Genomic DNA, 134,932 nt, shown 5'->3' on the forward strand with positions numbered 1-134,932 from the left:
CTGTGGAGACTGTCCCTTGCGTCACATTTAAAGGGAAGGAGAGGAGCCCTTTTGATTGGCAGCAAATGAAGTCGGAGCAGCCTGCCCACTATTAGATCCCCCGGGCTTCCCCTGTCTATGTAATTACCAAAACCGGTCTGACATACCTCGGTCCGGCAGTTGGGCCACTACTTACACCACTTGATGCACCGGTTTTACACTGTTCAAGAAAGAAAATAGGCCCAGAGACTGTACTAGTAGGGGGGCACGGTGGGGCAGCTGGAAAGTGTTGGCCTCACAGTTCTGAGGTCCCGGGTTCCATCCCGGCCCCGCCTGTGTGGAGTTTGCACGTTGTCTCCGTGCCTGCGTGGGTTTTCTCCGGGTGGGCACTCCAGTCTCCTCCCACATCCCAAAAACACGCAACATTAATTGGACACTCTAAATTGCCCCTAGGTGTGATTTTGAGTGCGGCTGTTTGTCTCGATGTGCCCTGCGATTGTCTGGCGACCAGTTCAGGGTGTACCCCGCCTCCTGCCCGTTGACAGCCGGGATAAGCTCCGGCACTCCCGTGACCCTTGTGAGGATAAGCGGCTAAAAAGATGGATGAATGGATGGACTGTACTAGTACATAGACCTTAAAATGGCTCTCAAGGATACAAAAACATACATTTACAATAACTTTATGAGCCAATTTTTGGTGATTGGTTAAAAAATATTTCAATGGAACTCATCCAGACGCTTGGACACCAAATTTTGCCACACCAACTTTGAGCCTAAACAAGTTCAGTGGGCTTCTGCTAAGAGTTTGGCTTTCACTACGCTCTAATGTGTAAATGTTCACACGACTTTTTTTGTTTACATTTCTGAAACATTGTCAAACGCTCTGAAAATACCGTAATTCCCGGCCTACAGAGCGCCTCGGTACACAAAGTTTAGCGCTAGCGCGGCCACGCTAATGCTAACGCGGCGGTGCTAACACGGCGCTCTTAACGCTACCGCGTCGGTCCTAACGCTAACACAGCGACACTACCGTGGCAGTGCTGACGCTAGCGCGGTGGTGTTAACGCTAACATGGCAGCGCTTACACTAACGCGGCGGCTGTGAGAAAAGTGTTGTAGGCCGGGAATTACGGTAAATATTACTTCAGAATATTGTGTCTTTGTTCAGCTCCAGGAGGGCAGGGACATATGGAACAAAAATGCATGCCGTTGCAACAGAATGGTTGCGCACTTTTTTTTTTTTTTTTTTTTACATTTTATGTTACATGGTGTGGCATGATATTTTTTAACCCAAAACATTATGTACCTTAGCTCATGAAAAGTTGGGAAACGCCGTACTGGCCCCGGCTCAACATCACCGCTTTCAGCCTTGGTATTGAAATGCTAACACTGTCGTCTTCAAATACTTTTACTTTGATAGGATTGTAATTGTTTGCATTTTCAGGCTCCGGAACACCGTTGTCACGATAACGAGCGGCCGCAACGATGCTGTTTAGCTCCTTTCAGACAAAAATCCTGCGAAATGCGGCACTTATCAATTCGCTGACATCTGCTGATTAAAAAAAAAAAAAAAAAAGGTCTTCCATGGTTGGCACAATTGCTTTCAACACAGCAGGCGTCGAAGCACTTTCACTTGGACATACAGGTAAATTGTAGGTTGTAGTTTTACTAAAATCTATTGCTTTTCTAGATATATTTTTTCCTGCAACTATGAGCTTCATCAATGCCTAGTTGATGTTTACAGTTAAACAAAACCTGAAACAACATCGTGTATTTAACCAAGCGACAATAACTTGGCCTCATGGAAGTCTGTTAGCTCAATGCTAATGCACAATGCAAAACAGCACAGACGGGCGACAGAAACTAGCATCGATGTCGCGCCAGTCGGAACTCTCTAAGCAACGGCCGTTTGAACACGGACTGTGCTGCAACACGCCTTGACAGACAATATAACAATACGCAGATGCTGCGTACTGTACCCAAGCACAGGCCCATAAGGTTGCTGCTACATGAATATTTTGAATATGTTTGTATCCTTGTAGAGCAGGGGTGTCAAACTAATTTTTGTCGCGGGCCACGTTGTAGTTACGGTTTCCCCTCAGAGGGCCATTAGGAGTGTGAAACGGCCTCATCATATTTACGCATGAAATTTCTGAACTAATTTTGGAATCCTAAATCAAGGCTAATGGGTTTTTCAACTACTGTTCGTATTTGTTAACACAAAAATACTTCATATCTCATTATTATTTATGATACATGACAATTTCAAATTCTTGTAAACATTTCACAGGAATCATGGAAGTTGCCACAAATGAGTTGCCTTCGCGGGCCACGCACAATCACACGGCGGGCCAGATCCGGCCCCCGGGCTGTGACTTTGACACCTGGCATTGGATTTAAGCTGTGCTCAGCATTTTGGGCTCCACTGCATATATATAGAAATAGATTTGATTGACTGATGAACCCATTTATGACGCCCAGGCGTATATATATATTCTTTATCTTCTGCAAAAAATGATTACTTCTACTGTGGCGGGTATCGAGTACCCGATTGGCTCTCGCCCATTCCGAGTAAAAAGTGTGAGTCGGTTGAGGACTACGGCAGTGGTACAAAAAAAAAACAAGCAGACAACAATTGCGATTTTGCAATCTTCTGGCAATCTCGCAAGCAGCCACGTATTGTGAGGGCATTTTAACAAAAGCGTCCTGTGCTTTAAATCTGCCGCTTCCCTCGGTGTGGAGCGGACAAAGACACGCGTCATTGGTCAGCGCCGGCAGCCAATCGCGAGCCGCGCCGCTCATTAGCATGCAGGTATCCCACCAATGGCGGCGCGTGTTTACCGTGCGCGCGGGGCGCCAGGCACGCAGTTGCACCGCGAGAGGAAAGCGCCGCTTGCAAGGTCGGAGGCACGATCGAGCCAGGCCGGAAGCGTCACATGCAGTCCCCGCTGCATCCCGACTCCGAGGCGACTCTCAGGCCGGACGTGCCGGAGCTCCGTCCGAGCGACTTCCAGACACTTTAAATGGGCCTCGCACTCTTCCCTGCAGCCTCACCTCCACTGGTCGGGACCTTTTAATTCATTCTTAGACAACAAATTAAAATGCCAGTAAGTAGTACCCCCCTCTCTCTTTTTTTTTTTTTTTTTAATTACATTATTATTATGATTTCGTGCGTTTCATCTAAAGAAATGCATTCTTGTGGTTTTGTTGAATAAGCGGATATTTAGAATTGTTTAAAAATGCAAATGTGCTGTGAAATAGCCCAAAACAAACAAGATGTGTGTGCTCACATGAGAGGAAAATATGAATTAATGCAACGATCTGAAAATTGCCCACCTTAAATTGTGATACGTCAACTTTATGACTGCCAGAATTCTTTTACACTCATATTAAAATAATAATTGCTGTTGTTTTATTTTTATTGCAACAATCTATTTATTTCACGCGATTCTTCCCCAAAAAAATATCTACACGTTAAGCATATGCAAACTAGTGCTAAATATGTAAAAGGAAAAATATCATCATCAGGCGTGTTTGGATAAGTCGAAGGAGAGCAGCGAAACATGCTGCCGTCTCTCCCCGGCCGAGGAGCTCTCCTTCCCGGCCGGCTTTGTCACGAAGGACCGCTCGCTTCTTTACGCAGTACGGTCCGGGAATTTAAAACAAATAAAACTGTAACCTATTTTTATTAATTCCCTCTCGTGACAAAAAAAAAATATGACGGCGATTTAATCGATTGCGTTAATATGCGTCGATTAGTGTGACGTTTTGAAAACAATTTGCACCATTTTCCCTCGACCCTTTTACGCACGTTTAAGGCGAAATGAAACAATCACAGAACGAAAAACAATGAAAATCTGCATTGGCGCAGCGTTATTTTTCCATTTCATTGAACTGTATTTTTATTTTTATTTTTTTTTTTATAACAATGTGGATTCGGTGTTTGGGAGCTCCAGCATGGCGGGCTACTGGCTGCATGCAAAGCCGAGACAAAGGCAGCTGACGGGCGGCCATTCGCCTGCGATGTGTCGCCCCCCCCCCCTCCTCCTCTTCTTCCTCCTCCTCCTCCTCCTCCTCCCCATTCCTCCCTCCACCTCCATTACAATCTCAGCTGTCATGTTTGCAGTAGCCATTTTCTTACTCTTGACCACATTTAAGCCACATGTGCTTTGCACAGTAGCTCGCTGCGTTGCTTTTGATCACGTTTTCGACGAGGTGGGAGATTTTTTATTGTTCAGGATCAGGCACACTGGACTGGATTTGTGTGTATGTGTGTGTGCCATCCATGGAAGCGGCGGGGGGGGGGGCATTCAAGAAGATTGGGGGCCTTTAAATGACAAGGAATATTTATATTACATGATTTAATTCAATGCAATATTGCCCCCCTGCTGCGTAAAAAAATGAGATTTATCACTGAAAATGAGATTCTTGCTTGTTTCACTCATGATCATTTTTTGCAATTTAATCTAAATTACACGTCTTGGGTGTGTAATGTTGTCCTATGATAATAATAATAACAATTCACGTGATTTCCTGATGTGAAAGAGGTCGTGTGCGTGGCGAGAGTGCAGTAATGCACACACACATGCGCAAACACACAAACACACGCACTCACTCACACACACACACACACACACCACACACACACACACACACACACACACGCCGAGAAGGTTGATGACGCATCTTTGAATTTAAATGTCATGCATCCTCATTTCACGTGATAACGTTATTTTTTTAATTCTTGCTGTTAGGACCCGACTGTTTTAATGGCCGTGGTGCATTTAAAAAAAAAAAAAAGGTTTTTTTTTGTGCAAAATGTGGAAATTAAATCAGCGGAGTGGAGACAATAGGACGAGGATGCAGGTATAAAATGGAGCGTTCAAGGTGTTGGGGCGAAAGTGGCCATGTTTTAACCCGAGCAATGAGCGAGTTCGCGGCTGCGAGTAGGAGCGTGCAGAAGAGCGAGGCTTGACCGGGGGAGGGACGCTGCAGCCGGCTTGAGTAATCGAGACAGGCCGGTTAGGACGTCCGACACCCTCCACCCTCCTCCCTCCTCCCTTTAAAAAAAAAAAGAAGAAGAATCTCAAACAGTGTAAATTGAGACTGCACTGATGTCGTTTGTTTCTGGCTGCCTTGCCTCATGTTTGCTTTCATTTCATTCTTTCTTTCTTTTTTTTTTTTCTGGGCAGAAAAGGTGATCGGGTTCGACGCTTTAGGCTGCACGAGCCCCGCGACCGACTGAATGCAACACACAGATCCGCATCAGAGGATTATTATATGGGCTGCGTTTGATTTTCCTCACCGGGCCCCATCCGGATTGCGGATTACTGGACATTGTCGGGAATGGAAGGTCGGGACTTCGCGGCTCCGGCCCACCTCCTCCCGGAGCGGGGCCCCCTGGTGCACCGAGCCACCTCTCGGATCGCCCCCTCCGGCCACAGCTCCGTGCAGCACGCCGGTCACTTCCCCGCGGGGAAGTACTACCCGTCGCACATACCGATGGCCCCCCACTCAGGTTGGTCCACCGTCGCTCCCTGACGTCCGTGCCTGTGAAAATTTGCCTGCGCGATCGGTGCAGGACGACGCTGTTAATCCATATTTTTTTTTGGGGGGGGGGGGGTGGTTTTCATCACTGCTCGTGGGGAGTGGCTGCTGACACTTGCACTGCTCAAACGGCAGCTAATAAATCATCACCAATTACATTTTATTTACCATGCAGGACACGAAACGACGTCTTAAGCAAATATTTATTGCGGAATTAGCTCCACGTCACGCCATGTCTTCAGAAGTTAAATATTATACCTTTTTATGAAAACCGACCCCCCCCCCCCGCAGTTGTTGCAGCGGCTAAACCTTTCAGCACAAAAAAATAAAAAATAAAATGGAACACATCGTAAAAAAAAAAAAAAAAAAAAATCCATGGAATACCCTTTAATGGGCTTCATTCCTGCAATCCAGTTTTACTACCTTTTGATACTTTTTTAAAACCCACCAGTGGACAGCAGGTTATTAGGGGTGGGAATTGCAGCTTGAAGGATACTTTGATATCATTGGTACTGTATACAGCGATGTAATAAGCGATACGTGACATTGTACAATATTTGTGATGGCTATTATTCATGAATATGGTTTTGTGGACAGCTGATGTTTTGGTTTTGAATTTTTCATGAACTGCCTTTTAAAAACTCTATGATAGAGGTCAGCGTCATAGCAATGAGTCAGGATTGCAATATTTTGATCCCACCATAACCCACTGTGCGATACTTGGTACAACAATATTTATGCCACTATTGTTATTCAGCCATACGACTGTAGTGATGTCATTCATGTGTCGTTATTACACTTGTGAATAATTACAATACTGCAATTTTAAGATAAAACAACATTGAACTATGGTACTGATAGAATGAGAATAGCCAAAATGTTAATGTGATAAAATGTCTAGACAGATCGATAATGATTTCACATCCTACTTTTTATTGACATGTTATAGCCAACAAAAGTGGATGAAATGCTAAGATGCTAGCTAGCAGTTATATTATAGCCAGCAAAAATTGATGAAATGCTAAGATGATAGCAGTTGGTATGCTAACATTTTGTAAGAGAGCAACCTAAGAAGCGGAAATGTCAAGACAGATAATTTTAAATTTTACCCTTTATTCATGTTCCACTTCGAGTGAGAATTGCTAAAATGCTAACACGCTAGCCGCTGCTATGCTATGCTACACATCAGCTGCGGCAGCAAACGTACTATTAGCTACTATTTACTATTTCTCGTGAGAATTGATTAAAGTGTTATCCTAATAGCGTAATTGCCCAAATACTTTTTTTTTTTAAAATAACTGTCACATTATTGACAAACAAGACGGCAACGTGCTTTCTAAAAATTGTTTTTGCAATGTGAAATCGCAGCAACTGTTGAATTTTTGCGTTGTTTCTCGGTTTTCAAAAATAGTCCAAAATGACTCGGACAATGAGGCTATGGAAATGCTAACATGCTGGCAGATGTTACGCTGTAGTCAGACAGCAACCCGGGGGTCAAAGGTCAAAAATTCATGTACAGCCAGTATATAGTAAGAATAATCAGATTATCCATTTGACAAATCCTTTAGCGTCACGTGACAAACGCTCAAATTGTACCGAAAGGCGTCATAACGTGAACATATTCGGAAGGAATAATAGAGATCCGTGTGCTCGACTTGTTACGATACGGCGGCGTCGTAGCTATTTTCGAATGTGTCACATTGAAGACATTAAAGGCCTCAATTTGATTACATTTAAGAGCCTTTGTGATCAAAACAGCGAGCCGGGTTCCAACCGGCGCACGAGTCCCCCTCCCCCATCCCCGACGCGACCCAATCTTTATTGACGCGCGCGCCCATTCTAATCTGTGCTTTGCCACAACATGAAAAGATTGGGAAAACACGGCCGTGTTGCCGCACGTCTTGTGAACGGCAGACTCGACGAGGCTGGAGTGTCGCGTTTAAGGCCAATCAAGGCCTTCATTGTTGACGCGGCATCTCGGGGCTGCGTTGTCGCCTCGCGGCGGCCGTGGCCGAGTTCTGAAGTGTGACAGTGCGCCGATGGGTCGCGGTTGGGAGGGGCGCCGGGATCTGGGTGCCCCCTAGCCCCCCCACCCTCCCAGCACCCCCGTGTGTCGGCCTTCAAAGCGTCGGGGTGCAAATGTGTTCACGGTGCACGCGCCAGCTTTGACAAGTGACTCGGGAGTATTTACATATCTGACACTGTGATGATTTATCATTTATAAGACTGCTCGCAGAGACAATAGCATTTGGTACTATTTGTGTACGTACTTGACAAAAATATAAATGCAACAGTTTTTAGTTTTGGCTGCAATTTTTCACGAGCAGCTCACAAAATGTGCATGCAATCGTGCACGCCCTCAAAAATCTTTGTGCTGTACGCCAAAAGTGCCCAAATGGCTTTTTATTGTGGGCAGCCAAAAGCAAACTTGCGCATTTAGCAAACTGTCTGATGAGGTGTGAGCTGGATGCATGAGACCAAGTGCTCACAAATACACAGCAACACAGCTTTGGGAACGCTATTTAAGAGGAACGAGTATTTGGTGTACATTGAAGTAGTCGGCTCGTGAAAAATGGGGCGAAACCATAATTTCTGTCGGTTCAGTGTGTACCATTTGGAATCATGCAAATATGAACTTTTGAGTGGTTAAAACAGGTCACGTCACTGCAAACAAAGTCGTTTGTGGTACTATTACCGATTTTGTATTTCTTTATCCTAATCATGGTCTCCCAATTTGTTGTCGACGGGCTACGTGCATCACGTTTTGATCTCGGCAAAGGACAAGTCATACAAATTTCGACGCGTTGCAATCCCCGCTTTGGTTAGGATACGCACCCGAGCGCGATCGGTGAAAATCTGCGATATAGAAATACCGTTTAAATACTAGCTAGGTATGTTTTTACACCATCTACGACATTGCAAACTTTACAATAAACAGTATTTATTAGCAAATCCTGTTGGATTTCAATATGAAGTTTGTGAGGCGCCAAACTTTTTGTGCATCGATCGCCAACGTTTCGCTGCAACTCTGACATTGCGTCGTGCTCCGTACAAAATATTAATTCCGTGTTGATATCCTTGAGTAAAAATAGTTGACACCTCTCTGGAGAACTCTCTTGGACAAGTCCGACACATTTGGCAAAAAAAAAAACATACCGCGATATTATCCGGAATACGCGTTAGAGAATCGACTTCAAACCTGTTTTGTTCAGTCACCGTTTTGGAAGCTTGCGGGACACGGCAACTGTAGCTAAGAGGGGGCGGAGCTTAAGATCGGCAGTCGGAAAGGTCCGTTATGACGGACCGTCAATTATTTGCAGATTTTCACTATTTGTGTTGGGGGTTGACTCCTGTCCCACGCGAATAGCGCAGGATACACACCCGACCCCGACTGGTGAAAATCTGCGATACAGAAATCCCGTTTAAATACAACCTCGGTATGTTTTTAAAGCATATACGACATTTCAAAATTTTAAAGGTCTTTTAAAAAAAACTGGAAATAAAACCAATAAAAACCACACGCTAAAGCAATCGGTGAACTGCGATGTAGCGGATGCTTGCGGCACATTTACATTTGATTTTTAATTAATTAAAAAAAATTATTAGCAAAAGGGCCCTTAGCGCACAAAGAAAAGCAAAAGTGTTGCATATTTTTATTCTGCGTACATATTTAAAAAAAAAAAACGCAAATAACTTTTTGGAGTTCAACCTGGGTTACTCGGCTCCAGAGAAATTAATTCATTTGTGGGAATATTATATTTTAAATTACCCGTACGGTTCACAACTGGTTGTAGAGAGGTTATGCGCATCACATTTGGACATTTATGGATGAAAATATCAGGGATAAGTTTTTTGTTGCTGTCGTTTCCATTTAAGATCATATTTGTAGTTTTGGCGGAAGTAGCAAAAAGCAGAAAATGAAGACTGGCAATGCATTTGCAAAATTGTGACACGACGCGGAATGTCGAGAATTTATCAGGGTTCCACCGCCGGCCGTTTATGTTTGCTTTTGACACGCGCGCACGAAGGGATGGACCCAATTTCTTTTGTGCCACGGCAAGACGGAGTCTGCAAACGCCGTCGTCGCCGCGCGACGAGCACAGGTGGCCGATTGTTCTCTGCGGTCTCGTCACGTTTGGGCGTGACCGTCACTGGAGGGAATCGTATCTCTCCGTGGAGTCTTCAAAAGCCGTTCGGCTCTCCGCAATTTCAGCACCGTTTTTTTTTTTTTTTTTTTTTTTTCATTTTCTTTTGGACGCGTAGCAGTGCTGCATTGTAAACCAAAGTTAACTTGACACACTCCTAATTTACAACACGACATCGACTGCCAAGCCGTTCTTTATGTGACATTTATTATAGCATCATTATTTCAAATTATTTTTAGGATAAATACTTCATGGCAGGGGGCGTCCAAATATTTTCCACAAGAGAGATGCGTAAAAAAAAAAAAAAAGAAGAAGCATATCTTGAAGTAAACACGCCAAAGCCAACGCCGATGTAGTTTTGATCGACATTTGCCATGTTGAGTGTGTCATTTTAGAACACCCCCGTTTATCTCCGCTTTCTGTTCGAGGTGACAAAAGCTGCCTTTCCGCCCACTCGCTGTAACTAAAAGGTTGCAATCCGACGTAAGCGAGCCCTTGGGCCCAAAATAAGACCCCGTAACTCAATTTAGACAACAGCGCAAACACACGACGCTCCTCCAAAACCTCCAACTTGCAGCGGCCTGCCGCATATTCTGCAACGTCTATATGTGGATATATATATATTTTTTTTCATATTCTCCGATCCCTCACTTATTCATTTTTTTCCTCCACTTTGCCATGGCAATTATGAGGGACCGTCAATTATTTGCAGATTTTCACCATTTGTGTGCGGGGTTGACTCCCGTCCCACGCGAATAGCGCAGGTCCGTTTTCATTCGTTTCTTTGAAAGTGCCGACAGTCAAAATGCTCTCAAGTAGTCATTAGTATCGGCGTCAGTGTCATTTCCACTTTTAAGCCTGACGTTTTTCTCTCTCTTTTTTTTTTTATTTTTTCCTTTTCAGTCCTCAACTCTGTTTTTTTTTTTTTTTTTGTAGCTCTTTATATAGAGCACATTAAAATGCAACTGCAGCTAAAAGAGTTCTGTACAAAGGGAACGAACATAAAACACAATCACAAAAGTAATAATAATAAAAACAATAATATAGTTTAAGTTATAATTTTCTCATAAAGATATAAAAAAACTCCCCAAAAATATATACCGTAATTTCCAGCCTACAAAGCGCACCTGATTATAAGCCTCACCCAGTACATTTGTAAAGGAAATACCATTTGGTACATACATAAGCCGCACCTGTGTATGAGCCGCAATTGCCCACATTAAAACACGAGATATTTACAAAGAAAGACAGTACGCAGAAAGACTTTTCAAAGTTTTAATACCTTTGCTTACCATAACATAGCAACAACACGGTAGCACGAACAAGAAAAAACAAACGAAAAAAAAAACATACCGGTAAAAATCACAGAGCCACGGTAGTAACACAGCAGCAACACGCTAGCGCAGCCCTAACAGGGCCGGGGTTAAAAAAAGCAATGGTAAAAGTCACTTCCTCGGCACATATATTCCACCGGTCTCACTCTTACCTTTTCGCACGAGTGCCAACTTCTGGCCGTTAGAAAAAATGCACAAATTAGCCGCATCACCGCATAAACTGCAGCGTTGAAAGCATGTGAAAAAAGTCGCAGCTTATAGGCCGGAAATTACTCTAGTCAGTGACATCGAAACACCATTGCAGCACCTCCTCTGTTTCTTTCGAACACAGGTGTCAAACGCAAGGCCCGGGGGCCAGATCCGGCCTGCCACGTGAGTTTATGTGGCCCACAAAGGCAAATTTAGTGTGTCCGCTTCCATAATTCACGTGAAAAATGTATTATTTTTATGTTTTTACGGTCATAACGGCCCTCTGAGGGAATCAGACGGATAACAACAAAGATATGCGAAACACAAATGACCCTGAAGCCCTACTTTGAAGCACTTCACTTTACATTTTTGTTTTTATTAGGGTACACATTAGTTGGCATTATTTTAAAGTCAGTGACATCAAAACACCATTGCAGCACCTCCTCCGTTAGTACTGCGGAGACACTGGAGTCGGTTGTAAAAACAAAAACGCAAAAGTTGATATATTTTTTTTTTTTTTTTTTTTTTGTCACTCGTTTACACGCCGACAGCTTTCATACAGTCGACAGAAAATGTGAACTGCTGAAAATGACTCAAAGTAATTTCATGTGCAATCTCTGGAAAACGGCGAGAAACAAAATCTCTTTGGGTGGGTCCCCCGTTGTCACTCACGGATGTCCCCGTCTGTTGTTCGATACGCTAGCGACGTTAGCCCCACTGAGTATTTTGTTTGCCGAGTGCGTCGGATCCCCCCCGGGGAATAACCTACACACTGGTTGACATGAATATTTAACGCACAATAAATATTTCAAGGTTGGTAGAGGGGGAAAAAAAAATGTTGTGAAAAGGTGTGTCACACCATACTGTCCGTGATAATAGCGCGTCGGCGTACAATTTTACTTGTTGTAGTTGTGCATTGTTTTCATGATCTTTGATGATCTTTGTTTTCAATTCGTCGACAAAAAGACTTCACTTTGTCCGTTGCAGCCAGTCTGAGGGTCCCCCGCTCGCCGGCAATTTTTTTTCGTCCTCGCCATTGTTTAGTTCGGTTGCTTCGAGCCCCGTCGCCAAGGGTTCGAGTACCGATTTTCGTTCGAAAACAGAAGCAAAAAACAAAAATCTCAATTTCGTTCGGAAACGGGGACGTTCGAGAACCGAGGCTTTACTGTATATGTACATATATAATTCAATTTATATAAAATAAAAAGTGTGGATCCTCCCCATCGAACTCGTGAGAAAGTCCGTCCGCAAAAAGGAAAAACTTCCCACGCCAGCGGAAATGCGAAGAGGTTTGGGCCCAGCGAGTGGCCACGCTGCCTCCGGGGCGCCGGTTTCCCTCAGATAGCCTCATGTTATTATTCCAAAGATTGATGACAAATTGCAATTTTCTCAGATTTTGAAGGAAGTAGATGAGGCTATTTACCATGGCGGGCCACAGAAAAATGATGTAGTGGTCCGGATTTGGCCCCCAGACCTCGGTTTTGACACGCGGGCGAGTGAAGCTACCCTTACCCGGTGGAAAAAGTCAAAAAGCGCAAGAAAAACGTCGAAAAGCGCCGGATTGCATCAGACATTCAGGTTGTAGACAAAGAAAAACCCCACGCTCCGTCCTCGTCAGTCCATTTTCATTTCAGGAGCGTTTGTGATGCAAGCCAGGTGGCCGGTTTACGGTTGCACCCGCGCCGATTTTCCGAACGCGACCTCGGACCGACTCCCCCCCGAGCAGACGAGGTCGGGGAAGCGGTAACGTTATCGTCTGTTGACTTGGGGGACAGTTTGCACTTGGACGTGGCAGGGGGACGCGGCGCAAGCGGCCTTTGTGGCTGGTGTCTCGTCTTTCAGCCATATTGTTTGAATGGCCGCGCCTTGCTGGAGGTGCGCCTGTGTGAAGGCAGCTGTGGAAGGGGGGGGGGGGGGAATTGCGGGGGTGGCGGCGAGAGGTCATGTGCGTGTCATCCCGCACGCTCAAACTTCCACTTCCTCCGCATCTCCCCTCGCTTCCCCCTTTTTTTTTTTTTTCCACAAGCTTCCTCAAACCCCCCCATTCACCCCCCCCCCCCACCCGGTCGTTTGCAGGAAGAGCCCGGTGTCTGGGAAGCGGCGGTCTTCCTGCCGCTCGGGCTCGAGCCGCCGTCCCCCTCAAGCCCGGACCATTGTTGGCCGGCCCGGCTTTGTGCGTGTGTTTTACGGCTGCTGTTAAAGATAAAAAACGGCCCCGTCCACCCCCTTTATTGTTCTCTCGTAGGATGTCGCTGTCATTCTTCCAGTTTTTACGTCCGGGCAGCTTCTCCCTTCAAAGGTTAGCCGGTCTGTCTGCCGTTCACCCCCCTCGTCCCCCCCCCCCCCCTTAACCAAAGGGGAGTAAATAACTTTACTGGGACTTTTATTGAACGTCTCTTTGCCGGAATATCCTGTGGGTCTGAAGACGTTTCAAAGACAAACACAGGTGTCGGGGGGTGGGGGGTTGGGGGGGGGTTAGCGAAGGGCCGCTTACGAGCCGGGCTCTTGAAAAAGAATCAAGCCAAGCGAGTGGGGTGCGTGGCAATCAGGAATGTGGCTTTTCACACCGACTTCAGTGATTTGGCCTTTTTGTGACATAACATCAGTGTCTTCTGACATCGCCACCTAGTGGCCTGGCATGCAAAGTGCAGGGTTTTGGCCGGCTAGCTACAACGCTACAATTTAGTCGCAAATTAAGAATAATTGCCAACAACGAGTATTCTTTTGACAACAGATGCGAAACGTTTCAATCGTGTACTTGTTTTTATGAGGTTATAATAATAACCTCAAGTTATCACTGAGAACAGAATCGAAAGGTTTGATGGAATGAAATTCAGAAATCAATTTCTTGCGCTGCCCTAATATAGTATTTCGGTTGACATCATGGGAAAACGTTAAGGTTGGATATCCCAAAGTAACGCAACACAATTTTATTGCAATATTTTAGTAACGGTACAGTAAGGGAATGATTCCCAAACAGTGTGCCGTGGTAAGTTATCAAATTTTATGTAATTGTTAAAAAGAACATTTATTTCCAAGAAATAATTTATCTTTATTCATCTATTTATGCCAGGGAGGCACAATGACAGATAGAACAAAAAAAAAAAAAACCTCTTCTATTAGATGGCAGGAATTACATACAGTAATTAATCTATCCATTTTTGGTGACATTTAATTTTGTTGGTGCGCTGTGGGATTTTTCAATTGTAAAATATGTTTCTTGGTTCTGTAAAGGTTGGAAATCACCAAGGAAACCCAAATTGTAAATTTAAAAAAGGAGCAAAACCAAAATGTACAGTTTTCCAGTCTAATTGAATGGCAATTTGTCAAGAATATTAAAAATTAAGGAGTCACTGATGGTGTGGTGGCACACACGCCTGGCCGTGGTGCGGGCAGCGTGGGATCGATTCCCGCTCAGTGATGGCGTCGAAATCTGCACTGCGACTGACTGGCGACCAGTTCGGGGTGTCGTCCACCCTTTCGCCCGAAGCTAGCTGGGATAGGCTCCAGCTTTACCGTAACCCTTGTGAGGATAAGTAGATAATGACATGGTATTAAAAAATAGGAAGTAACTGATTCCCTAAGTTATTAAAAAAAAAATCGATTGGACTGTGTGGTAGCATGACTAAAAATTGGCAACCGAAAAAGGGCCACAACTCTCACCTTTCGTAAGAAAGGAGCTCCGACGGCCTCGGGGAGAGCGAAGAGCTCAAGCCGAGGCCAAAGGATTCGAAAGTACCGCGACATCGAGTTCCCGTTCTAGTGGTGTCGGCGCTGGCGAGAGCGACCCCATCTGTTGGGATCCGGGGGGGGGGCGGAAGGGGGGGGGGGTCACTTCCCTGTTCGGCCTCAATTCCAAATTCAAAACATTCGCCTTGAGCTTGTCGTGCTTGGCGAAGTCATAACGGCAATAAAAGCATTTAGTGCACACTGCACGCCCCGAATGGCATCAGGCCCCCCCCCCCCCCCCCAATTATAAGCATTTACTCTCTCGCGACGTTCGTCTTTTGAAGATCAACTTTGCGTCGCAATGACGCTCACTCGTCTCTCACTTACTCATTGTGGATTTACATTAAATATGCTATTCGTACGCATTGGCGCGATATGGGTTTCGGGCCAAAATCCATTCAGGATCTGAACCCAAATAATCCTCAGAACACTGAGGCAGATGTGCTAACCAGTTGTTGACCGTGCTTCGCTGTCAGATATGTAACCCAACTCTTACATGAATGTACATTTGCACTACCACATACTTTGAAATTTTGTTTTTCCACTAGATATTTTTGGGATATATATATATGTGATGCCTCAGTTCTCGACCACAATCCCTTCCAGAAAACGATTCGTGATTTGTTCGAGAACCGAATCGATGTTTCCCATTACTATGAATGAAAAAAGAAATAATGCGTTCCAAGCCTAGAAAATTAGGATTTTTAAAGCATTTTTTTTACCTTTTCCTGATCATAAACTGCGTAGTAGAAATACATGTATAGTTTAAATGTTTTATATTCTAAAATGATTTCGGAAATATTTCTTTTTTGCTTAAAATGTACGCTTTAGTAGGAGAGTAGGCCGGGCCCCCAGCCTTGTAAAGTTTTTTTTTTTATTAACAAAAGTGCAGAATGACTTTAAAGAAGCAACTTGCCTTATTTGGAGCCATGATTGGGGGATGATACGGTCGTCCTTGATAAGAAGAAAAACAACAGTCACTACCGGGACACGTCTGTGTACAGAGGCTGCGTTATCCAGAATAGCAAAAGTGCGCTGGTCGTGTTGCGCGAGTTATGTCATTTGTTTTTGTTATTTTTCCGAGGGGGGGGGGGGGGGTTCAAATTGCTAATAACAAAGCGCGTTGTCGGTGTGTCACCTGCTTGCGTCGCGTGTATTATGTTTTTTCCGTGTTTTTTGGGCGGCGTGGGAATTCACAACAAAGCGTGTCATGGGTCAGCTAGACTGGCGGCACGCCACTTTATTTCCGGGTTTTGTCGTTCGAGTACCGATTTTTCTTCGAAAACAGAAGCAAAAAAATAAGTTTGAAAAGCGATTTGTTCGAAAACGGGGACGTTAGATTTTACATATATATATATATAAAATTCCATTTATATGAAATAAAAAGTGTGGATCCTGCCCATCGAACTCGTGAGAAAGTCCGTCCGCAAAAAGGAAAAAGTTCCCAAGCGGGCGGGAAGGCGAAGAGAGGCATCGGGGCGAGCGAGTGGCCACGCCGCCTCCGGGACGGCGCTTCAAACGTTGCGCCACCCACACTACGCTGCGTGGCGCGGTGCCACAAAGCCCTCTGGCCCGGAGCGCGGGGCGTGTACGCCGGGGCCAAACACAAAAGGAGACCCACGGACGACGGCGGCGGCGGACGGGCCAGTGGCCTCTCGTGTCAGCTTTCAAGGCGCCGCATTTCAGAGCCGTACGCTCGTCTATTTTTATGCCCGGCGTGGACAAGAGAAGAAGAATCCAGCCGGGTTCTCCAAGTATTTGTTCATTTTCCCATCACCGACAAAAAGCACTGGAAATATATCAAGCTGAAGTGAATGGATATTTTTTGGGGGGTGGGGGGAGGGGCCTTGTTTTGCGATTGCTCCTTTGGGGATTTGTTTTTGTCCAGCCCACCTCGGTGCGTGGCCGCGTCGCGCGTGACAGCTGTTGGACATTATTAACGGCTCATGCATAAAATCCAGATTACTTGTTTTTTAATTTCAAATGTATTATTGTAAGCGCTCAGTGAAAAAAGAAAAGGGAGGGAGCCGTTGTGCCCCATTGTTGTCGGCAGATTTGTGGCGGGTAACAACGCACGGGGTCTGCGCGCACGCATGTGTGTTGTGTGCCTTCTCCAGGACAGCCTGACTCGAGCCAGGCACCCCGCGGTTGGTTCGGAGGCCCAGACAGGTGCATTGTGAATCCTCCAACGTCTCAGTCTGCGGGGAGACTTCTGCCGTCGGGATTGCCACTCTTAATGCGGCAAGTCTACATCCAGCCCCCCCCCCCCCCCCCCCCCATAAAGAAAAGTCTTTACAGCCGCATTTCTCGTGCGTACATTTGATCCAGCTCAGCAGTCGTTGCTGTGTTTGCACAGAGCTTTCTCTCCCGGAGGTTTTGGTGGGCCATATGTTTGTCCGTTTGTTTGTTTGTTTGTTTGTTTGGGGGATTAGGCAAAACCGACTTAACCGCAAAACTGGGTGGAGGGCTGGGCCGGGAAGATCCTGGTTTCAGGGTGACTCTGGGCAGTTTACTTGAGATTGTTTTTGATTCAAATAATTAAATGACTTCGTTGTAATTAAATTACTTCACACACAATGACGCTGACATGTTTACGCGCAAGTGTGAATGCTAGCGCTAGCTTGCTAGGCTAAAGAACGTTTTGTTGCCCGGTGAGAATCCGTATCACATTAAAAGCGAGCAATCCTTGAAGGAAAGTCCTCTCCTGAGCACCGGTGACCACCACCACCACCACACATTTTACCCCATTTCTCACGATCCGTTGTTGTTGTCTTCGCCATGGTAACGAGTGTATCAAGTCGCGTTTGTGTCGACAGGATAAAGACCAGGGATCGTAAAAGTTGGGATGCGGCGGTATTGGAATACAAGATTTTATTACAGTAGTCTGACGTCGTGCAGTCGTAAAGGAGAATATTCGTCTTGCAGTCTGATCTAAGTCACTACATGTTGTCTGTCTCGGATTTGTTGTCTGTCCTAAACTGCCAACATTTTTTGGGTTTTACATAACTTTATTGGCGGTCAGATATTTGCAGCACTGCATCAAAAGACACGCGACGAGGCTAGAAATAAACAAGCATTTGGATTCAAATATTTTCCACATGATGGCATCGCGGAGTCAATCACGTCACTGATTGGGTCGGCATAAATTGCAAATTATCGGTTGATATGGGTCAAGCCAACACACACACATATATATATTTAAATCATGGCGGCACGGTGACTCAGCTGGTTTCACAGTTCTGAGGACCTGGGTTCAGTCCCAGACCCACCTGTGTGGAGTTCTCCCCGTGCCTGCGTGGGTTTTCTCTGGGTGGGCACTACGGTTTCCTCCCACATCCCAAAAACATGCAACATTAATTGCACACGCTGAATTGCCCGTAGGTGTGATTGTGATTTGTCTCTATGTGCCCTGCGATTGGCTGGCGACCAGTTCCGGGTGTACCCCGCCTCCTGCCCGTTGACAGCTGGGATAGGCTCCGGCCCTCTCTGCGACCCTCGTGAGGATAAGCGGCTAAGAAAATGGATGGATGGATCCATCCTGAACTGGTTGCCAGCCAATCGTAGGGCACATAGAGACAAACAGACGCACTCACAATCACACCTAGGGGCAATTTAGAGTGTCCAGTTAATGGATGCATGGATGCATATATATATTTAAATCATGTTCCTTTCGGATTCGCATATCTAGTATTAATCATTCATGTAGAGTCACCACATACACAGCTGCTTTCATTCAGCTTGTTCTCATTGACATTTATGTAGCTATATTTTGGGGATTCTTTGATATTCATAATCTTACGTGCGAGTAGTGTCCATGGCGTTGCTGTAAAACCAAAATTTCCCCACGGCGCATCGAGCGAAGTATTATTTTATCTGTTCAAGACCCCCCCCCCCCAAAAAAAAAAAAGAAAAAAAAAAGTGGGGTTTATCTTTGGCTTTTTTGCGAGGACGTCACTTTCACTCACAGATGACGGAACAATAAGAACGACGGTTGTTGCGTGCGCCTCACTCGAGATAATGAGGCCGATAAAGTGTCGCCGCTGAAGTGCACGTTTACTGTCAGCAACAGAGACGCGTGACTCCCACAACTCACATTCTGAACTCAAAAGTCCAATGAAGAAGAACATTTCGGGAACTACTGAGAGGATACGTAGTTGGGATGTCAAATGGATGTGCTTTTACAGTTGCATATGAATGTGCATTATTGAAAAGAACCTTTTCAAAGACAAAACAAAACAAAAAAAGCTCCAGTTTTGACCATACAGTTCTGGTGGGCTTGGGTTATGTTATGGGACTTGGTCTCGAGCTCCAGTTTGTCCAGTATTTGTGGCATCTCGTATGACAAAAACGTTCTGACCAGTAATTCTGTCTGCTGGGTTACATAAACTTGTTTTGTACTCGGGTATTATTATTATTATTTTACCAGATGAATTTGATGTAAAAACTGAAAATGTTCCACCACAATGTACGATTCGTGGTTTGTTTTTCTTTCCTTTGCTTTCTGTCGTCGTTTTAACGATTTTAATCGATTTTGGTCCTTGTTCCTTCCACGTAATATAAATTTCACCAAATAGCACTGGAATCTGTTTGCATGCAGACCAAGACTGCTTTCCGGTACCAGGGTTTGGGCCGCAGTAGAATGAATTGCAGTTTGGAGCACTTGCGTATGAGTTTCCGATCTGAATCATAATGTGTGTGTGATGAAGGTTCCCGGTGTGAATGAAACTTCGGTTTTGTGAGGATAAGCGGCTTGGAAAATGCACGGGTGGATGTTCTTTTCCCGCTTGCGTGGGTTTTCTCCGGGTACGTCAGCTTCCTCCCACACTGCAAAAACAAAGTTCGATGAAAACCGCCCAGAGTTGTGCATGTGAATGGTTGTCTATGCATCCCCTGCAATTGACTGGTGAGCACTCCTGGGTGTACCCCACATGCCGCCCTCCAGATCACCTGCAACCCTCATGAGGACAAGGACTTTTGAAAATGAAAGGACGTATGGATCCTTTTGGCGGAGAGGTCTGTGCTGGAGCGAACGCCATATGTTCATGTTAGAATAGTACAGGACATGTCTGAGGGCAGCACAACAGCGGTGAGATGTGCCGTAGGTGTGTCAGAGGAATTTAGGGTGGAGGTGGGACGGCATCAGGGATCCGCACTGAGCCCCTTCGTGTTTGCAGGAGTAACGGATAGGCTGACAGATGAGGTTAGACTGGAATCCCCTTGGACCATGATGTTCGCAGATGATATCGCGATGTGCAGTGAAAGCAGGGAGCAGGCGGAGGATCAATTTGAAAGATGGAGGCACGCACTGGAAAGGAGAGGAATGAAGATTAGCCGAAGTAAAACAGAGTATATGTGCGTGAGGGGGAAGAGTGAGGCTACAGGGAGAAGGGATAGCGAGGGTGGAGGACTTCAAATACTTGGGGTCAGCAATACGGAGCAATGGTGAGTGTGGTAAAGGAGTGAAGAAGCTGGTCCGAACAGGTTTGAAGGTGTCTGGTGTTCTATGTGACAGAAGAGTCGCCGCTAGGATGAAGGGCAAAGTTTATAAAACGGTGGTGAGGCCGGCCATGGTGGACGGATTTGAGACGGTGGACAGGAAGCAGAACCGGAGGTGGCAGAAATGAAGATGTTGAGGTTCTCGCTCGGAGTGAGCGGGTTGGATAGGATTACAAACGAGCTCATGAGAGGGACAGGCAAAGTTGGATGTTTTGGAGACGAGGTTCTATCGAGAGAGCAGACTTCGATGCTTTTGGACATGTCGAGAGGCGAGAGAGTGACTATATCGGTAGGAGGATGGTAAGGATGGAGCAACCAAGGAAGAGAGAGCGAGAGGAGGACCAAAGAAAATGTTGATGGACGTTGTGAGGGAGGACATGAGGACAGTGGAAGATGCACCAGATAGGCTTACATGGGAAAAAGATGACACGCTGTAGTGACCCCATCACGGGACAAGCCGAAAGAAGAAGAAGAAGAAGAGGTGTGTGGGGATCAATTCAAGTCACGGGCCGCCTTTTATTAGCTGTCAGCGGGGCGGCGGCACCTTCGCAAACGACGAGGTGCGCCGCTAAACATATGCGGAGATTCGCCATTAAATATACATGCGGCGTGCTTCTTAAAGATGTGTCACGCCATTGGTGAGAAAACAAAAGATTAGCATCAGGAATTCCATTTTAATAAGTCTCTGGGGACCCTCGAACTCAATCCAAGGGGGACTTGTTGCTCCGTCTTCCTCATTCTTCTTCTTCTTGCTTTTCCTTGGTCCCGTTTGCTCCTGCTGACTTTGATTAGAATAAAACACACACACTTCTCCCTCCTCTTCTGTTGTTTTTTTTTTTTAATGTCCTAAGGCTTGTTTTTCCACTTTCAATTCTTTCATGTCTGCTGCATGTTTTTTGCTTATCTGCCCGCACTATTAAACAGCCCTTGAACGTCGCTCGTCCACTATTAGGTACCCCCCCTCCCTTTTTTCTTTTTTTTTCCCCATGCAGCCACCAGGCTACACTGCCTCCTCTCCGCGGATGCAGCGCATGTCCCGAGGATGTGGGCCGAACGACGGCTCGCTCGGCAACAGATATGCGTTTGTCTGCCACCGCGGCGTGCATTCGTTTTCTCAGCTCGCCGAGCGCGGCCCGCTGACCTGCCCTCTGGTGGACATGGGGGGGGGGGGTGAAGTGGGGTGGGGGGCGTGTGTGTGTGTGAGGGTGGGTTGGGGGTCAGTTTGTGTTGTCTGTTGTGAGTGAGATAGTGTGTTTTCACGAGAAGGAAAGACAGGGAAAGAAAGCGGCACACTAGATGAGCGTTGTCACATGCTGTCATACATTCACTGGTGCATGGCAAAGTTACACACACACTCACACGTCTTGTTTCCCAGGAGGCCACGGGGCCAGCGAGACAGTGCGAGCTCGAGAGTCTGGTTTGACTGTTTACATCTAATTATAGTGACAGAACTATTTCTGCAATCGCGGCTGAAGCTTTTTATATATTTGCACGAGAGAGAGAGAGAGAGAGCGAGCGAGGAAAGGGGGAGGAGGGGAGGGGGGAGGAAAAAAAAAAAAAAAAAAAAGCTCCGACAGCCTTTTCTCACAATGGAAAGTGGTTATCTCATAGCCTGAGCGCAGCGGCGGTCTGCAAGCTCGCAGTACAGTTGCGGCAGCAGGCGGAGCCGGGAGGGAGACGGAGGGCGCTCGACCCCGGATCGTAAGCCCTCTCGTCCTCGCGTAACATCAACGCGCAAATTTACGAGAAGCCAGGCGATATATTTGTTCCCCATTAGCCTGGGTAATACGCTCATTGGGCGAACGCCGCCTTGGAGGAGTCGTTTCGTAACCTCTGCCCCCTCCGGCTGTCTTCGCGGACGCCGTCTGTCAGGCCCGAGTCAAAGCAAAAGGAGGGAGAGAGTTGAAGCGAGGGATTAAGTTGCACAAAATGTATCTCGGGCGGCAGAGTGCGGGTTAATCCTCGAGCACGGTGGCTGATATGCAGCCGAGTGGCTGTTGTTACCTGGAGGGCGGTCCGCTCTGGCGTGGTACCAACCGTTTTGGTACCGTCCCAGAAGTGTGGAGTTAACCTGCGCCAGTCCAGTCGGCACTTTAATGGTGCGACGCCACTGTCCGTGACTAAGAGACGATTTAAAGCAGCGTGCTCGAATTGATGGTGTGTGACCGTGTGTCACCTTGCGATGACGTCATATTACTCGGGTAACTGCTGGCACATCCCGCCGACGCATGCCAACGCAATCCCGATCGTGATTGAACATTCCAAGTGCGCCCGGTGTAAACGTGGTTAAAAAGTCCCCCCGCGCGGCAACGTTGACAGCACGCCGGATGCAACCCGGAACAGGTGTGCCATCCCCCATCCGAATCCATCACGACAATGGAAACGGCTGCTCGCAGTCGGCGCGGCCCGCCGTCGTTGCTCCGTAACGTTCAGCTCTACGGCGAGCAAATTAATTAGCCTGCACAGAGATAAAAGGCGGACTGTCAAGCCGAGGTGTAACACAACGGCCGTAATGATAGCTCCATTGTGGGCACGTCGAGGAAAGCTTCTGAATAATAACGAGGGTGACAAGCGAGTACAGTAGGGAACGCTCCCTCCGCTTCATCAGTCAATTCCTTAACTAACATGTTCCCAGAAACTGGCTCACAGCCGCTCCACTCCACCTACCTCATGTACAGAAAGCCACAGAGACATTTTTAGAAATTGCTTCAATTCACCGTCATCGTTATTGCCGAGCCAAACCATTCGCCGATTTGAAACTCCCAAGTCAGTTGTATAAGGCACGCGTTCCCCCCTGGCGAGAATGTTTACAGGTCCTGGGCAAGACTTCCCAATTTTCCCCCACAGAAAGTCCACAAGAAATTGGCTCCATAGTGCACCGAAGTTTTTTTTTCTTCTTTTTTTGGCGGGGGGGGGGGGGGGGGAATTCAGACCCCCGGTTTCATTTAGCGGCATGGAATTTGGTAGGTGCGTCTATCATGAGTGGACCCACCCAAAAGTCTCAAGAACCCATGTGTGAAAAGACACAGGAAGTCTGCCGAGTCTGCGGTGTTAAGTTGCACAAAAACTGCAAATTCCTGTGCTCATATGCATAAATTGGCCCAAATGCCACCGATCAGAAGAAGGAATCGTACACCGGAGCGAAATTCCCAAGCTTGTTTGCCATTGTGAGAGGAGCATGGGGTCAAATTTTGATAATCATTTCAAGGGGGGGGGGGTTTGTGAGGGCCCGTCCATCACATTTGTAAATATTTTTACGATTTTTCCACCATTGTGGTATTTCTCGAGGCCGCGAGTGGGGGAGTGCGGGTGGTACACACACACTAGACACTGTGCCACAGTCAGGAGTCACGGGATTGACGCGGCACAAGTGGGACACGGCCGGGGACAATTCCCAGGATCCATCTTGATCTGGCGCCCTGACAGACGAGCTACAGCTGCGGCCGGGGTCAGCACGAGCGTGTATTGCGACTGCCTGCGCTCGGGAGATGGGGGTCGGCTCTGTCAGCTGTTGGAGGAAAGTAAACTATTAGTGGATGGAGACGGCAGTTATTCCACTGAAGAATTAGAACCACTTCTAATTGGCGCGGAGTTGGGCAATCATTACACGCCGGCTAATGCTTCGACAGAGCCCCTCGCTTGGCTGGCTCTCGACGCCACCCAAACGCTCGCTGGACGCCTTTTGCTTCTCTCGTGTAATTGGCGGTGGGGGGAGGGGCACGTGTGGGCGGCCGCCATGTGGGTCTGTGATTAAACTTCCATTCAAGCGTGGTTTTCCATGCTTTCCTGCCTGCCTTTCGTGTGGCGTGGTAACTGCGCCTCGCGTGTTCCTCGATTGCATTATCGCAAGACGGCGCAAATGTCTCCGCCGCATTATGGAACGAGTGTGTGTTTTGCTTGGTTTTGCACGTGTTGAATGATTGAACGCGTGCCCCACAGGAAAGATTCGCATGTGGTGGAAAAAGGAAAGAGGAGGCCAGCACGTGGGGGTGGACAGCGTGCCGATGCAGGTGCCTAATTCTACCGCAGCCCGCGGCGTTGTTGTACGCCATCCCAACTCCACAGCTGTTTTGGGGGACGTAGTAAACCGAGCTGCTGATACCCGCTCTATCAGAACCTCACTCGCAGATGGAGGTCGAAGGAATTCTAACCACGTTTGCCACCGTTTAGCGCCGTTTACTATGAAAAACTAAGGTCTGGCTTTGGTTTTCACGATAGTTGGTGTAATAGCTAGTGGCATCAAAGTAGCTGGGAAGACAAAACTCAAACAGGTTTTAGATCCTCCATCGTAATTGCCATCCATCCTGTGAGAATGCTCGTGGATAACCTGGAGCCTATCCCAGCTGAATTCAGACGAGAAGCACCTCGGGACTGTGAGGCAGACGTGCTGATCTAATTGTTAAAATGTGTTTTGTGTTCTTTCCGATTCCTTCCGCAAGTAGAACAATTCAGTCGACCACCAAACCGACAACAGTGTCTCCGATTTCACCTTCCCACTATTGCCCCTTACGGGTAAGGAACTTTCCGTCAATAGGTAGGACAGGACCTCAAAATTCGAAATCCGCCAAGATTAAAAAAAAAAAGAAAAAAAAGTTGGAAATAAACTAAAATTCATCAGTAAAAAAAAAAACAAGCAAAACATAAACCCAGAGGCTGAATCCAAAGCTATAAAATTGGTTATTTTAATTGTTTGTTATTTCCTAGGGGAACCTTCTGGGTTGGGTTTCGTTTGGCACGAAACCTGTCGAAACTAGACTTTATTCTGCTTTTATCAACCTGATCGTAAACTTTAAAAGGTCTGACGGCAAATAAAGTAATAAAAAAAAAAAAATCATGTGCGGTGGCACGGGACAAACATCCGATTACAAGACAAATTTGCTCTTTGACGATTGCACTACGCCAGATTACTGCAATAATATCCAATACCACTGCACCCCGTTTTTGTCACCATCATCGGGATTTATTTTATCAACTAAGATGTGTCCGAATACACTCGTTACCGTGGTTACTATATTTTTTGAGCATTTAAGTACACGAGTACATACAGGTCGTTTAAATGGACAGATGTCTCGATCTTGTGATCGGCTCGATGATCAGTTATCGGGTTATCGGGATCGGCCCCTCCCTGCTAAAAAAATGTGTGTTCCCTGTGATTTGCAAAATGCAGAGAACAAAATTTGTGTCCACGCATGTATGTTGCTGACAAGAAAGATGATTCTTCCAAAATTCCCGATTGTGTAAAGCCTAGCTGAAACCGTTTGCCAACTGTCTCTTGTCAACTTATCTCCTGAATGGAGACTTTTACCCTTCTGGTGCACGCAAAAGCAGTTTTAGGTTACGCGCTTTTGTTTCGACATGAGGTTCGGAGGTTAGACCTAGCAAAAAAACCACGTGGGCCCGTTTGCTGCTGATTGCTTCCAGGGTGAGTCGTGGGTCTCCGATAGCCGCAAGTGTTTAAAAGGACTACCCGAGGGACTACAGAGGACCTTTACGAGGCCTCTCGGCAAGGGAAGACTTGCTGTAGATTATTTGCTTAGACGGCAAAGATTATGTAGTGATGCGAAGGGTCTTACACCTCCCTGGTTGAAAGTGGTCTCTGGTAAAATTTGCAAAGACAGTCGAGAGTTGTCTGTACCCATGGAAACCGAGTAGATCAATACCACCAACAACAGGCTGGAGGTGGACTACAACGTTCACGCGGGGGAAGAAGGGAACAGCTACGTCTGATGCTTTTAAAAAATATTCCCTTACAAAATGGAACACTCTTGTCTCGCTGTTATTTTCTAAACGTTATTCGGACCGGCTTTGTATTAGCGCAATTTCTGGTCCCCGTTTGTATCCCCACTTGACAGATCTCCTTTCAAAAAAGTGACGTACTTTTGAGGATCGATATGGCCACACGGTCTACAGTGCACACAGAGAAGTACACACATGCACACTTTTTATGTCTCATCTGTCATTCGAAAGAGTTTTCTCCGGCTCTGTGGGTTCTCTTTCCAAGTGAGCAGATGGCGAACATTCAGATTGAAAGCAGATACTAAGTCCTTTTGGAGCCCCATCAATCCGCCTCAGATTCTCCTACGTGGGGCTCGAGTTTCCAAAGACTGACTGAGCCACCCGAGCTCCCCCACGACCGGGCCGTAGTCCCCGCCCTCCAGTCCAGCAACCATGCTTTTGAAGTTCACGACAACGCTATGTCACCTTGACTAACTCTGAGGTTGACTGGATTCTTACACTTCACCAAACCGACGGACGAGAGCGCCTCCCGCCCGCCACCCTCAACCCAGATTGCCGCGTTCTACAGCGTGCATACAATTTCGGTGTACCTGCAGAGGTTGCCAACAGCCCTTCGGCCGCCCCCGCTCTGCCTCTTTTTATTTGTCAGAAGACGGCGAGCATAATCGAGCGCACGTGCCGCTTTGAAGAGCCGCGTTTAAGAGATCTTGCAGGCGTACTTCGGTGCCAGGCGGCCAGGCCAAACGCCACGTTCGTGAACGGCAACGCTCCATCTGGATGACGACCGCGCGCGGGCGCTCGTTGGCTTTGGGTTGGGTTAATGTCGTGCGTGTGCATGAGAGGGGAGATTAAGTCTTCCAACCGAGACCTCATACTGCCCCTGCCCCTGCCCCTGCCTCCTGATTTATGGGTTTGTGTAGGAAATCGCTCATTTGTCACTTCTCATCTCTTTTTTTCCTCATCACCCCCTTCTCTTTTTTTTTTTTTTTTTTCTCTCTCCCCTGCTTACACGAGCAATGGCTGCTCAAATTTTTTCCGAGTTTCCTGTGAAAAGGGGAGAGCGAGAGAGAGCAGCTCGGAAGAAGGCAGCTCCATTTGATCAAAGCGCACTTAGACGAGAACAATAGATGTCTTTCTGCTGGTTTGAGAACAAATTCGGAACTTGAAAAAAAAAAAAAAAAACATTCAGAATCCTTGTTTTGGTTTTTTAATGTTGTAAAACATATTTCCAGAAGGAAAGGTATCGAAAGACTCCTCTTAATTCATCCATGGATAAGTGGTGGGGTGCAACTTCTTATATCCCTTTCAGACTGAGCTGGTGCCAGGTCTTGCGTTGTAGTCTTAGTTCTCTTACATAGGAACATAACCAATCTGGAGATACAACATTACATCAGCAATATTTAAAATGATCTAACGTATGAATCTGTTCAGCAGTTGATTAGCGTTCACTGGCTTCTTGCGGTAAAATGACATTGAAATGTCCACGCCGAAGACTTCTGGTCGCCGCCCCCAATTGTGGAAGTAATCGAAGCCTTCCCTCCAAACAGCCAAGAGTCTGTGTTACTCTGGCACCAGTTTTGCAAGCTCCCAAAATTAATCATGCTGCTCATTTTGGCTCTGGCTCTAAAACCAGGACTCATTGTGAAAGCGAAAGAGACCTCGGACAATTCTGCGCGCCTAAAACGACATTGTGATTGGCCCTTTTCTGCTCCGGTGTGAATGTTGCCCAGTGTACGAAGCTTGCTTCATCCATCCATTTTCCGACATTGCTTATCCTGTTTCGGGTGACGACACAGAGGCCCGGAGCCTTGCCCGACTGACGAAGGACTAAACCTTGGACTGGTTGATAGTCAATCACGGAGCAGTTGCAAGACGGAGTGGAATCAGATACGTGACGTACCAGTCCACCGATGCCCCAAATCAGTGTCCATAAATGCAGGATTGGGTTGATAACACCAACCTCAACCCTATCAATCCCCCTGGGGATAAATTGCGATAATCATGGTGAGCAATGGGATCGGGAAAAAAAATATCCAAAGACCCACGACAAAACCTTGTTGACAGTCTCCTTGTAGGGATTTTTTTCTTCCATTTTTCGTTTCATTCGAACAGCCTGGTGCTGTAATACCTAAAGCGTACGCACTGTATACCGCTAATAGCTGCTAGTCAATACATTAGCACGTCGAGGTCCCGGCCAGGTCGGCAGCAGTCTGGGGCCGAGTGTGCGCGATTGTGCGCGCGTGGTGTGTTTATGCGCCTCCGTGCACCTTACTCGCTCAGGTGCTGGCCGTAAATCTGCCCTCAACCTTCCCGGGCCTGCCGAGGGCACAGCGGGGGCGGCTGGGGTTTCGCCTCTTTCAAAGCCGGTGGAGGGAAGGGTGGGCAAGTAAGAGATAAATCAGGAAGGGGGGGGGCTTAATGAAAGCTTAGTAGGCTCAGATAATTATGGGACTGGCTGATAGAAATCAGGCTCTTTCTCAAATAAGTCAGTTAACCCCCTCCCCTTCGTGGCCTAATTAGGCCGCTCCACCGGTTCTTTGCCGTCCTGCTCAGCTCGATATGCGCACTCATGTTCTTGCGGGTTCTGACTGTGTGACTGCAAATGTTTTTTTGGGGGAATTCTGAAGCTGCAGTTCCAACTTAAGTCCAGAAACAGCCATATGATAAAAATGTCGACAAACGGCTGTAGAGTTTTAAATCTTGGCAAAACCGGAATGAATAGCCATCCGATCAGAGAGGTTCAGCGTGACAGACCCGGTCCCAAAAGGTTTTAATCTTTTGAGAGTGCATTATCGTCGGTCTTGGAAAAACATTCCCAGGATCTAAAATTAGGTAGCAGTTACCACAGACCAAACATCTAAAGTTCATCCAAAAGTTCCCAGTTCACCTGCCAGGCAGAAATATCGTACAGGTCCGAGCCAGGAGGGGGCTCCTCGCCAAGAGGCATCTGGTCATTAAAGCACACTAGCGGCTACATGATGGCTGCGGTGAGGGTAAATAAGCGGCGTTGTAGAATGTCAACATGACCAGGCGGCCTGTTTCGCAGCGCCCACTGTTGACATAACTGCTCTCTTATCTGGGGAGTGCAAAGCCTGACCCCTCAATAGAAAATGGTGCCAGAACAAATACAGAAAGAAAAACCAGCACACACCATAAGGGAATGCATCTAATGGCATTACAAAGCTGTCGGTGACATCGGGGCGGCTTTTAAAAAAAAAAAAAAAAAAAAAAAAAGTGTCATCAAGCCGGCCCGAGCACGGGACTTTTAATGCTAACTCCTCAAATGAACAAGGTGTTTAGCGTTTTAGTAATCCGAGTAAAAGTCACACTCTGCTCAGGCTGCTAACCTACGAAGGGCCGGCAGACGGAAGAGTACAGCAAGCCTGCGCTGGTTTGTGTTTCAAAGCCACGTTCAAGTATCTGTGTCAAAAGCTTATATTTCGGTGTCAAAACATATCAGTGTACGCGCTTCCCCACATCTCCCTTGGAGTAACTCCTCTTTATTCATCTCTTCTATTCCTCTTCATCCCCCTCCTCCGCTCGCGTCACCACTGTGGCCTCTGACTGGATTGTTTGCATTGCGATAACCGGCTGAAAGCTGTTGCCACTCACTGGAAACGTGCTCCCCTCCCCGTAGTTCCACGGCTAGCCAGGATCCTCCTCACGCTCACGGCCTTGCGCTGGAGCCGGATCGCCTCCCTCTAAAGATGAACGCTCCAGGGAACATGCAATTTGGAATCGTGCACTTGAAAGTCACGCAAAATGTCTACGCTCAAGACGGCCGGCCTCTGACATTGTGCAAGACCTCGCGTAACCAAAAGGGCTCACTTCAGACCTGTTACGTGGCATTTATTCAACAAAGTATGTTAAGAAAAGGAGAAACAGACGCAGGAAGCAGCACAAGGTAAGCAAACCTGTGCTCAAAGCTGTGGTCGTGCCTTGACCCCAAAGGTAGAAGAGTCTTTTGCTTGCATACTTTAAAATATTTGTACAGTAGTTAGCTCCTTGTGTCGAAAACCTTTGTCCTTCAATGTGAGGTTTCGTGCTTTATTTTGGTTCCGCTTGTATGCTTAAAGGTTTCATAAAGGACAAAGTTTGGACCCTGACATTTACGAAGAAAATTGGATGTGGAAGAACCCAACTCTACTTTTGAATCATAAAAGGTTCGGTGTCGTTAAATTAGCTTTAAACGGAAGCGTTGAGTAGAGACTGAACGCCGTACTGTGTTGGCCTCACAGTTCTGAGGTCCAGGGTTCGATCCCGGCCCCGCCCGTGTGGAGTTTGCATGTTCTCCCCCTGCCTGCGTGGATTTTCTCTGGGCACTCCGGTTTCCTCCCGCATCCCCCCCAAAAACATGCAACATTAATTGGACACTCTAAATTCCCCAAAGTGTGATTGTGAGTGTGGCTGTTTGTCTCGACGTGCCCTGCGATTGGCTGACAACCAGTTCGGGGCGTACCCCGCCTCCTGGCCGCTGACAGCTGGGATAGGCTACGGCACTCCCGCGACCCTCGTGAGGATAAGTGGCTAAAAAAAGATGGATGGATGGATGAAACTGAACGCATGTCGCCCACTTGTGGTCATACACAGAGAAGGACGGGGTCTTGAGTTTGAAAAGGATTTATAAATAGAAATCTGGCCTTTCTTCAATCCGCAGATTGCCTCGTTTAGCGAGGAAAAGCAAAAATATGTCACCGCTTTTGGGAGTGCAGTTCAACTCCAACCAAAATGATGTACCTCGAAACACTAATAGTTCTTACACTGTTAATTTAACAAGAAGAACGTAATTGGATCTCCCAAGAGCGTTAGCATTGTCGTCGTCATTTGCAGTGTTGTTTTTTTGAATTTCAGATTGGATCGGATCGTGTCTTTTCAGCGCTTTGGAGCAAGCAATCAAAGTAAGGAGCTCCAAACAGATGCCGCAAGACGGCCCTCCTCCCATCTCCTGTGTCCAAGACGGAGGTTCCGGACACATTACTGATCTTAGCCAAAAAAAAAAAAAAAAAAGAGAGATAACTGAAATGGTAGCTGCGCAGCCGACCCGCCGGCTAACCCAATCCCTTTTCCTGTCTCCTCGCTCTGACCTTGGACACCACCGCCATTCTCCCACTCCTCAAATCAGTCGAACCAGCTGGGGATCTTTTTACGGCTCCTTCCTTTCTCTATGGTTAAAATCATCCGGGACGCCGACCTCTTATCTGTAAAAATGGAAAGGCCTCTAATTTTTCCCGACCCCCCCCCCCCCCCTACCAATATGCTCCCCCGCAGATGTCAGGGTGGCGCAAGCTGCGACATAACTCAACCCCGCATCGCTGGATGAATGCTTAGAAGAAGAAAAAAATGAATGATTGTGCGATTTGGCTGCCCTTGCATGCACTTCAAGTGTACGCCGCAGCGGTGGGAAGAATGTGTTATCAGCGTTAGCTTTGCTGGAGTACTGCCCCAGAAAGAGACGCACGAGTGTTCTTCACAAGGTAACTCGGCGCGTAACGTGGCCTTGGCTACGCAGCGCCTCCTCTCCTTTTGTATGAAGCTCATCAGTAATTAGAAGAATTAAACATTTCTCTTTTGTTCCCCACGTGAACTCGAGATTTCACCGAGGGCATCGGCAAAACCTTGGAATGGCTGCTCGGCGGCTTTCAGCTCTTTTATCTTCTTTGTTCCGTCTCCGCGTCTCTGACAGGGCGCATCAGATGGAGAGGAGCCAGAGCTTTCTGCTTTCTGCTTTCTCTCGCGCGTATCACTCCCAGACTTGATCATATTAAGGGCAAACGGGGACAGAACTGAGAGGATGGGAGCAAAGTGCCGACTTCAAATGAGTCCCAAATGTCCAGCTCGTGACCTAAAAGGGGAAGTCACTGAGGACTGCGCGAGGGAGGGGAATTCAAAGGACCCGAAAGGACAGAGTTTCGGAATCTGAGCACTGAACTCTGGTTGATGGTATAACCCTGACGTTAGGATGCTGATTGGAGACTGGGGGTGCGGGGATTTGCAGCGTCAACGCCCAATGAAACAAGACGTTCATTATCCTCGCAGGCCTCAGGAAAACTGATGGATAAACAAGATGATCACAAGTCGGATGCCGAGAAAGTGCTTGAAACCCCAAAATATAAACAGAACAAGGCCACTTTGAAGAAAGTACTTGATGGCAGCTGAGCAAAGAGATCAAAGTGATCAAGTCAAGGAAGATGAATTGAACAGTAGGAGGGATCATGAAAAGAGGAAGAGGGGATGAACGTGAAAATAGGAAAGATGGTGCAAAAACCTGCCGATGACTAGAGTTGCTGGGAGATTCTTGTGGTGCTGGTAGCGGTTTCTGCGGTTGGATTGTTCTCTGCCGCTGCAGTATTCTCCACCGAGCCCTGAGCGAGATGACTGCAGTGAGGTTGATTGCGGGACGACTAGCAAGATTGAGGGAACACACAGGACTGCGGCGCGACGGCACCTTTTACTGACATCACCGCTCTTGCTTTGCAAAAAAAAAAAAAACAGATCCATCTACCAGAGAGCGAGGCCAGGCCACCCAGGACGCCATCGTCAAAGCGACCCTTTCATGTGGCTTGAGCTTATATGTGGTGCGAGGGAGCGATCGCTGCAAAAATACACTCAAGTACTATTTTTTTTTCCCCCCTCCTGTATGGCGTCATTAGCGCTCAACGCTACAGTAAGACTCCGCCAGGCTGTGTCAGCATGGAATACTGGAGCCTGACGGTCACCCCCAGGGAGAGGGGAAACCTGCCCAGTCAAACCACATCCCAATTAACCAATTAAATCCTAAAGTTAACTGGGGACCTGTGTGAGGGAATTGCGCTGGGCGCGTGTTTGAATTTGCTTTTGTGTGCGTGAGGGAGTCACCTGGCTGCAAAAAATGGATTCCGTCGTAACATAAATCCAAGGAATGCACAGCTTTTCCAATGATATTTTCAGTGGAACAAGAGAACAACGACACCGGTCCAGGAACCTCTTTGCCACACCTTCTCTTGCTCTCAAAAGCTCAGTTGGCAAAGTATCAAAGTCATCAAACATTTTTTTTCTGCGGCACTTATTACAACAGAATGCCTTGACCTGGCTTGTTAAAAGAGGAGGAATGGATACAGGCAGCTACGCAAAGTAATTTGTAAGAGCCAGCGTCACGATAAGCTAGGTGACTGAAAGTCTTGTGGGATTTATTTTTTTGTGTATGTTACATATTTGTGAAAGAACGGATGTGATAAGGAAGTGAGCAAATCCTCTTCACAACATCCCCTCGGTCTTTAAAGTTAAATTATTCTTTCTGTGTTTCATTCATGGATGGTTTTAGTATTGGGAATGTTTGGAACGTGTTCTTTCCATCACCTGGCCAGTGACGATGCATTCTTGCGCCTGTGTAAACTACTTCATTGCGCCCCATTTGTTAACTGCCGCATACAAACACGAGTACTCCCCTATATTTTCATTTTTCTGTGTCTCACCTGGCTGGGCAAGAGGTAACCCTCCAGTCTGCACATAAAACCAAAGGCTATATAGACATCACAACATCCAGAAATTTCCGAATGATATTTCCAGTGGACGGTAGAACAATGGCAAGACCCTTTCAGGATCTAAAATGGCTGTTTCCTGTTCATCCCTGGTGTCCGTCCTGCAGATGGGTTTTAATAGGTACCAAATGGGAGGTTTAGTACCCCACATTTGGCCCACTGCAGTCACTTTATTACATCGCGTTTAGGACTCGAGTCTCCGGCGTTGCCTCTCTTGTTGACAATATGCCCCGGGCAGAGTGGTTGCGACTTCGCCCCCAACGACCGCACATTTCATCCCCGCGTTCAAGAGGGAAGTTACTGCGCTTGCCACGTTACACCAATAAAAAGATTTGTGGTTTGTACGACACGATTGCAGCCGAGCCGATCTGAGCCCCGGAGCCAAATGCGGTGCGCTAGGAAGCGGGCCGAATGCTTTGGAGAAAGCGCGAGGTGAGAAACGCTTTTTGAATCCGCTCTGGGATAGCTTCGTCCTTATTTGGCAGGGCGGGGCCTTTATTTGAAGGCGGCGACAATTTGGAGCTCCTGCACGGGTGATTAACTGTGTGTGTGTGTGTGTGTGTGTGTGTGTGTGTGTGTGTGTGTGTGTGTGCGCAGTCGAAAAACAGGGTGAGAGAAGTCTTGGTCGTCAGCGAACAGTTTGAAGGTTGAAGGACTCCCCTGATGTTTGTACGCCCCGGAGGATTCCTCCCCACTTCCTGTCTAAACACTCATCCCTACCTCAATGCTGGGAAGTAATGTGTCATTAACAGGGGGAGACCAAAATAATGTTTATGGGCTCAAGCAGCTCTGAAATCATTTTCCATATCAGTGCAACTGCATGGGCCCTGTGGGGGAGTAAATCAGATTTTCTCTTCACTGTGCCAATGGGAAACATCATGGGAAAGAAAACAGATTGGACTGTTAGGGAGATGGCCTGGCGCAGCTGTGGGTGTCTTTGTTTTTGGGTGTGTTGCTGTCTGTGTGTGTGCCTTTGGGGGGGGGGGGGAGCGAGAGAAGAAATCGCAATTTTAAAAGCGGACGTTTAGCATGTACACGTGAGATGGATGAGCTCCACTACGATGGCGGCGATTTTACGCCCCGGGAATAACGATCCGGAACGTAGGGAAGGAAGGGCCCGGAAAGGATCCCGCGTAACAATAGGTCAGTTTACAAGCCCGCTCGACAAATGTTCGGACAGGTAGCAAATAGCTTTCCTCGGGGAGGTGAGGAACTGCTCGGCATTCAGAGACCGTTGTCAGACCTGGCGTTGCAAGCCAGACCTCATGTATATTATCCGTACTAAGATACGCTTTCGATTGGCTTCAATTCCTCGTGTGGGGGCGGCGCTAATAAAGTACAATGGGACCGAGGTGCTTGGAGAGTAAACACTCTATAATGAGCCTGGACCAAAAGTGTAGCACCCTGGTCTGGTTTAATATCTACTTCCTGTGACATCATAAACATTCTCATGGAGCCACCGTTACACGACTCTGTGCGAAGACCTTGCTTTTCTTGCCCGAGCTATTAAACTAAATCAGTGCGGTGGGTGTGGGAAGTTTGAGTGTACAAGTGTGGGTGGGTGGTGTAAAAAAAGGAGGTAATGGGCCTTGTCCTGGTCTCATCCTGTTGCTGTTTCAAATCTGTCCTCCCACTCCCTCCTTTGTCCCAGCATGGAATGTCTACTTGTTCTCCTCAATCGAGGCCAGTGACTCAACGCATTTCTCCATTTTCTCATGGAGCGAGCACCACTCAACATCAATCACAAAGACAAGCTAAAACTGCACTTACAGTACCTTCAAAAAGCACCTCTCGATTCTACACCGGCTCGTACTAAAAAAAAAAAATCGGATCCATCATTGCCACGGCAACCCCAGTTTACCGACTTTGCAGATATTAGTTGTCCGCAGTCTGCCTCAGAATATGAGATTTGGACTTTGAATGATGTCTTTCTGCATTGAATTCACAAGTTTGCTCTGGGAAGTGCGGTTTCCTCCCACGGTCTGAAATTATTAGAGTCCAAAGTTGTGAATCTGAATGTAAATAGTTGTCTGTCTGTACGCTGTGACCGACTGGCATCCAGTCCAGGATCGGCCCCGTGTCATGCTCAAGGTCAGCCGACATCGGTTCCACCTCACGTGTGCCCAGAATAGGCTAAGCGATACAGAAAAGTCGACTTGAGCAAACATCTCCTGACCCTGGCTTTTCTTTGAATTCCTTAATGCAGTCTTTCTGAAATGATGCTGCAGCATGTGCGAACGCTTACCTTTTTTGATGCGATTCTCAGAATTGAGCACCACACGGAAAATAGACTTGGCTACGAACAGGCAACAGTTCCGGTCAAAAATGAAAAAGGAAAGAGACAGAAGCCTCTTAATTACAGATGTAATCAGAACATATTGATACGAATAAATTGTTCATATCCTGAAATGGTTGAATGGTTTGGAAAAATCCATGCCAACTAAAAAAAGATAACCAGCAATCTTTTCTTCCCCGTTTCTACTTTTGCAAGGACACAACTTGTCCTTGGCTTTTTTGATATGGTGGTTCAGCGCAACCATTTGATTCATTTTTCAAATTATATATGTACGATGCTTCAGATAGAGGAGGGGAAGAAACTATCTCGGCATGCCGTTAGCGTGTCATTAATCACAAGAGAATAGCTGACCAAGAAAGCACTGCGTACGCAGGTGCCTAAAAGTCCCTGACACCGCTATCTACACTTGGCTATGCTCTGGCCCCTTTCCCCATCATCTGGATGTTTCCGCCTGTAGCACAGAAAATATTTCACTTTCCTGTAACATCTATTCCTCCAATTACTTCTCCTGTTCCTTCCCCGCCCCCGCATAAGCTGACCACATCCACTAAACTCAGTCCACAAGCACGCAGAGTGGAGTGTCGGAGGCGTGCGCTGCTGGCACTTTCCCCCACCCTTGCACTGGGCCCGGTTCCAGGACTCGAGCGCCTGCTCGCTCACTGGAGTGTGGACGAGCCTCCAACTGAAGATGTAGGACCGTCTCACGTTCGGGTCTCGTGTTTGGTCGTGCTGCTGCCATCCAATCCAAAAAAAAAAAACACATCAGGGGTGAAACCCTGTGAAGTGTGGTTTAAGTGTTTCTCAACCATTCCATCGGGTGGTACATTTCAGTTCATACTTTTATAATTGTAAACCATGATATGGTTTGTGTTTCCGATATAGTGCGTAGAGGGGGACGGGCATAGCTGCCTCAGCAATATAAATAATGTAGGAAAGGAATTGAAGATCATCGAGCACTCTATGGTGTCTAGTCTGTGTTGTCTATAGTATGCGGCGTGTTTAGCTCTACCTTCGAGAAACTGTGCCCTACCGGCTGCCAAAACCGGTACCGGATACGGCGTAGAGAACCAAAGCTTGAGAAAATGGGGATGGAGATACCAGAACAAAGACGTCTGTGACAATTGTGAGAAGCAATCTGGCTACCAATTGAGTTAATGTTTTCAAGATGACTGTTTGAAGGAAATCCACACCCCCCCCCCCCCCACCACTTGAGTAGCCATTTCAAATTCCCACTGTGTTTTACTCGGAGGAAGTCGACGCTGGGTTAGTCAGTGGCCCTCCTGGGTAGTGTGTGCAGTCTGTCTGGGACCACTAATGTATGCGGTTGTTGCCGAGTTTCATCCGGTTCCCTGCGTCCCAAAAAGTTGCACTGATTAAGGAGTGCGAGGTGTAAGTGGAAAGTTTTTGACATCTGAAGACTTGAGCAGAAACGAGGACTGCACTTAACAGGAAGTCAGATGACAAACTGACAAAGCCTTTGTGATGTTTTTATTGGGTAAGTCAACTTTCTAAATTGTTTTTTTCCGTCTTAATTTCAGATGAACGCTCGGAAACAAAAGCTAACACGTTTGATCGCTAAGGGAATTGATGATCCTACCCTTAACGACAGTAGCACAGTTCAGATATCGAACAAAAACTTTCTGGCCTCTTGTCATTGTTGGATAATATCAAAGACAGCTGTTCCACTCAGTGCAATTTGAACAGTTCTTGGACTACAAGAATGGAATGGAATGTGTCATAGGACATAATTGAGTGGATGCGGGAACTGTGCTGTGAGGAAGTCCAGAGACCTGCAGTTGTAAGGACAGACTTTTGTCAGCCCAAACCTTAACTGGACTTTTCGTACATTTATTGATAAAACAGGATTATGCAACAACTACTAAACAGAATTGAATGAAAAGTTGAAAAGCAAATTCAAACATAGTGCAGATGGGTCAATCAAGTGTGCGGTTTCTGGTAGGATTTTGTCACTTTATTCAACATAATTAGGCAGAGAAAGTCCAAGAATATGTCGCAGGTGGGTGTCTATGGCGGTGGACAATTTGTTCAGATTCAATGTTTGTGGTGGTCCTGATGTCATTGAGTGATATTCTAGTACTTTCTGTGTTCTAGTAGATGTGACGTTGGGTGTTTACCTTGTCACATTTTTCATTTTTCTTTGCTTGCTGATCACTGATGTCGTCAACACCCGTAATATTCCGATCATCTCTCGTCCACATCAAGTTTCTGGTCCTGCGTCTAACTTGTCATCATATTCCTTGCGGATGAGACGATGGTTTGGCACAATACGTAAACGATTAATAATAGTCTCGTTTTTATGTAGAGCCGTTACAGTATGTACACATTTTGATCAGATTCCCAACATTGAAAAGAACAAATTGTGCGTGGGTGCTTGTTGTTTTTTTTTTCTTCAGCCATTTTAAGCGTCACTTCTTGGCCCACATGAGTTCCTCGATATCCATTACTGGATAATTTCTTCAAAACGGATGAAAAAGAAAAAAAAAAATCTCACCTCACAGGGTGACATTAACGGGCGTAAATGCTAATCGGAGCAGATTAGTGACCCAAACGGGACAACGATTATGGCAGCTTTGTCCCCGAAGCCCTCCGATTGAAACCGGATAAGCTTTCGGAGAAAAAGCGTGTGGGCTATAAGCCGCAACATTTTCTCTTTGGTGGGGTTTAAGGTAGGCAGCACAGTGACCAAATGCATCAGCCCTCTACCGCTTTAATGACCGGCATTCAGTCTCCTTTGCCTCAAGCTCTGGTTCTCTTTTGTTCCCATGACAACGGGGCCTTTATCCTCCCCGCCTGCTGCTCACTCCGAGCTGTCCACGGGGGCCTCCAGTCCAGTGCCTTATGAATATGTGCGTTGCTGCTGTTGGGATCAAACTGGGAACCGTTGTTCCTATACGTCCAGTCAACACCTCCACCTCCAGAGGTTTGTTTTGCACGTGATTTAGGCTGGCTCAGGCAGGTAGCTGAGTGCGCCCCATTCCAATCTTAATTCCGATTCTTCACCTCTCCGAGGGGTGAATGCCGATACAAGTGCACCGCTGGCACACCCTCAAGAACTGAAGCTCAAAATAGAACGTTGACGTGGAGCTGGCTCGGAGTCTGCAGTCTCCTTGATAAGCTACTGAGCAAACAGATGTGGAAAGCAGATGTGGAAAGTTATTGTGGTGACCCCACCCCCTGTTCTTCACTGCCTCGGAAACAGACCTTGGAGGACTCTTAAGTGACATGACGAGGATTCGGGAAACGTGGAACACGGTGGAGATGGTGTCACAATACAGATGGGGTTATTGCAAGGTCTTTCATCAAGTACTTCTCTTCCACGAATACCTTCTTGCTTAACACCCAGACACTCCTTTTCTGTTTCCCCCCCCTTGTCTCCCTTGCAGAGACACCTTTCTCCTTTGCTGTGAACAAAAAGGCTTTGCTGTCACTCCCGATGTCTCTCTAACCCCTTCTTTCTCTCCAGGGCGACGGCGTTAATAATGCAGGAGGATTAGTTGATTTATGTGAGCCGGAGGCACCGAGGAAGCTTGGCTTGGAGACCTCGAGGGGAAGTACGCAGAAAACAGGGGCAGGATAGTGTATATATGGTAGATGGCAACGTCGTACCGCAGTTGTGGGTGTCTGAATGATGCGGGCTGGACGTGTGCCCGGCAACCATGCTGGCAATAATCCATCCCCCACTGTCCTCCGCCCCACCCCCTGTTTTCGTTGGCGCTGCGACAGGGCTTTACCGCAGACGCTCGGGTGATTTGAGGTGGCACCAGAGACCGAGGCGATAAGGTGGGGGTACAGCCCAGAAAGGCTTCCGCATTGTAGCGTGTTAGCAGGCTGCCGCGCAATGCCCCGCATCCCTTCAACAGCTATTCCAGCGCAGTTGAACTACTGTACTACAAAACAATGATAAAACAGTAGCACATTTTCCACGGCACGCTAAAGCCAGGATTTGGCTGTTTTTTTTTTGTTTTTTTTTTGACGACCCTAAAACGGCGCGCCGGTGACCGAGTCTCCTGGCCAGTCTTGCGCCTTGGATGCAAGGACAATACATAAATGGTAAATCTTGAGCAAGAGGCAAAGTAAAGTTTCCAATAGTTATTTGTTGCAGACACCGTCCACAAAGACTTTTTACGCTAAAACAGATGTTGGTTGATGCGGTCTTCCGTCCGATTGTGATTCTGTGCGAAAGCAGAGTAGCCTGTCTTTGCAGTGTTCTGTGTAAAAAAATAAAAGCTCTTTTGCTTAAAATGAAGTCGTGGATCTGGTGATCAACCCCGAACTAAGAATGCTCCATAAAAACATGAATTAAAAAGCCATTACTTAAATTTTCGGTGGATTCTCAAATTGCTCCCCTGAGGGCAAATAATGCTTTATTTTCAATTTTATTGAATTGATATTCAGATTTGGCCTTTGCAAATGGAGCTGCACGTTTGTGTGTGTTCTTATTGTACGTAGGTGTGGAATATATCCAGCTGTCCATTTTCTTAGCCGCTTATCCTCACGAGGGTCGCGGGGATTGGCTGTCACCGGGCAGGAGCCGGGGTACACCCTGAACTGGTCGTCAGCCAAATCTCAGGGCACCTGGAGACAGACAACAGTGACACAATCACACCTTGGGGCAATTTAGATTCTCCAATGAATGCACGGGTTTTTGTTTTTTTTTTTTTTGGGGGGGGGGGGGGGTCGGGATGTGGGAGGAAACCGGAGTGCCTGGAGAAAACCCACGCAGGCACGGGGAGAACATGCAAACTCCACAAAGGCGGGGCCAGATTGTAGGGGTGGAATGTACTGCAATGCAAAATGTGGAGTCGTGAAGCTGCATACTCGGGTTCATATAAGATTTAGACATGGGATTTCCGACAAAATGTATGATCCACACTCGTGCATGAGTGCTGTCGTCATACCTAAGCATGAGACGTCACAGCCCTGCCACTCGGGTGGGGGTAGTAGTGGCAACGGCAATGCAATTGAGGCATTGGCTAAATGAGTGTGTTCGCTCATGTTTGCCCAGCAATGCATGATAGACAATCAGCGCCCAAGTAGCGTCCGCATCCAGCCACGTTACAAATGGTCAATTACTCATCGCAGTCTTGTTAAACGCGCAGTTCCAGCAGCCGGGGAAGGATTTCTGCGCTGGCGCAATCATTCTGGCGGAAAACGAGGCCTAATGCGATCCGAAGCGTCAGAAACGTCAACTGGGAGACAAAACAATACAACAGTGTAGACCGGGCAAAAACATGAAGAGGAGCTAGAAATACAGCAAACTTAATACAACTGAGATATTTTAACACTACAAAATCCTAACAAGGCTGATCATGAGGTTTTTGTTCTGGTACCCACTTGGATCAGGCAACGCTCTGGACGTTGTTAACCATGACAACTTTAGAGCCAAAATACTACTGATAAGTTTTGGCATTGAAAATAAAAGTTAGCATTCTTGAAGCACTGACACTGACAACAAGTATCTTTCCCGAAAAAACAATTTCAATGTAGGGGGAAAAAAATGGCCATGAAGGAAATGCATAGTATTTTCATCTTTTTTCTACAGTGGAATGTTTTTCAGTGTCTTTTTGTTTTCCCAGGGTAATAAAATAAAACAACATAATTGGATTAACAAAAATATATACTCAATCCGAAAACTAAATGGTGCTGGGGGGGGGGGGGGGGGGTTCCAAACTCTGGTTCACGACCCAAAATGGGCCACGGGATCATTTCATTGACAAACAGGCATGCCCATTCATATCTGTCGTGTTTTGAGATCATTACTCTGTGTACAGTTTATGTCGAAGTTATGGCAATGTGTGATGTACTGTAGTACAATTTTGGAAACTGCTTCATTACGATATGGTCCACTTTGGGATGACATAACTCGGGCCTGGAGAGTTGGAGTTGGGACCGCTGATTTCACACCACCTCAAGTGTATTTCGGTTTATTGCGATGGGACCACGAAAAGTCTAAATTTAACCCAAATTTTGAAAAAAAAAGAAAAAAGGGTGGGATTGTCTAATTCCCGCTGTGAAAACGGAAGACGAGAGAAGTAGAACAGAGCGGTGAGAGATAATGGACGAGGGAAAGAATAGAGTGAGTGTGTGTGTGTTGGGGGGGGAGGGGGGCGTGGGGGGGGCACACTGGGGAACAGAGGCAAAAGTGTGCGAGAGCAAGAGGGAGCGAGCCCGGAAAAGTGTGTGCTCAGCTGTGAGATGAGACCTCTGCGTGCCCACGGGGGGATTCGGAGTGAGGATCACCACTCTTGTGTCAGCGTGCACCCCCCCCTGCCCCCCCCCCCAAAAACACACACACACACACACACACTGTGTTGCGTCCATTCACCCCCTCCCTGGGGCAGCATTCAAATCTGCCATGCTTAATTATTACGCCTTGGAAGCCAGTCAGTCTCTACATCTACGTGTAGCCATTTGTTGTTGTTGTTGTTCTAACTGTGGTGCTGCTGTCTTTGTGTTTTTGTGTTTCTGGATAAAATGTCCACTGTAGACTCACTAACCACCTACCTGCAAAAAAAAAAAAAAAAAAAAAAAAAAAAAACACCCCCCCCCGCCATTATTGATGGGGAAAAAAAAAATCAATACAATATCAATTCCATTCTTTTTCTATTGGCAATAAGGATTGCGAAGAGCAGAAGATAGATGACTGTGCTTTTATTTTAATACAGCCACTTTCCCGTCACAGGCCTGCCCATATACGGTCAACCATTTGTTTCTCCACTTCCACAAAAAGGTTGACAGACGCGTCAGACGTCCAGCGCCGCGTTGGCAGAACGGCCGGCGATCAAAGACTCTGCTTTGTCTCCCTCACACAGGCAGCGGATTGATGGGAAATTCCTCCGCCTCCTTCATGGGGACCTTTCTGGCCAGCAGTCTGGGCTCGCCCCCTTCCCACCCGTCTCACCATTCCCGGCCGCCCTCCTCGCCTTCCTCGCCCTCCTTCCGGGGCGGACCCCATTCCGGCGCATCGCAAATCTGGTTCTCCCATTCCCACGAAGGTATCTCGTAAAACACACGTCCCACCGACCTCAACCCTTCTGGGTGCCATTGTTTTTTATTTTTTCATTTTTTAACCAAAGCATATCTTGTAATCACGCTCCCGCACTTTTATTTAGGCACCAAAATAGGCCCCCGGGCCCCAGTATTATTTGAGACGGTGCCGCAGTTTTTGGCCGGGAAAACAAGAGTCAAAAGTTCAGCCAGGGAATCTTGCGGTACTCGCCGCGCGTCAGCTGGAACGGACCCCGCGGCGGCTCCCGTAAATTTGGGCCAGTAAAAAGGTTTGCCCTCGTGTCCCTCCCGACGCTCCCCATCAAAAGAGGCGAAACCCGCTCGTCGCACGTGCAGCGTCGGGCGAATGAAAACATCTGCTCTTCCGACAATGTCGCTCAAGTATTCTGGGAATTCAAATGTTTCAGCAAAGTCTGAACACAGCCCAACGCCTTCCGCGACTCTCAAACATTTCTTTGAATTCTGATTTCAAACAGTGACTACCCATCAAATAAAAAAAAGAAAATAAAATACTGTACGAGCAACGCTTTGACATTCTTATAGGCCATTCAAATGTTTCATAAAACTATGAAATCAACACCGATTTGTCAAACATTGCGCAAAGCAAAGCAGCTTTTTCTTTTCCTTGTTACAATGTATTTACAAATACATATTTATGTCTTTTTTTTTTCTTTTTCTCCAAACTGAAACGGTGAACACGGGTCCAAGATATTTGATCCTTGCCGAAAAGTAGACTAATATTAATAAGAGCGATGATGATAATGCTAAGGCTAGTAAAAGTAATGGAGGTGATTACGAGCGGGATTATTACTCGGTCGGCGATGGAGGCCATTATCTGTATTGCGCTTTAATAGCACATAACGCACTGAGGGTATGATTGAATCCAGACTGTTCATCAGCCGCATTCAGCTGTTCCCTCCTCGAGATAATTGCATATTGTCTTTTTGCGTGTTTTGCATAAAAAGCAAGTCATGAAAATGAGCGGAACAATTACCACGCAATCACGCCTCCTCTCTCCGGGTATCAGCAGAACCCCTACCGTCGAGCGCGCGAGGTACTGACGTGGGTGCCGCTTTAGAAATATTCCCGGATCTTTTTTTCTCATCGTCGAAAATGGCTTCCTTCGTGCGCTCGCAAGCGTTGGTGATCAAATTCGGAGATTAAAAAAAAAACAAAAAAGCATAACAGAAAAGAGAGATCCCCGGTTTGGGCTTCTCTCGGAATCAAGTCTGTAAAAAAATGTAGACACATTATAGGATTTCATTAAGTGCAGATGTGCATGATAAAACCGTTTTGAAGCCTCAATGTTTTTGAGCGGATTTATTGACTGTTTATTAAAAACAGGAACGCGGCGCAAGGGTGGCACCCCTGCTGAGCCGCAAAGAAATAAAAGTTATACAATATGGAATATTTGCGAGCTTAAAACGTGGAACCCACCCAGGATGCATAAAAGATGACAAAATTATGAACACGTCTGCACGTGGGTCGCTTAGGCCGATAGAAAAATTGCCAAATAGGCGTCGAGCCCCGTTTGAGTTTGGGCCAGTTTGTGATTCAAGATGGAAGACACGACATAAAACTTTTATCTTTTTTGGTCAGCATTCCTTCGACAGTATGCGGCACCAAGCGTAAGTTGGCTGGCGACAAAATGCGCTCGTGGACCGTGACATCAACTGCTTTGTTGTGGTTGTGGAGTACATAAATAAAGAAAAAAATGCACCAGTTTGGGCCTCGGTCGCTCGATGCGGACCAGTAAGTTTCGTAGATAGAGCTCGTGCACGTGACGTCACCGTTTTCACGGCGCCATATTGCCGGTCAAACAGCTGCTCGACATTGTGGGCGACGTTGAACCGGAGGAGAATATTTACAATACCCGAGACCTGTTGTGCTGTTGGTTGTCACAACAGACGAGACAGATATTCAAAGAGGTCATTCTGTGGAATATCAGATGAAAAGACCGGAAAATATCGATCGGATTTCGGCAATTAAACGTGATGGATGGCGCCCAACCAAAATACGCACACGCCTGTGGAGCGATCGCTTCACTTCAGGTAGGAATTATTCTTCTCAATCTCAAATGACCAAGAAGTGTTTTTAATGCCAAGTTGGCTCATTTGAGAACAATGCATGTCGCAGAGGTTTACGGAGGTTAACGTGTGGCCGCAATCGCTTCCGTGTACGTTCCATGGAGATGACTCCGCCTCTATTTTTTTTTTTTTAATCATAGTTAGTTTGTGTAATACCAAGGGTCATTTCTTTAAATATTGGTATTTACATTGAATACTAGCAAAAAAGATCGATGGATTCCGGCAAAGGTCAACGTGTCGCCGAACACACTTCCGCGTTCACAAGACGTCAAAACTGTCACTATGTGGGATTTATTCCTGATGAGAACAGATCCAGCAACAAAGTATTCGTATGCGTCCAGACTTTTCTACGCCTTCAAACTTTTCCGTGTAAATCTCGACGACTTACTCACCGGATCCATTTGTAGTGCCGGTTGTCCAAGACAAGCCGAAGCGAATTAACAGTCCAGTTTCGTATCGGTGAAAATATCGACTTCGGCATTAAATACGGGTCCTCTATGCCGAGTTTATCTAATCTTTCCACGTACTGTCGTATATTTTCACCTTCTAAATGTCTAATGGTATCGGACAAGACTTCTGGGCGTCGTGCTACAACAGATTTCCGTGTCGTCTCCATTGAGCAATGCCTAGCTTGACCGGCAATATGACGACGTAAGCAAAAGTCACGTGATTTTATGACGTAGGTGCACCTCAGAGTAGTATTCACACATGCGAGTATTCACCCTTGCACCCCAAGTACTTCTTTCCAACTGGCTGAACAGCAACACCACTTTGAAATCAGAATCATTAATCAGGCATTCTAATGTGTCGATAAAGTACGAGTACCTCATGCCAGGTGGTAGTTTATACTTACAGACCATAAGATGAGACCACAAGATGGTTGAGATTCCAGAGATGCAGTGTTGCCCAGAGATATGAATTTATTAGCGCTCGCACTTGCACTTTTAGGCTTAACGTTGGCGTTACTCCAACCGATTCGACATTTGTGTGTCGCAAAAGCCTTGAAAAAAGTCGACTGGGTTGGCCGGTGTGAGAAGCGCTAATATTTATGCATTCTTTTTTGTTATTTTTTTTTTTTTTTTTATGGCGCCTGTCCTCGGCAGGGTCACGTGTTAGCTGGCGCCGATCCCGGATCGCTCTGGACTGATCGCCGGCCAATCGCATGCGCTAATATTTAGCGCAGTGCAAAAGAGGTTGCTGCAAATGTGGAAACAATTACGGAGAAACGGAACAAAATAAATCACTTAAATTTACGACACCAATTAGTAGTCCATTCCGATTTGATATTTGCCACAATTTTATTTTTCTTCCTCTCTGTTTGGATCAGGCTTAAGGGTTGAAGTCATGATTTATTCCCGTTTTCCATCCTAATCCGAGGGTGGAAGTGGTTTTGCGCTGTTTTATGCTTTTATTTTTCAGTCGTTCAGTCAAAATGCAAAAGGCGTACGGGAGGGGAAAAAAACAAAACAAAACAAAACCGAACCAAAACAAATTCTGGTACAAAAACAAAGCAGTAAATGTGCTTTTTCAATGATGTTGCTTGACAATCAACTTACAGGCAAAATTCTGGGTTCCTTGCTGGCCTCGAGCCAGCTGGACCGGCTCCAAACCCCCAAAATCTGAGCGCCGTCCGCTTCCCAGATACGCACTCGCTTGCCTGTCTAATCCACTTTGGTTTGTTTCGCTTCTCCAAGCCTATCTTCACTGGTCCATTTTTGCCGTCGGTGAGCAGTGGCTCACGTTCTCCTTTTGTGGGATTTCAGATGTCAACCCAAAGGCCCCCACCGCACCCCCCGAGTCGGCTGCTGTTCCTCTGCTGCCGCTTTAATTCTCTGTCTCTCTCTCGAGCCGGTTTGCATCCTTTCCTTTCAATTAGTCAGACCTGGAGAGATGCACCGTCATGCTGCCCCTCCTCCGCCAAACATTTTTCATCTTCTCTCCTCCTTTTCTGTGTCTTGATGCTTCTGTCCCTTTTTTACTCCATTAGCACGAGCTGACAGGCGGCCCGGCCCGGCCCTGCCCGTCCCCCCCTCGCCGCTTGCCATACGCCCTCTCGCCCAAATCTTACGGCGACTTCCTGAAGCGTCGGGATGTGTGAAACCTTTCTCATGACAAGATACTCATTACAGCCAAGACATGAGTGCTGAAGATTTTTTTTTTAAATAATTTTACAATTAAATGACTGCCCAGATTGTTAAACAATTCCCCTACAGCATTAACAGCGAGTTTACTAAAGGTTTTACAATGGCAACAAATTGGCTCAAGAGCAGATAATTTCAATTTCTATTGTCTCCTAGGGTGTGAAATTATTTTGAAATATGAACAATTTGGAGGTGGACCGGGATCCCAGAGCAGATTGAGTTTGACCTTTACGGTTCCGACATCAACAATTGGCCTTTATGGTACACTGTACCAATGTACATTGACTATCCACTTTTATTGTTTGGCGGTCCCGCAACAACTAACCTTTATGGTTCCACGGTACATCAACAGTCGGCCTTTTACACATCAGCGTACATGACCCTCGATACAAGTCAAAAGTTTGAAAAACTTCATACTCTTCCTCTGCCCCTCACTCAGAAAATTCATAAGTTGGGGAACTTTTTATTTGAGGAAGTGTTGTGTATATGTATATATATATTTTTTTAACAATAATTACAGCTGATTTGTAGCGGCATTTATGAAGACAAACTCCCCAAATAAAAGTCTCCAGTGTTCTACCTTGAGAGCTTCCTGAACACAACAAGCAAAATTGCGCCATTTTTAAGTATCGGGGATAACTTCATTTTGTAAAATCCAATTCAAGTCCAATTTTGGAATCAAAAGCCAAGCAGGAACTGCTGAATAGCTCAAATGTTTTCTCTGCCTTCACCGCCGCCGTTCACCGTGCCCTTCTTTGTCCTTCTTGTCATTCAGCTTCTCCCAAGCCGCCAATTCGTGAGAAATACCTTTAGAACGTCTCGGGATGGCCTCCCTCCGCGCTGTTAGTTCTGCCTCCTGCGTCGCCCGTTCAAAACGAGGGCACGCTTAGCCAAATCCCCTCTGTGGCCGCTGACTTTTTTTTTTTTATTGTGGAGGCAGAGAAAGGAAGTGGAGCCGCTGTGCAGTCAGCAGACAGCGCTAACACCCTTCTTGCGTCGCCTGCAGCAAGAGCAGAAGCAGCAGCAGCAGCAGCATCTTCCCTTGTCCCGGCCAGATTAATGGCTGAATGAGCTCCGCCGTGCCCAGCCGATCCCCCTCCCCGCACATTTGCCGCCCCAGTGGAGGGCATGCTGAAATTGAGCGGGCTGGCATTATCGGGCACAGCCAGACCACGCTGTGAAAAGGGATTACGCCATCAATCGTCAACCCCCCAAAAAAAAAAAAAACAAAAAAAAAGCCCGTCTCCCAGTCTGGATAAAGACTCGCCAAAGAGCTCGCTCTCTGTATTTCTCTCTCTTCAACAAAAGGATTCCCCCTCTTTCCTTTGTAAATGAATTGACATAAATTTGTGTGCTTATTAATCATGACAGCTAAGATAGAGAATGAGACAAATGGGGATCGGGTAAAAGAGTCAGAGCGGTGGAAAAAAAAAAAAGAGGTGAAAGAAAGTGAGGCTACTGTGTGTAATTATCACCCTGTTGCCCTCTGTGGAAAGCGACCCCCCCCTGCGTTATTGTTGGCCTGTTTGCCCTCTCTCTGCATTTCATTAATTAAGATGAGAGGGCACAGAGGGCGGGCGGAGACGAGGTCATTTAGCCCACAACAACACTCTTCCCTTTTCAGTGCCACCAACAAGCGCCGTCCCCATTGTTCCAAGAGCTAAAAGTGAGACATCTAACGCTGCTGATGGAAGGGGGGGGGGGCCAAAAAAAAAAACAAAAAACAAAACGTGCAGCCGCACACACGTGAAGCCAAGTGAAGTGCATCTGCGCTTTCCAGGATCAGGCTTGCACACTTGCCAACATAAATACATCTGTCTTTCATTTAGCTTGTACAACATTTTTTTCCCCTCCCTCCCTGTCCAACCCCCTCCTCTGCGATCCACCGTATACCAGGTGTGACGTGTTTTAACATCAGGATGGTGCAATGTCCTAACATCGGGACGGCCACCGTCTACCTATAAAATCTCACTCTTGAGTATTGCAAGAGATTTTTGGCAGACTATCGCAAATCAACCGTCATCGAGACCAAACCTTGAACCGTAGGAGACCGTTCTTCTTGCTTGTTGAGGGATCGTGGTCACACAGCGCTTCTCTGTTCCAGAAGTTCTGGTTAGTGGTTGTTCTGAGCAACGCTGTTGCCGTTAACGGACCGGCAGAAATTCCAAACCAAAGAACTGTTTTGTTTTTCAACGCAAGTCGACTTTTTGCAGATTCAACTCCCTTAAAGGCACCGCAACACAAGGATGTGGTTGATCTGGTATATAGGATCCAAGAGATGCAACAGGTCAGGATAGGGCAGAGGAGCGGCTTAAAATCCTTCCGATCAGATGGTCTCATGGACATTTCTGGGAGACTCTTGAAAAGACATCACAATCCAACCTCAAGCCTGTGCTTATCGGGTATTGTCTGCATTCTAAATTCAGGCAGGAAAGGCAAACACGATAGGCAGGGCCACTCCTTATTTGCGTATGAACACCACCAGCTGCATGGAACCGGAAGGATTATGTCGAGTTTGTGGGGATAACTGCATCATGGCGCTTATTGCCCCGTCTTATCTGCTATCTCCACCCCTTCCTCTTATCATCTATTTCAGCCGCCGCGGGGTATCCTCGATTCTCAGGGAGTCTGGCCCACACTTTTCTTCCCATGAGCCACTTGGATCACCATGCCAACAGTGGAGTTCTCTATGGTCAACACCGTTTCTATGACACCCAAAAAGGTGAGGCGCAAATGATTCAAATGTAATCAGACCTCATAAAGTAAATTGAATCTATAAAATATTGTAAGGCATAATCTGATATGGGTATTTATTACAAAAAATGCCCTCTGAATATAGTCATTATATGAAATCTTTTTCTTATTTGAGTTGTCTTTTCCTCTGTGTCAGAGAACTTCTACATTCGAGGTCTACCGTCACAGCCACCTCTCATCTCAACCAATCATAGTCTGGCACCAATGTCCAGGGCGGGCTCGGGACTCTCTCAGGGGCCCTGCAGCAGAGAAAGAGATCCAGGTGGTGGAACAAGTCTGCTTAAGAGTCTTAAAGAAGGAACTATGGAGAGAGGAGTGGGACCTGGCAAAGACAAGGATCGGTCTACTAGTAAACAGGAGGTGAAGGAAAGACAGCAACAGCAGCAGCAGCAGCAGCAGCAGCAGCAGCAGCAGCAGCAGCATCACAGCCACCAGGTTGCCCTCCCCACACTCCACCATCACCACCATTCCCACTCCCATCAGCAGCATCCGCACTATCCTCAACATCCGCTGCCCCTGGAGGAGGTCAACAGCCGAGCCCTGGAGAGGCACAAGGCTTCACTCCCGATGGAGTACACCAAGGAGCCACAAATTATGGGCAAGCCTCTGAGTGCTTGCTTGCACAATGGCAAGATACAAAATGGAGAGACGGGAAATGTGGCCGGGTCTAAAACCTCTATGCCCAGTTGTGGTGGGGAGGGCGCACCTCTGGGAACTATTGGAGGTGGAGGAAACGGTCATGGCAGACATATGGGATCTAGCGGAAATAGCCGCTGCACCAAAGAAGGGATAAGTGGGGAGATGCGGATTAGCGAACAACCATCGGACTGCCTAGAAAGGGGTCAGGCACCACTCCACCACTCTTTGTCTTACTCCGTACCCCCACCCTTGCAATTGGGTTCCACTGGAACGGCACACCCCCATCCGCACCCGCACACTCACCCCCATACACATGCGCACCCGGGTGGCTTCCACTGCCTTCAGCTTCACCCGAGCCACCCACACCATCCACACCCTTCCCACCATGCTCACCACCACCCAGAATTCTTCTGTCCAGCCCCTCCTGCCCCGCTCGGTAACGCTGCCTCGCATGACAGGGGACAAGCGAATGCAGGACGTGAACCCAAAGTCACCGGGCCTACATTTGTGCCGTCTGTGGCAGACACAGGAGAAAAACATGGTGGGCCGTTCCAGTTTTGTAACCCCGATTGCCAGATTGTCGGCAGTGGAAGTGGCAATACCAAGGACAAAAACGTGGACAAAAATGGAGGTGGTGGACACCACAGTAATTGGCATAGAAAACAACAACAAGATCAGCAACAGCACTCATACAGAAAGACTGAGAAGGCTACAGACTGGATGCAGTCGCACCATCATCATCTCCAAGTCGCTCAACTTCCTCCACCAATTCAACAGCAGCAACAACAACAACAGCCTCCACAAACACAGAAGCAGCACCAGGCTGTACGCTCACGCAGTGTCGAGTGCGTAAACAATGCGGTTGACATGGACATGTTCAGATCCTCATTGACCCAGGTACCCAAGACTGGACACTCTGTCCCCCATTCTGTCAACACTTCTCCTTACAGGGACTGCTCTCATCCAGGACCCCCACCAAATTCCTCCCCACTTGGAAACAAAAACATGAGTCAGCATAGCGGTCCGGGCGGTAGCTGCTCCTTACAGAGAGATGGCCAAAAAGTAGCCAGGATCCGCCACCAGCAGCACGGACGATCCGGCCCAGATGCTCCCCCTTCGGGTGACCTAAACCACGGAACGGTGCAGGAGATTAAACGAAAGATGGACATGTCCGCTTACAGTTACGGCAGTAACAGTGGGCAGCAGCACCACCAGCAGCCCCCTGTGCCGCAATGGGCTATGAGACCCACTCATCACATGCCACACAGTGAGGAAGAACAGAGAAAGTCCTACATGGAGTTGGGAACCAGTACTATGCAACAGTCACAGCAACAGCAGCAGAGAATGAATCAGTCTGCTCAGCCAACATCTGCACCTCCGGTCAGTCAGCAACAGCAGCAGCCACAGCAACAACCTGAGCCCCAAGGCTCAACTCGGGCAGAGAGCAGCGCCATGAAAAGCTTACTTAAGTACAGCAACCAGCAACAGCCGCAGCTCCTCTCGCAGAAAACCCCCTTTGGTGGTCTCGGGAGCCTAAAATCGGGCCCTGCTGGAGGCAGCTGCACCCTTCAGATCAACAAACAGAGTCTACCATCAAGAAAAGGCCTGGTCAATGACGGCGAGCGTCCCGATTACGGGGGACGACATCGCGACATCGGGGAAGCGGGCCACGGGGAAGGCGAGGTGCGGCAGCCGCCGGTTGGGATTGCGGTGGCCGTGGCGAGGCAAAGGGAGCCGTCGTGTCGTTCGGCAGATGGTCATTCCGCCAGCCGACATGGCAGGGTTCATCCCACTGTCAAAGGTACAGTCAAGCTTCACTACGTCAACTATTACAACTAGAGCGGACCCCCACGAACCGGACAGGGCCACGAATAGTGAAAATCCATTGATAACTGACACCATTATAAGTGCATTAACCAAGATAAGACGTAACTCTGAAGGTGCCAAACCACAAGTTCGCGGGGGTCCACTGTACGTTAAAAATGCCCAATATTTGCAACCTCGTATTTATCTAGTAGATTGCAGCACCAATCACTACTAATGGGTCTCACCTCTGTTTGTACCTTTTAGTTGGAATGATTTAATGACTTTTATGGTTTTTGTTAATGTTCTATTCTCATCGCGGTTGTGGAGTAACAACTTCATTCCGACATTCTTCTTTCAAAGAGCTCGTAGACAAACCCGCAAAACCAGCAATTAGAAACATTTCAAGCTACAACCATTTTTATGCCGGCATCATTAAACCATAGACCGTATACGACCGAAGCCTGTAGTTCCGAATGAAGGCAATTCGAACATCTGGAAAGGAAAGATGACATCTGAATTGCTGTCACAAGTATAGCATCTTTGAAAATGCCACAGATGTTGTGGACGACGCCCCCCTATTGCTGATTGGCTAGGATAATCTCACATGGAAGTATGAGCTTGTTGAGTCTCTCGTGGGTTAACGTTAGTGTTTTGAGAAAAGGTAAGCCACCAGGGAACGTGTCCTCACCTTGACACACACGGCTGAACGGAGCTAGTCAATTGTAAAGCTAATGTTTGTCTCGCAGGACCGCCCCACACCATGTACCCCCCTGATCCAACTACTGAGCAGGAGAGGAAAATGATGAGTGGGGAACAGATAAGTCTGACGTGTTTGGACAGGGACCGAGACGCATACATCAGGTAAGTCACTCCGAGTCATTTATTTTACGGATCAAGTTTGCATCCTTGTCTAGTTTTCCATCCCCTATGTTTGCCTTTTCCTCATATCCTGATGCAGAGATAATAAGGAGAGGGTGGAGTTTTCAAGGATCCATCCCTCCAACAGCTGTCACGGGGACCTCACTTCTCATCTCGTGGTCCCAGGCGGGACTTCCCTCCAATCTGGCCAATTAGCAGACCCTGCTGGGCATTCTGCTCACCACCACTGGATGCCAAGAACTGGTAGCCCATCCCTTTGGATGACTGGACACTCTTATGGTAAAATCGGAGCTGGTTTTAGAATTCATTCCACGATTTGAGGGTTGAATGACACATCGTTGGCGTGTTCGATTTAAAAGCAGGCATAGGTCATACGGCCCTGCACCAGAATCTTCCCCCTGGTTTCTCCGCATCCATGGCAGGCACTCTCCAACCGGTCCTGCCTCTGTCTCAGGATCCCTCTGCCCAGTTGGTGGTCCTTCCCACAGACGCCCCTGCGCATCCTGCGCCGCACCACCTTGGTATGTCCTAACGAGGCCCGCCAAGTTCAGAGAAAACGAGCTTTTTAGCTCCCGTTGATTCAGGAACATACGACACAGATTTGGATTTGGATTTTTAAATACAGTATTCGTGGTGGGTAGATAATGACAATGCTGCCTGTTCATTTTTGAATTCATGTTTGGGTATATTTTGAGTGTTTAAAAAAAAAAAAAACCTTATTCGTCTCATTCTTCCACTTTCATTAGATGTGATGGAACAGCCAGGGCTTTGGCCCCCAGTGTACACCGCCCGGGGCCCGGCCTCCCACATGCAGCATCCCACGGTGTACTCGCGATCCCAGTTTCTACGGCAACAGGAGCTTTACGCTCTCCAGCAGCATCAACAGCTTCAGCATCAGCACCAAAGCCACCAGTCGCCGCAAACGCATGCACAGCCTCATCAACCCCAGCAGCAACAGCAGCAGCAGCAGCAGCAGCAGCAGCAGCAACAGCAGCACAAACCTGTGCACGGCATGGATATGCAACAACAAGTCCCTCACAATGCACAGGTTACTGGAAACAAATCTTATGTTTCGGTTCAAATTCATCTCAAAACTCTCCCGCAAGGACTTCCATATATATTTCCTAATGTGTCGTCTTCACGCTTACAGATGCAAAAGAGGGCAGATGAAGCCTCTGTTGACCTGGAGGAACTTACCCCCAAACCGAGGACATCAAAACCATCCAAGCCCTACTCCTACAACCCCCCTCAAAAGAACACCGCACCCCCTGGAGCCTGCACTGCTCTCTTGTCCCCTTGTTGCCAGTCCCCTTCAATGTGCCCACATCCCAAGAGCACTCCCTCAACACCTTGCCCCGCTCCCAGCCCCGCTGTCACGGCGCCCCGCTCTCCTGCGATCAGTCCAGCCTCGTCCCAGATGCCCAAGGGGGCCAGCCCCCAGGATAAGCAAGGTGACGGCCAGGCCCCACAAGATTACCCAGAATCCGTTGAGCCTGGTAAGCAGAATAATTTCAATGGAAACATTATTAAAGGTATCAAAAGAATTTATAACTGAAGTTAGTACATTCAGTATTTGAGGTGATAGACATTAACTTTTACAAGGTCGAATCTAAGGACTTTTAAAGTATGTTTAAAAAAAAAAAAAAAAAAAATCCCTTCTGAAGCTTTTTCCACAACACAATACAGCTGCGGTAAATGACATATTCAAGCACTGATGCTTTATAATCAGTTGGAAAAATGAGATTAAGCAGACCGCATACCTCGGTCATGGCCCAAAAATTCAAATTTGGATCATAGACATCATTTATACACCTTTATAAATGCCAATAAACGTCCTCTTTCACAATCCTAACAAAAGCGGTAAAGGGAAAAACAAGTTAAAAAGGATCCAAATCCACACAGAAATGTACTGTAATCGGTATTATGCACGATAGAATTTGTGCATAAATGTTGATCGCAAACAGATTGAGGATATCATGACCCTGTTGGCGGGGTTATTGAAGTAATTGAAATCTCTTTCTCCCCCAAGACCTGCCTCCGGGATACACCTACTCGGCTGTCACGATTGGCTACAGAAGCGGGCCTTCTCCTCAGGATATCCAGCTTGCAGAGCCAGCCGACCTGGAGGCGATCCAATCCGAGCCCTCCGAGCATGCCCCGCAGTCCCTCTCTAGCATAGGGGAGGGCCTGGACTGCCAAGTGATGGTCAGGCCTCGCCCGGAGCCAATTGCACCCAAGGAAGTAGAGCACAGAGATGAGAGGAGCATCATCAAGGGGGTCCTGGACCACAGGGAGGAGGTGGAGGCAGCAGTGGCGACGGTAGCCAACTACGTATCAACGGAGAATGAGGTGGAGGAACAGGGGGCTGCCGAGGAAGACGTGCTTGTCTGCCCCCCTGCTGACAGCCCGGTGTGCGAGGCCGCTTCCTGCCCAGTGCCCCTTTGCGCCGAGGAACCTGAAAGGTCAGAGACCGTCATCACCTTGGAGGATGATGATGACGACGATGATGAGCCCATGGATGAGGAGAGCCAGTTGGAGCATGTTATGTCAGAAGAGCAGAAGCCAGCACCGGGCACCATCGCAGAGCTCAACCCGACATCCCCGGCAGCCCTTGAGGAGCAGTCTGGATCCACAGAAGAAGTCAAGGACAGCAAGCAAGAGCAGGCCGCCGACAACGCATCGATGGATATGGTTTGTCTTTCCCCTGCCGGAGCGTCTGTCCCGAGCCCAAGACAGGCGAGTGCTGCCGAATCCCAGAAACCTCTCGTCCCCTGCTACTGGAGCCTTGAGCTGCTCATCGCGGCGGCCTTTTGCACAGACATACCCCCGTTTCCCATGCTTCCTTCGAACACGCCATCGGTCGGCCCATCGCGGCCCAAGCCCTGCCAGGGTATGGAGCTTCTCAGTGAAGTGGCCGACCTCGAGTTGCAACAGAAAAGGCACAGCAATGGGGAAAGCAAAGGTAAGAAAGCAATTCTTCTCGTAGCCATTAACACACCCCAATCAGTAGAATCCTCTTTTCCCTCTGAGACCGCCTCCCACTTCCCCCTCAGGGCGAGAGCCTGTGTTGCTCTGCGCTGCCTCCTAGATTCTTCTCTCTTCTTCTCCAGCTCTGGATCCTCTGGTGAACTCTCCCTAGGGAGGTCCTCTCCATACCTGCTTGCTGTTCCTTTCTTTGGTGCGCTAAAGGCAGTTTTTATTTCCTAAAAGTCTTCTGACTCAGTGCAAAGGCCTCTGGAGGGAGAGAGAAGAAAGTAGTAGGACAGGGTTGAGCGCTGTCAGAGAGGATGTTCACCTCTCTCTTTCCCTTACATACCTTCCTTGGGGAAGGGCATCATTATTTGAGCGACACATGCGCATGCGTATGTTCCAGGCACCGGGCTAGTTACATTACCACTGAAAATGGGAGTCACAAGTACAGAATATGCACACAGATATACAGTACATTGTTTTACAGTAAAAGAAACTCAACGATTGTTGCGGCACTTCCCCACACGCACACAACACCACAGAGTGTGTGTTCACGTCAATGTTTCCAGCACCCTGGAGCATTGCCTTGCTAATTAGAACCCATTGTTTGAAAGTGGCTTTAAAAGCTTCCTTGTTTTCCAAAGTGCCATGTGTTTTTATATCATTCGCGCAAAGGATGTTTTGAGTTTACCACAGCGTCCTAATGCATTTAACAGCTCCCAAAAGGGACTTCTATTTCCAAAAAAAAAAATGGTTTCATCTACTCGTTCCAGAGTCAGTGATGCGCTCGTGACGTGACCGCCGTTGACAGCTCAGGGAAGTGGCGTGTTGTTTCAAAGTCACAGCAATAGTCCGTATCAAAATGAGTGCCGAAACAAGGGGGACAACAAAGACAATTCATTAGTCTTGAAAATTTCACGCAAGCCGTAATGCAATCCTCTGATGTTCTTTCCCCGCTCTCATTGCTGAAAGCTTGGTAAAGATCGCGAGCCGCGTATCAAAATCTCGGGAAATGGTTTCTGGTCATTTGTTACCTCAACAAATGCGCAGCGATGGCCTTCGAATGCTCCGACTATAAAGACACGTACTGGCTCGCTTTGGCCGTGGTGGGAATTTTCCCCATCCGGCGGGGGTTAACGCCTGTGTGTCAAGTTTTACCTTCACTCACTTCTCCCAGCCTGTCCGACAAGTACGTTATGTGTAACCCCGAGTCGCCCAGTATCTGTAGTTTGACTGCGGGATGCGACATCACTCTGTGAAAGCGCAGAGTTGTGGCGACAGCAGGATAGACGTAAAAGGCAAAAGGCGGATAAATGCTATGTTACGGCTATCATGCGGTAATTGTATGAGACACGTCAAGCCCCTTTCACACTACCTGTCAAGGCAGTCGTCGGTTTTCCCTGCTCTTTATCATCGAGTTGTTCGCCGTGAAAGGTACCGCTATGGAATGGGGGTGGCCCAATCGTTTGAGGTTTAACAGCGACACTGAAGTGCCTGAGCGTATTGGAATTCCACAAGGCCGGTAGTATTTTATACTTTAGACCACACCAACGCACATCTATTTGATTATGGTCTGCTGAGTGTTATAGTCGTGGCAATATCCCACCTTGCTGGATTTTGTTTAAGAGGTGCCAGGTGTGTTGATCTTGCAATTTCGCGGGATCTCTTTACGAAAGAACCACCGACCGCATCTTTTTCTTTTCCGACAGAGGAAGAGGCGCTGATGTTCGACCTTCACAGCCTCGCAACTCTGGCGACAGCCCGATCACTGGAGACGAGTTCACAGGGAGGCGACAGTGCGCGTTTGGGTCGACAATACTCAGCCCGCAAGACCGTCAACTTGCGTCGAAAATGCAGCTGGACACCGCGCAACGAACCAGTAAGAAAACATTTGGAAAATTGGTGCTAAGATCTTTTCTTTTGGTTTCATTCGCAAAAATAGCAAAGAAACAATGGACACTTAACAGGTGTGCCAAGCTAAAGGCAGTATGGAAACGATGGACGGCCCTGAGCTTGAAATGCGTGTCAAGTTGGCTGAGCTTCAGCGTCACTACAAAGAAAAGCAGAGGGAGCTGGCTAAGCTACAGAGGAAACACGATCACCAGTAAGTGAGACTTCCGGACCATTTATACGCATTTGGAGTGTACACCAGCATGATTTTTTTCGACACGCGCTCAAACAGAAAAGAAGAAACGCCACGTAGCCCAGCACGGAGAGGACCGGGACGACCCAGGAAGAAGAAGCCCATCCTCCCCACAAGCTCGGCGTCGTCCGAGGGCCAAAGAAAAGTCAAGTATGCATAACACCGCCATCATCACATACAGGGCTGCCTTTCATTGGCATTAAAAAAAAAAAACCCATAATATTTCATAATTAGAGTACTGTGAACTCCTTAACAATCTTGCCCCACAGAAGGAACGTGGCACGACAATATCATCATCATTGGTCCAAAGAGTCAATGTGGGTCCCGAAGGTGTTCAGTACAACAGTCTTAAGAAAATGTCTGCAAATATTTTAGATGCAAGGAAAATTGAACATAGTTTAAAAAGACAAAGAGAAGAGGACTGCTTCAAATGAAGGTCCGTGTTGCCTCAAATAGTGCCCCAATTGATCGCTGGGCATGAAAATTGAGAGAATTTCACCTAAAGAAAACAATATCTCGACCACCGTGTTGCAGTAGACAGTAGAGAGCTAAAGTTTGAAGAAGATTTTAAAGCGAACGTGCTGCTTTATGCGGCATGGAGGATTCCGGACCAAAAGCTTCTTTTTGTGGTTTCTGGGAAACAACAGAGCCCTGAGCTGCCCTTCTCCAATGTCACCTCAACTCTTCGTTCAACCGTGTACCCTTGCCCCCTTGCCCACCCAGCGCTGATGCAAAGGGAAGGGGGGACGCTGATGCCGGGTGACAGCGAAGCCCAAACGAAAGGGTCACGGGGCCTCGGCCCTGCGGCAAGGTGGGCTGGAGGGAGGGTAGCCGCCACAGAGCATGGCATGAGGTTGTCGGGTGTTTCGCAAGCTGTAGGACAGGGTACTTCCTCACTGCAGTCTGGATGAATGAGTCGCAGTTAGTTGTGATATTCGGGCACCGGGTTCATCGCAAATTGCGAAAAACCGGGAGCGGGTGTCGCAGTTGCTGTCATTACTGTGTTGAGCAATGTGTGAGACTTGCATTTGTGCGTTAAAAATGCACGCGTCACAACATTTACGCATACATTGATTTTCTGTGAATTTATCATTGACGAGTGCTGCCGTGATGGGCATCGCCGTATTGTAGTACAGCTTTCGACATCACGCAATGGGAAAGTCAAGTCAGTACAAGTCATAGTTTGCCATGCCTGCAGTGGGCTGATTCTTGCAGACAAGTCAGACTTTGCTTCTTCCTCTGTCACTCTCCTTGCAGTCTGTTGGCACATTCATTGTGTTCTGTTATGGCTTCACAAGGTCACTTTCTGATTATGAAATACAGGGGCTGTTGAAACAGCCATATTTTTCACTAAAATCCATTTTGGCCACGCGTGGAGGCGGAAAACCTCTGAAAATGTATTCTCAAAGAGGATCCTTTTAAAAGCGTTTGTCACCATTGCCACGATCTGATCGCTGAAAACGCTCATTTTCTCAAACGGACGACGTGGACAATTTTCAACCCCGAAAGAAATGCCGAAAGGCAAAGCTACAATTGATCATTCTTGCGTTTGCGTATCGCTGCCATTGAGCAGCATCCTCCTACCTCCAAAACCATTATTGTTTCTGGAGGAAAATACAAAAGCGCGTTCGTTGAGCCATTAACACTGCAGTGTCAAAGAGAGCAAGCCTTTTTCAACGCTTGTGCGCATACATAACTGGCATGAGGTCGTTGTTTTTTTAATTCTCTTGGCACTCAAACTTTGTCCACTCTGTCAATGTTCCACGTTTCATGGCCTGCGCACAACACAGGAGAAGGGAGGTTAATCTTTGTTGTGAGCCACGGCCCTGACTTTCTTTCCAGTGTCAACTGCAGACAGGCTTCCGTGGAAGATGATCAACAGCATTTTGAAGTGTTTGATCCGCGATGCTGCTCAGTGCTGGCAAAAATGTCCAAGACGATATGAAAATGGAACTGGAGCTTTATATAATGTTCACTGAAAACAATAGTGCTATAGTTGAACACGTGTGATGTGTTCCAACCTATGCTAGTTCACGTTGATCACGTGGATCTTTCTTCAAACGGCCCCAGTTTCCTTGTCAGATGAGCAGTTTTTCCAACAACACTGTACAGATATCCTTCTACTTTTATGTTACTCTACTCTTCAGACTAAGAGCGAGAAGAGTTAGTCGATCCCACAGGGTGGTGACTCCACTGTTGTCATTGCGCTGTCCTTACTCCACTGTGTTCTCACAAATCACTGGCGTTCTTTAACGAATTCATCTCTCGTTTTGACCGACAGGCCGATGGTGGCGGGGCATTCCCTGACGCTTGAGGAGTTAGGAGGGGGAGGAGAGAGCCAGAGAAGGAAGAAGAGGCTGTCCGCTCGAGGGTTTGAGCAACTCGGCAGCGCACAGGTCGGGATCCCATTGGCCACCGTGCCTTTGTCCTCCATGTAACTCCAAATTAAAGAGGGCAGAATTGCTTCTTTGCCTTTGAAATTTTACTTTGTGGAGTCCACTTCTAATTACATACAACACACAGGTCTAAACCTGTGCACTTCATGCTAAATTTTACTGTAGACTTCGGCTTTTCATGTTCCTTTTCACCTTTTGTAGTCTCGAATGCTTCGAGGTGGCATTAACTAGGTCTCACCGTCCCTTTCTGCTGAAGCAGATAAAAGCTCAAGGTTGCAGAAAAGGTGGTCCTCAAAGTGTTCTGGGCTCCAAGTTGGCTGCCGACGTGGCACAGCTCAAACAGAAGAGCCAGAGTAAAAAGATTCTCGCGGGGATGCACTACCGGGACAAGGACGTTTCACCGTGCAACTCAAAGCACGGACACAGAAGTCAGGGGAACAGGCGAGAATCCGGGGGACACAGCGACACAGGTACTTCCTTTCCCCTTATTTCATCCTTAAAACAAGCCGAAGTTCAGGAATCCTGGATCTCAGAAGGGTTGCCCAACTCTCTCAGCAGGAAGCGTTGACAGCGGCACTCAGGAGTACTGGGCTGGGGATCTGCACCGTGGATCTAAAAAAGCAACGCATGATTCCGGTGGTCACAAAAAGACCGGAGCCAGGGGTAACCGTGGACAGAGACTGGAGTCGTTGGGAGAAAGTTCCAATCCTGAGAGTGACTCCTCAGAACAAGGTCAAATGAGATTTGCCTTTGTTCAACACTAAAACTTCCACTGAGATTCGGGTCCTTGCAGGCCAAGTCTTGTTTTGCCGACGCACCACCCACATCTCATTATTTTGACATTTAATTATTCAAATCGCACAGGTGTGAAATGAACTCCACTAATATAATGCAAAACATCACAACACGTACAGCTAACAGCCTCGTTTTGATCAAGAGCGAAAAGCACGTGGCAGCTAACCAGATGGGCTTCGGGGCAAACGAACCCGAAGGTACCGCAGCCAACCTTACCTGGAGCAGATGAATGCTAATGCCGTGCACACACGCGAGACAGCAGTGCCACTTTCGTGAGCCTGAAAATCCAGGAAACACTTTGAAGGTAACCAGACGTGGGTGAAAAGGTGAGGAACACCTTGTGTTGAAGACAAGGTGCGTGTAGATATTTTGACACCTGAGCGATCAGCCTTGTTGGTTGATCTTGCGCTACATGCGCAGCTGTGGACACTTGCCTGTGAGAGGCTTTGACAGCCCCGGAGTCGAAGAGACTGGCTGGCTCAAGGGGAGCAAATGCGACAAACACACACTCACACACATAAACTCGCTCCCCCTCGGCGTCGTATTCCAGCTCTGTTGTATGTGGTTTCACACCAGGAAATACCATCAAGGCAAAACACTTAATACATCATCTCAATGAACAAACAGGTCAACATTGACTTCAATGCTAATGAAGTGTTTGTGAAATAATGGCGAAACCTTCAAGATAATCACGGTTAGCAATGCTTTTGATAAGACTGGTAACTTTGCAACTCAAGAATGTGTGCTCAGTATTTCCTCCTTTTCTAATCAGCAGAGGAAGAGGAGGAGGGAAGTATTGATAGTGATGAAGTTCAAGATCCAAGACCCCAACCAGCAAGAGATGTGACATCCAGCTCTCCTGTGACAGGGCCGAGTCCTTCGTCCATTGTAAAACTGGAGGCCAATCAGAAAGCCAGGAACAAAAAACAGAGACAGGAGCTTTACGGTGAGGCTGGCGGCTGATTTATACGAAATCTTCACGAGAAGCATCTGTTTTGTGTTTCTCTTCGTGGCTTGTTAACAACGTCTGTTTCTGTAATTGAACCGCGCAGGCTCCCTTACACTTTGCGGCATAGACGGGGAGGTCAAAGTGCGAAAGAAGAATCCCTGCAGGTTGAGCCTGGCCAGTCCGGTCAAAATTCGCCATCAGGACCACACCACAGAGGGGGTTAGGAAACCATGTGCACCCAGGTCCAAAGAGCCTCGGTGGGGGAGCCACGGCAACAGAGGCAGCCGTTTCCGTCGTAGCATGGGGCTGCCTCCCTTTCCGACAACGAGCGAGAGGTTAAAGAGGGCTACACGTAAAAGCACCATGTTGAGAGGAACAGTTAATAAGGTAAGCAGCAAAAACATCCCGAAACGGACAAACTGCTTCCCATTGCCAAAAGTGCATCAGTAAAAACCAATGTCAACAATTTGGAGCACGGTCCTGAATGTTTCACTCTCGTGTTGTCCATTAGCGGAGAAATTGCTGGGCCGCAGTCTCAAAGAGCGAGGACGGCGGCAGATGCAGAACAGTCGAGGAGCAACAGGTACCAGCGAAAAATTTAAACAGGCAAAAGCCCGAGTCACTCTTTTAACGTTAAATAAATGCCGACATTTTCCAATTTTTCTTGCAATGATCCACAGGCGAAAGGTCGAGCAGTTAGTCGGCTCCTAGAAAGCTTTGCGGCTGACGAGGGCTTTCAGATGGACGGCGGCAGCTTCTCGGAAGAGGAGGCGGACGACAACGGTGATTCGTGTTCCAAAACCCCTGAAGGTCAACACTTTCGCATATGCACATCTCGCAAATGTTTCAGGGATGCTAAAATATTTACTGGGGTGCTTGTGTTTTTTCATTTGCAGTTCCTAATTGTGTCTTGACGAAAGAACTGTTAACGGACGGACTGAAGATTCTGGTCTCAAAGGAAGATGAGCTTCTGTACGCGGCCAGGATCCACACCATGGATTTGCCAGATATGTAAGCAGTTACACAACCAGTTTTTTATTATTATCATTATCAAACCGGGATTTATTGAATACAGATTGGCGGATTACCATGTTTACTGTAGGTTACAAATACAGGCTTTTAGGCGTGTGTGTGTTGTTTGGCAAGGATATCAAAACTGATATACTGCACACGGCAATCAGGCAGCAAAGACAATTGCAACGATAACATGGAAATGTCAAGTTGAACGATTAAAAAATAACACATTTTTGTTCTGTCTTTCCAGATTTAGTGTTACAATTGATGGGGAAAGAGGAAACCGTGCAAAGATCTATTCTTTGGAGCAAATTCTTCGGGAAGCCGTAAGTTGAGCTACATCAGTGTTATTTGACCCCGAGCGTTAAAAAAAAAAAAATTCTCCTTAACCTAATTATTATGAAGGCCAATTCGCTTTACGGGACTAAATCTCAGTGTAACTAGAACCCTGAACTGATTATGAATGGATATCTACACGGAAGGGTAACTGCCGCTTGCCAAAAAGTGAACTTGAAGACGAGTTTGGAGCGACAGGCCCCCCTCTTGGCCACGGTTTTCTTCCAGTAGCTGAGATAACTTTTTGACTAAAAGATCCTCGGCTGGATCTTCAGAGACATGATCCACCATTTTCACCGAGCACACAGGCTAACACCCACATCCACCCTTTATCTTTCAAAAGAGTCTCTCGTCATGGCAACAGTAATTGAAAGTAACCTAAAAGAGCCCCCAAGTGAGAGGCGGATGTTCGGGCTGCCTGCATTGTTGGAACGAGGTTCTGGCAACCAGCAATCACAAGTTCTCTATTCAGGGTTTCTTTTGGTATTACACGGCAAGTCAGGGTTCACTACATCAAGGCTTCCGTTCCTTTCAGTCCTCATTGGCACGCGGTCACGACAGGTAGTGATGGATGCTTAGACTTGTGCCACAGTGGATGTCCAGGAACTTGGTTGGACTTCAGTATGTGTTAGCTAGTGATTCTGCACCGCTCGTGATAAATCCTAATGACATTTTGGTCTGCATTTCAGGTCCTCGATGTACGGCCAGATTCAGAGGCTCTGTTGAGTGATGGAACCAGGGTGTGCGCTTACTGGAGTGAACGCTCACGCTGCTTGTACCCAGGTTATGTTCGCAGAGGTGAGACCCCTTCCTGTATATCTGTGGATCCAGATTCTCCACTCGCTGATGAATTGCATATTTGTTTATTTCAGGGATTTCAACCGATGAGGCGAAGCCAGGAGTGATGGTGGAGTTTGATGACGGAGATCGAGGGAAGATTTCTGTCCCAAACATCCGCCTTCTGCCTCCGGGATATCAAATTCACTGTGGGTGTCTCCCTTCTATGCACCTTTTCAGATTGTTTATCTTTTAATAGATTTCAATCATTTATCATTTACATATCATTTCTAAGGTGAGGAGACATCTCCTGCTGTGTTCGTACCCAGTGGGAGTCAGGTCAAGAAAAGCCCCAGTTTCAAACATGCATCGGGTGACAGACACAACACTGTCAATATGGTCAAAAACAACCAAATGCTAACCCTCCAAAAAAGAAGACCAGGTAAGAATTTGCCATTCTTCAAACTGTATCAACAACAATATGTTCATCTTAATATTTGAGGACATTTGGATAATTATGTAAAATTATACAGCAAACATCAAATCTAATCTCTGTCTACAATAGATAGCAATGCTTCAATCTATTTTTTTTTTTTTTTTTTTTTTTACCCTAGGGAGACCAAAGGGATCTGGGAAAAAGCAAAAACAACAACAGCTAGCCGAAAATGCCAATAAAAAGTCTCCTCTTTTTGTGGCTTGGCCTTCATTGACCGGAACCAGGAAGAGGACTTCCCACAATCTATTTCAGCTCAATGGGACACCAAGAAAAGCCTTGAGATTGAGGGAGGATGACTCATTTGGCTTGAATCAGATCCAGCCCTCCGTCTCAACCCAATCCAAAGGGCTTTTCAGCAGTAGCTCCTTTGAGGTGGACTCGTTCAGTAGCATTGCAAATGGCTACTCCCCCTTCTGTACCAAGTCTACAGGATCACGTCCAGATTCATCCGTTGGTCCTAGAAGTGGTCTTTATGGACAGAGACAAAGACAAGATGACTTGGTAGTACCGAGGGGAAAGAAGTCAGGACAAGAATTTCCAATCAAGTTAGACCATGAAGGAGTAACCTCCCCAAAGACCAAGAACAGCAAGGCTTTATTGCTACAAGGTGGCTCTTCCGGGGTTAGCGGAATGCCCAAGACGGAGGTTTACTCACATCCGGTCCTTCTGGTTAAAGACAACAAAAAGGGGGATAACTCTAGAGTTGAACTTCTCAAAGGAACCACGCCTCAAAGAAAGCCTTCCACTTCATTGCATCTAGGAGAATATGGAGACTTGGGCTTCAGTTCGCACCGAGAATGTCATAGCTCCTACTCTGACCTGGATGATGAAGAGGAAGAAGAGCAGGACAGGAAAAGGAGTGCACTTGCATTAGTTTCGGGAGGTTTAAGGACTGCGGGGCATTTCCTCTCTCATATGTCAGTTTCATCCTCTTCTTCTGGTACATCCAGTTCCTCTTCATCAGGTTCAATATCAAGCTCCAGTCTTTGTTCCTCCGACAACGACTCCTCCTACAGCTCAGACGATGAGGAAAGTTCTACACTAATGCTTCAGAACTGCCTGTCCTCTCACCGGGGAGTCCTACAATCCAGCGAACCCTCCACTTCCTCACGGCAACATTCATTTGTGGCTAAAGCGTTGGCTGTTTCCAATACCAAAAGATCACCCGATGAACACGTCTCCAACAGTAAATCTCTTAAGAGGAAAGAGTGCAACAGTTCAATCTCTAAGTCATCTCGAGACTTTGTGAAGAAACCGAGAATGCAACCAGATGACATTTCATATATTTCGAGGCCCAAGGTGTCCGCATTCCTTGCAGGACGCCAGATGTGGAGGTGGTGTGGCAGCCCGACACAGGTGAGAATTTCATGATTTCCATTTCAATCGGTTGTCAACTTGAGGGGATGTGAACGGTAGAATATCGTTGTCATGGAAGATGTTTGAAATGTGTGGAATTCCACAGCGGCGAGGCGTAAAAGGCAAGGCCAAGAAGCTTTTCTACAAGGCCATCGTGAGAGGAAAGGAGGCAGTAAAAGTAGGAGACTGTGCCGTTTTCCTCTCAGCCGGACGGCCTAATCTACCATACATTGGCAAAATCGAGAATTTCTGGGAGTCTTGGACCTCGAGCATGGTAGTCAAAGTCAAGTGGTTCTACCACCCCGAAGAGACCAAGCAAGGAAAGAGGCAGCGAGATGGCAAGGTAAGCAGACACTTGTAGCATACTGGACATTCAAATCAAGTATCTATTTATTTATTTTTAACAAACAGACCCTTTCCCCCCCATCCAGCACGCCCTGTACCAGTCATGTCACGAGGACGAAAATGACGTTCAGACAATCTCGCACAAGTGCCAGGTTGTGAGTAGGGAGGAATATGAGAGTCTGACACGCAATCAGAAGCTGAACAGCACCTCTCCAGACCTGTATTACCTGGCTGGGACGTACGACCCCACCACTGGTCAACTGGTCACTGCTGAAGGGGTTTCGATCCTGTGCTGAACCTTTCGAAGGAAACAAAACTACTGAAGAACTCCTTGCCGGAAATATTAACGTCCATTACTTTACGTAGAAGACTCTCCAAGCCTTGTAAAGTGACATCTGTTGCTTGGTTTACGGCTGTCTGTCTTGAGATTACACACTGGAAACGATTGGGATCAAACCTTCATGGAAGAGATTTTGACTTCCGTTACTTGGTCCTTTGAAGAAAAATGGCTAAACTCTGGGTCTTCCTGTGCATCGTAGCCATAAAAAAAAAAAAAAATAAAAAAAATGGTGTTACATTGGTCAAACAGTCCCCTAGACCCTGCTTCTGTCATGTGGTACCAGAACAGAGCTGGGCCCAGAACCACAAGGCAATGGGTCTCTCAGGACCAATTCGATTAAGGTAGCCTTACCTAAACTAAGAAGTGAAAGCGAGACTTGGGACTCTCCCAAAGCCTCCTCATTCCAGGGAAGTTGAAAAATGTATAAAGTTGATGTCTGTAAATATTTTGAAACTGATCCAAATCAAGCCATACACTTCAGTACCTCTCACCTGTCTTCACTGTTCAGGTGTACAGATTGTCCAGATGGATTATTGTATTGTCGTCTGTTGTATATAAAGTATGTACAGAAAAGCTATTTTATACAGGATTATATTGTATATACGAGATCGTATCTTTCCATGTTTGCAATTGATTTATTTTTATATGTGTATAGATTCTTGTTGGCTTTTTTTTTCCTTCCTTCCTTTCTTTCCTTCGCTTTGGGAGCTCACGATTGAAGATGTTGGTGTTGCACTACGTACGTACGCCCTGCTGAGACAGAAACAGACAGCACAGAAAGAGAGAGAGAAGGATTTGGTGTATAACAGGGCAAGACTCGCTCTCTGAGAGATTTCGAGTCATCCTGTTTTAAAAAGGTCAAGTGGCTTTTTTTTTTTTTTTTTTTTTTTGTAAATGTTCAGTTACAATTTTTTTTTTTCCTTTAATTTTATTTATGTACTTTTTAAGTTTTAGGAGACTGCGATCATTCATACTGCTTTAAGATATGAATGACAGTTGTGTCATCACTAATCATGTCCGTACAAATTAATTTAGAACAAGACCGGGCCTTTTAACGAGATCATGTGCGACATCCTTAATACATACCAAAGTGGCTTTAGTATCTTTATTTCGATTGAACACACGCAAAGCATTGGATTGGAATCGCAAATCATGGCTAACGTCTTCTCCCAACACTCCTCCACCGTGTCCGTATTGAATCTGCAATGGAACAACGGCTTCTTGCACTTGTACCTGCGGTTTTGTTTAGTGCAAAAACATTGAGGAGGAGGGTTGGGGGGGGGGGGGGGGGGAAATAGCCTGCCAGGGGAGCTCGATCATGAATGTCCAGGTACTGACAAAATACGACATTGAACAGTTTGAACATCCTGCATCTATTTTGTACAGTACATGCGCATACTCGTTACTAACTGTGAAGGACAATCAGATTCACAAAGCAATGGACAAAGTTCATTCAATCTGAAAACGATTTTGATTTGAGTTGTGCCAAGTACCTTTTGTCTACTTTGGTCTTGTTTTATATCCTGACTCTTGTATTCGCAAAGGTTTATTTTGTTTGCCAACACTTATTTATTTTCACGTCAACGTTGCTGTTTGTTGGAGGCAAAGAGCGCTTTATGAGAATGTGACATTGTTTTTAAAAATCATTGTGATGTCGCATTTTGCATTTCTTAAATAAAAGTGGTCTTCTAGAGGCCAAACGGTGAAAAGAAATAAAAACACTGGATTGTTCTCATCCACAAACGTCTGCGGATCACGTCCATTATTTTGGTTGTTGCCCTCGTCAAATTATCGCGGCAGGTACGCGCGGCGCACTTCACAATTTGAGCTCGCTCGGATTCACTGGGAGAAGGCGTCATCGGACACAGAGGCCTTCGCCTGCCAAATTTTATTTGTTGCGGTAAGTCTTTCTGTGTAAGTGTCTCGGGCTGAGCGAAGTTTGCGCGAGCATGAAGTTCCATGGTAAACAGACAGATCTGTCGCAGCATCAGATGAAGCCTTCTGGCTTTAGCTGCCAAGCTCCGCAAACACGACGCCGACTGATTCGGAGATAAAGCAGATGCGCGTTCTCGTGATTCAGGACGGGGCACACGCGCCAAGCTTCTTCAAAATTGAAAAGTCTGTACCAAAATGAAAAAAAGAGGACCTAAGCCTGGGCACGTGTTATTAATCGTGCCTATTTATAGAACATTTGAAAGAAACTGATGTACGTAAATGTGCGTTTTTTTTCCCCCCATTTGGAATTTTTTCCATTTTACAACTGTCGTTTTAAAGACGGTGGCAGGGCAGAACACAAAGAATACTGCGCAAAAACGCTCTCCGTTTGGCTTCCAAGCTACGGTGGAAGCACCCAAAGCAATTTTGAGTTGACATCTGAAATCTTGATTTAAAAATAAACACGTTTCCCCATCGTGAACCCATAATTGCACTCAGTTATCCACATCATCTCCCACCATCAAGAGTCAAACAGGTATTTTCTCGTCTGTATGAGACGTACTTAATGGTAATTTCCAAGGGATATTCTCATTTCTAATCGTATCCAACCTGCTCACGCCGAGCGAGAAACTCAACATCTTCATTTCTGCCACCTCCAGTTCTGGTTCCTGTCCACAGTCTCTAATCCGTCCATCATGGCCGGCCTCACCACTGTTTTATACAGTTTGCCCTTCATCCTAGCGGCGACTCTTGCGTCACGTAGAACACCAGACACCTTCAAACCTGTTCGGACCCGTTTCTTCACTTCCTTACCACACTCTCCATTGCTCTGGATTGTCGACCCCAAGTATTTGAAGCCGTCCACCCTCGCCATCTCTTCTCCCTGGAGCTTCACTCTTCCCCCTCCACCCCTCTCTTTCACACGCATATATTCTATTTTACTCCGGCTAATCTTCATTCCTCTCCTTTCCAGTGCGCACCACCATCTTTCCGATTATACCTCCGCCTGCTCCCGACAAAGTTGGATGTTTTGGAGACAAGGTTCGAGAGAGCAGACTTCCATGCTTTGGACATGTCCAGAGTGTATTGGTAGAAGGGTGCCGAGGACGGAGCTGCCTGGCAAAAGAGCGACAGGAAGACCAAAGAAAAGGTTGATGGATGTGGTGAGGGAGGACATGAGGATAATGGGTGTTCGAGATGAAGATGCATGAGATCGACTTAGATGGAAAAAGATGACACGCTGCGGTGACCCCTAACGGGACAAGCCGAAAGGAAAAGATGAAGATTCTCGTCACATCTTTCAGAAACCCGGAATTGCACACAAAAACGATGCCCACGGATCCCTTGCTCATGTTACTTTGACATTGCGGTGCTCTGATGGTTCCCGCACGCTATGCTGACAACACAATATGTCAGTATTTGTTCCAAAATGTGACGACGTGAGGTTGTCACTCCCAATCTCCTCAAACTGTACAAGAATTGGAGGTTCCACGTTCCCATTCCCATTTGCATACATCCTCATCATCGCCATTGTCAACGCTTAGCTCTTGTTAGTGGAATGAATGAACCCCTGACAGGGCCTGAAGGAGAAACAATACGGGTCAATGACTTTCTCAATGGGCCGACGGGTGTTTTCGTCCTGCGTGGAGCACCAGCGACCCCCCCGAATGCCCCGGACAGGGGTTAATGGGTACATCAGTCTTCTCCGACAACATGCCCGGTGAACACAAACAGGGCTGTTTGCTACCACAACCTTTTGTGTTGACGATGGCCGCTGCCCCGCGTCCATCTCGGGTGGGGGAGATTAGGACGGGGTTAAAAGCGGCCGCGCGAGTACGATGAGGTGAACGTTCTTTGTTTGGGAAAGGCCTCGCCTCATTACCCCTCGCTGCGTTGAGATACAAAGTCAAGACGGGAGTGACGTGAGCGAAGGCTTATGTCACTAAACAGTCGCTTTTTGTCATATTTCTTGTATTTATATTTATTGATTGGTCCCTCCCCCTGGATAAACTCGCTCAGCACCCGGACTGCATTGTTCGGTGTCAACAGCGGGGACACTTTCCTGCAGAAATATCTGCACCTCATAAATGTCTCGCCCTCTGCTTGACCCTGTCTGGCCTCTGACTGGGGGGGTGAGGTTGTGCAGGGGACACACAGCCTGGTGTGTGTGTGTGTGTGTGTGCGCATGTATATATTCGTGTATTGGGGATTGAAGGGTGTGTGTGGGAGAAGTGTAGCTGAGGTAAGGTCCTGGGTCTTAACAAGGTGCTGGCTTTCCCAGCAGGAAAAACACATCAATCAAGTGCTGACTGCCCTTTCTTAAAGGGCACTAAAGCCCTGCTCATTCATTGTTAAGTATATCATTTATTAAACAATAGCGGCCAACGTGGAATGAACCTAACCACATTGTAATCGATGCTTTCACGGCATCGAGAAACTGCATTTTGGCACGGCATGAATTGGAAAGTGATGTTTTAAAGTCGAGTGGGGAAAGAACTGCAATGAGTCTGATGTCGAACAATTTTCCAGGAAAATTGTGCGTTGTACAGAAAAAAAATTAAAGTTCAAACCAATGCCGCGCGCAACATCTTGTGGGATGGCGTCCGTTTATCTCACGAGACCGCAGCAAACAGCCAAATACCTTCCAAGGGCCACTTAAAATTGATGGAAAAGCAGGATTGATCAAATGTTTATTATACAGTAACAGTAAAAATATGGTACGTTAGCACACTTATCTCTTACCTATTCTAAATTAAGATTTTAAATCCTGCATGAATCTTATAAATCATCGTTCCTATAAACAGAAATGTTTTCTTCTTTGTCCTTGTTGCTTTGTTGTTCTTTGTTCTGCATGTCGTACCAGGACAGCACCGGCTGCCGGAGAACAATTCTTTGTGTTTTTACAAACTTGGCCAGTAAAGCTGATTCTGATTCTGATTGTAGCATAAGGGAAAAAAATGAAAATCATCGTATTAGGGCAGTAATCTCCAAACTTTGGGCCAAGGCCTATTTGTAAAGATTCAGTATCAAATATGATAGAACATCGTTGGGCAGGATTTGATGGGATGACTGTTGTTTCTCCCGATGTACACTGCTCACAAACTCTGATGTATCATCATCACACTATTGAAGTATGGTAAAAGAGAAAGTTTATATCGATCTTAGAACGAGACTAAGCGGCGATCAAACAACCACGGATGCAGAATCTTCATGCGCAGAGAAGCTGTGACACTTTCAAAGTCCAGCTTGGAACTAATACGTACAATTCCATCTCGTTGTTATAAAAACGATAGCGTGCCAACAGCCACGCAGTTGTTGTCTCAGCAGTCCAATAATCCAGGACAGTAATGGCAAGTAAAGTTACTGCCTGACATAAAAGGGGGTCAGGTGGCGGACAGCGAGAAACTCGATAAATCTCACAAGTCGTGACTTGGCTTTTTGTAAGAGGGAAACGTACTTACAAACTGGTGAGGTGGATCTCAGTTGAGTTCATCACTTAGACTCGAGACGTAACAAAAGTGTCATGATAAATTCTTCTGCCTGGAGATCTAAAAAGATTTATATTGAAGTTCTTGAAACAAGCATGCACCTTCCACCGGAAGCCTAAAAGGTTCCTCTAAAGAGCTCCAACTTAAATGCACATTCATAATTTTCACTTGGTCTGGACAGCATGAGCGCTTAACAAGTGGCTTTCCGACGCAGGTTAGATTTTTCCAGTGAACTTTAGTCCATCCCAAGCTTTGATGCATTGAAGAACTGAAGTTTTGCCGTCAACCACGTTGCTTGCATTAACTCTTCACGCTCTCGGGCAACAGAAACGGTCTCGATTAGATTTGCCAGTCAACAACAAATTGAAACACGCGCACAGGACACGTACGGAGCCTAAATGGAACAGCAATCAAATCAGTTCCTGCTACCATATTCAAGTGCTCCAATCGTTAGCTTTGACTTTCCGCCGCAGTCAACGAGCTCACAGCGCGACTTGCAATTTTACCATTTCCATCCCCTTGAAGGTGAGGACTGCCGGAATTCACGGTCGTAATTCCGATTTCACCTATTGCCCCTAACCTTCCGTTGTTTTGTGCATTCTCGCGTTGACAACCCCGAAGCTCGTCGGGCTCCTCGGGTGTTTACCGCCTTTCAAAAGCGCCGGGAAGCCATTCCATCTCTGTTTACATTGCTCTTCTCTTGCTATTTACTCTGCGCTCACTTGCCGCGGTGCGCTGCGCTCCGAACAGCTGTTCCATTATAGCGCGAGCGGGCGCGTCGACAATACTCCGCCGCGCGGCTGTCGTCAACAGCCATTACCGCCGCCACCGCCGTGATTGCCTCCCCTCGCTGGCACCGATGCAAAAGTCATAAAGCTTAAAGTCTCCTGCGATGCCAGAGAGACTTCAGGACAAAGAGGCAGCAAGGGAAACTGGCGGAGAAAGTTGTCAAACCACTACATAAATTACCCAAGTGAGTGTTTTGGGATTTTTTTTTTTTTTTTTTTTTTGGTGGTAGAGCAGGGCAAAATACCCTCAAAATTGTATTCCAAAATGTTTCTGAGTATTTGTTGACTTTAGAGGGCCACACCAGCCTGGCTGCCCTTGTAGGACATCGTGATTTTGCTCGAGTAGCGACGCGAGCTTTTCCACTTTCAGCGGTAACATTGTTGCCTCACTTGGCTCGCGTGCAAAATGTACGATATCCCACAGTCCTACGCCACGGTGTGAAATTCGTCATCAAAGAAAATTCTAATAAGCGGTATACCGCAGATACAATACCGATCTACAGTTTCATGGCTCCGACTTTACCGCATGCTTCATTTCTGGTGGCACTTTGTCAATTAATGCTATAACGTTACAGCCTATCTTGGCCTACGCCGTAGAAACTCTTCTGAAGTACATTTTCCTTTTGTTTTTCCCATTGGTGAGACGCAGCTGGTGCTGAGTCAGGCGACAGGAAACCTGGGCGAAAGGCCACCGCAACGGCCCCAGGCAGCCTGTGGACTGCGGAGAGGCGATGTGGCTGCAAGGAGAAGAAAATGTGCATAAATTACAATGCAAATTTCCACTGACTTTGGGTCATCTGAATATGGGCTTCTCAGGCCAAATACTGTGTTGCTGACAGAAAAGGGGAACAACTCCTACCGAGTACTCAGTGGGCGTAGTCCATTCTTGAAACACGAGCGGGATTTACTCAAGCAATATGAAGAAAGCAATGGCAACTCCTCAGTACAACCCCGGCATCAAAACAGAGGCACAGAACATTCAAGAGATTTTTCAATCCTCAAAAGTCGATCAATGAAATTTAGTCGCAAATTCTCCTGAAGTATTTTTGTATTCACAATGTGTGTTTCAACCGTCATGATGATGATTATCTCAAGTCACCGAGGGTGTAGTAGTACATAAACCGGACTCCGGTGCAGGCTGCGTGGATCTGGTTCCCACACGGTGACGACGTGAATGTGAGTGTCAAAAGACGGCCGCCTCCATATGTGCCCTACGAGTGAGCCGGAATAGGCCGGAATAGGAATCCAGCTCCCCGAGACCTTGAACAGGAGAAGTTGTACAGAACACGGACAGGTGGACGAGGCGGTTAGCTGATATTTAGCCGAGCTCTTGAGCCGGTGGTAACCTCACGCAATAAAAATGGATGTGGTGGGTGAGAGATACTTCCGCATGTTAAAAAGTAACAGCTTGAGCAGAATTTAAAGCACTTGTTCAACCAGGTGCCAAGATGAACACATCTGTGTTTCTCACTCCTCTCTCTCTCTCTCTCTCTCTCTCTCGACTACTTTTAAAAATACAAAATCTCTCGGCACACTAGGTGTTGATAAGCTTCGTGACTGGCGTTTGGACAACTTATTAACATGAGTTGAAGCCCCTGGGTGCCGCTAAGCCAGGCTTTGATCAGACATTTTGGAGACATTGCGCTATTTCTTCAAACAAATCCATTGGGGCCCAATTCCAAACAAACTCATCAAGCATCAAGTGAAGGGGACAGCTATAAATGTGTATTCTCTTCAATAGCCACATTAAGAGCTGAAAAGAAGATGATGCACGTGAGGACAAAATAAGATACTGCGAGAGCACGGCATGCACGAGCGACACGATGAGATCAGCCGACACGCCTCTGCAACTTTGCCAGAGGCCAATCCCAAAGCCTCTCCCGCGATAAGAGTTATGCACAAAGAACCAATTTTGTCTTCTAGCCTCTCTTGAATTTAAGCAACGCCAACCTGTCAGTGGGAGAGAAACACAACCGGGTGGGGCGAATGAAGGATGGAGAAAGACAAGGCGGGCTCAGAGCCCGCGGTAGAAGAAAGGCCAGGGTCAAAGGCAGGGAAAAAGAAAAAAAGACGTGGACGAGAAAGAAAATGAAACCTAAATGGGCCAATTCAGTCGGCGGAGCCAAACGGTAAATTCGCCAGAGGGTCGTCTCGTACTCTGTTTGTGTCTCCATGGAGACCGGGCTTCCTGAGTGCCCACTTCTGTGTGCGACTGTTGACCAACTAGCCTGCCCGGCGATTGATTTCCACACAATGTTCCTGATCCGATCGAGACAAAAAGCAGGCCTGTGGTCAGGCCCGCCGCTGTGAAGTCAACCGATGTGGACAGCGGGGAACTAAATGGTAAATGGTCAGCATTTATAGAATGGCTTTCTGCCTTTACCTTCAAGCTACACGAGGCTTATTCACACAATCATTGAACTATCCAAGCGCTTCGTAGTTGGTCCAAATCCGAAGAGGTCAAACTGGTCAAAGACCATGGATGGCATAATACTAAATACTAAATGCCAAAACAGATGAAAACTCAACAAACTCTACAATTTCGCACGTGGCTAACATTCGGTATGATAGCAAGAAGTCATCGATTAACGACACGAAGGCCAATAATTTACAGTTTAGGCCCGGATGCCAGTTGCCCAACTGCGTCATTGAGCAGCTGTTTAGCCACATCAAAAAAAACAAAACAAAAAAAACAAAAAACAAAAATGGTGAAAGAAAATTTGATGACCTATCCCCACAATTCTGTAGTACACAGTCCTGGATTTAACATAACGGACAAATGGGTGAAAGGAAAAAGCAATAAAGCTAATGTTTGACCAGTTGTAATCAATTTACATATTGTAAAAAGTACTATCAATTAATTGGAATTTCAGAAATCAAACTTTTTGTTGTGACGGCAGCCCTGAACGGCACTAAATGGGTTGAAACCCACAACCTCTCACATTCCCAGGTATTTTCATTTTGCATGTGTCTGGCACAGTTATAGTCCAATTCGTATTTGATTTAATACATATTTCCACGGGCATGGTTCATTACAACAGCCTCAGCGGCTAACGTTCGTTCACCAAGATACTGTAATTCGCCTCAAAGATTTAAAACCACAGATATCATGTAGCCTCGTGCCTAAAAGTGGTAAACACATCTCAAAATCGGCTTCCACCCAGCACAGGTTCAAGATACTTCAACGCAAGGCTTTTTTTTCCATCATCTCTGGACTCCCTTCGCAATCCAGACCAAAGGAACCAAATCAGACACTCAAGCTGGCCTTTATCTGCGACCCACAGTTCAGTGTCGGCTTAGAGGGCCCACTCCGTACACGCGGCACATTATCGAAGTTTTAATAGGCGATCGGAGCAGCTGCTACCGGCGCAGCGTTGATTTACCGCGGCTACGAGAGGACTTAATGACTATAGAAGCAGACAGCTCTTAACCCTTTGATGTGCTCGGGATAATGTAATAAGATCAGGTGGCCCCCTCGGGAAACTTGCATGTACGCTCGTGAAAATGAGCATATACAAGGCCCCGCCGCTTTTAGAATCCAATTACACCGTCTCAAAACGCCTTAATGAGAGCGCGCCTCGCCTTTCAGTTGACTTGGAACAACACATGGCTTGAACCGGTGGCCAAAGCGTTTGACACGCTTGTAACGGGGCATGCACCAGTGTGTAAACACACTCAAATTCAAATCCATACACTCTCGTGTTTCCTGCTGACAGGTGGTGCGTGTGCTCGAGGAAATAAAAGCTTACCCGCCGCAAACTGCTCTGGCAGGCTTAGCACTTCAACAGAGCACCGCTGCAGCGCTTGTCCGGAAGCTAGCACTATTCGGACCACGCAACACCCATCTCAAGGGCCAAGGGGTGCCTTGCAAATACAATATTCAGTGTTTCATAGTGCCTGACTCGATCTACAGCGGACCAAACGAAAGGCCATGGCCTTGAGGAACAGTTGTTTGCGCGTGGATACAATCATACGCTATCATACCAGTACATTAAGCGCATAACATTTCTTACAATCTAAACAGATTTTGAAGCCGTGAGGGACATGAAACATGTCTGTCGGTTCAAAGGTCTGAATTTCATCGTAGACCCCAGACTGACCACTGCATCTGTAACCCAGTTAAAAGTTGGTACGGGTAAAAATTCAGTATCATAGAGTAGCAATTAGGTTATAGGTTTTCTTTATGCAATGTGGTGGAATATGTGTTAAACTGTGCGTGATGACTTTATTTTCTTTTGGAGGGATTTGTATTTAAATGTGTTTGCTTCATTTGTTAAAAAGAAATACTTTTGTTTGTCATTGTATTGTTGTAACCATTGTTTAAGAAGGACAGGAAGTGACGTGTTGAGGAGACAGGGAAAAAGAGAGAGAGAGAGAGAGAGAGAGAGAGAGAGAGAAAGCTAGACGAGTGCAAGGGACGAGTGGTGGTTGGAGGACAACGAGAGGCAAAGAAAGTGAACGGTGGACATTTATCAAAAGTTGATCAATGTTATTTCGACAAGGACTGTTGAAAGTTCAACTGGGATAGCGTTTCGTTTGAGTGGACTACTCAAATCACGGCGTACTCGTGGTGGAGTTAGCCGCTACCACAGGGGCTAAGTGCATGCATGGGAATTGGCTTGGGCGCTAGCAACCAGTGAACGCTAGCTCGCAAGGCCTGTGTTGGACCACGTGGAAGAAGAAGAGGACGCTAGCGTCGAGCTAACACGGCTAGAGAGGCCTGTGTTTGGACTTCAAGGAAGAAAGAAAGGACGAGGACCGTGACGACGCTGGACAGAGGAAAGACCACCTTCACCTTTCTTCACTCCTGCCTTGGGAAGCATCGCAGTAACATTGGGGTTTGAATTTTGCTTGCTTGCCAGCTATATTCATATATATTTGGGCCCTTAGCTTAGCATGTGTGCATTGTGAACCTGTTATATTGACTTTGTTTCTTTGACTCTTGTGTAAACATGTTTGATTTTCCATCCTTTATTTTGTTCTTAAATGTTCACAGTTTTTGTTACCAGGTTTATTATTTGACTCTCTGCAAGACAGTTAAAATAGTGGTGAGTTTATTTGGTAGCTTGATTATTTAAATGAGGATAATATTACCTCATAAGGGGAAATATTCTTTCAGAGACCTATGATAGAGAATTAAATGCACAAGTAAAGAGTAATTACTATTGAGTTAATATATTAGTTTCGTACTTTGGAGAAAGAAAAGAACTCGGGTGGCTACCTCGTCGAAGTATTTTATACTCGAGAGGCGCTACACATCCAGAGAAAGAAGAAGCGGCTAAGCTATCTTAGCAGGTAACTCCATTGCAAGCGGAAATTCCTATTGCGGTACGGCTCGGAGGCTCCGTTATATAGAACAGGCGAGCCGGCACTCCTTGCTTTATAGTCAATGTAGTTTTTTTCATGCGTTTGTTTTCTTTAGTAAACTCACTTTCTAAACTGATGACGGTTTGGTTTCACGTCTCGGTCACAGCGCACGTAGCTCAGTGTTGACCCCAAACAACTGGATTGTTTCATTGTACCAATCGTAGCGTAGGGAACGTGTTTAGGATTGTCAAAACGGGACAATGTTTAAAGCCATCAGACAATCTGGCAGGCTCGGAATGGAGAAGACTATCTTTACGTGGTTACCCCCATTTTGGAAGCATTCATCACAAAACAATTGAGACGCTCTGCCAAGCGGTTGTTTGCCCCAATATAAACTTGGAGCCCGGAGCCCATTACCAAATATGGGAATTACAGTTCTCTTGTCCACTGGCCATCGGTAATCAAAAACCAGATGGAATCCTCAACAGAAAAGTGCCCATTATTACAGTAAGGATGTCTCCCAGTAGCTCATGAATTAAGAGTCGAGCAGATACTGGGACTGCGAATGATGCTGGGCTCCCACCAGCGGCCAAGTCACTCGCCACCGATGCCAAGTGAGACCACGCCAGGCACGTCCTGTTGTAAACAAGCAAACCCGCATTTAGGAGGGGTCGGGGCGGCGGGGGGGAGTGAATGAGAGACAACAGGGGTGTGGCGGGGGGTGCGAAGACATGTCCCCAGCTGCTCAATGAAAATTTCCCCCGATGAAACAAATGTTCAATTTGTTGAGACAACCATCGGTAGTCTGTTTGAGACGAGTGCCGGGACAAATGGCATCTCTTTGTGTATTTGCTCATGGAGGCAGACGGCTTGGCCGTGTTGCAACTAAACGGGAGTACAGTAACTCCCTCCACTTTCTTTACCCCGTTCCTTCTGGCGTTACCTGCCGCCGCCGTGGTCCGGAGTCTTTCATCGACATTACGAGCTTTACGTTCAAATAAGAAGCCGCAAACGTCTTATTTTACAGATGCGAGGAATTTTTCACGGTGTAATGGTTGCCGTTCCCTCAAAGGGCAAATAATTTAGGGGAGGGATATGTGGGAAGATCATTCTTTCAACATTGTACAACACTGATGTTAATGTGTTGCTTTATTAGAAAAAAAAAAAAGTTTTTATGGTGCCGTCAGTTTGACGCAAGAACAAATTATTTCTATATCCACATTGTGTCAAAACACAATCAAATCAGGAGTCGACGTATTCCCGGAACGCATTGTTTTTGATTTTACAGATTACCGTAATTTCCGGCCTGCAGAGCGCACTTGATTATAAGCCTCACCCAGTACATTTGTAAAGGAAATACCATTGGGCACATACATATGCTGCACCTGTGTAAAAGCCGCAATTGCCCACATTGAAACACGAGATATTTACAAAGAAAGACGGTACACAGAAAGAGTCTTCAAAGTTTTAATACCTTATTTTATCTTAACATAGCAACAACATGGTAGCACGAACGGGCTAGTAAAAAAAAACCCCAAAAACAAACAAAAACCAGCCGCGGTAGCCACACAGCAGCAATACGCTAACAGGGCCGGTTAAAAAAAACAACATACCGGTAAAAATCACTGAGACACGGCAGATATATTACACCAGTCTTACTCTTACCTTTTCCGCTCGAGTGCCCCCTTGTGGCAGTTAGAAAAAATGCACAAATTAACCACAGCGTGTGAAAAAAGTTGCGATTTATAGGCCAGAAATGACGATATTCTGTCTTCATACCAATGCTCTTGGGTGTGCACGCTACCATCTCCTAGCGGAGAACTGCATCACCTTAGCAAATGACTCGAACAGAACGTTTCGCCATTATTCACCCTTTGTCTGAGATCAAGAAGCAAATTTACTACGCAATATTATTATTACTGATTAATAACCAGTGTTTTAGCGCACAATTCATTTCTTTCTTTTGGCATTTTGGCCAGTCGTCAAGCAAACCGCAAATTGTAGTTTGTGATGTAATGTGAATTTCCACCAAGGGTTTCCCACTGGTTTTTGTTCCAACAGATTTTGCAGAGAAGCTAAACAAACATGCCCTTTGACCTGTCGGATGGAACCGCAGACCAGCTGGAGCTTTCAAATCAGAACAGCGGTGGTGGGGGGGGGGGTGACAGTGGACCGTATCAGCAGACCCCCCCCCCCCATTCATTCACTTGTGCGCGTGTAAATCACTCACTTTTACAATCCCTCTGTGTGGGAATGCAGTAAAAGGCAAGGACGGGGAAACGCAGCGCAAAGTACGCTTGGCAGCGCTCATGTGCAACCATTAAGTGGCCCAACCAACATGTGGCGGCACGCTGTATGTGTTTGCACATAAATTACTTCGAACGGGCTGGACTTTGCGGCAGCAGGTAAACGAGAGGCAAAACTACATTTTTTTTTTTTTTTTTTTTCCTCAACACTCACACTTCATCATGGTGATTTACGAAAGCCTTCCCTTTGTGGGACACAGAGAGAGGATTGTGAAAAAGGCCGAGGCGGAAGACTCAAATTAGCTCGGCGGTCATAACCGCTCGGCGAAAGGGTGACATTAACGCCACTCCTGCCGTCTGCTAAACTTCACCCCGGCCGCAGCTCGCACATCCAAAAATGCGTACGACAAATGGATCTCGCGCTCTGATATTCAGGTAAGAGGTCAATAAAAAAAAAAATAAATAAAAAAAACCATAAACAATAATTAGGATTTGCAATGTTGATCCATTATGTTGTGAAGCAACGGAGGACAAATAGTTTGCATACTTGGCTGCAAGCAGTAGATGTGCACTTGATTTAGTCTCAGCTACTTTGTTATTATTTCAAACAACAACAACAACACAGTCCTCTGCTGCACTACTAAGTCCTCTGGGCAAAAAAATTCTGCTGAATCCAACAATGGCAGGCGGCACGGTGGAGCAAGTGGTCGGAGGGTTGGCCTCACAGTTCTGAGGACCAGGGTTCAAACTCTGGCCCCGCCTGCGTGGAGTTTGCACGTGTGTTTTCTCTAGGCACTCCAGTTTCCTCCCACATCCCCCAAAAATTGGGCACCCCAGTGTGCCGGGGTACATTAGTGTGCCGTGGGAAGTTATCCAATTTTATGTAATTGCTAATTCCAAGAAATAATCTATCTTTATTCATCTATTTATGCCAGTGAGGCACAATGACAGACAGAACAAAAAAAAATCCTCTTCTATTAGATGGCAGGAAGTACACGCAGTAATTAATCGATCCATTTTTGGTGACATTTAATTTTGTTGCTGGGATTTTTCAATTGTAAAATATGTGCCTTGGCTCTATAAAGGTTGGAAATCACTGCTCTAAATTGCCCATAGGTGTGATTGTTGTCTGTCTCCACGTGCCCTGCGATTGGCCGGCGACCAGTTCTGGGTGTGCCCCGCCTCCTGCCCGATGGAAGCTGGGATAGGCTCCAGCGCTCCCGCGACCCTCGTGAGGATAAGCGGCTTAAGAAAATGGATGGATGGACAAAAATGGCATCGAAACAAAAATCAAGAGTATTCTGGGCGGGAAAAACTGTCCAGAGAAAAATAGCCCACCTTTAATTCTGAGTTTAAGTTAAATAAAATAAAATAAAATAAAATACACTTTTTTATTGGGGCGTTAGAACTTGAACAGTTAATTTGGCAAAAATAAAAAAAAAACTGAAATAAAGCGAATATGACTTGATACAGATTAAGGTACATATTTGTCAATGACTTTTTTTGTAGGTTATCAAATAGAGCAAGCAGTACTACTCAAGTGTAAGGTTTTCTTCACCTTTTTTGAAATGAATGATGGAATGAGTTTCTATTCAATGACGATCGATTTGCTTTCCTCTGTTCTCCTGCTTGTGCCGCCGCTTAAAAAGGTGAAGGAAATGTGAGCCAAAAGCGCAGAACCGGGATCTCAATTTGGTGGCAGACGTGGCCTTCAAAATACATACTTCTGTGCCGCATGGAAATAATGAACGGCAAATGTTGACAGACTTGCATTATGAATTTATTGTTTTAAGCAGATGACTGGCAATAAAGGGTACATCTCCACTGAATTGAGTGACTGATGCACGAAGGTCAAAACCGGGTGGCTAATGACTGAATCACGCTGATATACAAAGTTGAGGGGAACATCAACAACTTACATATTTTCAAGTATATCGATTTTGGCATTGAAAGTCATTATTGAGGACACAAGTGTGATGTAGAGGTACATAATTTGTTAATCGTTTTGGTTTCTGGGGCTAAATCTGTACAATAACAGTTTGTCTTTGTCTGAAATGTTTTAAACAAAAATTTAAAAAAAATAAAAACTATTTGGAATTGACTGCGGTGGAGTTCCAAGTGTCAACCGTGCGAAACAAAATTTGCAATTATGGTGTACCGCTTTCCCCTGTTAGGGTGACCAATGCCGTGTCTTGACTCGCAAAGAAAGGGGAGGAAGGAGCGAGGGGGGAGGGGGTGTGGGGTGTGTGTGTGTGTCTGTGTGTGGGGGGGTTTAACAAGTTTGGCCGGTTCTGAAAACAAATGACAGCCAACAAAACAAATGTGCAATTACAAGCGAGAATTAAAAGGCTTGACATTTACCAAGGCTCATTTATATGGCCGACCGCGCTCGGCTCATTGGTAAAGTCCCAATTACGGCGGGGAGTGCGTCGGTCGGGTTGGGACGGGGGCCGCACGAGCACAGTTGGGGGCTGAGACGATAGCAGTCCGAGGGAGGTTCATCCAGGAGATGAATGACAACCTGGATGAACGAGGTCAGTGAGCAGCCAGCTGCTGAGGAAGGAGATTCCGGGCCAATGTCGCCATTTAGGTTGGACTTTTACAGCGGCTTTTCGAAGGGGCAGCCGAAGAGTCTCAAAGCGTCGCAGGAGACCAGAGAAGGTCTTTTTTTTTTGGGGGTGGGGGGAGGATCGAGAAGACAATGGAATGGGGGACATTAACAGTTGGGAGGCCTCTTATATAGTCCTGGTGTGATTTTGAGAGACCATTAAAAAAAAAAGAAAAAAAAAAAAAAACATTAGAAAGCGGTTTTATTTTGTTCCATGCAATAAGTTTCAAACAGCTATTATATTTAATTGGTTTCAGCGTGTGGAAATTTGCGCATCGGAGTTGGCAATACAACATACAATAACGCCCTTTATGTCACGCCATTACATGCATCATCGCATTTGTAATCATTCAAAGCTTTTGCACTTTAGTCTGCTGCAATTATCCCAAGTTCAAGGTGCAAATTTGACAACTTGGGCTCTTCTTTCCAATAGAAGAGCAACAAGGGCGCTGCCGGCCCTTTAAACGGAGCAGCCTAATAGATGCTGCGGAAAGGCGCTAATGGATGACAACCTGAAAAATGGTCTTATCACAGAAAAGCCCGGACAGTTACAAATGAAATCATCGGGCCGGGGCGCATTAATCCATGCTCGTGCCCTCGAGGGAGACCTCGGCTTTGTGTGAGCGCATCTATCGAATATCGTGCACACTGTACGCGGACGTCTGTGTATGTTCGCAAGTGACCAAGTGACCAAGGCCTTTGCGTACCTCACGTTCAACCGTTGTATTTGACAGCAAACGGTACTTTTTTTCTTTCTTTTTTTTTTTTTAAGCAAAATGACAGATTTTGCCTCTGGTAGAATGGAAAGACGAAAAATACAGAGAAAATGTAACTTAAAGACTATCCACGGTCATGTGGGAGTTGAAGCCGATGCCGACCGACTTCGGGCAAGACGAGGCGCCCACTCTGGAGTGGTTACCAGTCAAAAATCATCCGAGCCGCAATTCGCAATCTGGCGTCTGATGGTTACCAAGCACTACGACGCCACCGTAAAAAAAAAAAAAAATAAATAAATAAAAAATAAAATAATAATGTAAGGTTCCCTGCTGGGAAGTGGCGTGCCGGGCGACCGAGATGGGCAAGGCGGCGGCGGCACCAGAAGAGCACACCAACAGTTGGCCTCATTAGGTGAATATTAACATCACCGCCATGACGAGATGTGACAACACGGCGCTGTCTCAATTCATCTTTTTTTTTTTTTTTCCTAACAGTACCCATGTACACATTTTTAAATATTGCCCTCTTCACAGACAAATGGAGCGGGTGTGTTCACTGTCCTTCAACACAAACAAATTAAATCAGTTTTTGTTTGGCGTTCAACCAGGCAAGGAATTCCCTGAAGACTGATGCCAGGATGAAAATCATTTATCTCGGGAAATTTTTTTTTTTTTTTCACTTGTCAGCAGTTTACCCAAAGCGGAACCGTGAGTGCGTCTGTTGGTCAACACTGCCACCTGCTGCACGAGTTGGATCAGCATTACATGCATACCCACGGCCTCCTAATCCCAATGTTTTAAGAACTCAAATTGACGCTGCTGCTGGATGGAGTGGAGGAAAAATATTTCAGAATTGCAATGCTGCCATCAGGTGAGCACAAGTGGAATATTGTTTTTTTTTTTTTTAAAAAAAGTGTCATACATACTGTATGCGCATAAATGTGTGTGGCATTAAGGGTAGCTCATGTGGACGGATCAACCAATCAGGTGAATGGTTGCAAAAAGAGAGAACGAGTTTTTTGGCAGTCTACACACAACAGAGGTTACTGCACTGGTCAAAACATAAATGAGGGGTTCACAATAGTTCACATATTTCAAGTTCATAATTTGGATCAGGTTACACCAACATAGATGAGCTCTTCGACCTTGAGGAAAGTCACTCGCAAGTCGTTTTTCAAGCTGCCAGGAAATAGGTAGCCCGCAAAGGAGCATGAGTAATACCGCCACCCCCAAAACAAACAAATAAATAACTGCACGAATAAATAAATAAATCCATCCATCCATTTTCTTTGCCGCTTATTCTCACGAGGGTCGCGGGGAGTGCCGGAGCCGACCCCAGCTGTCACCGGCCAGGAGGCGGGGGACACCCTGAACTGGTTGCCAGCCAATCGCCGGGCACCTTGAGACAAACGGCCGCACTCACAACACCACCTAGGGGCAATTTAGAGTCTCCAATGAATGCACGTTTTTTTGGATGTGGGAGGAAACCGGAGCGCAACGAAGAAAAGCCACGCAGGCGCGGGGAGAACATGCCAACTCTAACACGGGATTTGAAACCCGATCCTCAGAACTGTGAGGCCAACGCTCTCCAGCTGCTCCACCGTGCTGCCTTACATTAGTGACTCATATCATATCATTAAAGGTAATTCAAGCAAATGTGTTATTTCAGGAGTATGTATTATACCAGTAGTCCTTTGCGTTAGGAGTAGCTCTCAGTTGCAAATAATGTTGGTGACCTCAGCTAGTAGTTCTCACAAGCGAGCTCTCCCTGGCTTGGCGTCACCGTCCAAGCTGTGAAGAACCAGGAAAGCGCAAAAGAGGCCGATAATGCCCGCACAACGGCCCGTCCTTGGTATAAACTGTGACAAAGGTCGTCCAGCGTGGACTTGCATCCTTTTATTCGCAATTGCGGGCTGACAGAACAGCAGAGAGGGGGATTTGGAAGGATTTGGAAGGTAAAGTTGACAATCCACCAAGGTGAAAGCGCGGCGCGTGCATTCAAATGTGCGCTATTGAAATTCTTGTAAGCTAAGCTCACAACCGGAAGTCTCGGCACTCACGTGTTGCCCCGTATAGGCCTGCTGAAACAGCATGCGGCTGAGAATGAAACCTTTGTATTAGCTTGGATTTAGGACTTTGCTTTTTAATTCAAGTCTTGAGGCCCTTAATGCCTTATTGATGAGTACTCGGTATTGGAACAAGTGAATAAAAAGATGATCACAGCCGTGGAGAGCGACACGGAGCACCTCTCTGCGCTGCGCATTTTCCAATTAGGCTGTGGCTCACCAGCAGATCTAAGAAAGGATAATCCAATGGGGTTATGGCGTTGCAGGACCGACAATGTGAGCGACACCCAAAAAGAAATTGAGTGCGTCGGGAAGGGGTTCACCAGAGGAAGAAAGTGGACAGGACATGAAAGATTTAGTGCTTGAAGGTGCAGCGAGTGAGTGCGCTGTGTCCTGGGCAGGGGGAGGAAGAATGCGGAGGGGAGATTTGCGGTCGCTGAACCAGTGCGTGACGTCAGCAGCTTGTTGGATTGAGGTGCTTTGTCCTGCTGATTTTAATCCCAACTCATTAAGGAACCGAGAGCGAGTGTCTGCACAAGCGCTCCGTCGAGAGAAAGTGACAGACGACCGAAAGAGCACTCAACGATCCATCGAGGGACATAAGTAGACCCTATTTATGACTTGAAGACGGGGAACAGCATCCTTTGAATCCCTCTTTTCAGCAGCTTGCTTGGTTTCTTACCCCCCTGTTCCCCCCACCACCCCCAAACCCCCCCACCCTCCCCACCCGTTCTTGGTCCTCGGAATTTCACCGTGTGGCTTGATCAGACATGCCCACAAACGGGATTAACAGAGCCCTCAAGCTCCAGTTTGGCCTCATCAACTATGAAAACCGCTACCTGACAGCAGAGGCCTTTGGCTTCAAGGTGAACGCCTCGGGCACCAGCATGAAGAAGAAACAGATCTGGACCTTGGAGCACGACGAGCGTGACGGCCAGGTGGTGTTCCTCCGCAGCCACTTGGGACGCTACCTTGCTACCGACAAAGACGGGAAGATCACGTGCGGGGCGGAAAGTCCTGAACCAGAGTGCCGGTTCCTGATTGTCCCCCAGTCTGACGGTCGCTGGGCGCTGCAATCGGAGCCTTATCTGCGCTACTTCGGGGGCTCGGCCGACTACCTGTCCTGCTTTGCCCAAGTGATTTCCGAACAGGAGTTGTGGGCCGTCCATTTGGCTTTACACCCGCAGGCCAGTCTGCTCAGCGTGGCACGGAAACGCTACGCCCATCTGTCCGCTTCCGACGGGGAGATCTCAGTGGACAGCAACATTCCCTGGGGTGTGGACTCCTTGGTCACGTTGGTGTACCAGGATGGCAAGTACAGCTTGAAGACCTGCGACAGCCGTTTTCTCAGCAACGACGGCAAATTAGTGAAGGAGAACACCAATACGACGAGCTTTACGCTGGAGTTGAAATCAGGCAAGCTGGCCTTCAAGGACAGCGACGGCAAATATCTGACCCCGGTGGGTCCCACGGGAACGCTGCGATCCGGTCGATGCTCCAAGCCCGGGAAAGACGAGCTCTTCGACCTTGAGGAAAGTCACCCGCAAGTCGTTTTTCAAGCTGCCAATAAAAGATTTGTCTCCGTCAAGCAAGGTAAAGCAACAAAAGAGGAAATCAGTCTCGCCCGCCAGCGTAGACGTCAACACGTAGCTGGGACAACACGACACCTGAAAACCAAAAACTCATAGAATGCAGCATTGAAGTGGTCCACGAGTGACAGAAACTCACAATAGAAACCCACGTAGAAAAACCTTCAGTCTTAAGTTCCGATTCTTATGTGGAGTCAATGACAACGTTTTCACATTTAACTTGTGTTTAAACTGTCAGCCTTTACTCAAATGTCGGTGTAAGACAAGTGTAGCACGAACCAAGCAAATAATCTGCTGGATTCTCAGAAAATTGGATTTTAAGTTCATCGTTGACATTTCAAAGCTCAATATCGAGTCACTGAATAACTCGTCGTATATTAATCATCCTACCATCCTTACAGCGCAAATTTGTGTTTTTACCTTGGGGCCTTACATTTGAAAGCTCTCGAGAATAAATTAGAAAATAAACATTGCCTGAACTGAACTGCATCTACAATCAAATATATCAGCGAAACTATGATATTTCTGGCAAAAATATTCTCCAATCTATCCAGATATCCTCTTGTAAGGGCCACAACCTTCGGCCCAGTCCCAAAACAAAAGCCCGCTGTCTGGTTTTGCCTCCATTATCGATGGCGGCTGTAAACCTGCGCCATATAAATTCCGTGTTCCATATAACGACCAACAAGGCGAAAATCCAATGTGAAATAAACAAAGAAGCTGTTCAATAGAGCTCGACGGGGGGCGGGGGGGGGACCATGTTGCTTCTTGAGAACTGTGGCACTTTCTAACACATTCGGTCAAAATCTCCCACGGGGCTGAGCCGCACAACACCATCTGCACGCTGTAGGTTTAAAAGTCGAGTTGTGTTTCTCTCTCAAAATATTTTAAGTCGTGGTGAACAAGCATGAGAATTCCACGTACGTGGCTGTGATTGCTCCCACGCAGTACATAAAAAAGTAATCAAAACAGAAATCATCGGAAGGTAAAAAGTTGGATTGATGGATGCCAGCGGTCATGAGTCTCTTTCGATATCTTGGTAAACGCCGAACAGTACCTCTGTTTTTATGGCCATTGACAACCCTCAAACGATCCCTAAACTTTCGTAACGAACTTACTACAGTGGAACCTCTCAAGTGGAATGTTCCTCATGGTGGGCGAGATGGAATACAACAACATTTTGGGAAAGGTATGCGTCAATGGATGTTGTTCCACCGTACAAGGACGCTCAGCTTCAGCGCTACCTTTTTCAGTTGCACAAAGAACAGTCACGCTTGCACTTACCTGTAATTATTTTCATTTTTTTTTGCTCTTCCCCACTGCACAATTCCTTTAATAGCCTGTGCTTAAAGTGCAGTGTAATTAAGGATAGTGGCCCCGCCGTATTCACTATTTCCATTTAGCCATTTTCGAGCAATCGTGCGAATCTCATTACGTTGGCAGAAAAGCACACCAGTTTGTCCTAACCGCAACGAAAACGTAAAGCAAGGTAATGGTTCTGGCGACGGACCGCAAAATGGATGAAAACGTTCTCGATTTGTTGTCTGTTAACGTCACCATCTCTTCATCTACCGCAGGTCTGATCGCTCGCTACGGCGTCCAGGTCGCTAGCGCCAATCCCAGCTGACCCCGGGCGAAAGGCGGGGCGTACCCGGCCTGGTCGCCGGCCAATCGCAGGGATAATAGTTTCAACCTTGACCGATGAATTATATGATTGAAAAAGCGAGGCAGTAACATTTAGAAGCCATAACGAGCCATAGAACGCTTAGTTTATCTTGTGCGCGTGGCCCGGAATGGTCGTCGGCCAGGCCGTGGAGGTAATCGTGGTAATGGGCTTTGTCATCTCAGCTGTGTCATTGAAGATTACACCGCGAGGAAATTATGCTGTGAGAAAATTGTCCTCCATGGGTCAATAAACTAAACCTTGACGCTACTCACTCTTTACTGTCATCCGCCGATGAGCCTTCTCCATTATGTAGTTGGGATCTACAACACTCCTGCGTCGGCTTTGACAAATAATTACGCCAGAGCCTTGTGAAATAAAGCTCATGTCAGCCGGCTCGATATCGGTTCGATTCTCCTGTAAAAATTACTCATGCGAGTAATATGGAGGGACGTGTTCCCTTGCAAGGTTTCAACTCAATTACAGCAAGTGACAGCATCGCTGAAGAACATCTTAACTGGGGGAGATTTAGGTTTGTGTTTCTGCAACCATCATCTATTTTATCAAGCAGGGAGCAACATTTTCAACTTTAGCCTCGGTCCTTGTGGCGGTTTCACGTTTTTAAGAACAGTGCGCCGAAAGCTGCTTAGCGGGTCCTGCGGCGAAGATTTGCATTTCACCACTCAGGGAATTACAGCAAGCGAATGAGCAGGAAGGGTGGCGGGGGTGACTGTGGGGGATTAGGGTTGTAACAGGCTTAAGCGAGAGGTTGGAGGATATTTCTGTGGCATCTAATTTGACCTGCAGCAGACGCCGTTCAGTTATACGCGTCCGTGGAGTGTAGTCCCTACCACCTGACGCGCCCTACCAGACAGCGCTAATTCATGCGGCTTAAGCGTAGAACATTGGATTGGCTGCCAGTGAGGCGCCCCCTAGGGCAATGGCTGACTGACAGGAAAGAGGACATAAAGACATTAGTCGCCGTGATAATTATCGTAAGAATCTCAGAACCCCAAATTACTGAACACGTCGTGTGAAGTTCCCGAATCAGAAGTTCCCGCCACAGAAAAAGCCTCGAAACACTGAGAATGCGGCGTGCCGCAACACCCCCTCCTGCTGACACGTACAACGCACGTTGCTTTCAAGGCGTCTGCCAGTGCTCGCAAAAATCAATCGCTGAAAGATTATTCCTGGCTGAAAGACCAACTCCCACCACAATCTGGTCTGATCACGCCTGACAGAAATGTAAAGGTCTTTACATGTTCGACGGGATTCGCAGTATGTGACCGAAGGAGATTGAATCGAGTCCCTCACAAAGAAGCAACCCCTTGCGCGGCCGTAAAAACGCAAACACAATGAACCAACTCTGTCACTTTATTCCAGGTGTGAGCATTTCGGCCAATCAGGATGCGGAGACAGACATGGAGACTTTCCAGATGGAAATTGACAAGAAGAGCAAAAAATCCATGTTCAGAACCAACGGCGGGTCCTACTGGACTCTTGTGACTCACGGAGAGATCCAGTCCACCGCATCCGAAGCGTAAGTAGTTCTCCTTTTCACACTTTTTTAGCATCACTTTTTTGCCGGCACAACTTTTATCCCGTGTATTGTGTACAGCAAGGCCTATGAAGCTGAAGAACTTCAAGTTGCTTTGAATACTATTGGGAACACTGGGGAAGGTGGCTAGCACGGTACTACTGAACTCACAGTTGGCTCAACCTCGCTCAGCCGGCGTAGGAGTTGGGATTGAGTGACTGGCGAGGAGTCCGGGGTGTAGACCGCCTGGTGAGAAGGTCTGATAGCGTCGCCCCTGAACAAGTCACACAAGAAAAGTAATGGATGACCCGGACTGATCCCTGACCTTTCACCTGCCCCAATGCCTTCGATGAACGAGAACATTAGCGACCGTCCAAATCAGTGCACGCTGACATTGTAAATGTTCTTCTGGATGAAGGGGAAACATAAAAGGTGCAATCGTAGGAAATATAGTCTACGTTTTTGCTTAATGGTCTTGGTGAACAGAAAATAATGTCAAATCTTAGTATTTTGATAAGCTGTGCCGGGGTTTGCATCAAATGACTACAGGCACACGACGTCAAAAGCTTCGAAGGTCACTGGTGTTTCGCCAAACCTGTTGCTGGTTGTGTGTTCCCAAATTGCTCTACAGAATGAATCTGTTCCATCTTTGACAACATTTATAAACAGGGTACAACGTAATATCAAAGTCTAGCCGCAGAACTCCATTCCAGCTAGCCAGTCGAAGCAATCTCTGTAAGTCAGGGCGTGGTGTAAGGCGACTCGTAATATCATTTGGAGGAAAATTGCGTGCCGGAGACTCAATGATGGTCTGGGGTAATGTAATACGGACGGGCTGAAAGGAGAGCGGGGATAGTATAATGGAAGGGTCAAAGAACCTCTTTGGGCAGTGCCTGCGACGTTCAACATCTGACTGGATGCTCAACGGATTTTATTTTGACTTTCACAGCTGAAACGTCGAATATTTGAGATGTTCGGAGTCGAATGAGAAAACTAAAGATGTGATAGTACAAAAAAAGATGTTGATGTCATGAATTTTTTTTTTTTTTTGTTTTTTTTTTCCAGTGAGATGAATACGATGTTTGACATTGAGTGGCGAGGACAAAGAGTGGCACTGAAGGCCAGCAATGGGAAATACGTCTGCACAAAGAAGAACGGGCAGCTGTCAGCGGTGAGCGATGCCGTCGGTAAGTGCTCGAGCGGCGGGACTCGGTCTCGATTGCCAGAGGTTGCAGCTGGGACGGTACACGCTCAACGTCCTGTTTCCGAAGGGGAGGACGAATTATTCTTGATGAAGCTCATCAACCGGCCCATGCTGATCCTCCGCGGGGAGAACGGCTTCGTGTGTCACCACAAGAACTCCAACACCCTGAACGCCAACCGATCCATCTACGACATTTTCTCCCTCGTATTCAACGACGGAGCCTACAATGTTAAAAGTCGGTTTTTGCACAGCGCGACTCCCCAGTCAATATCTTTTCACCCACACTTATTTTTGTAACCCGTTTCTCCACAGGCGTGAATGGAAAGTTCTGGTACGTTTCCAGCAGTGGCCTTGTGTGCTCAGACGGAGAAAAGGCTGAAGATTTTTTCTTGGAGTTCCTGGAACACGGCCGAGTAGCCATCAAAGGTTCCAACGGCAAATACCTTCGAGGAGACCAAGGAGGCACACTGATGGGCGACCGCACTTCTGTTGACGCCTCCTCTCTTTGGGAGTACTAAAACCTCATCAAGTCTGAGTCCGAACGGTCCAAGGAGATAATGAAATGAAGGAGCTGCCTATGTCGGCTCCCACGTTTGTGGATTGGTTGGCGATCATTTTCATGCCATGTTTTTATACCAGCAGCCAGACGCCCAAACACAGTTTTAAATTGAGACGTTTAGAAGAGGTTTGGCTTCTTATGTTGTTGTTTTTTCCTTCACGTCATTGCCAACCTGGGAAAAAAAATTGATAGCTAAACAAAATGTCTTTTTTTTTTTTAAAGTTAAGGTCAACAAAGGTACACAGCGACGAGGACCTAAACCAAAAAAAAAAAAAAAAAAATATTAAATACAAATCAGCATCATTACATGTGCTGCCTATTGAGTCCGAATGCCTTTCAAATATGATTTATGAAGCCAATTGATGAATAAATCCCATGAGCGGAACCACACAAAGCGACTATCCGGCTCGGGGAAATGGAAAACATATTTCTGAAAATTCATTGATTCAAAATTCAGGATTTTTCTCAACAGCCATCGCAAAAATTCAATTAGAAAAAGTTCAGATTCGTTGGAATAACGAAATAGCCACACACTTAGTTTAGCTGAGCCTAGCATTAAACCGCAGTACCCTTGTTTACAGCCACTTTGTATTTTATTTTATTTTATTTTATTTTCTACCCAGTGCTTTGAATTATTATGCTCCATTAGCAAGGCGTGGCCCCTAAATGTCACTCCAAGCGATTGGTAACACCCCATTGTTTTTAAAGACGGACGCGCTATTTACTTTAACGAACCATTTCAAGCTTCCATAAAAAAAAACCAAGTGCGCGAATGTCATGTACAGTTCCGACGCTATGAAGCAATGTACAGTCAAGTGAAGTTGAAAGTATTTCAAAAATAAATGTGTGGTGAACGTGTGCAGGGATTGGGAGATTTTTTTTTGGGGGGGGGGATTGAAAATATCAATAGAAGCAACAAGGATGCACCAAACTATCGCTGGGTATTACCCATCTGTCCATTTTTTTGCCGCTTATCCTCACGAGCGTCGCGGAGAGCGCCGGAGCCTATCCCGGGTGTCAACGGGCAGGAGGCGGGGTACACCCTAAACTGGTTGCCAGCCAATCGCAAGGCACATCGAGACTCACAATCACACCTACGGGCAATTTAGAGTGTAAAATTAATGTTGAATGTTTTTGGAAAGTGGGAGGAAACCGGAGTGCCCGGAGAAAACCCACGCTGGCACGGGGACAACATGCAAACTCCACAGAGGCGGGACCGGGATTGAACCCGGGGACCTCGGAACTGTGAGGGCAACGCTTTACCAGCCTTCGCTGGGTATTATCTAGCGGGGAAAGTTACTGCATTGGGGCCTTTTACTGCACTCTACTGGACAATCAGAGCATACTTTACAAGTTAGGGAGAGATAGCTACTAGTAGGGATAGGCAAAATTATCGTTTGCGACCGAGCGGTATCCAGGACCCCAAACAAAACCAGAAAAAATTAAGCGAGGCTCGCAGACCTCCAACGTGGCACACGTCTGTTCAGCATTGCTCTGCTTCAATGCAACAGCGCCGTGAAAATGGCTGTTCGGAGTATTCGACGTTAAATACTAAACAACAACTAATTTCTCATTAATTTTCAAGTGTCCACCGTGCACCATGACGGAGGTTAATTGCGTCGGATAGACCGCCGTGAATGCTAACGGGCGTCGCGCGTTGATACGGAGCACAGAATTTATAAAATCACGAAATCGATCATCTGAGAGTGAAGTACGGCTGGGCGCTCACGAACATTCATTGCCCAAATCAACTCTCCCAACCAAAACGATTTATTCTCGCAAGAATCCTGCGCGTTAACTGCCCTTTCAGATGTTCTTGGCTTGGTAGCCGTAGGCCCGAAAATTGCTCAATGCGTTTGTGAGTGATGGTACGATTGACGGGACCCTTTAAGTCTGTTTCACCCCCCCCCCCCCCATCCCGGAGCTGGCGATGCTGTTTGAAAAGTGACACTATGAGCGTGGCGTTCAATAGATTCAATCATGGTTGAATGCCTTCATTCATTGCCACGAGCGTGCTGTCCATCAAAGATTCTCCTTGAAATAAAACTGCAAAAAATAGAACCGAGATGACTTGCGTTTATTTCGCGGCGTGATTACTGCCCTGAAGGGCTCCGGTGTTTCTTTTAGTCGGATCAAACGTCCTTCGGCTTTCTGGTTGTGGGTGTGCGTGCGGTGTTTCCTAAAGGTTTTTCCGTTACCTACACTAGGGGGCAGTGTGTACCTCATGTAGAAGATTCTATAAGCACACACACACGCACACGCACACACGCACACACACAGTCGGGTTCCCAGTGCTGAGACAGCCCACACAGCATCTTTTAGAATCTCAGCGTGCTACTGGCCCCCGGTCTTGACATCTGGTCAAACACACACACTCACACATCTCGTCCTCACCTCTATCTCAAGTAGAACACGCGCTCCTTAAAATTATACACGTGAAACGAGGACAAAGACTTGGCTTTCACCAACTCCGCAGCGCCGAGAGACACCAGTGCGCTTCCAACTTGAAACTGAAAAGAAGGTCTGACTTGGGGTAACTCGTCGCCGCGGCCACCCTCGTTTTTGCAAATGGGTTTTTCTGAAGAGCCCCAATTCAGCCATCGAACTTTGACAGCGCACACGAGCGAGGAATACGCGGACAACACGAATCCAAGCAGCGGAGCAAACGCCCGTAGGGGATTTTACCGTCCTTGGAAGGAAGTTATACGGTTAGCCCAAAATACAAGCATGAGCATGACCAATTTGGGAAAAACGCTGAAGATGTCTGCCTTCGGCATGAACATTTTTAATAAAGCACACTGTTAAACGGTGACCTCTGGTTACTTCTAACAGTGTAAATACAGGGCGATCGTAACATTTTGAAAACTTAAAATACGAGTCCAAACAACCTCAGAGATAGTAATGTAGACACTGAAATTTATATCAAATAGGCTATTGCACTTACAAGTTACACTTCAGAAATAAGTACACAAGTAATTTGTATATATATATATATATATTTATATAAGAGAAAGAGAGAGAGAGAGAAAAATCACAAAATATAATTAGATAATAATAATAATATAATATAATAATATAATATAAAAACAATTATAATAAAATATAATTAGATAATAATAATTCTATATAATAACAATTATTATTATTATAAATATAATAATTTATATATATATATATATATGAGAAAGAGAGAGAGAGAGAAAAATCATGAAATATAATATAATAATTATAATACTAATACAGTAATAATTATAATAAAATATAATTATATAATAATTTTATATAATAATAATTTATATATATATATATAAATTATTATAGAAGTAGTAGAATTATAGAAAGAGAGAGAGAGAGAAAAATCACAAAATATAAAAGTGAGCAATAGTGATCTACAGGGTCATGAGTGCTACAGATAGGCCTAATCATATTAACAGTTGTCAATTATATACTATTTGAGAAATTAACGTCCAACTTACCTCTGTGTTTCCTGGTTCGGATATACCCCTGGATCTATACATTTTTTTTGCTCCTCGGCTTCCATAATTGATCGTATCGGAACACAGAGCGCACAGCACTTTGCCGGGAACGTCCACTTTTCGTATGAGTTTGGGAAGAGATGTTGATACAGTTTTCGTTCCAATTTGCCAGTTATACTTTTTTCAAGCCGAAACAGTTTTTTTTTTACTCCGTGGTTTTTACCAATTTCCCTGGCACGATCTTCATCCTCTCGCTCCAAGATTTTCACCATACTGGAAAACGTGAAGACCACGCGATAAAACATAAGCGTACGTACGTCTATAAGTTATAACTATGTCGTAGTAAACAGAATGCTTCTCTATGAAATGTTAACATCAGGGTGAAAATACTGACGAAATACCGCTAAAACGCTTCCGGAAAATTGGAATGTTGGTCATTATTATAAATCAAATTTAATGCAAACAGATAGCAATGCCGTTTCGCGCTATCACGGCCGTGACTAATTTCACGACGAGCGTTGCCGATAGATGGTGGCGGGCGGTCTTGATCACAGCCTCGCCCCGTGTCAAGCCGTAAATTTTCTCATCGGGTTTACACGTTTCTCAAAAATGACATTTCAGCTGAAAAAACTCGGAATTCGCGGAAAATTCTCATCCCTGATAATAATAATCGTGACAGTGGCACTTGGACGGTCCGCACAATCCATAAACCTTCCCGACATTTGCCACTCAGGCTCACGATTTTGGAAACTCACAAAGATTACGCTCACAAAAATGAGCGATCGCAAATGCTACAAATAAAATTCCAGTTTTAACATCATTACAAGTACAAGCAGATCTTTGCATAACAAACACTCAATCAATCTTGCATGTAAAATTCGAAAACAAAACACACTTGAAGTAACACCACCTTTTCATCGCAGCAAACACAGCCTGAATCTAATGTTGCAATCCACATCTTAAGTCAAAACTCTTTGTCAAAGGGCACCGCCGGCCCGACTACGAGAGTCCACTTACCTGTGGTGTCAGGTGCGCACTCCAATCAGAGTACTCGACGGGCTCTCAAGTCCGTCCCAACAGAGCACGCATGACAAACGCTTAAACAACAACAACATTCATTCAGTCATTCTCCCAGCCGCTTATCCTCACGTGGGTCGCGGGAATACTGGAGCCTATCCCAGCTATCAACGGGCAAGGGACCGGGGTAAACCCTTAACTCGGAGGTCGGGAACCCTTTTAGGCTGAGACAGCCATAAATGGCGAAATGTAATTTCAAAAGAGCCATGCAATATTTTAAAAACTAAATACAGGTGTATTTGAGGATTTATGTAGAAGCGACACTTTTAGAGTACAATAAGTCTCTGAATTCTTTGAAATAACATTGTCATGACGTTGCTAACCAATGATGACAAAAGCACTTCTGGTGCTGCACGGTTTTGCCGATAGCTTCATAGTCTTTCATACGTGATTAGATGAAGCTTCGTGCCGGCGTTGAGACTTCCATCCTTTAATCTTCTTCTTTTGCTTTAGGCTTGTCCCGTTAGGGGTCACCACTGCAATGGTGAACGTAATTCAGTATGATTTGCCATCATGATGGCACGGTGGTGAACAGTTCTTGCTAACAATAGCATGTCTTTTTATCCGTTTGATTATCTTGTCTTTATGCAAAAAGTTGTCAAAATGTTCATTGGCAACATCAGGCCCGAATGCTTTGGCATACATACTGTCCAGTCTTGCCAAAAATTACTGTATATACATATATTCTTTTGTCTTTGAGTGATAGTTTGCACAATTAGTTGTTGCTACCTTCTGCGCCTGCCCTGCGCACATCGACTGCTCAGGTGAACTATGGCAACTCCACTAGGACAAACTATCTCTGCTCATTTGCGTTGCCACCGTGGCAGATATGACATTGTACAGGAGGGTGCTCAATGCGTCGAAACGGCGTGCCGAAAAAAAAAAAAAAAGACATCAGTCGTATTGTTTTTTAGTTTTAGCTCACCGCGCATGTGCAAACAACGACAGTGCAGGAAAACACGCTGTCACTGAGTTCCCTAACCCTTATTTTAAACTCTCGCTTGAGAAATCTTAACAAGAACGAGTATGGGAGCCGCAGTAAAGAAGACAAAAAAAAAAAAAAACGCATCACTTTCATACAGAATAGCAGGTGGACAACTTCTTAATGTCATTTTCGCAGTCCACGTTTGCCTCGTCTGCCCGCGTAGTGAAATGTGGAGCTGACATTTTCGAACCATTTACGGAAAATACGACGCCGACGAAAGCAGTGAGAAAAAAGTGAACGAACTAAAATCCAAATTGGCTGCACAGCAGTCACTTTTCACACAGTTATGCAAGGCGCACAAACACACATTTACACACCAAGAATCCTCAATATACTTTAAAATAAATATGTTTTACATTTTTGCAGTGCGTAGATCTTTGTGACTTGGTCATTCTATTTCATCATTGGTCATTCTAAAAATAAACAAAATAAAAAAATGAAAAAAAACGTCATACACACACACACACGGCAATCGCAAGAGGCTGGATGGTTGAGAAGTAGATCTTGGGGTAAAAAAGTCTTGGCACCCCTGTTGTACAGTATGTAGTGATGAGGGCTCTGCGGGCCATATGCAACATCAAAAGAGCCAGATTTGGCTCGTGACCCATAGGTTTCCGACCCCTGCCTTAACTGGTTGCAAGCCAATCGCAGGGCACAAACAACCAGTCGCACTCACGATCACACCTTGGGGCAATTTAGTGTGTCCAATTAATGTTGCATGTTTTTGGGATGTGGGAGGAAACCAGAATGCCTGGAGAAAAGCCACGCCGGCACGGGGAGAGCATGCAAACTAAAAATAATTTTTCTTTACACAAAGCTGGTTAACGTGAGAATGGCTCACCACAATTTTTCTTTCAGAATCAGCAAAAACAAACTGCGCCAGCGAGGTGCGCCGCCACCACACGTTACGACAGCGCAGGGCTTTTTTTTTTTTTTTTTTCAGCAAGAATTCGGGTCAGATTGCAGATTGTCGCGGCTTCAAGACGGTCGACTTCCTCAGCACCATAAAGGAGCGCCTATAAAAACAAAACACTCATAATCTTTTCATCACAGCAGTCAATTTATCAAATTGCCTGCGCAGTAATAAGCATGGTCTTCAGCAGCAGGGTTTTGAGATCAAAGCCCTCTTGACAGGCAATGGGGGGCGGGGGGGGGGGGGGCGGTGTAAACAATGCTTTCAACAATATGTAACCTGTAGATGCATATGTGAGTACCCGTTGAAAATAAAACGGGCAAATATGTAAACGTCTACTTTCCTGAACGCCGTGAAACTGTCATGAGATGCTGCGTTTCCAAAACGCTCCCTTTCGAAACAAACCACAATCGCCGAGTTGTTCTGCGACTGCAAAAAAAAACAAAATGCAACATTTACCACAGTAAAATGCATCTTTTTTTTGACACGGCGAAAGGCGGTGAAAATAATGGGAAAAAAAAACAAGGAAAATATCCAACTGCATTTCTGCTCACTTATGGAGAGTGCGCTGAAAATGTCAGCACGTAAGTAGTCTTGAGGTGAAGTGCACCAATTTCATTTTCCAATCTGAAGCCACCCACCGTTAAGGCCCGACTCTGAGCAACCCCCCCCAGACACCTGCTCGAAAGGATCAACCCCGTGAAGAGGGCTCCGGTGTCACCGCCGACGGCTCAAAGTCCGAACTTCCCAAATGGCACGGCCGACGCACAAAGCCAGCGCGACGTGAAACCTCAAGAGAGCAAAGGAACATTTTCATGGTGAAAATCACACACCAGAATACCAGAATTACACATCATTGTGTGACTCACTGACAATGGAGTGCCAGACCGCTGACTTAGAGGAAGGCCGAGTTCACTTGCACCCGAAACACGTCACACCTCCGTCATTGGTCCCGTCGCCGTCGCCGTCGTCGTCCTGGCGTCTTCCATTTTTTTGGCTCAGCGGGTATTTTTGGGGCATCAAGTGACTTCGTCTCCATGGCACATACGCACCTTCCGATGACAAATTGCACAAGGGTGGAAAAAAAAAAAAAATGAAGTGCAGCAGAACCTGGAAATGAAGTCATAATGTTCTATACTTGACCAAAAAATAAATTAAAAACACAACTCTGGACAGGACAGCTGCAAGTGGCTTGTATGTCGGCTGGCAGTTCGGAGATTCTGGGTTTGAATCTCAACTCAGTTTTCTGTGTGGAGTTTATATGTTCTTCTCATGCTAGCGCGCAAGATGGATGGATGGATGAAAACACAAAATTGACCCTGGATGTGAAGGCCAGTGTGAATGGCTGTCAGTTCCCCAAGGCAACCGGTTTTGATCAAAGAAAAATCTCATGACACATCAAGAACCAAAATTCTGAAACAATGACCTTGCCTTAAAAACTGATAATCTTGCAGGATGAGGCTACAAAATTGCACAAAATCCCGCTCGCACTCGACGGGCGTGTCAACTGAAAACGTGAAACCACTTCCCCTGTACAATGGATGCAGCTTTGTATCTTTATGCCTACACATCCCGACATCCATCAAATATATCCACACCTGGTTGTGGCTTTTTCCACACCGTGACAAAAAGGCACTCTGTCATAAGTATTGAAGTGGGTGTCCTAGTTCATGTTTCCTAGTTTGTCTCCTCGTCACCAGACTTCACTTCACGTTTTTGGATCCCTCCTTTGCTTAGCGTTTTGTGCCTCTGCCTTTTCCGTGTATGACCCCGTTCCTTGGATAAACCACGCCTGACATCATGCTCGCGTCTCGGAGTCCTGCATTTGGGGCCAGTTTGTTCTGTCACTAACAACCGGTTCAAATGCAGGACTCCGAGACGCGAGCATGATGTCAGGTGACATGAAAGGACAGGAAAGCAAAGGCGGGATTCAAAAAGGTAAAGCGAAGTCTGATGACTAGAAGACAAACTAGGATGTCCCACCCTAAACCCCGGTCTTACTCTTTTGCTTCTCTCTCTGTGAAGCGTTCACACTCACGGCCAACAACGAGGCGCTCTAATGAGTGCACTCGAGCAGATTATCCGAAGGGAAGATGTATTTTCAGGATAAAGGCAATGCTCATTCTTGCTATTTAGGGGTACCGAAGCTGCAGCGAATGAGGTTTTTATCTTTCAACACTTACATTTTCCAGTGAAGGACTTTGGCACCTCCGCATTTTCAGCTGTTCCAGCACAAGTGCCAAAGTGTATACGACGTCATCAATATCACGCCCTCGCGCGCATCAACAACTTTGTTTGAAAATCTTACAGTACGACGTCGCTCAAATCCTCCACGTTGTTGCGCAGCTTTCTTCGCCTCAACCTTTATGGAAACCACTGATTGTTTTTTTATAGCCCCCCCCCCCACCCCCCCATTCCCGTTCCCATTGGGATAGCAGGTGAGTTACAACCCGGATTACTTTTGGCCAAAAGGCAGCGGTGCAGATTGGAATGATCAGAAATATGCGAACAGGAAACATTGTATATCCTTTGAGAATTGTGCGAGCGGCTATTTATGCGCAGTTTCCGGCTTTGTTTGCTTGCTAAAATGGTGAAAATGAATTATGTGATTTTTTTTTTTTTTTTTTTGCAGAGGAGCCAAAGCCAGAGCTTGGGAGCTGGATCCAAACGGCAAATAAATCACGTACGACTCCCAAATGAAAGAAGAAGCTGCTGTTCTTGTTCACGTTGGGTCCGCCAGACCTAAGCTGCTATGATGAAGCGAGGTTGTTTTTTGTTTTTTTGTTTTGTTTTAATATCCGTTATGGATCAAGAATCAGGACAAAGCCGGAGAAAACCTCTCATCACTCTATTGTCAGTCCTCACCGCAGACTGCATAATTGCAGTATCGCCAGCAGCCGCCCCCCCCCCCCCCCCGCTTCTCCCAGAATCCCACAGTGCAGCATTTCTCTCATTTTGACGAGCCCACGTTTTAGTGATTGGCCACGCCGTCACAATCATCCTGACGCCGACATCCTGACTGGAAAAATAAGGACAATCAAGAGACAGCGTGCGGCGTGTCCCTTTTTGCACTTTCTTTCACGGCGGACTGCCAAAGACCGAGCAGTCGCTCGTTGAAAGCGCGGCAGTGTAAGACCTGCGGCACGAGAGAACAACTTGGAAGAGAAGATTCGTATTTCCCCACAAGATATCGTTGCTGAAATCAATAAAAAAAAAAAAAAAAAACAACACACACACACACACACACGTTGAATGACTTGAAAATATCCTAAAGTACCGGCCCAGTCTCTTTTTCGCACTTATCTGGGTGAGTGGAGGGAAATAAGGGCTTCAAATCACGCAGGCGAAAACTTCTAATTGTCTCCGAAGGCGCCGGCGCTGCTCATTAGGCAGACATTTTGCTTAAGCAAGGGAAAACATAAGGCCTCTTTCCTCCTCCTCCTCCTCGCGTCAATATAAGCGTCTTGTGCTTTTGTTACAAAATAGTGCTGAAAGAAATGCGTACGTGCATGCTAGGCCAAAACTGGTCAGCCTGTTCAATCCCTTGCTGCGTGTATCCATTATTTTTTTTTTTTTTGCCAGAAAAGTGTGGCATCTCCCTCCTTTCCAAAAATTGACTTAGTCTTACTTCCATCGTGTTAATTGTGCGACGACAGTAAGAGTTTTGTAGTTTCTCATGTTACAACGGGATCCGGTTCATTTGGACATCCCCATACTCGTCCGGGAGCTCGGCAGATATCCGCCATCTTCTCCTGGCAAATTTTTACATTCTGTAACAATTATTCGTTTTTACGGTGGAAGGATTTGTGAAATCCTTCAAAATATTTTTTCACCAAGCACGGTGGAACCCTGACAACTTCACTCCTGGACGCTCGAAACATGACTCTTGAATTAATAACGCCTTTAATTCTTTGTCTCTTCCGCTTGTTTGGAACAAAGCAGTGTGCTTAGCGCCATCACTGATTGGTGAGTAAAATGAACAATTTACAAATAAGTATTTTTATGAAATGCAATCAGTTATTTTGAAAACATCACCGTCAACCCATTTTGAAATAATACTCAACCATGGCGATTTTCGAATTGTCATGTCGGTTGCACCGAGGCGTGAAACCGTAGTTACAAAATGAACACGCCACATACACCAAAAGATTATACGTTAGATAGATAGATAGATAGATAGATAGATAGATAGATAGATAGATAGATAGATAGATGATAGATAGATAGATGATAGATAGATAGATAGATAGATAGATAGATAGATAGATAGATCGATAGATATCCGGAACCACACAAACTATTGGATAGATAGATAGATAGATAGATAGATAGATAGATAGATAGATAGATAGATAGATAGATAGAGAGATACCGAAACCACACAAACTATTGGATAGATAGATTGATAGAGAGAGAGAGAGAGAGAGAGAGAGTAGAGAGAGAGAGAGGAGAGAGAGAGAGAGAGAGAGAGATCGATCGCTCTGCATGCGCGCACGATCAGAGCCTCGAGATCGAGCTCGCTCGCTCGCTAGCTCGCGCTCGAGCGCGCTCTAGCTCTCTCGCTTCGATCGCTGATAGCTATCTCGCTCATCGATAGATAGATAGATAGATAGATAGATTTTCTCCAAGACGGGTTGCATCAGGAAGGGCATTCGGCGTAAAAACTGTGCCAAACAAATGCGAGCGTTCATCTGAGATGTCACGCCGTGGCGACCCATAACGGGACAAACCGAAAGAAACTTACTATATAAATAATAGATTTACTTTGTGTGTGGGTGTGTGACAAAACTGTGCAATACAGATTTAAAAAAAAAAAAAAAAAGGGAAAAATAAATATATTTGTAATCGTAGAGGATTTTGCATGCACCACGATTTTCAGCCATCCTTATTTCGGTTTTTCTTGCCGTCCACACACACGGATTGCGCCGCTGCCTTTGCGTCGCCGCATTGTTCCGATTTGTGCTTACGAGTCAAATCGAAAAGGTGACTTTGAAGAAATCCCAAATGGCAAAAACTTGCAGCTACTTCACACTTAGCAAGCTAATGGTATGAGCGCTATAGCCTTCAGCCACGTGTCAAAAGAGCAAACCACTTGATAAATAGTTCCGTATATTAAAAATGTTTTTTTTTTTTTTTTTTTTTGTTAAAGAGTGGGATTTAATGTGAGCCTGTAGAAAAAGATTTCTAAACATTCCGTGATGGGCAATGATTAAATCTCAGGTGTTGTGAGGCGGTTCACATCATGACATGTAGCGCGAGTTACAAAAATTAAACCGTTTTCGTAGTCAAAGTACAGCTTGGACTTTTATTTTGAAATGCCAAGCCGGAAGCGAGGATTCTATGTCTGCGGTTTTGACGTCTTCACACAGGCGCTTGTTCGCCCTGTTGCGTTCACCACCTGTCAGTGACTTCCCCGATGCAGACGCGTCCCTCCGTTTCTTATTTTTTTTTGCAAAAAAAAAAAAAAAAAAGTAAAAAATATATATGTTTTTTTTAAAGTATGATATTCGTCCGATACATTCTGCGCTGAACTCAGAGCGGTCGAGACGGACTGACATTATTTGAAGGGAGGGGCGGTGTGGTGCTGAGCGTCTTGGAGCGTTTTTTTTTTCCCCTCCACCCCCCCCAAAAGAAAATGAGCGGATTATTGCAATAACTGTCATCTGCACGATGAGGTACGGTATGGTGATTCTGTCGGCCGGCTTTTCGGGTTTGCTCAGTTTTTGCTTCCTCGCCGTGTCGGTCGGAACCGATTATTGGTACATTATCGATGTGAACAAGCCCAACTACACCGACTCCGAACAGCTGAGTTCCTACTCCGGACTGTGGAGGATTAATGAAGGTACGTGCACTTATTAATTGCTGCATTGACACCCCCCCCCACCCCAATTAAAAGACACCCATAAGTTTTACCTTTTGTGCATCTTTATTTTTGCACAGGAATTGAAATGCTTTCATATAAATCCCAGATTTTGTTTTTGATTGGAGAGAACAGTTGTATTATAATATTTTCTGTATGTATGTAAGTATGATTTCACGATCTCAGAAGGGTCAGTTCTGTTTAGTACTTGGACGGGAGCCCAAACGGGAGCATGTTTAGCCTCGGATAAATAAGCAAGGTTTAGAGCGCAGGTTTCAAACTCAAGGCCCGGGGGCCAGATCTGGCCCGCCACGTGATTTCATGTGGCCCGCGAAGCCAGATCTAGGCTGTCAATTTCAATTGTTCTCATCAAAATCTGTACAAAAATTTCAAACTGTCGTGCAATACAGACGATAAAGTTGAGATATTCAAAGCATTTTTTGTGTGTTACCAAACAGGAATAGTTAAAAAAAAAAAAAAAAAAACAACACATTACCCTTGATTTCTGGTTTCAAAAGTAGATCATAAATTGATGATGTAAATACGTTGAGACGATTAAATATGTGGACTGCTGAGGGAAACCGGAACCGCAATGTGGCCCTCGAGAAAAAACGAGTTTGACTTCATCCCCTGCATAAAAACAGCAACCCAAATCGGGGAAAATCTGGTGTATAGGACTTATACGTGACTATCTATGTGCAGTACGTCATGTGACCTGTACTCGTAAGATTCACCAATTGTCACAAGTGCATTTGAATGCTAACTCCAGGTTGCGCATCGTGGGCGTAGGTGCGCAGAAGTGGCTTTTCACGTCTGCTCTTTTAATGGAATCAAGCCAGCACTTGATTGAGACTGCGGCCAGGGAAAAACCGAATCTGGACTGTTGGGTCCAGCTCACTTGTATTCTCGTGGGAAATTGCCAACATGGCTGCAAAATGAAGCAGGCCAGAAGAATTGCCAGAGTGGCCGAAAACGCGCGACATCTTTCCGTCTCAATTCATGCGTCGTATCAACCTTGAGCTCCGCTCGGTTTTTACTGGTAAAGGCGCTTTTGATCCTTCGCTGTGTTCACCGCATCTCAGTCAGTCAGTCAGTCGCATTGTCATGGTAATCACGGCTCAGTCCGATGACGCAGGACCAGGAGAAATTGAAGGTTTGGCGTCTTGCTCAAGGATGCGACGACGTGGTGACGCGGGAGCTGGGTGTCAAGCCGGCGACCTGACCACTTGCGGCCATCGGAATCAGACCGTGCGACCGTGGCATGAGCAGAGAAATATGGTTTTGGGGGCTGTACCATGTGAATTATCAGCACTTTTATGATACAACTTCACAGTTATTTTATTTTTTTACAACTAAGCTGAAAACAAAAGATGAATTTGGTTGTTTAGTTTGACCCTTGATAGGTGTGCTGTCACTCCAAAAATGCAACATTTTTTTTCCTCTTTCACGATGACCCTAAAATACACGCTTACATTTAATACCTTTCATACGGGACTTAGCAGAGTACAGTGCACCGTCGACTAAGCCATTCATTGTAAATGTGCTGCTTTGCTCTATAAGTGAAAATTGTTTGACGCGTTCCCGTAATATTACAAGGAGCTGTCTGGCAAAATTCACAACAGGGGTTTGAGTCATGAATCGACAAAATAAAACCTTATGTACCAAACATTCGAGGTCACAACGATTCATCGCTCATCGTTCTCTGCGTGGGGCTTCTCACACTCGGCCGTTCTCCTCTGAACCTTTCCAGGATCACAGCAGAGTTCCGTCATCCCGACCTTCACTGCAAATATGTCTGCCCTGTCTGAGGTGGAGCGGCACCTTCTTGGTGAGAAGCGTTCGTGTTTTTGTGTGTGCGTAAGCAGATGACAAAAACATAAAAATAACGTGAAAAAAAACCTTCAACTAGAATCGCAATTTTATTCATATTTCTCCCCCTTTTATAGCTTTCAATTTTGTTCACTTTTCTTTTTGGGGGAGGAACTAACCCTAAAAACATCCATCCATCCATTTTCTTTGCCGCTTATCCTCACGAGGGTCGCAGAGAGGGCCGGAGCCTATCCCAGCTGTCAACGGGCAGCAGGCGGGGTACACCCTGAACTGGTCGCCAGCCAATTGCAGGGCACATAGAGACAAATCACAATCACACCTACGGGCAATTCAGCGTGTGCAATTAATGTTGCATGTTTTTGGGATGTGGGAAGAAACCGGAGCGCCCGGAGAAAACCCACGCAGGCACGGGGAGAACATGCAAACTCCACACAGGCGGGTCTGGGACTGAACCCGGGTCCTCAGAACTGCGAGGCAACCACTTGAGCAGCTGCTCCACCGTGCCACCACCTCAAAAACAGTTTCTCAAATTTTTTTTTTTTTCAATTTTAATGGGCGTAAATTATCTGCAGATTTTCACCGTTGGCTTCTCAGAGTTTCGTTAGTCTTCCACATTTTTACAATGATTGAAGGATTCTGATGAGCGGCGCGGTGGAGCAGCTGGAAAGCGTTGGCCTCACAGGGTTTCAATCCCGGACCCGCCTGCGTGGAGTTTGCATGTTCTACCCCGTGCCTGCGTGGGTTTTCTCTGGGCACTCCGGTTTCCGCCCACATCCCAAAAACATGGACACTCTAAATTGCCCCTAGGTGTGATTGTGAGTACAACTGTTAGTCTCCATGTGCCCTGCGATTGGCTGGCGACCGGTTCAGGGTGTACCCCGCCTCCTCCTGCCGGTTGGCAGCTGGTATAGCCTCCAGCACGCCCCACGACCCTATTGAGGATAAGCGGTTCAGAAAATGGATGGATGGATGAATGGATGGATTCTGATGAGAGGACCCCCATCATAGGAATAGTGAACCATTCGTCTTGACAAAACAAACTGCTCCATCTGCTGGATGGGATCAGCAACTGCGGCCACAAGACAAAAAAAAAAAAAAAAAAAAAGCGGAAGAGTGGAAAATAATTTGTTGCGCGCACAAATTTATCTGGAACCTCACCAATTACAGAATGTAGAGCCGGTTCCCTCCCGGCGCATCTCGTTCTCCGGAAAACCAACACAAAAGTATTGACTAAAAAAAGAAACGAAGAAAAGCCAATCAAAACATGTCGTACACACATGCACACACACACTCCCCTCAGAGAAAATTATGGGCTGCAATGGCTAATTGGACAATTTAGTCAGCACCTTGCATTCATATTAGCACCAAGTGTCTATTATTAGACCAAAAAAAAAAAAAAAAAAATTCCCCAGTGTGGAGATCGTGTTACAAATAGGAATCCCATATTGTTGTAATAAACGTGTGTTCACGAGTTAAATGTGCGTCTGTGTTTTTTAGAGCTGCACAAGGCGGTGGTCATCGTACTGCCACTGGGCTTGGTGCTGTTGGTGTTCGGCTGGATTTTTGGGCTCGTCGGTTCGTTGGCCTGCAGCCCGAAACTGCTGACCGGAGCGGCGTGCTACTTTCTCGTCTGCAGTACGTCCACGCGCAGAAATGAAACATTTAACCTCAAGCGTCTCATTTTTTTACTTACCGTCTGCAAAATATTTGGGTCATATTCTGCGACGGTGTACTGAAAACTAAGTCATTATCCTCGCGTTGTTTCTTTATGACTGCGAATTAAACTCGTTAGTCACCCTTTGGAAAAATAATCAGTGGAGTCGGAAAAGTTGCGAAGAGGAGGAGGAGGTTGCTAATGTATTTATTTTTTAATAACCCAAACAAACTCAATTAAAAAACTACAATTGATGAATTGCCCAGCCTTGGTCACATATTTCCTGGTAGGCCCTGGAGTTAAAATACATTTCTTTTATGAAACGATGAATTGTCACTGGGGCCTTCATTGGCAGGAATGGAGAAAAAACGAAATCTGATTCGCAGGTTTCGGTCAACAAAACACACTAACGAGAACTGCCGTGCTGTTAGACGGTCACATAATAACGGCTTTTCAGCAGCAATCTCGCTTTTATTCTTCGGCGAAAACTCCACGCGGCGTGGCTGTGTAAATCCACTTTGCATAAAGTAACTCTTGATATGAAATGCTTTTTGGATGGCGAGTTGAAATGGCGGCACATGAGTGCACAAACGTGTCACGGGGAAGGCGCTTCACTCGGCCATCTTGCGGGACGCAGATGCTTGATTTCACGCGTCGGAATGATTGCCTTGCGCTGTGCACGCCACGGACAGTGCGACACAAAAGAATGAAGGCCTCTTAAAGGATCAGGTGGGGGGTTTTACTCATATTAGCTTCTCGTTTACCTTCTTCTTTTCCTTTCGGCTTGTCCCGTTAGGGGTCGCCACAGCGTGTCGTCTTTTTCCCATGTAAGCCTGTCTCGCGCTTCGTCCACTGTCCTCATGTCCTCCCTCACCACATCCATCAACCTTTTCTTTGGTCTTCCTCTCGCTCTCTCTTCCTTGGTAGCTCCATCCTCGCCACCCTTTTACCGATATACTCACTCTCTCGCCTCTGCACATGTCCAAACCATCAAAGTCTCCTCTCTCAAAATCTCGTCTCCAAAACATCCGACTTCGGCTGTCCCTCTAATGAGCTCATTTCTAATCCTATCCAACCTGCACACTCCAAGCGAAAACCTCATCATCTTCATTTCTGCTACCTCCAGTTTTGCTTCCTGAACTGGCTTCTCGTTTACCAAGTGCACTAAATAGTTTATTTCCTCTTAGTCAGTCTTGCGGGTGTCCAACGGTCTTTGAAGGCGCTACCGTGTCACTTCATGGTGCTATTTTGCATTGTAAAGTTTCCAAATAAGACCTTTTCATTCCGCAAATGGAGCCAGACTTTGGAGAAGAGATGGCGAGGTTGGACGGCTTGCAGTACTTGGGGTCAACAATCCAGAGCAATAGAGAGTGTGGTAAGGAAGTGAAGAAACAGGTCCAAGCAGGTTTGAAGGTGTCTGGTGTTCTATGTGACAGAAGAGTCTCCGCTAGGATGAAGGGCAAAGTCTATAAAACAGCGGTGAGGCCGGCCACGATGTACGGATTAGAGACGACAGGAAGCAGAACTGGAGGTGGCAGAAATAAAGATGTTGAGGTTCTCGCTTGGAGTGAGCAGGTGGGATACGATTAGAAATGAGAATATCCCTTGGAAATTACCAAAAAGTAAGAACAAGGATTTACGAGTTGAGAGTGTGGTAAAGAAGCGAAGAAACTGGTCCAATCGGGGTTGTCTGGTGTTCTATGTGACAGAAGAGTCTCCGCTAGGATGAAGGGCAAAGTCTATAAAACAGTGGTGAGGCCGGCCAGGATGGACGGATTAGAGACGGTGGCACTGAAGAAACAACAGGAAGCAGAACTGGAGATAGCAGAAATGAAGATGGTGAGGTTCTCGCTCGGATAGGATTAGAAATGAGCTCATGAGAGGGACATCCAAAGTTTGATGTTTTGGAGACAAGGTTAGAGAGAGCAGACCTCGATGGTTTGGACATGTCCAGAGGCGACAGAGTCTGAGGATGGAGCTGCCAGGCAAAAGAGCGAGAGGAAGACCAAAGAAAAGGTTGAAGGATGTGGTGAGGGAGGACATGAGGATAGTGGAAGATGCACGAGATAGGCTTGGATGGAGAAAGATGACACTCTGTGGCGACCCTGAACGGGACAAGCCGAAAAGAACAGCAGAAGAAGAAGAAGAAATGGAGCGAGACTTCAATGTCCAATGTGCTTGTTTGACGTATACGTGTCAGTAGCCTCCGAGATGAGGAAATTGCCTCACTTTAGTGGGGAAACGGTTAAAAAAAGAAATTGAAGTGGCTGCAGCTGCATGAGAATCAGACTGCAATCAAATTTCATTTTTTAACTCCTTCAGAAATGTCACAGTTATTACAATTATTTAATCAAGAAACGCACGTTACGTCAAGAGAAAGTTTCGTCCCGGCAACCCTCCTGCCCTACAAACACACACAGGAAGTATCTCCCTTGTGGCAAATTGGATGCAATGTTTTTAATTTTGCACCGAAGCGCTGACTGCCAACCTTAATCGTTATGCAACGCAACTCAGCTGTCTAAAGAGGTCGGAGATGATATTACGATCATCTTAATTGCCAAATATGTCAAAAGCACACAAGGAATCTGCGTTACGCAATACTATGCCGATCAGTGGCGACGGTCATGGAAAAGCTCGTCGTTCAAATCATGAGTGTGTCACTTTTTGTTTTTCATTAGCCTGAAACAGACGACAGTTCGTTTAATGTGTTTTGGAAATGCTATTTTTTATAGGAAGGGTCACTGGTGACTAACTGCTAATAATTGTACTTGCTAGTAATTGATTCCACCCCCTGAAAAGTATTTAAGCTCCTCAATAGTTTAACCTGTAAATGTACAACTATGATTCAAAAACATTTCATTTCATTTCAAACTCCGGCTGGCAACCAGTTCAGGGCGTAACCCGCCTCCTGCCAGTTGACACCTGGGATCGGCATCCAGCACTCCCCTCAACCCTTGTGAGGATAAGCGGCTAAGAAAATGGTTGGACGGATCATTTCAAACTCATTTTTTCAACAATACCGTTGAGATGATTTGATTTCTGCTGCTAAAAACCTTTAGAACAGTCGAGATCACTTGACTGAAATCCTTGACGCCAATTACTACTTTTCCTATTCCCCATGTCGGTACTTGAACTCAAAAGAATCTGAATAAAAGAGAAAATTGCTGAGAATTGTTTTCCACAGTTGGGAAATAAAGGGAATGTGTACATTTTTAACAAGCAACCACGAATAGTCAAGGGTTCACGGTACTAACAAGGAAATACTTTGTATGGCGGTGAGTCGAATGTAGTTATCTTTCGTGTTTCTTTGCCAGGCCTTCTGACTCTGACCGGGGTAAGCCTCTACATCCAGTACTCCAACAAGGCCATGGAGGAGTTCCGGCGGATCGTGGCCCCGGCGGAACTGGCCTACGTGAAGGTGTCGTTCGGCTGGTCCTTCGCCATGGCGTGGATCTCCTTCGGTCTGGAGCTCGCCGCTGGCCTGCTCCTCCTGCTGGCCGCCAAAGTCACCCAGATGAAAGGACGCTACGACTGCGGCGGCGCCGTCACTTTGTGAATGTCAAAAGTCTGCGGGTAGCGCAGTTGACCTTTCGCTAAGCATGCCCCCCTGTCCCCCCCCCCCCCCCCCAAAAAAAAAGGCAGATTGGGCAATCACAACACAGTTCTGAAACTTTAGCACCATAGCGCTAGTCCGCCGTACTGCATTCTCTTCAATATATATATGTATATAGTAACCTTTTTATGGATTTGTTCTGTTTCCAAAAAACCCCAAACTAATCCCGACAAATCCAGGCACTCGATAAAATCACGGCATACCCTTCAGGCCTTACACGTCTTCTACCTGAAATGTCATTTTTCTGAAAATTTCATAACGCTCCTCCGGGGGAGCACAGGCAGTGTCAGTTCCCGACGCTTGATGCTAGCAACGGTAACTAAGAGGGGACGAGTCCTAGCGAAAGGTCAATACCCACCTCATTGTATATGAATATTAGACATCAATTTCAGTTTTCAGTGTTGTCGTATGCAGATGTTGTGTACGTTTAGTTCTGTTATAGTTCCTATTTATGTGTACGTGTTTTCCATTTAGTTTTGGTTTTTTTTTCATCTGTTGTTGTATCCAAACATACTGTGCATACAGTTCAATTTTATTGATCGGTACACAATCCATTTGTAATTATGTCAGCAGGCAAAAACGGGAGCAGAAATAACAACTAATCAGTTTAGATTTGCTGGAGCAGCGCTGCGCTTCAGTCGTAATGTCGCCGGAGACGAGACGTGTTATGGGTTTATGCCAAGTCTTAACGGTATCTACGTGTAAACGGGTTGAGGGGAGTAGTTTAGCGCGTCGCGGGAAATCACTGCGTCATTCTAGGGCTAACAAAGCAAAGTCGCAGGGTTTAAACTGGAAGATCGGTGGCTGTGAATACTGAAAATATTTTGCGGCAATAATGAAGGTCTAAGGACAGACCCCTGTGGAACATCCGTTCGCTATCTCCGCCATTACTCCTCGCACGGGTCGCAGGATGACTGCAGACCTATCCCAGCTACCTTTGGGCAGGAGGTCGGGTAGACCCTGAACAGGTTGCCGGCCAATCGCAAGGCACGTAGACACAAACAACCAATCACACTCAAGTATTCCGCCTGATTACACCTAAGGGCAATTTAGTCTCCAATGAGTGCATGTTTTTGGGATGCCTGGAGGAAACTGGAGTGCCCGGAGAAAAAAAAACCACAAAGGCACGGGGAGAACATGCAAACTCCACACAGGCAGGACCGGGATTTCAACTCCAGTCTTCAGAACTGTAAGCCTAACGCTCTAACCAGTCGTCCACCAGAACATCACGGCTGGATCTCAATTCCTAGCTTGATGCCGTTTCGCCCCACAAATGCTCCGATTCTCAAAACGTTGGTCAATGAATCACATTCAAAATCACAAAAGAAGATTTTCAATATGTTTAACTTGGGGATTGAATTACAAATCCCGCAAGAATAGAAATAAAAACGCACAAAAGACTTATTGTGTTAACTTGTGTTTCAGTGTGCATCCATGTCGTGATCAGGTCTTTGTAGTTTAACGTGGTTATTGAAATATATTCCAATTTTACACATTGACGACTGACCTTTGGAGTAGTTCACGTACTTGTTTTGTGGACATATGTTTTCATTTTTGTTTGTAGCTGCAGCACCAAATAAATCGAGCATCAGAGAACGCGACTAATGCAAAGCCTCTTCATCCGACATCAGGCCAAATCTCACAGACACCGAGCCGTAAAATTGCAAACGTTCCTTTTGGTTCTAGGTGAGGGTAAAAAAAGAAAAAAAAAAAAAAAAAAAACGTACATGTTCCTGCGTGTTTATTGTCAAGTGTCCTGTAAAATTTCTAAGTCACGTCGGCTTTGATGTTTCCATTTTTGTTTCAGCGGTCGGTCACTGATAAATAAAGTGATCTTAGATCAAACGATAAAAGTATTGCGTGCTCTCATGTTTTCTTTTGTTTTTTTTTTCATCTGTTGTTGTATCCAAACATACTGTGCATACAGTTCAATTTTATTGATCGGTACACAATCCATTTGTAATTATGTCAGCAGGCAAAAACGGGAGCAGAAATAACAACTAATCAGTTTAGATTTGCTGGAGCAGCGCTGCGCTTCAGTCGTAATGTCGCCGGAGACGAGACGTGTTATGGGTTTATGCCAAGTCTTAACGGTATCTACGTGTAAACGGGTTGAGGGGAGTAGTTTAGCGCGTCGCGGGAAATCACTGCGTCATTCTAGGGCTAACAAAGCAAAGTCGCAGGGTTTAAACTGGAAGATCGGTGGCTGTGAATACTGAAAATATTTTGCGGCAATAATGAAGGTCTAAGGACAGACCCCTGTGGAACATCCGTTCGCTATCTCCGCCATTACTCCTCGCACGGGTCGCAGGATGACTGCAGACCTATCCCAGCTACCTTTGGGCAGGAGGTCGGGTAGACCCTGAACAGGTTGCCGGCCAATCGCAAGGCACGTAGACACAAACAACCAATCACACTCAAGTATTCCGCCTGATTACACCTAAGGGCAATTTAGTCTCCAATGAGTGCATGTTTTTGGGATGCCTGGAGGAAACTGGAGTGCCGGAGAAAAAAAAACCACAAAGGCACGGGGAGAACATGCAAACTCCACACAGGCAGGACCGGGATTTCAACTCCAGTCTTCAGAACTGTAAGCCTAACGCTCTAACCAGTCGTCCACCAGAACATCACGGCTGGATCTCAATTCCTAGCTTGATGCCGTTTCGCCCCACAAATGCTCCGATTCTCAAAACGTTGGTCAATGAATCACATTCAAAATCACAAAAGAAGATTTTCAATATGTTTAACTTGGGGATTGAATTACAAATCCCGCAAGAATAGAAATAAAAACGCACAAAAGACTTATTGTGTTAACTTGTGTTTCAGTGTGCATCCATGTCGTGATCAGGTCTTTGTAGTTTAACGTGGTTATTGAAATATATTCCAATTTTACACATTGACGACTGACCTTTGGAGTAGTTCACGTACTTGTTTTGTGGACATATGTTTTCATTTTTGTTTGTAGCTGCAGCACCAAATAAATCGAGCATCAGAGAACGCGACTAATGCAAAGCCTCTTCATCCGACATCAGGCCAAATCTCACAGACACCGAGCCGTAAAATTGCAAACGTTCCTTTTGGTTCTAGGTGAGGGTAAAAAAAAAAAAAAAAAAAAAATATGTACGTACATGTTCCTGCGTGTTTATTGTCAAGTGTCCTGTAAAATTTCTAAGTCACGTCGGCTTTGATGTTTCCATTTTTGTTTCAGCGGTGGGTCACTGATAAATAAAGTGATCTTAGATCAAACGATAAAAGTATTGCGTGCTCTCATGTTTTCTTTTGTTTTTTTTCCCCACGATGATACTGGTCTGAGCACAGACCCTAAAGTTGTACTAATACACGAGACCTGATGCCTCGTAAATGTTCCGGCATAAAACGAGTAAAAATGATCTTCCGATATTAGGGATTCACTCAAGACTCAGGTGTGTATGTCGCATCGCAAAACCGGGCATTACTTTCATCTTATTACATTTTTTGGTTCAGTGACGAATACAGTTTTTGTTTGTTTTGTTTTGTTTTTATATAGCATGTATACCATGCAGGCACAGTGGTGGTACAGCTGTAGAGCTTTGGCATCACAGTTCTGAGGACCGAGGTTCAAATCCCGGCCCCACCTGTGTGGGGTTTGCATGTTCTCCCTGTGCCTGCGTGGCTTTTCTCCGGGGACTTCGGTTTCCTCCCACATCCCAAAATCCTGCATTCATTGGAGACTCTAAATTGCCCCTAGGTGTGATTGTGAATCCGACTGTTGTTTGTCTCGATGGGAACTGCGATTGGCCGGCAACCAGTTCAGGGTGTGCCCCGCCCCCTGCCTGATGACAGCTGGGATAGGCTCCAGCCCTCCTGCGACCCTTGTCAGGAGAAATGGCCCAGATAACGGATGGATGTTCCACAGGGGTCTGTCCTTAGACATTCATTATTGCCGCAAAAGAGTTTCAGTATTCCCAGCAACATGTCTTCCAGTTTAAATCCTGCGACTTTGCTTTGTTAGGCCCAGAATGACGCAGTGATTTCCCTCGACGCGCTAAACTACTCCCCTCAAGCTGTTTACTTGTAGATCCTGTTAAGACTTGGCATAAACCCATAACACGTCTCGTCTCCGGCGACATTACGACCGAAGCGCAGCGCTGCTCCAGCAAATCTGGGATTGGCACGACCGTGACCCTCGTGAGGATAAGTGTCTTGGAAAATGGATGGATGGATATACGACATGCCGTTACCACCTCCGTTGAGCTGTTACCCTCCACCACCGCCTATAGTGATCCAGACCTTTCTTTACATCATCTTGAGACGTTTACCACGATACTTCGGCCTGCCACAAAGAGGCTCACCTGCCTGACAGACCTCGACTGGAATTTTCCATTACACAGCTTTCTGCTGTCAAGCCGGCTGGCTCGCAGCTGGCTGGCTGATGCTAGCTAATCCCATGCCAACATGATGGGTCGAAGGACGAGGGAGTTTGGGTGGCATTTTATGGAATTACAGAAAGAAGAAAAATACTCGAAGTGAGTTTGTCTGCAAATAGTTGTGAGTGGATACAAAGGAAAAAAAATGGAGAAAATTGAGAGTTGCGCATTTGCACTGGTGAATTAGTGAAGATCCACTGTAAATATACCCAAAGGAAGCTAAAAAAGACCAAATGAGGAAGCTCAAAGTATAGACCTCTGTGGAACACCACGATTGATTTTTCATTCTTCCCATTCTGACAAATAATACATTTCTTCCACATGGGTACCATTCAATAATGCGAGATGAGGAAAGATTGGAGAGCTGAACGAGTTCTAGCATCTGCAGGATGTTTGACATGAATATATAATATGTAAAGTCTGCCCTTTCTATTCTATTAAAGGAATGTGTGGGGGCAAGTCTCAGAATAGGATTCCTGCTCCGAGGCACAAAGGAGGAGAAAATATACAGAGCGCAGCGCAAGCCGCCTCAATCTTTGTCACTATCATTCCAGCGGCCTATAAGTCTCCTTCACCCGCCTTCCGGGGGTTGATTTCAATGAACAATGAACAAACGATCTTCTCGAAGCAGATTTCCCACTTTAGCGCCGCGATTCAGCTTGCGTCACCGCCCAAGCACAATTACCAAAGCCGTGCTAGCGGGGTGAAATGAACCAGGCAAACGGTGCGGGGTTCAGATCCTCCGCTGGTGGCTGCGCAGTGGACACCCCAATGCAATAACGCATCACACACCGTCGCCTCTGATTTGATTATAGACGACCCCTGGCGAGAGGGAGGTTTACTCCCGAGTGACTGAACTCGGTGCACAACAACGACATTTTGACCTTTGTTTTGAAGAGCCGACCTTGTTTCCAGGTTCATTAGCATTCCTTTGCCGTGTCCAGGTCCAATGTGGTTTCGCATGGCTTCATTTTTTCGCATTTGGATGGAATAGCTGGCCTTAGATCAAGTCAAAAGAGGAACTGCTTGATTTCTTCAATCCTAATTGACTGTCACATTCCCATAAATAGTAGTCAGCGGTATTTATTTTCCTCGGTGACAGATGAGGGGGTCGGTATATCACATTCCATGGCAAGTGAAACTGCGCTCCATCAATCAATTTTCTGTCCCATTTATCCTCATTATGGGCACCAGCGAACTGTAGCCCGTTCCAGCAGGTTTTAGGAGTACAGCTGAGTACATCCCGGACTCGTCGGCAGTCACTTGCAGGAAATGGCGTCCGATGCGGTTTTCACCGGCCTTTTTTCAATCCAAGATGGCTTAGATTGTGATGTTTGAAAGAGGAGGCAAGTAAAGCAGAATAAATATAACAGTCCCAGCGCTACATGCAGTGAGCCAAACCTCATTGGTACATCAGGTCCTGGAAAAAGAGCCGATTATTATCTACAATTGATTCCCTCTGTCTTGGGACTAGTGATTGATCGGGGTGTGCGGCAGATCAGGCTCGCGCCGTTTCACATCTGGTAATTTCTCCTCTCAAACGTGCTGTCTTAGAGTTTTACAGCAGCCTCCAGCTACCGTGAGGTGGCCCCCCTGGTGGCACGGTTGTCCAGTGAAAATCGAGCTGGATTAGCTCTGGACACGACTGCTGCACCTCAACATGGCGCTCAACTCTTCGACTGAAGAGGAATTACTGCGCATATGCAACTTTTGACGAGAGTCTACCGTATGTGTTTTTGGTTAATGGATTTTTCAACTAGTGGTAATGTTTGGTAACACAAAAATGCTTGCAGTATCTTATCATTTATGGCATGACATGTTGAAAGTTCGGTACAGATGTGAATAAGAACAAGGATTTGCGAGTTCAGAGTGTGGTAAGGAAGTGAAGAAACGGGTCCAAGCAGGGTGGAACAGTTGGCGGAAGGTGTCTGGTGTTCTATGTGACAGAGGAGTCTCCGCTAGGATGAAGGGAAAAGTTTATAAAACAGTGGTGAGGCCGGCCATGGTGTACGGATTAGAGACTGTGGCGGGAAGCGGACCTGGAGGTGGCAGAAATAAAGATGTTGAGGTTCTCGCTTGGACAGGATCAGAAATGAGCTCATTAGAAGGACGGCCAAAGTTGGATGTTTTAGAGACAAGGTTCGAGAGAGCAGACTTCGATGCTTTTGGACATGTCCAGAGGCGAGAGAGGGAGTAGATCGGTAGGAGGGTGACGAGGATGGAGCTACCAAGGAAGAGAGAGCGAGAGGAGGACCAAAGAAAATGTTGATGGACGTTGTGAGGGAGGGAGGACATGAGGACAGTGAAAGATGCACGAGATAGGCTTAGATGGAAACAGGACAAGCCGAAAGGAAAACAAGATTTGAATAAGAACGAGGCAAGACACAAATTATTTTCCTTCGAGGGCCACATAAAACCATGTGGCAGGCCAGAGCTGTCCCCCCCGGGCCTGGAGTTTGACACCTGCGACTGAGCAAGAACGCGGCCGTCACGCGTGTTTATTTTCAATCACCATGGCAACGAGCGGGTCACTGGGTTTTGTTGTGAGGCAACACCACACGAAAACAAGGGCCACTTCAGGAAGGACCTTTTCGGTCAAAGCAAAATAAACCCACGCAAATCCCGGTTTGCGGTCATCTCTGGTGTTTTCTGCGCACACGTTTTCATGCAAAGAATGTTTTCAAATGAAGTTGAACACCTGAAACTCTCCGCAGACCCCCCCCCCCCCCCACCTATAAACCAGCACAGCAGCTCTCGCGACGACAATTCTGGTGAAAATTTAGAGTCACTCCGGGAACAATGAGCATTTTTTTTTTTTTCTTTTATCCGCCGCAGCCGTGTTACTCGGTTTTACTCAGAACCGGGAGCAAGCGTGTCGAAACGGCGTGGCCGTGGCCCATAAACAAGCAAAATGAAGAATTGAACACGGCGGTGAAGATGAATTGCCTGGCTTCCTTTTGATGGACGTGAGATTACACAGGCCCCATCGCAAAGTCATTACCGAAGCCTGCAGAGCCTGCTCATTAATCATCCCGTTGGCCGCGCTTGGACAATCAAATTGATCTTGTGGCTCTGAACCGGCATCCCGTAATCCACCAGGTGTCAGCGTCCCATCGTCCTCTCGACTGTGTTTATTTACAGCGTTCAGATAAAGGATGGATTTGTCCAGCCAAATCCTTTTGGCCTTGCTTGCTCATCTCGGGGTCCCGCGTGTCAGAACGGTCGTGCCGACGGTGACTTTGTCGCCGCTTCGTCCTCCCTGTGTGTTTGCTCGTGTCCTGATTTTTAGTAGGGCAAGCCTTCATCCAAAAATGAGGCAGATCCTTTATCGCTGAGAATATTTGGTATTGGGCGGCACGGTGGTGTTGGCCTCACAGTTCTGAGGACCCGGGTTCAATCCCAGCCCTGCCTGTGGGGAGTTTGCATGTTCTCCGAGAGCAGTTTTCTCCGGGTGGGCACTCCGCTTTCCTCCCAGATTCCAAAAACATGCAACATTAACTGGACACTCGAAATTGCCCGTAGGTGTGATTGTGAAGGACAGCTGTTTGTCTCTATGTGCCCTGCGATTGCCTGGCGACCATTTCAGGGTGTACCCCACATGCTGGCCGATGACTGCTGCAGCACTCCCGCTACTCTTGTGAGGATAAGCAGCTAAGAAAATGGATGGATGGATGAATATTTAGCATTATTGGAAGGTGCTGTCACACGATGCAGCTTGAACATTAACACTCTGCTTCGATAAGAGATGAATAATCAGTTAATGATCAGCGCAACGGACGACAACTGACTAATCAATAAACCTATCATCCATTATAAAAGTCATTTGGTGACATTATTTAGTTTAAAATTGTCCAAATCTTCCAATTTTGAGGCTCTCATCAGGAAATTTTCTCAGACTTCTGGAGCCCCACTGATTAATTTTGTTTGATCAAAGTAAGACTTTTGCAATTTTGAAAAAAGACCAATTCAGGAACTGAATCGCATTTACATTTGTTGCACTGAAAAACTGGTCCTTAGCATGTCCATCCATCCATTTTCTTAGCCGCTTATCCTCACAAGGGTCGTGGGGGGTATCCCAGCTGTCAACGGGCAGGAGGCGGGGTACACCCTGAACTGGTCGCCAGCCAATCGCAGGGCACATAGACACAAACAGCTGCATTCACAATCACACCTATGGGCAATTTTGAGTGTCCAATTAATGTTGCATGTTTTTTTTTTTTTGGGGGGGGGATGTGGGAAGAAACCGGAGTGCCTACCCGGAGAAAACCCACGCGGGCACGGGGTGAACATGCAAACTCCACACAGGCGGGGCCGGGATTGAACCCCGCACCTCAGAACTGCGAGGCCAACGCTTTACGGCTGCTCCACCGTGCCGCCATATTTTATCCGCAATTGCGGGTTAAACATTTGCCGAGCTTTTACGAGCGTACAGCAGGCCGCACCGAAGGCTCGCGTGGGTCGCTGTCAATGTTAACCCTTTAATAGACGAGGCGAGCAATTTGCTTAAAAGGAATGATACGATTCCATAATTTAAAAAAAATAATAATAAAGTGCATGTGAGGAGGCAGTTGAACTGCGCCTGGTGGCTCCAAGAAGTCTTTGTGAAAATTTCACTTTTGTCTTGCATGAAAGTGAGAGTGAAAGGAAAAAAAAAGTTCTTTCTTACTCAATACGTACATTGCACGTAAGTGCAGAAATGTATTTTTCTAACTCCACCCCCGCACTGTATTACTGATATTTTTTTTCTCTTTAACAACCACAAGAGGTACAGTAGCTGGAAAACGTTCACTTCAGTAGCATGAAGTGAAAACATACTCGCCACCCAATAAATCAAACGAAAAGTGCGCAATTATGGCTCGGCAGAGATATGACTTTTGATGAAGGGCGTCAAGATTCCGTCAAGATTGGCTAACGTAAATTACAGTCATTTTTTGTTGTTGTTTTTTTTTGGCAAAGGCCTTTCAGCGAGGCCTGTGAGCTTCCTGTTCCGCTTCGCTTCCAGTGAAGTCTCAAGGTGTTAGTGACGCAGAATTTGGGGTGTTTTCTTTTTTTTGCGGAACAAGCAAGTGAACAGGAGCGGCCCGTAGAATCTCGAGCAACTTTTTTTTGTTTTTGTTTTGTTTCCCCAGCTCAGACCAGAAAAGCCGTTTTCCACTTGCAGTCGCGTGATATCATCACTCAAGCGCATTCGCCGTGACTCCCGCTGTCAAAACAAACAGCGGCGAAGAGCGTCCGCTATGTGCGGCCCGAATCCGCAGACCGACCCCCCCCCCCCCCCCCCCGCCTACCGCCGAGCGGCTCACATGACAAGTTTGGACTGGCGAGCCTGACGAGCAAAATTTCAAGCCAAGACGGGAAGAGCCAACATGAGGTCATCGCTGCGAGCCCAACAACAACAAAAAACATGCACCACAAAGGAAAAATTACATTTTCTAGAATTTTGGCTGTGATTTTCTATAGAAATTCTATAGGACTTGGGGCCTAGAGTTGTATAGTTCTTAGTTTTAGTTTTTTTCTAGTTTTTTTTTTTTTTTTAAGTATCTAGGGTACAGGAAATGTAGTGCTTTTAAGTAACTTGCTAAAAAAATTCTTTAGAAAATTCTATAGAAATCATAGAATTTTCTAGAATTTCTACAGAACAACTTGCTCTCTAGAAATTTTGGCTGTGATTTTCTATAGAATTTCGACAAAAATTGTATGACGGGTCTTTAGAAATTCTTTGGAAATGTTCTATAGAAAATTTTTAGCAGGGTGGAATGTTTTATTATTTTTTTTGAGAAGTAGTGATGCTCTTCGCGCAAGCTGATTTGCAAGTTCAGTTTGTAATTTTCAATGATTGCAACTCAAAACATTCGTATCTCAAAGCGTCTTTTCCCATTGATATGAATGGAAATGCCATTTTAGGTTCCAGCCCCTCATTTTTGAATAAGAACACTCGCACTCTGGAATATTGTCCATCCATCCATCCATTTTCTTAGCTGCTTATCCTCACAAGGGTCACAGGAGTGCCGGAGCCAATACCCACGAGCACGAGTTCTATATGCATGTCTTCTTTGTTGTTATATCCGCTGTCTACGTGTTTTGCTGGACTGTTTTTTTTCCCCACGTTAAATATCGGTAGCTTAAATGTTCACAACATTAACAAGCTAGTTTTGTTAGGCCATCTATGGATTTTTGCCTTGCAGTAGCGGTAGCAGTAACGGCACTCGTAGAAATAGTCCGAGTTGTAGTATTGGTGGTGCTTGGAGACGTTGTCGTAGTCACATTTGTACTAGTAGTAGTTGTAGTATTGGTGGTAGCGGCTGCAGCCAGTTTAACATCAAATGATTTGACGCGACGGCGGTCTTAACTAGGCCACGTGGCGGTTTTTGAAGCCGATACCGTCACCCGGCCCCTGACTCAGCGGCCGGAATGAGCTCAGCTCCGCTCCCGCTACAACACGCGTCACCTCACACGGTTAACGTTAATGATCGACCGCGTGACCGTCGGGGGAACTTTAGATCAACCAGGCCGCTCGCGTTTCCTCTCGCCTCGGCTTATTTGGAAAGAGGAAGCCATTGTTTAACGTTTCCAATTCCAGATGAGTTGTTGATCTGGCAGGTGGCCGCCGTTCCTGTGAAATTCTGCAAAACCAGATAAACACGCGTAAAAAAAAGCCCCGCCGCGATCAAATAGAAGATAATGAAAATTACTTTTGAATGCGGTCACTTGCATAAGGTGGCAATTTTTTTTTACCCGTGAAGGTTATTTGTTCAAATGTATGATAATAACTTAACTGATGCACAAAGTTTGATAAGTACTGAAGAATCTTAACAACCACATTTTTTCATTCCGGATATTTTGAAAGCCTTACAAAATCATTTCTTATGACTATATTGAACTGTCATCGGTTATTTCATCACATATTCATGATATTACCGTATGATAAATGATCATCATTACTCTGTCTGACTTGTTTGAAGTCCGTGATTGACTTTGATATTTGAAAGATTCATATATTCTTAAATATTAAACCATAGTATCCCATGGCCTGACATGAGGATAAGTGGCTTGGAAAATGGATGGAAGAAAAGTCATGGTAAATTTTCAATCATAAAATATTTCTCTTTATTAGTGATTTTCCAATCAATCAATTTTCTTATTAGATAGTATATTTTTTTTAGAATTTGCTAGTATTGATTGGATATTTAATTAATGGATATTATTTTCTAAAATATATTGTTTTTCAGCGGCACGGTGGATCAGCTGGTAAACCATTGGCCTCACAGTTCTGAGGACCCGGGTTCGATCCCGGCCCCGCCTGTGTGGAGTCTGCATATTCTCCCCGTGCTTGCGTGGGTTTTCTCCGGGTGGGCACTCCGGTTTCCTCCCACATCCCAAAAACATGCGACATTAATTGGACACGCCAAATTGCCCGTAGGTGTGATTGTGGGTGCGTCTGTTGTCTGTCTCGATGTGCCCTGCGATTGGCTGGCGACCGGTTCAGAGTGTACCCTGCCTCCTGCCTGTTGACAGCTGGGATAGGCTCCGGCACTCCCCGCCACCCTCGTGAGGATAAGCGGCAAAGAAAATGGATGGATGGATATTATTTCTTTACTTTGAAAAAGTTTTGTTAAAATGACCACAATTCAATCATTCATTTTGTGTCGCAATATGATTATGTACCAGTGGCCTTTGGGAATAACGTGCGCTGAATGTTTTTAAGATGTCGTACGGGCAAAAACAATGGCGGGCAGTCGTCGCTGCGCACGGACAAGCACTCGTGCGAGCGCTTCCAGGAAAACGTGCACGTCACGAGCTTTAAAAATAAACTCACGGGCACCTCGACGGGGGAAGACGAATTCGGATCGGCGGAGAGCGGCCCAACGTGGCGCGGAGCTCTTCTGACCGACTCATTAAAGATAATGAGCGGAAATGACTAAAAATATGACGTCAATAATGTTTTCATTGAACGCTGTCTTGGCAAAAAATACATACATATATATATATGAGAAGAGGAGGGGCAAAGTGAACGCTTTTTCTAAAAAGTCCGGGAAAGAGTGAGTGAAATCCAATTTGAATCTGGATTTAAAACCGTTCACACTTGGTGCTGATGTCACTTCTGTCGGAAATTTATTCCATTTGGGAACAGAACAGTCGTAGTTGTTGTAGTAGCAGCATCAATAGAGGTAAGCGGGGTATTAGTAAAGTAGTAATAGTAATAGCAGTAGTAGTAGTAGTAGTAGCAGCAGTAATAGCATCACTTTTAATAGTACCAGTATTCAGTATCACTCGTAGCAATAGCAGCAGTCACAGCGTACTCCATTTGGGAAATGTGGAAAAAACAAGTTTTGTGAAGTCGTTTCTCTCTTTCTTTCACTTTTTTTTTACCCGTTTTACAGCACAAACAAAGCCCAACTGACGTCCACGTGAACCTGAGATCGAAAACTCCCTGAAGAAAAAAAACAAACAACCGCTCGGAGGGCCGACGATGACCTCACACCGGAGGAGCTCGAGTTTCTCACGTCGGATGCCAGGACGAATGGACGGCGGGCGTCCCGTTCATTGAGCTCGGCAAACGGCAGAGGGGAAAAAAAAATTGCAATCCGATCCGGCAGGGCCGCTTCGGGCCTGGGTATTTAAAAAAAAAAATATATATATATATATTTATATATATGCTTGCTTTCTTAATGCTTTCGGAGGACAACGTTTTTAAACAATTAAAACAACACTCACCAAAATACTGTTGAATTATGTACATTTTATTCAATAAAATTTTGCCGTTGTTGGGCTTTTTAGGTGTAGGCCAGAACAGATTAATTGCATTTTGATTCATTTCAATGGAGAAAGACGATTTGAGACACAAATTCGTTTGCGTCACAAGTCCAATTCACGGAACAAATGAAGACATTTATAGAAATATTCCACTTGTAAAACTCTTTTTCTTTATGGTTCTCTATTGTAGAGCTACAACACCCTTATTTTTTATTTTTATTTTTTTAAGTTTCCTCATCGGGCGGATGAATTCCGATAAAACTGCTCCTCTCCCATTCAGACATGCGAGAGGCCGCCGTGACCGTAAAAAAAATCCGCAAAACGCCGTCACGCTTGATGCCCCCGGCCCCGCCCCGCCCCGCCCCGCCCCACCGCCATGACACAGCAGCTTGAACACACTTCAAGATAAGCCGACAATAGCAGCCGCTGCTTACCGGAAAGCGTTTGTCGGTCACGGGGTGTGTCAAAGTCCTTTTTTTTTTTTTTTGTCTCGGGGCCACATTGTTGTTGCGGCAGTAAAACCATAAAAATGCATAATCGACTCATCACGTTATCGCAGATTCAACTATTTGCAGGGCACACGGAACCGGGCCGCACTACGAATAGCGAAAACGGCTGCACGACCGACGCGTGTTACGATAAACCCATGAAATTCTCGAAGAAGCGGAGATAAACCGCCGAGAAGCAGTTTTGCGGTCCGTTGGCCAACCCCCCAAGTAAGTCAAATATTTAAAACAAAACAAAACAAAAAAAAAATAAAAAAGAAAAAGAATTTCTGCGGCACCGAGTGGTGCAGACGGGAGTTGGACTTGGAGTTGGGGTGCAAAACATAAATCCCCCCCGCATTCAACATTCTACCACACTGAACGTTTTGCGAGGACTTTGAAAAAGGATTTAACGACGACAGCGATTCTGATTCTGATTCTGATGGTCCAAATGACTGCCAGCAACACAATTCTGCGAGCTTGAAGTGGTTTTCCCGGCCCTCCCCCCAAAAAAAAAACTCCAGGCCCGCTTTTCTTTCACGGGCGGCTCGGAATCGCATTGTCGAAAGCGAACAATGCAGACAAAAGCATTAACCCCCCCCCCCCCCACCTCCAAAAATAAATCGAGCGTCTGCTCGGAACAAACGTCGAATTCCTCCGAATAAAAGTATACGACGCGGCGCAGCTGCGAGTGTTTACTCTCCACTGCCCATGAGCTCATGTGCGCGCACGTCATGGAAAAACGTATTCTTTCCCACAAAACGAGTCGCTTGTTAACGGGGGGACACCGTGTCAAACGGTTTTGGGTTTTCTTTTTCTTTCTTCTGCAGATTTTGCTATTTTCAAGTGTGCTTCTCAGCAAGTTTTGGCTTTAAAAAAAATAAAATAAAAACAAAAGTCATTTGGGCGAATGAATGACAGGAAAAACAAGCAGAGCGGACGTCCCCCGAGCGACATTACTGGAACGAGTGGACATCGGATGGCACTTCCGAGCAAGGTTATCTGGATCGGCAGGAATTTGAGCGCAGATAAGAACCGTTTCGCCTGAAGCCAAAAACGCCTTCGAAAATGGAAAAAAAAAAAAATGCCTCTGAACGAAAAACATCTGGATGTGCGTCCGTCACAGAAGGACAGGATTTGTGTTTATCAGATGTGTCGAAAAGGCAAAACGGGCCCGCGAAGGCGTCGTGTTGCGACAGTCGTTTTCCCAGAAAGCAGCAAAAAAAAAAAAAAAAGTCATTGTTGTGTCACCCGAGTGGAACTGCTTCGCTCCGTCTTGCATGGCGAGCCAACAGGAGGAAACGTTCCAATCGCTTCAGGACGAGTTGCTTGTTTTTGCTCTTCTGAGACATAAAAACACTTCACACTCGGTTGTATATGAAAAATAATACAGATTCTTGGTCATGTCGTACTTTCTCATGGATTTGAAGTTCTTCAGATGATAAATTTTTCACTTACATCCCATAAGTACTGCAACTTCGGGCCAATGAGCCGCGACTTTTTTCCCCCACACGCTTTCAACCCTGCGGCTATGCGGATAATTTGCGCATTTTTTTCTAACGGCCGCGAGGGGGCACTCGAGCGGAAAAGGTAAGAGTGAGACCCGGTGGAATATATGTGCCGAGGAAGTTACTTTTACCAGTGTGGTTTTTTTTAACCTCTTAGTAATCTGCTAGTGTCGGCACTGTGCTAGCGTGTTACTGTCGCATCCCAGTGATTTAAGTATGCTTTTTAAATTTTTAACCAGCTCTGCAAGGGAGCACTTGAGAAGAAAAGGTAAGAGTGAGACCGGTGGAATATATGTGCCGAGGAAGTGACTTTTACTAGTGTGGTTTTTTTAACCTCTTAGTAATCTGCTAGTGTCGGCGCTGTGCTAGCGTGTTACTGTCGCATCCCAGTGATTTAAGTATGCTTTTTAAATTTTTAACCAGCTCTGCAAGGGAGCACTTGAGAAGAAAAGGTAAGAGTGAGACCGGTGGAATATATGTGCCGAGGAAGCGACTTTTACCGCTGTTTTTTTTGTTTTTTTTTAACCGTCTGTCTTAGCGCTCTGCTAGCGTTAGCGCTGTGCTAGCGTGTTGCTGCTGTGTTACTGCTGCATCTCAGTGATTTAGGTATGTTTATTAATTTTTAACCGTTCTGCAAGGGGCCACTCGGGCACAAAAGTTAAGAGTGAGACCGGTGGGATATATGTGCCGAGCAAGTGGCTTTTATTGATATGTTTTTTTTTTTTTTTCTCTTAACCGGCCCAGTTAGCACTGCGCTACTGTGTTTCTGCTGTATTACTGCTGCGTCTCAGTGATTTAGGTATGTTTTTTTTAAATTATTATTTAACTGGCTCTGGAAGGGGGCACTCGAGCGGAAAAGGTAAGTGAGACCCAGTGGAAGTGACTTTTACCGGTATGTTTTTTTTTTTTTTAAACCAGCCAAATTAGCGCCGCTCAAGCTTTAGCACCACGCTACCGTGTTTCTGGTGTAATACTGCCACATCTCAGTGATTTAGGTATGTTTTTTTTTTAACCGGATCTGTTAGTGATGTGCTACCGTGTTGCTAATGTGTAGCTTCCGCGGCTGTGTTTTTTTTTTTTTTTTTTTTTTAAATCCAGTCCTGTTCATGCTACCATGTTGTTGCTATGTTAAGATAAGCTAAGGTATTAAAACTTTGAAAACTCTGTGTGCCGTCTTTCTTTGTATTTGTTTAAATGTGGGTTTCAATGTGGGTGCTTGCGTCTTTTACACAGGTGCAGCCTGAAATGATACTACAAATGAGACGTTTACTTGTAATTATGAATTAATGAAAACAACTTTAGCGTAGAAAGCAAAGATTAAAAGCATTATAAGCAAAAGATGCTATTCATCTGTTTATTGTTACAGTATTATTGGTGTTAGGTTTTGCTTTGTTTTTGTTTATAAATGACACCAATACCAAAGAATAAATCCACAAAATTCACGTATCACCAAATGATTAAAGTTACCACAGGAAATATTTGTCATTTCTCTTTTATTCATTGACATGTATCATTTTAAAAGGCCCAAAAAATGGACAAGTTCCCTTCTTCCTTTTTTTTTTTTTTTTTTTTAAAAAGATAAATTCTCCTCCCACGTCCCACCTTGGATTGGGAACTTTCACAATCGCTTTGCCCACCGGCGCATGACAATGAAAGGACGCAAAGTGACTACTCAGTGACTAAACGCGATACCGGTAAACTAGCGGCAACACAGACTCACTTACGAGGAATACCATCATCATCATCATCATCATCATCATCAGGAAGGAATGGTGTTTTCCTTAGGGGGGGGGGGGGGGGGGGCTCAGGTATGTGGTGTCACTATCTATTCTGTCCTCTCCGTTCATCCATTTATTTTCAATCACCGTCAACGTCCCTAACAATAAATTTAAATAAAAACATCATTGCATATCACAATAATATCTTGAACACAACAAGTTCTAAATGTACTAAGAATCTATAAAGGCTTCATGAATGAAGTACTGTACACGTGTTCCTCTAGGAGTTGAATTTGTTCCGTGACCGATCTTGTCACGCACTTTTCTTTCCATTTTTTCCATTTTTCATGGAATCAATTTTCCGCGTTGAAATGCAATTTCGCTCTGAAAAACGACGCTGCAGTATTTTTGTTTTTAATAAAGAGGAACGACACCGTGCCGTATAAAACGTAAAGGAGGATTTAAAACAAACTATTGAATACTTTTTTGCAATTGTGCGCCTTTAAGGGGCGTGGCCGAGTTGCGCGGCATCAGAAGCTGGACCGCGGTTGGCCGAGAAATCCTTTTGAGCGCCCAAGCGACGTTCACTTGTATTTCAATTTTTAGTTTCGCACATTGGAATTCAAACTTGATCTTTTATTGAGGGTCGTCAATTATTTATTTAACGTGGATGTGCCATCGATTTTAATTGAATCATTCAATCATTTAAGCGCGGCGTTTAAAAAGATGCTTTTTATGACGGTGAAGTAAGTAGCGCATATTTTTAGGGCGCACTCAGGGTAGGAAGTTTGAGAAGCGCTGCGCCGAAGTCGTGCAATGCTATAAATGTGGCAATATGGAATTATTTGATTGAAGTCGTCGATCTCATTGCGGCTGTGGCGCATTTCATGAATGCCGCTTGGAGTCGAGCGATTCCTTTGTTAATGCGATTCTGGCAGCGTCACGATAAGGTTTCATTTGATAAATGCATTCGGATGAAATAAAACCCCGTAGAAAACACGCAGATAGTGCAGATGAATGAATGACTCATTGGTACATTGGCGGGAACTGCTTGTTTGTTCTCCTCGTACTTTTCCTCGTACCCCCTTGTGCTTTTTTTTTTTTTTTTTTTTTTCATGTGGCAACATGTCATCGGGGAGGTTTCCAAACTGTGGCTTGCGAGCCCAAATGGCCATCCGCGATGCAGTAGTCACGTCATGCACTAGACCAGGGCTGCCCAGACTTTTTTTTTTTTTTTTTTTACCCCAAGATCTACTTTTCAAATAGCCAGCCTCTTGCAAGCTACCGAAATGGGGGATGATGATGATGATGATGATGATGATGCTCCCAAACCATTTTAAGGTTAATGTTATGTTGCCTCCTATATTTAAAATACAGAATTGGCTTTTTGTGCACTGTATTGTCTGTGCTTTCAACCTTTTAAAATGACACACCATCTCATCCTGCACTTTCTACTTTGGCTTCAGGCCAGGCCTTTCCCACTCAAATAGAGAAAATCTCGCCCAGTTTAACCACTTTTTCTTCGATTATTGACATACTCGGACAGTCATTGCATCTTAAAACAACAGCGTTTATTTTTTTAACTTTCTCCATTAATATTGAAAGTAAACATAAGCAGCACGTCTAGCTCGTCTTTGCTCTACGTTGCCCAGACTGCGTTGCTAACGAAAGCAGCAGCGGTGGTGGACGCTGTCATTATAAAACACATTGATGGGCTGCGTAAGTACTGTAACATATGTAATTATGAGTGTACGTCTTTAAGAGCGAGGGGGGTTGGTGCGAGGTAAACTAGGAAAAAGAGAGCTGAGGTCGTTTTTTAGAGAAAGTTTCGTGTGCTGCCTAAAAGAAACCAGTGGCTTCTTCTTTTCATTTTTTTTTACAGTACGCATGTGAATTGCGCCATCGGATGTTACAAGCAGCCATCCCTCACTCACTGAATCACATTGCAAAATGCCACAAACTGAATAGCTGGATGTTACACTATCAATTTGCATTCTATGACTTTTTTTTTCGCGCGCAACGCAGAATACCTGTGAACAGACTGTATCAGCGCTGCACGATTGCCGGGTTTAGGTGGAACATTGGCTGACGTCTTTTTTTGTTGGCAAGCAGTCCCGCAATCGACGCATTGAGCACCCCTGCACTAGACTGTTGTTGTCGCAATATTTGGTTTGTCCAATCAGGACTTCAAATTTACAGTACGGAAGTAAAATAGTGCCACCGGGATTTGAATTTGAAATGCCACAAAAAAACGGGATTTGAATTTCAAATTCAAAGTGATCACATTTTCAACATTTGCTACAATTCGCTGTCTGAAATTCACCGTCCGCGTCACCAGGCAGGGTTACTTCAGGTCAGAAGCGAACAGCCAGCCAATCGCAGTTACGCTTTCTTAGTCACGAGACATCACATAGTAAGAAAGCGTAACTGGGTCGGCTGGCTGTTTGGTTCTGACCTGAAGTAACCCTTCTTGGTGGCACAGACGGTGAATTTCAGACAGCGAATTGTTGCAACGATTGCAAATGTGATCACTTTAAATTTCAAATTCATATCCTTGGTGGCACTAATTTACTTTTAAGTGACGTTTTAAGTCCTGACTCTCTGAGCGTGATTGGATGAACGAGGCGAGGGGGGAAGGGGCAAACACGATCGACAGGAGGAGAAACCGAGTACTTTGCATGTACAAAAAAAAAAAAAAAACAAACATCAAAAGCAGTTCAAGCGCTAATTTGAAAATGAAAAGATGACCCTGAGGGGAAAACATGCTACGAGGGTGTCGTGTCGTGCGTAGCGTGTGAAGGCTTTCCTGACGCACTGAAAGCAAGCGAGTCATCGTGTACTTCTCAAACTTCTCATTCAGTTCCTCGAACTGTTACTAAGCCAACGTGAGTAGGTACGTTTGACCGCGCCCACTGCTCCTCCATTTTCTATTCTTTGTGCATAAACCATTAATGTGGCTCGGTGAAGCCGCGTTTTTACCGGTGTCATGTTTGGTTTTTTTTAACCACTTGCACTATTGAATTTATTATTTTGACAATGCTATCATAACCATATGTACAGTATGAGAACGATAATAGGAATACAGTCCTTATTATAATGCAACTAGGATTTTCTTTATGACGGCGACAGCTTGTATTAATTGCGTTGTGCTGTTTAATGACTCCAGTGCAAAGTACTTTTGTATTTTTGCAAACAACTAACAAAATAAATATGTCATTTGAATGTATTTTTGGTATAGCTTTTGCATTTGACTAAATAACTTAAATACAATAGCACCCAATGCATCAGCTTCTATAATGTTAATCATAGCAGTTTTTATCCTTTTTTTTCCAAAATCTTCTTGAAGTCTTTCAAGAGATAAAAGGCAAATGTTGGAATATCACAATTAGAAATTTGTTTCCGCTGCATTTAGAAAAATAAAAGCTTGATGCTTTTTGCACTGAAATCGAAATATATTTCAGTTTTTTATATCCAAGAATTTCTGTTTTAATTATATTAAAATCAAACTATTTCAAAAATGAAAGCTAGTATCTTTTGATATGCATAAGATTTCCCCATTATTTTTCATTTGAATTTCTATACTGATTAGTGAGGAGGAATCGTGTTCACCAAATATGGTCAACAAGTCTCTTAAAGGTGCAGCAATATGCCAATGAAAATGCAGAATACGTATTAAAGACATACGGCAATAAAAATGCACCCCAAAGTCAAGCCAGAATGTCTATCGTGATATTTTTCATCTGCATTTTCCTCTTTCTATTGCGGCAGACGACTGCCGGGTTATTTTATTTTATTTATTTTTTTTGCGGGGGGGGGGGGGGGGGCGCTTAACTCAGTCCATGAGTTCTGCATCATAAGACACCGGCTGCTGAAATAAATGAGCAAAAGTCTTTTTGTGCGCAGCAAACAAAACAGAAACTTGATCGATTCCAGCTACTTGATGGCACTGAGGTGATATGTACCTAAAAATGTATTTTTTTATGACTCTTGGAGAACCTTCTCCGGGTCATTTGTCTGACGAGGGCATCTTAGCCTCAGGACCGCGTGATTCTGTTTCGCAACATTTCATTTTTGCCGTTTCCTGATCGCTGTCGACACACCGGGTGTCTGAAACGTGACTATTTCGAGATAAAGCGCAAAAAAAGGGCAGGATGTGTGTCAGGCCGGTTGCGAAGCGCAATATTGAAAAGCTTTCCAGTCATCATGTTTGCTTTATGACTCAACCTGCTGGAAAAGGACTTTAATAATCACCTCACATGACTCGCAAGCTACTAACACCATCATGCCCACAACCGTTTCACCATTTTATCTTACTACAACGCAACAAATATGATCTTATGATGTCGGGGTCGCCACAGCGTGTCGTCTTTTTCCCATGTAAGCCTATCTCGCGCTTCGTCCACTGTCCTCATGTCCTCCCTCACAACATCCATCAACCTTTTCTTTGGTCTTCCTCTCGCTCTGTCTTCCCTGGTCGCTCCATCCTGACCACCCTCCTACCAATTTCCTCACTCTCTCGCCTCTGAACATGTCCAAACCATCCAAGTCTGCTCTCTCGAACCTTGTCTCCAAAACCTGTCCCTCGAATGAGCTCGTTTCTAATCCTATCCGACCTGCTCACTCCGAGCGAGAACCTCAACAACTTCATTTCTGACACCTCCAGTTCTGCTTCCTGTCCACCGTCTCTAATGCGTCCATCATGGCCGGCGGCCTCAACACCGTTTTATAAACTTTGCCCTTCATCCTAGCGGAGACGCTTCTGTCACGTAGAACACCAGACACCTTCCGCCAACTGTTCCACCCCGCTTGGACCCGTTTCTTCACTTCCTTACCACACTCTCCATTGCTCTGGATTGTTGACCCCAAGTATTTGAAGTCATCCACCCTCGCCATCTCTTCTCCCTGTAGCCTCACTCTTCCCCCTCACGCACATATACTCTGTTTTACTTCGGCTAATCTTCATTCCTCTCCTTTCCAGTGCGTGCCTCCATCTTTCTAATTGTTCCTCCACCTGCTCCCTGCTTTCACTGCATATCACAATATCATCTGCGGACATCACGGTCCACGGGGATTCCAGTCTAACCTCGTCTGTCAGCCCATCCATTACCACAGCAAACAGGAAGGGGCTGAGAGCTGATCCCAGATGCAGTCCCACCTCCACCTTGGCAACAACAACAAAGATATCCATCCACCCATCCATGATCTACCTCTTTTCCGGGTCGGGTCGCGGGGGAAAGAGCTTCGACAGTGATACCCAGACGAAATATATTTGACGCAATTGGAATGTGAATTTTACTCTGCATTAAATGTAAACTACTCATGAAACATCACTTGCCAGTGCAATATTTATCACGTATTTTTACTGCTGAACTTCCTTTTGATTTTTAACTAGGAAGATCAAACGTGCCACTCCTCTCACAACCTCCCATGCTGCAAGAGTCCGAACCCTATCCCCGAAACGACCTCAGGTTAACAAAAGGCCAGCCAGAACGTCAACACAAACGCAACTTCCAACTCTGCCGGCTCTTTGTTTGGCGGTCGGGCGCACAACGGCGATGGGCGCCTGCGGCCTGATCTTATCTCCTGCAGCCCTGACATTTCAGGGTCTTGGCGTGACCTGCGGCCTGACGGACGGCGAAGCACGCGGCGACTCGGGCCTCCCGCAATCCGTGAAAAGCGGCGGACTTTTTCCGAGGAAAAGCGTCACACTCATCCACAGAGGAAGGGA

At 46.0% G+C, this 134,932-nt stretch overlaps 3 protein-coding genes and 1 long non-coding RNA gene across 10 annotated transcripts; all 4 read left to right on the forward strand.

Annotated features, from left to right (window-relative positions):
- Nucleotides 1–2,459: 2,459 nt before the first annotated feature.
- LOC133514359 (BAH and coiled-coil domain-containing protein 1) lies at nt 2,460–68,953 on the forward strand. Of its 6 annotated transcripts, none has more exons than XM_061845992.1 (29): nt 2,460–3,085; nt 5,171–5,496; nt 42,801–42,983; nt 49,821–49,946; nt 50,115–52,418; nt 53,170–53,284; nt 53,382–53,581; nt 53,662–53,823; nt 54,049–54,350; nt 54,453–54,798; nt 55,332–56,264; nt 57,982–58,151; nt 58,240–58,376; nt 58,455–58,565; nt 60,697–60,811; nt 61,071–61,281; nt 61,367–61,543; nt 62,379–62,552; nt 62,659–62,942; nt 63,067–63,138; nt 63,236–63,365; nt 63,452–63,566; nt 63,820–63,895; nt 64,595–64,703; nt 64,778–64,891; nt 64,978–65,124; nt 65,297–66,534; nt 66,641–66,877; nt 66,966–68,953. In XM_061845992.1, the coding sequence occupies exons 2-29, from the start codon at nt 5,325–5,327 to the stop codon at nt 67,173–67,175; spliced, it is 8,670 nt and encodes a 2,889-aa protein (XP_061701976.1). In that variant the 5' UTR covers nt 2,460–3,085; nt 5,171–5,324; the 3' UTR covers nt 67,176–68,953. The 6 variants fall into 6 exon arrangements, with proteins under 6 accessions (XP_061701976.1, XP_061701980.1, XP_061701979.1 ...); XM_061845996.1 differs by having other exon boundaries at nt 62,382–62,552; XM_061845995.1 differs by having other exon boundaries at nt 61,370–61,543.
- An 18,190-nt stretch (nt 68,954–87,143) lies between these two features.
- LOC133514707 (fascin-2-like) lies at nt 87,144–92,884 on the forward strand. Of its 2 annotated transcripts, XM_061846584.1 has the most exons (5): nt 87,144–87,966; nt 91,009–91,165; nt 92,228–92,349; nt 92,434–92,601; nt 92,679–92,884. In XM_061846584.1, the coding sequence occupies exons 1-5, from the start codon at nt 87,144–87,146 to the stop codon at nt 92,882–92,884; spliced, it is 1,476 nt and encodes a 491-aa protein (XP_061702568.1). The 2 variants fall into 2 exon arrangements, with proteins under 2 accessions (XP_061702568.1, XP_061702567.1); XM_061846583.1 differs by having other exon boundaries at nt 92,228–92,601.
- A 12,022-nt stretch (nt 92,885–104,906) lies between these two features.
- On the forward strand, nt 104,907–113,457 carry LOC133514605 (transmembrane protein 235-like). The gene is made up of 4 exons (XM_061846431.1): nt 104,907–105,218; nt 106,987–107,064; nt 108,564–108,701; nt 112,035–113,457. Exons 1-4 carry the CDS (start codon nt 105,047–105,049, stop codon nt 112,274–112,276), a joined length of 630 nt encoding a protein of 209 aa, XP_061702415.1. The 5' UTR covers nt 104,907–105,046; the 3' UTR covers nt 112,277–113,457.
- A 13,824-nt stretch (nt 113,458–127,281) lies between these two features.
- Nucleotides 127,282–134,445, forward strand: LOC133514733 (uncharacterized). The gene is made up of 3 exons (XR_009798837.1): nt 127,282–127,568; nt 127,910–127,938; nt 134,183–134,445. It is a non-coding gene; the product is annotated as an uncharacterized LOC133514733 (long non-coding RNA).
- The last annotated feature ends 487 nt before the right edge of the window (nt 134,446–134,932 follow it).

The sequence above is a fragment of the Syngnathoides biaculeatus genome, chromosome 16, assembly GCF_019802595.1.
Source record: "Syngnathoides biaculeatus isolate LvHL_M chromosome 16, ASM1980259v1, whole genome shotgun sequence".
Taxonomy (NCBI): domain Eukaryota; kingdom Metazoa; phylum Chordata; class Actinopteri; order Syngnathiformes; family Syngnathidae; genus Syngnathoides; species Syngnathoides biaculeatus.

Coding starts and splice junctions, on each gene's coding strand:
- LOC133514359 (XM_061845992.1), top strand. CDS start 5,325: ATGGAAGGTCGGGACTTCGCGGCTCCGGCCCACCTCCTCCCGGAGCGG. Junction 53,582..53,661: donor GATGACTGGACACTCTTATG/GTAAAATCGGAG, acceptor TCGATTTAAAAG/CAGGCATAGGTCATACGGCC. Junction 66,535..66,640: donor GGTGTGGCAGCCCGACACAG/GTGAGAATTTCA, acceptor GGAATTCCACAG/CGGCGAGGCGTAAAAGGCAA.
- LOC133514707 (XM_061846583.1), top strand. CDS start 87,144: ATGCCCACAAACGGGATTAACAGAGCCCTCAAGCTCCAGTTTGGCCTC. Junction 91,166..92,227: donor CAGTCCACCGCATCCGAAGC/GTAAGTAGTTCT, acceptor TTTTTTTTCCAG/TGAGATGAATACGATGTTTG. Junction 92,602..92,678: donor CGGAGCCTACAATGTTAAAA/GTCGGTTTTTGC, acceptor GTTTCTCCACAG/GCGTGAATGGAAAGTTCTGG.
- LOC133514605 (XM_061846431.1), top strand. CDS start 105,047: ATGAGGTACGGTATGGTGATTCTGTCGGCCGGCTTTTCGGGTTTGCTC. Junction 107,065..108,563: donor GGTGGAGCGGCACCTTCTTG/GTGAGAAGCGTT, acceptor TGTGTTTTTTAG/AGCTGCACAAGGCGGTGGTC. Junction 108,702..112,034: donor GTGCTACTTTCTCGTCTGCA/GTACGTCCACGC, acceptor TTTCTTTGCCAG/GCCTTCTGACTCTGACCGGG.